General features: G+C 38.5%; 2 protein-coding genes across 2 annotated transcripts; one reads left to right on the forward strand and one right to left on the reverse strand.

Moving 5' to 3' along the window:
• The first annotated feature begins 18,986 nt into the window (after positions 1–18,986).
• On the forward strand, positions 18,987–45,097 carry CHODL (chondrolectin). The gene is made up of 7 exons (XM_076328863.1): positions 18,987–19,077; positions 33,911–34,223; positions 34,992–35,149; positions 38,531–38,578; positions 38,962–39,045; positions 40,729–40,831; positions 44,981–45,097. The coding sequence occupies exons 1-7, from the start codon at positions 18,987–18,989 to the stop codon at positions 45,063–45,065; spliced, it is 882 nt and encodes a 293-aa protein (XP_076184978.1). The 3' UTR covers positions 45,066–45,097.
• Positions 45,098–50,381: 5,284 nt separating this feature from the next.
• Positions 50,382–108,223, reverse strand: TMPRSS15 (transmembrane serine protease 15). The gene is made up of 28 exons (XM_076335979.1): positions 108,079–108,223; positions 105,459–105,589; positions 105,089–105,156; positions 104,196–104,240; positions 101,788–101,930; positions 100,028–100,072; positions 97,621–97,625; positions 97,184–97,280; positions 95,085–95,204; positions 89,243–89,351; positions 86,389–86,498; positions 84,228–84,365; positions 82,833–82,982; positions 80,393–80,495; positions 79,759–79,909; positions 78,417–78,558; positions 73,536–73,625; positions 72,105–72,230; positions 71,504–71,635; positions 68,286–68,396; positions 65,478–65,610; positions 59,541–59,636; positions 56,308–56,357; positions 55,694–55,868; positions 53,601–53,782; positions 53,250–53,345; positions 52,186–52,325; positions 50,382–50,537 (listed from the first exon to the last, which is right to left on the reverse strand). Exons 1-28 carry the CDS (start codon positions 108,221–108,223, stop codon positions 50,382–50,384), a joined length of 3,189 nt encoding a protein of 1,062 aa, XP_076192094.1.
• Positions 108,224–144,179: the final 35,956 nt, after the last annotated feature.

Genomic DNA, 144,179 nt, shown 5'->3' on the forward strand with positions numbered 1-144,179 from the left:
TGAACTCGCTTTATAAGCCTTCACATCAGAATAGGGGAGGTTCAGGTATTACTAAGCTTAGGCTTTGATTAGCAATTGGAACAGAGTACAATTTATGCAGTGCTACTGACTTATTATGATTGCATACACTGCCTCAAAACTTCCACCCGATGACACCAGCTTACAGATCAACAGCAGCCCAGCTGACTTAGGGAAATAGCCTTCCTTAGGGGGTATCAGATGTTCAAACTTTGAAACAGGCACCCAGGTATTTGCCAAAATATTTGACACCCATCTTGACAACTGTTCCTGGATTCTGACCTTAAATGGAAATAATAACACTATATTGGGTTTGCTGGCAAGGTTTTGGTAGTGGGGCGGGCTATAGGGGTGGCTTCTGTGAGAAGCTGCTAGAAGCTTCCCCTATGTCCGATAGAGCCAATGCCAGATGGCTCCAAGACGGACGCGCCGCTGGCCAAGGCTGAGCCAATCAGTGACGGTGGTAGCACCTCTGGGATAATGTATTTAAAAAGGGAAGAAACTACGGTGGAACAACAGCAGCTGGAGGAGAGGAGTGAGAATATGTGAGAGAAACAGCCCTGCAGACACCAAGGGCAGTGAGGAAGGAGGGGGAGGAGGTGCTCCAGGTGCCGGAGCAGAGATTCCCCTGCAGCCTGTGGTGAAGAGCATGGTGAGGCAGGCTGTCCCCCTGCAGCCTGTGGAGGTCAATGGTGGAGCAGATATCCACCTGCAGCCTGGGGAGGACCCCATGCCGAAGCAGGTGGATGCGCCCAAAGGAGGCTGTGACCCCATGGGAAACCCATGCTGGAGCAGGCTCCTGGCAGGACCTGTGGACCCATGGAGAGAGAGGAGCCTACGCTGGAGCAGTTTTGCTGGCAGGACTTGTGACCCCGTGGGGGACCCACGCTGGAGCAGTCTGTTCCTGAAGGACTGCACCCCATGGAAGGGACCCACGCTGGAGCAGTTCATGAAGAACTGTAGCCTGTGGGAAGGACTCACATTGTGAGTTTGAGGAGGACTGTCTCCTGTGGGAGGGACCCCACGCTGGAGCAGAGGAAGAGTGTGAGGAGTCCTCCCCCTGAGGAGGAAGGAGTGGCAGAAACAATGTGTGATGAACTGACCGCAGCCCCCATTCCCCATCCCCCTGTGCTGCTGGAGGAGAGGAGGCAGAGAAAATCAGGAGTAAAGTTGAGCCCGGGAAGAAGGGAGGGGTGAGGGGAAGGTGTTTTTAAGATTTGGTTTTATTTCTCATTATCCTACTCTGATTTGATTAGTAATAAATTAAATTATTTTTTTTTCCCCAAGTCGAGTCTGTTTTGCCCATGACGGTAATTGGTGAGTGATCTCTCCCTGTCCTTATCTCGACCCACGAGCCTGTCGTCATATTTTCTCTCCTCTGCCCAGCTGAGGAAGGGGAGTGATAGAGCGGCTGTGGTGGGACTCTGGCATCCAGCCAGGGTCAACCCACCACAAACACTCAGCTTTGTGAGCTGACACTGTGTGAGTGAACTTCTGAGACATAAATATGCAGAGATAAGCAAGAGAGGAGGGTGAAGGGTAATAGAGAGAAATTGTGACGGAAGGGGATAATCGAAATAGGAACTAATTAGGGTCATGTTTTCAGTAATTATGGTGGCCTGAAATGACATATATACTTTGGACATTATCTCTAGGCAAATTTAAAAGAAGAAAGAGAAGAGAAAGTCAAATCTCTCTGCTGAGCACAACACAGATGTTTAACAGACCTTCAGGACCTCAGCAGCGTGCTGCGGTTCCAGGGCATACTTGGAAGGGAAACGTGAAGGGTAGTCTGACCCAGCATCAGCAACATGGCATTCTGCCCTGCAGGCTGGGATGCTTTTAAAGTGCTGGAGCACAGATTTCTGAGAAGGTGAGAGACAGGCTGAAGAGAGCACGTTCCTAATCCTCATTTCAACCCCCAAATTCCAGACTGTGTTCCCTCAGAAACAAACCTAAGACTAAAAGTTTTCCAGAAAAGGGCTACATACACTATCAATCCCAAGGTAATTTTACCTTCTTATAGGATCTGTCCCTATCCGCCCTCCTGCAACTGTTGTCTTCTTGTTTAGTCTTTGTCATAATGTTGTCCCCTGAATTTAGCCACTGGCAAAAGTAGAGGCTCAGAAATGGTCATTCACTCCTGGAGGAAAAAGTTCACTTGTTTTGATTCTCTTAGTAGGTGACTCCACTGCAGTGTTCAATTTCAGGTTAAATACTTCACTTTCATTATGAACTAGAAGTAAGGTATTATTGATCAGGTCTGAAATGAAAACAAATCTCTGTATTTAGACATTTACAATGTTGTTATTGTAATTATTGGTCTTGAATCTTCTCATTCACATTTCATTTTAGGACTTCCAGGTTGAAAAATTAGACTATTCCTCCAGAGGGAAAATTCTGCTTTCTGATCAAGTCTATTTCATATTGTCAAAATTAAATCCACAGCATGCAGAGAAGTCTGTGTTCCAGAAAAACACCTTCCCTAACTCAAGTACTTTTTATGACCATTTAGTTCACCTTTGTTCTCTTCCTCTGTTTCACGAAGATGACGTGAGCAATGATTATTATATTAGCTCTGGTACCATGAATGCTACAGCAGACTTGCAGGATAATTCTCTTCCTCCTTAGGGAATTGATATTTTTATTCACAGCACAAGAAAACCTAGTTTGTGGGCAGAATATTTTTTCCCCATTTCTGTTTCTTTATTTGGTGTTTTGATGCAATAAATTGATTAGATAGACTAGACAGTAGTTTCATAATCCTGTTCTGAGCCTACCAGAATTAATTACTGTTCACATAATACTATTCAGGAAGTATGTTTTAAAAAGCAGAATGCTCATTATGGTATAATTTTCAAGGATGCCATCCACATGGTATAATTCCCAACAGTTATGGGGACAGATGCCTGCGTACTGCAAAAGGGCAAGATAGTTAGCAGGTGAGGAGTTATCCAGTAATGCCGGTTGGTGCAATGTGTGGTCCTGTGTGAGGTTGTCACAGCATAGTTCTTCTCCCCCATTAGATCAGATTTCACCTGCCCTGGCCGCAAGTATCAGTGTTATGCCAATGAATGCAGATGAGCTTAAATAGCTACAGAATGGATCTGAGCCCAGTGAAATGAATAACAGGATTTCCACGGGCTTCACGACACCTTGTGTCTGGCCTTCAACGTAGTCCTTTGCACAAGACTCAAGACAGTTTTGATCCAATTCCCTTGCCTCAAATGATCCAAAGTTCATAAAAAAGGCACATGAAAGTGTATCTGGAGACCTCTTTAGCAGCTTGTTTGCTGTTTAGCAAACAGTTCTCAGCATCCACAACTGAAGTAACTTGATAGTTGCACTCGCAGACTGCAAAACTGGGGTTTCGTGTTCAGCTTGTCCAGCTTACTTTTAATACTGCACTTTTATCTGGTCTGTCCCTCAACTAAAGAAGAGGAAAACCTCAGACCTTGTTAATGTACAAACACAAACAGCTTTCATAAAGAACTTATTAGCACACCTAAAATTTCTTTATGATGGCTAAATTTATTGCCTAGATCAATGCTGACCGTGTTTCTCTCACTAAAATTTCGCTAAGCCCTAAAAGTTAGCCAGTGACGACTCAAGTCCTTTCTATTATGACAGCCTCACTGAGCTTCTCAAGTTTATCAGTGAATCAAAAGTGTATCTAAGGTACTTAAGTAGTACAAAAATTCTGAACGTGGCATCCAAGGCATTCCTAAGGATGATTCAATAGGGTGATCCTTCAACAGACGGACTTAATGAGTTCAGAGAACCATTTCAGTCAGTTACAGAGGTAAATGTATCTAGAGCTTAAGCTAGAAGCTTGGGAAAGTATTTTCTACATCTTCTTCTTACAAAATTACAATTGCTTACTTTGCTATTTCTTATACAGACCTTATCATTGTCCTTGCAATTTACTTTTTTTTTCACTAAACAAATATTTGAAGATGGTATCAGGGTGACATTTGGAGAAGGATACACACAGTCTTCTTTTTGGTTACGAATACAGACAAACAAAGCCTTGAAGTAAATCGACATTTATATTCCTTTGCCACTTTTGTTTTGCAGCTTGCATCTGTAGTGATACACTTGAAAGCACACCTCCTGCACACCTGAAGAACAATATAGCTATTAACGACTGAAACACATTAACAGCATTGGAAGGGGTAGAACGTACAAATCACTATTAAAGGAGAAGTGGTTGCCACAGTAGTGGTGTGTAGCTAAATGTGACAAGATCTTCAGAGGCTATTAAGTTGATGCTGTATCATATTGAACAAAGTAAAGTTAGCCAGTGATGACTCATGTCCTTTCCATCACAACTTAATAAATGGAGACAGAAATTATATTGATTTTCATGGATAAGCAAGTAGATCTGAAATCTGAAAACTCGATGAAATATAAATTACGGAATATGGACCACATGTGATGATCTCATAACAGGGTGAAAAGTGCATCACTTGGAGAAAGTATGCTAAACTGCAAAGGTTTATTTCGACACACTATCACGACAGGTTTAGGTTTTTTTTTTTGTTAAATACAGTTGGCAAACTTCTTGTGCCATTAGATTCTCTGAAGCCTTGAATCTAACTGTAGAAAGCTCTAATGTGAAATACCTAGTTCGTCATAAAGTGGATAGTATTAATGTGAAAGTAGTAATGTGAGAAGGGCAACTTCAGTCAGTACCACAGAATGAAGAAATATGAAAAAAACCCTAAGTATTTGCTGTTTTTAAATGAGAACTTGACAATCAGCTTCCAGATTCATTGCAATTAGAATCGTTAGGTAAAAACTGATTTTACCAAAAGAGATTTTCTACATAATAGTTTCCTCTGAATTTACTTTGTGGGGGATTTCAACCAATATGCCTCCACAGACTGATGTTTCTAATAAAGATTTGTTTCCATAAAATTGCTTTTCTTTTTTATAAAGCAGAAGTGAAACCTCTCAAACTTGTAACTCAGATAGGTTTTTAACCAAAAATTAAGAACTTTCCCAAAGTTACTTTGGCCAGCTTCTATCACAACTATGACAATATTTTATTAGTAAGGGCCTGGAGAGGCAAGCAGACCCTCTTGGTTATTTGTCCATATACCACACAGTCAGATCAAAAATCTTAAAGAGAGAAGAGTACTCAGTCATCAGAAATGTAAGTGTACAGGTTATTCAGAGGTCAAGAAGATGCAAAATGGAGTTCAGCAGTCCTCTTGTTTCCTGAACTCTGCAAACTGGTTTGAGAAGTCAATGAGGAGCTTTTTCAGCCTTTGAAAACAGAGCATGCTCTCCTTAAGCTCCTCATTGCTCATTTCTCACTGTTTTAGTAGTTCTTTTCCCTTCATGCCCCCAGAAGATGGCAGTGTAGGACTCTCTAGGAAATACTCAGTAGCAGGGCAACATTTTTGTCCAATTTCCAACAGCAATGCTTTTTTATTATTATTTTTAAAATAAAATTTGTGCCATGAATTTATTCACTACAGAGGAATCCATCCCTTTCCAGAAGGCTTCCTTCTATTCCCCGGGACCTTGGACATTTCAGCTACCCTAACATGCAATGTGCATTCACACTGGGGGAGCACCAGCAAAGATATTTGTGGAATGTGACTTTTAGTACTTCACATCTCCCAGATACTCACCCCAAATTAAAGCAGACCACATAATTAAGTCCTCACTTCCCTGCAAGATGACCAGCAATTTTGGACAGATCATGTGTCTCAGGAGAATCCCAGATATGGCTCCATGAGGTCACAGCAGCCTGGGAAAGTATCTTAGATGTTTGGGAACAGTACAGTGACATCATGTCAATCGAGATCAATAAAGCCCCTGAAGAGATACTGAGTTTGTATTATTTGTAGAAAGAGGATTCCCAAGTCTTGGGTCATTCAAGTCAGCAGCGAGTCTCTCATGGGCCTTAAGGCAAGTAGGGCAAGATCTGCAACACACATGAGGTCAGAATAGGATGCTTTGAGATTTTTCAGTTTTTGTTTATAACATCTGGATCAGCAAAACTATTTTAAGATGTTCAGATACTCAAAACTTTCAAAATACGGCTCCTGTAACAGACAGCAGAACCACTCATTTCTAGCTTCTGTGCTTTCAAGATGGAGACAATCTTGATGTGAATGGATAATTGGGGAAGAACACTTAAGGAGAGACAAGAAAACCAAAATTTAAATTAAAAATTCATTTCCACTCAGATATTCCTACGGCACTATTTGTAAACATTGGCAAGTCCTCAAAGATATTGCTGTTATTTTATTTTCCTTAACATGCTTAGGAAAATGTTTTAAATACAGTACCTTACTGTATATGTAATTTAACTCATACCTTTTTCTGGTGTTTTTAACAATTAGACAAAAACAATTCTTTCCTGAGCTAATTCAGCACAACATATCTATAGCCAGTTCTGCCAACGAAGACCACTATTTCTAGGACAGTTCCCATGCAGCCACTTGGCTGCAATCCCTTAGTCCATCTTACTAAGAAACACTCTCAGGTTTTCCATATTAGGCAGCTGGAACAGCCACAAACACGAAGATGTTCTGTATTTAATGATTTAATCAATTTTGCTCCCTGCTCAGAGACCAGAAACATGCACCTTGTATATGCGAAATGATTTTCTTCTTTCATCTATGGCAAAATAACCTTATATTGTCAGTGCTTTTCTAAAGGAAGATTCTGTTATTAGCATTCTCTCTCTACAGAAAGAGGACCATGTGTAGAGAATTGCATGCAACAAACGTCAGTGGAATAGAAGTTGGGACAATGAAGGGGGGTAAAACGGAGATAAAGCAGTATCCAAAGGAAAAGATTCAAGTAGTGAGAAATGATGATGTACTGAAGCGAACTTATCTCCATGAGTGGGAAATTTAGTCCTAACTTGAAGACCACTAAATGTTTAAACAAGATATATGAAAGAAAGAAAAATCAAGAAATCCCTGGATAAAACCGGATGGTTCTGTTGGGAGTGGGATTCCTCAACTTCAGTGCAAGACAGGAGAACAGACTGGTCTCATGTAAAAATCTAGGAAGGAGGAAAAGGAGAATCTACAAAGAAAGGAGAGGAAAATAGCCTGATATTCATATTTTGGGGGAAATGATAAGGGATAGGAATAAGAAAAGTAGTAGTTATGCATCTACAAGTACAAAGGCACCATTCCCTGACCCCAAACAGGCACACTCTTGATCTTTTAATAATTTGATTAGTTATATGTGTGCTAAGTTTTTAGTTTCCCAAAAAAACCCAACCCAAACAAAAAATTCAAACACTTTAAAAAGGCACAACTAGCTACCGTTAACCACTTGGCTAAAGTTAAGCTAGGAAGATACGGCAATCTAACATTCCTGATTGTATGAGGTATGTCTCCAGAACTCTTTAAATCCCAGCAAAAAGATGGATATAAGCGCCAAATGAAATGATCAATTTTTTTCAGTTTTATGACTGAAGCAGCTCATATAGAATACAGGAATTAGTAGGTTTTTGCATTGTTTTGAGACAGATGAACTCATGCTTACAGCACTTGATTATTTTATAGCTATCATCACTCTCCTTGGACAGTGGGGAATATTATACTCTAATATATATACACATATAGAATATATACTAAAATTTAGCGTATATTAGTATATTATTACATATATGTATGTTTATATAATATATATTCTCTAATTCTTGATGCAGTTTGGGCCTCCCTGAAACTAAGTGCTAAAAAAAAGTAATTTTCAAGCTTTTTCTCCTATTGAAGCAATCATAATTAAACTACAATGCCAAAAGAACAGCAATTTTGTCTGTAATGTGATCTTTCAAAGACGAATGAAAAGGTTTTCTGTTGCTGCTTTTAGGTATAATTTCAATTCTCATGAGCAGTTCTACTAGTCGGTTCATCTGGAGCGGTTCATCTTGAGGGCGCTCACAAGGCATGAGCGGGACAACCAGGGGATCAGGCCCAGCCAGCACGGATTCATGAGAGGCAGGTCCTGCTTGACCAACCTGATCTCCTTCTATGACCAGGTGACCCGCCTAGTGGATGAGGGAAAGGCTGTGGATGTGGTCTACCTCGACTTCAGTAAAGCCTTTGACACTGTCTCCCACAGCATTCTCCTAGAGAAGCTGGCGGCTCACGGCTTAGACAGGTGTACTCTGCGCTGGGTCAAAAACTGGCTGGACGGCCGGGCCCGGAGAGTTGTGGTGAATGGAGTTCAATCCAGTTGGCGGCCGGTCACGAGCGGTGTTTCCCAGGGCTCAGTACTGGGGCCGGTCTTGTTTAATATCTTTATCGATGATATGGATGAGGGGATTGAGTGCACCCTCAGTAAGTTTGCAGATGACACCAAGTTGGGCGGGAGTGCTGATCTGCTCGAGGGTAGGAAGGCTCTGCAGAGGGACCTGGACAGGCTGGATCGATGGGCCGAGGCCAACTGTGTGAGGTTCAACAAGGCCAAGTGCTGGGTCCTGCACTTGGGCCACAACAACCCCATGCAGCGCTACAGGCTTGGGGAAGAGGGGCTGGAAAGCTGCCCAGCAGAGAAGGACCCGGGGGTGCTGGTCGACAGCCGGCTGAACATGAGCCGGCAGTGTGCCCAGGTGGCCAAGAAGGCCAATGGCATCCTGGCCTGTATCAGAAATAGTGTGGCCAGCAGGAGTAGGGAAGTGATCGTGCCCCTGTACTCGGCACTGGTGAGGCTGCACCTCAAATACTGTGTTCAGTTTTGGGCCCCTCACTACAAGAAGGACATCGAGGTGCTGGAGCATGTCCAGAGAAGGGCAACGAGGCTGGTGAGGGGTCTGGAGAACAAGTCTTATGAGGAGCGGTTGAGGGAATGGGAGTTGCTTAGCCTGCAGAAAGGAGGCTGAGGGGAGACCTCATCGCTCTCTACAACTACCTGAAAGGAGGTTGTAGCGAGGTGGGTGTTGGTCTCTTCTCCGAAGTAACTAGCGATAGGACAAGAGGAAATGGCCTCAAGTTGCGGCAGGGGAGGTTTAGATTGGACATGAGGAAAAATTTCTTTACTGAAAGAGTAGTGAAACATTGGAAGAGGCTGCCCAGGGAAGTGGTGGAGTCCCCATCCCTGGAGGTATTTAAAAGACGAGTAGATGAGGCACTTAGGGACATGGTTTAGTGGGCATGGTGGTGTTGGGTTGACGGTTGGACTCAATGATCTTAGAGGTCTTTTCCAACCTCAATGATTCTATGATTCTATGATTCTAGTCTGATGCTTGCAAACTGCTAACATGTATGAAGCTAATAGACACCAAAGACTGATTTTATAGTAACTTTTAGCCTTTTTTGTTCTATTTTAATATAATTACTTACTTAATTTTATTTCATTGAGCTATGAAAAGTAACTAGCTTTTATTGTTGGTTAAGTAATATAGTCACTTCACCAAAGTGCTTGTTAGAAGGATTTGGGGAAAGAAGAGAATCCAAACACATTCAGAGGCTAATTAAAGTGGCCTGCATTTGCGAAGATGATCTGAAAAGGTTAAGAGTAATCCTTAATTATCTTGCCTGTGGACTAGCCATATGGTGGAAGCTTTGCCAGTAATAGTAACTCTGCAGTTTCACTACACACGTTCCCTAATATCTGAGTTGTTCTACAGCCTGTTTACAAAACTAAACATGAGAGTTTACACCACATACAGAAGAATAGCCAGGTGATTTTAAAAGGAACAATAAACATTCAAATCAGTTTTCTGCAGTGAGTTTCCTCCAAGAGGACATGAAGCATTTTCCATCCCATCCCCTCGTAGACACAGCCTGTCACGTGACATTCAACTCTAGAGAGCTGAAGACATTCCAAGTTTGGAAACTCACAAAGCCATGGGTCAGCTTGTGCAATATAGCGTTTGACAAGAATCATTTTAACGAGCAGATATCCTTAAGGTATTCCATATATTTAAAGTCAGAGTACATATTGCATAAGCTTATTACATAGAGCTTTCATTGTAGCAAGTGTAACTTGCATTCTTGGCATGCCAGTATTTTTTTATTTGCTTAGGTTTAGCTAAGACAAAATCCCCCAGATGTTTGTTTTTGAAGTAGTATCCTGGGTAGTATATCCTCTTGCAATAAAAACAACCTTTGCCAAATGTTCTCTAGGAACAGAATCATCTCCTCTTTCCTTCTATAAAGCTATACACTTTTTTTCAGGCTTTTACTAATCAAACTTTTCATATAGGAATTCTTATTTCTTAAATTTCTAGATTTCTTTTTGTGCTGCACATGTCAGCAGTTCTCTTTCCTTCCTCCTTGAACAAAACCTTCCACCCTTGAAACAACTGAAGCTTCAATTCAACGATGTAGTCTCGCGAGATTATTCAGTCTTCTCTGTAAAGACGAAGTAAAATCTACTGATTAGACTTTCTAGAGAGGATGATTTTGTATTTCATGCATGTTATCCATTAAACTAGCTGCTGCAGGGTGTTTTGTGTGTGGATTGACTTCCCCCCTCCCCAAGTGGTTCACTTTAGGAAGTTGCAGGGAGAAAGGGGTGAAAAGAGGAAAACAGAGCAATTTAGGATCAGTAGCATGTTCAGATGGTACCAGTTGCCAAAGCTCAGTTTTGGACAGAAGCATGACAGCCAAGCCTTCAGGATTCCTGGCATCCCTAACACTGATTAGACCTCATTGGGAATGCAAGAACAGTAGTTATAACTGGCATTCCTGCTTCTGCAAGGTAGGGAGGATCACAAATAGCTTAACTCATGAAAAGAGATACCAGTATGTTTCTAGAAGAAAATGAATTCTGTTTCCTGCTGAATCAGCCACCTTATCGCTGCAGAGCTGAATTAGCAACAATTGACATCTGCATCTGAATTAATCCCAGCTCTCCAGGAATTAGAATCATGAAACAGAGAGGAGTCACTGACACCCTGTTACTGCCATCTGAATTACTGGAAGTTATGAGACCATGGTAGTTCTCCTTATCGAAGGGAGATCTATGATGAAGCTACCCCTTATTAGAGAAGCAATCCCCCAAGGGGTAGGTAGCCTTAACACACCTTGCATCTGGAAAACACCACCATTTGTTCAAGAGAACAAATCTATGGAGATCATTGGTTTACTGTTACATGTTAGGTTAGAATAGCAATATGACATTTGGTTTAGCTTCTTCTGGAGCTTCAGCATCACAGCTCATCTGATTCCAGTCAGAGAACTAGATCATGTTAACGAGCCACATTGTCTAGTCTTCCAAATGAAATGCTAAAAGGACAGTAAACAAGGCAGGGAACACCGTAGGTATAGCAATGTAGGATATGAATGAAAGGCGATTATCTTACTATGCAAATACTGAGCATTTTCCTTAACTGGAATACTAAAGGTTAGGTGTGCTTGATCTAAAAAGTCTATGCCTTTGCAGGTTTTGCCTTATTTGCAGCTAGCTACCAGCTGAACTCCAAGTTTTTCTCCACCCCACCCTGCTCCTCTTTCTCAAGCTGTATTTATACAAGCAACCCATCTTCATTACAGAAACCTTTTACTTTTAAACTGTATCCATACACAAAAAGCGCAAATGTACACAAGTCTGAAACACTGGCTGCTCAGGCAGAAAGGCTGAGATCCAGCTGCCTGGGAATCCGGTTGCCAGCAGCTGAACCAGAAAGACAGTAGGCCAGAAATCTGGTATTTTACAGGAACACCACCACTCACCACCACTTCTGCTTCCAGCAAGGGGCAGCTTTCAGGAGCCTCTGATTTGCAGGACTTCTGGTTGGAACAAAGCCAGAGCTGTGAAGGGCTGTTTTGTGCAGGAAACGTGTTTGTGTGTGGGAATGAAGGAGAAGACAAAGGTAGTAAGGGCAGCAGCACCTAACTGTTAATCCTCAGTATTGAAGCCTGAGAATTAGGGTGATTCCTTCTCACAGAGAGGAATTCAAGATCTAAGCCACTGGATGTGAAGTCCTTAGTCATCCTTCACTTTCCTGTGGCTTTAGCCTGCTGTTATACTACAGCCTGCAGGGTCTGAGACCTTGGCCTCGCTCTCCTCAAATCTGGGTCAGAGAAGTCATACTCCAGAGTATCATCCAGGTTGTCCTCTCCCAGGCATAAATGGAGCTCTTCCTTAGTGGAAACTTGGACTTAAGTGACGGAAGTTGATCAGATCTGGTGCCTGCACATGAGGATGTCATGAGCTGGGAGGCAATATAAAAATTTCAAGCTATGAGCCTTTGCAAGGCCAATACGGAAATGCAGGTCAGAGATTCAGGGATTTCTTACTTCAGTTTCTGTCCCAAGGAGATATGCCTTGCCAGCTTGGAAGTTCAAGCAAGGTTGGGAAGCACTGACTACATAGTGCTAGTGAAAGCCAACCTTCTTGCGTCAGGCCTCTTCTTCTAAGGATCTTTGGAGTGGCCCTTAAAGAAGGATAACAATTTTCTCCCAGGAACCATATTTCTATTTTGAGGTTTTCTAAGTAATATTGTTATTGCTCGCAAGAACGGATCAGAAGGGCAGCGAGAAAAACTTGAAACGTCAGCTGCTGACATCCAAGTACAACAGCCTCTGGAGCAACACAAGACAATCTTGCTCCTGTGTATTTCTGATATCCCTTTCCCTTTGCTCTTGCATTTCTGCTTCAGTTGGTCATGACTCCATTAACATACAGTCCACACAGTTCAGCCAGCAGAGGTGCAAGAAATCATCTCTGCACACACACTCATGTCTTGCACTGTGAGTGTAACCAGCCTGACGTTAAGCATAGTTTGGTCTGCTTTGACACAACACGCAAGATATCCTCTCTCACTCCCTCTGTGTCATACATAGGCAAACCCATCAGGTAGGCTGGCTAAGAGGTGTGAGCTGACCTATCCAGGCCAGGAGGAAGAGACTCCAACAGCTACTTATATGAGGTAGACTTTGAGTAACGTGGCCAGCATTAACATTGCCTCTTTCTTCTTCTGCTTGGAAGAGACAGAAGCATGTGCGCTACAAACTTCATAACAAATCTGTAAGCTTGATGAGAGTTCTTGCTAACAAATTGCATGATTTGATCAGAACACATTAGGAAACAGAACAAGGCTGTGAAACAAAGTTGTTTTGGTTTGGGATTTTTTTTCTTCTACTCGAACACTGATTTGTATCAGAGCTACTTAGGTCATTAAAAAGTTGAGACATTGACAAAAGCAAACACTGAGTGACAGGCAGGACTCCTTGTTCTACTTAAGAAACACTAAGCCCTTCCCAGAGAAGGAGAGAGAGAAGACATCCCTACCACTCACAGCTGCCTGAGTACTCTCACCTCTTTGGCTGACATGTAGACCCTATGTCTCAGCATTAGGAGGCAGCAGAACCTGTAAAGGAAAGTAGGTTTATTGGTGAATTGAGATGAAAAAGAAAGGTGTGGCAGGGAACAAAGAAGGTTCTGCTTGTGGCCATATCATTGCTGTTAGGAGGAGATCAGGACTAAGCAGCACTACAGAGTTGCTTTCACAGCATTACAGTGCTTATGGAACATGATTTAGACTTATCAGGAGGAGCAAGAATGAGCTGCAGGCCTCAGTATCAGCAGAGTTAGGGAAACCTAGTGCTGGAAGAAGAGGGTTGAGACAGGGTAACATTGCAGGATACTTGCAGTGACACTCATAGAATTATCAAATTAGGATAACAGGGTAAGGAGTAGAGGAACAGAATAAGCATTGGTAGAGCTGAGAAAAACTGAGAAATGCGTTGCAAGAAAGTGTTTAAAAGGAAACATCACTACATCCTCAAAAACAATATGCAATGCTCACTTTCTCTCCGACAGCCTAGATGAACCCCTTCTGTTGGTAGGTACAAATACCTCCAACGGTAAGAAGAAACAGCAAAACACAGCCCACAGCTCAGGTTCCACAGGGAAAGGAAGGATCCTGAGACTGTCAGGCAACCTCTACTGCTGAGCAGACCTAATAGTCATCAATTTTTATTGGTTACCACCTCTTCTTTGAATCACGTTTTCTTTTCAAATGCCTGAAAGCAGCTGAGAAGGAAAGAATGGGTGTGCCGGCCTAGTAGTCATGCATTAAGAAACAGATGAAGTTTTTAGGAGAAAAGAACACTTCGACTAAAGAAGTACAAGATAAAATCTGTACTCCTTCTCACATGGTTACCGAGTCACAAAAGCACTTGATCGACGCTCCTAGCAAACCTGTCCTGCTCAATTGTAACAATAGTAGTTAAGAGTAAGCAGTAAAAAGAAGGCCTGAAAACTTAATGAGTGAATCTCATGACATTCCTGAACAAACCTGCTGTCCAGAAAGTCTTTAGAAAATTCCAGACTGCAAAGATTTTGATAAAATATATGAGCACAAAATAAGATTAGACAATCACAAAGGTCACAGCAAAAAGGAAATGCGCAGTGCATCTTTCATGCAGGGTACAGTGGCAAGGCTTGCATAAATACTGCTGGTATCTGTAATACATAGAGACCTTAGCATCCAAATGAGGTCCTATCATCATCTCTGGTACGCAGGGGAAACAGGGTAACACACTGAAAGAATAATATTAGTCTTAATACTTCTACTCTCACAAATTTGCTACATGATATTTGATGAACACCAATAACCAGGATTTAAGTTCTCATTCAGGCAAATCAAGTAAAGTTATACAGATGCTTCTGCTCACCCCAAGATATAACTTAATATCCCCCAGTAGAGGCCACCTAGGCTTTGAAGCTGGGCATACGTCTTGAAAGAATATTGCTGCGCACTTGCTGCTTCCCCTGAGAGGACAGAGAAAGAAGTGGCTAGAAATTTGATTCAGCTGTGAATTCTGGTGAACCACTGTTTTGACCCAGGAAGATGAATTTTCTAACAACAGTTGTTTTCAATTACCACCTTGCCTTGAATGCATTTTCATAATAAAGCTTTAAAGTTGTCAAAATGCTCATCTTGGCAGTTCGAAACACCACTTACTATCTCCGTTTGGGACAGAACGGCTGCTCACTTAGACTTAGTATTTGGCATCTGGCTTGAGAATCAGGCTTAATTAACATGCACAGAGTTTCATTCTACTGATTAGTCTGATCCAAACCCAAGAAATATTAATAAATTGGGTCTGTAGCCATGAGGATTTTGCTGAAGAACTAGCTTTAATGGGATTTTAAGGGGGGGAAAAGCATGTTATTTTAGTAGATACAAGATTTCACAGTTTAAGAATGCTTAAAAAAATCTGTGAACTTATAATTTTTGTGCTAATATGTAAAAAACGTCCTGTGACCTTTAAGAAACCCTGTTTATCTAAACCGTTTTGTTCATTTTTTTTAAAGCTACTTCTGCTATATGTTACATCTAAATGGATTATAATCGAAGGAAATTAAATTACTTTGGTCCTCCTTGGCAGAACTTGGTGTTACTGTCAGTCATACTGCATTGCACGTACAGCCACAACAGCATTTTGCACTGTGCAATGCAGCACTATGCAGAAATACCTGCGTTAGCGCTGAATTAGCTGGCTTCAGAGCTGGACAGATTAAGGTGGGGACAGCGCCATTCTAACTGGGGTATCGCAAGTCAAGCCAGCGTGCCTCGCTGGCCCCAGCTAGGCAGACCACTAACTCACAGGTAGTTTGGGAATTTCTAAGCGGCACTGCATTGTGCAGGCTAGACATACATTTTTAGATGCTTGAATAACGAACGATGGTACATTTCCTTTCTTCTCTCCTCTCTCCTGTTCCTCTTTTTCCTTTGACTCGCGTTAACTTTATGGGTGGATGGTACCTCAGATGCTGCTAAAGGGGAGTGAAGGAAGCTTAGTAACCTTATTGTAAGATTAGCCAAATCTGTTCTTTAAAGTGTTTAAAAAGCAATAAGGAGAAACACATCAGCATTTACAGATCATACTTATTCACAAATTCATAGGCTAAATACCATTAAGTTATCCAATGATTTAACCACCTTATGGAACAAAAGCGCTCAAGTTTACCCATTTTCTTCTGTGATTAGGCAAATGATTTGACTTAGGCTAAAACTTACCTTAGAAAAGTACCTAGCCCTGAAGATAGCAATATTTTGAAAGCTTTATGTTCAGCTAAACTATCCTCTAATTTTGTTTTTTCCAGATTAGAAAATAAAGTCTTGCAAATGTGGCAAAATAATGATGCCAGAGAAAACACAGTCTACCTTTCAAAGAGTTGCTTTGTGGACATACAAGGTATTAGGATTTTACAATAATCATTATAAACTTTTAATGAACTAGAAGTTATTTATATTCTGAGTACCAGAACTTTGAAACATGCATTGATAGTTTTTTGAGTTGTAATGCAATTATTGCAATTTGTTAAAATTCTAGGTTGCTCAGTCACTTCACAATGCCACCGTGTCTTATGCGCAGTTCTGAGATGGGACATACATTGCGGATGAAACTACAGTGAATGTATTATAAAGACCATAAACCTGGTCCCAGCAGTGAGTCCTGTTTCCACCGTTTAGAAGGCCCAGATGAACAATTGCAAATTATGCAGTTGCCAGGTCTGGGAAGCAATTATTTTTCACTGAAAGTGAAATCACCATTTCCTGAAAAAGAGAAATATACTTCAACTATGAAAGGGACAGGGAGAAGTAGAGAGATTAATAGGTACCTTCTTAGCTGGTGTGAATTGGCCCTGGTAAGGAAGGCTCCTCTGATGCAGTACCACAGGGCTCCGTGTTTTCTTTCTGCAGGAAAGGAGGAGAAAGTGGCTGCAAGTAAGATGAAGACAAGCCTGGAAAGTTTCTGTAGATAATTATGAAAATGCAGTTTGGTCTCAACACAACTGCACTTATTCTTTTTTTTTTTTCCCCCGAGAGACTTGTGTGATGAGAAGCACAGCAAAGATCAGCAGAATGCCAGGAACAGTCACTGTATATACAATTTTGGCTAATAAACCAGCATAAAGCATGTCAAAAAAGTGCTGCGTAATTTACTAAAGACAGACTTGGTTTTGTTTCCCTCTGCGTGCTCTTAATTCCTCTGCAAAAGAGATGGCGGTGTGGATGCCTAGAGTTTCTTCAGCTGTGCGAACATACGACAATTTCAGTTCAACGTGGCTTTAGGAACTGGCAAGCTAACAAAGTTTTGCAAAGGCATAAGAAAAAGGAAGAAGATCTTTTCAGTGTCTGTGGCTGGTATTCAACGTAAGATTCCCACCAGTTTGGAGGGTGTCATTTCTGAGACAGTAGGAGACTTTACACTCTGGAAAACTTGGAACATCTTTCTAACTTTCCCCACCTCCTTTGGCTGGACATCCCTTGAGATCCAGGATAATTCTGACAAACTTGAACTCCCTCGTATTTGCAACACAGGAGTAGGTTAAAAACATATGGAGCTGAAAGGGTTTGATTACCAAACACGTTTTAAAATTCTCATTGTATTTATTATAGTTTTTGGTCACGCTCTTCTCTTTCCACATACCATCAGCTTTACATGAAGAAAAGGCTGAATCTCAGATGCCATGGAGATTTCAGGTAACTTCTCAATTTGAGAATGTATTGTTCAGTACGACCAGTTTCAGATCACAGCTCAAGTTACCTATAGATTTAGGAAAAATTAGCTATTAGCTTGCGAGCCTAAAATCCACGTGGAAAAAAATCTGTATCAGTCAAACAAATAAATAACTCTGCTATTAAATTGAAAAAAGTTGGTAGCAAAACACAGCAGTGCTTGAAATAATTTTCCACTGCTACTTATAAACTTCAAGGTTTATTTTTTAGTAAGAAACTGATCTCGAGTATCTTTAAGGCAGCTAGGAAATCCATCAAGTGTTTTAAAATCCATAGTAATTGAGCCGTATTGACTTCAAAACTTGGCTATAAACATTGAAAGGGAAAATGACTTACCAATGTGCCATATATATATATGATCTCTAGCCGCGTTCTGAGAAGGATGAAGTTGACTGGCAAACCATCAAATAATTTGCATACAAGACAACCTTTTAACCTATCCATAATGATCTCTCCCATTTAAAAGCAAAGCATTCGCAAGTACACAAGCAATAAAAGAAATCTACAAGCTGCATTTGTAGAAAAAACCTTAACGACATGACTCTGAAGAACAAAGTCTTTAAAGCGGTCCTTTGAAGAGGTCCAAAAGAATTACCACAAGTGTATTTTCAGAGTGACGGTACTGTGAATTTGACTGCCCTAGAAGATCTAGGGCAGTGAGAAAAAGGGACTTTCCAGAATATATACCTGTCTACACGCATACATATTTACACATTTTTAAGTTGGCAGTAGTACTGCCAACTGTTCTTGCATTCTAGTACCCTATTCTAGTATTCTAGTATATTGTATTCTAGTACCCTATTCTTGCTGGGGAAAACACAGACCAAGAAAGTCTATAGTCTGCAAAGCCTTTAACAGATATGAAATCCGCACGGACCTGGCTCCTCATCACATTCACCGGCCGGTAAGAGAGTTACTAACCCCGAGCGACCCGACGGCGTGGGGCTCGGCGGCCGCCCCTCCGGCAGCCTCAAGCCCGGAGCGGAACGCGGCAGCCCCGACGGCGGCGAGGCGGGTGCCGCACACCGGGTACCTCGGCCGCTCCCTGCCCAGCTCCACGGCCGCCGGCGAAGAGGGGCGGGCGCTCGTGGGACACCGGTCCCCTGCCCACCCGAAATCGGGCTGCCGCGCGGCGGGACCCACGCCCCACGCCCCCGGGCGGCCGTCCCCGCGTCCCCCGCGCCGGGCGGGACCCTCCGCGCCCCCGCCGCCCCCCGCGCAGCCGGCCGGCCCCCGGGCGCGACCCCCGCGCCCGGCCCGCCGTCGGGGCCTGCCGGGGGGCGGCGGGGGGCGGCGCGGGGGCGGTCCCGGCCGCCCGCCTGCGCCGGCCCTCGGCGGGGGGGGAGCAGATATAGGCAGGGCCGCGGCGCGGAGGGGAGGCGGTGGCGGGCAGCGGCGCGGAGCCGGGCGGGAGGCAGGCGGGCGCCCCTTCCCCGCCGGCGGGCATCGGCCTGCCCTGAGCGCCCGGGGCGCTTCTCGGAGGGGAGCCGGCAGCGGGACCGCCGCCATGGGGGCCGGAGGCGGGCTGGGGCTGGCGGCGGTGCTGGCGGCCGCCGTCCTGTGCGGGCCCGGGGGACTGGCCGGGCGCGTCCTCAGCGGTGAGTGCGCGGGGACGGGGACGGGGACGGGGCGGGCGGGGGGCGCGGGGCCGGATCGCGTCCGGCGTCGGTGCGGGGGCCGATGTGGGAATTCGGCGCTCACAGGCGCAGGCACCGCCGCGGGGACGAACGGGGACCAAACCCCCTCGTTAAATGACCCGCGTGTTGGAGGCGAGCTGTGAAATCTCCTTCCGAGCGCGCCGCGGGAGCTGGCTTGGCGCACCCCTGCCGCGGCGGCTTCTGAGCAGCTCTCGCTGCAGCGCCGGCTTGGGTAAGCGTGTACTGGCCCGGTGAGGCCAACCTGGGACAGTGCACCCCTCAGAGCTGGAAGCAGCTACAGTTTCGGGTCTTCAGAGTCAGAAGGCTGGGCTGTCAAACTTCTGCAGCAGTCTGAAGTCGGTCCCTGCCGATGCGGTGTTGTCTTGCACAGGCAGATTTTTTAGATTTGATTGATTGCCTGCATAACGTAGCTCCGTTTTAGTTGTTTAAAAAGGTGGAGCGTGTACTTGCTACAGTGTCTTTCTGAGGAACAGCTATGCGTTGAGATTTGTTTGCATCTGTACAGGAATGTTTCTTCTTTGTAATACAGTTAGGAGGAAAAAGCAAACTTTTAGGAGCGTACAGCATAAATAGTTTTGTTACGCATGGGTATATCTACAACTCTCAAAACCCGGAGGAAGACAATACTTCAGAAATCTGTATCTAACACTGGAGCTTAAGTTTAATTTAAGAGCTGTAGGATCACATCGTGTATTTCCAGCGCACAGGTGCGTATGGTCAGAAGCTGCTAAATTTAATGAAAAGGCTATTTTTAATTGCACTTTGTGTCAAACCCTCCAAGCTAAAGCTAACAGGCTCTCAGAGGCATGTTGCGTGTGCAAGCACATCCATGCATTTGTCTTGAAACAAAGATTTACACACGTGACTGCACTTGTTAACAAGTTTTGTGTGTAAATCTCTGTACATGCACGTAAGAACAAGTCTCTTTACAAACTGATTCCAGAACAATGCAAATTATTTGTATGCTATTGTTTCAGAGGCGGTAATGGTAGCATGTCAAGAAAACTTTTTTTGGTAGGTGGGTTTTTTTTGTAACAAACATTTGGTTGATGAATTCCGATAATTTTCTTAGTTGCTGATGGAGTACAGTCACTGACCACGTTGGTGATGTCCTATTTGAAGCAAGTTCATGTGCAGAACTGAGATGTGCTGTTGGGCTTTTGGTGAAACTCTGTCATCCAGGACACAATAGCTAAGTAGCAGTACTTTCAACATTTTGAAAAAGCTTGCATGCCTGAAGTGTACCCTGAAATATTTCATCTAGCTCTGTTACAATGTGAATTGTACAGTCATATACAATACTGCAAAGCTCTTCGTTTAACAATTAATATGAAAACTGTGTAACACTTTGTTATTTTAAAGAATAGTGAAGATTTCTCATCCACGAGATGCATTTTGCATTAGTAGCCTCAGTGCGGGAGTCTATGTGTGGCTGAGGAAACCCAGTCCCTTAATCTTCTAGCAGAAGCTTCTGCGTTTAAGTGACATGTGGCAAACTGAGTAGAGGTCCAGCTTTTAAAACAATCTGTAATATGTGCATACTGCTTAGTCAAACTGTGCCTAGATGCATATAAGGCTTTGGGGTTTTGAAAGAATACAGGCTCTACCCCATATTTCCCTGAAGCATTTCAAAGCATGTGATGAGTCTCATGTCAGTGTCTTATGTGGCTAGTACTTGGCTGGTAGAATACAGGAGAGGATTTGAAGCCACTTACAGAAGGAACCATTTATGTACTAACAGGCATATTAGCTGAAGTTGTATTCATTAGATAAAGATTCTCTAGTCAATAACAGCCAAAGGTATTTAGTATGCTTATGCCAGAATATTCTGACATACTGGCAGGTGGACTTCCCCTCCCCCCCCCTCAAGGACCACACCTCTGTCCTGCCACATGCGCATGGATAGGTCTAGTACTAGTAGTAGTTGGCATTTTTTTGAACAAGAAATAGTACTATTGAATTATTGGGCAGTGTGTGCTGCCCACCTGACTTCCGTCTAGCTTATCTGTCCATCTTATATACAAATTAACAGTTTGGACTTAAACAGGTTTACATTTAAAATCATAAGTCTACATCTTAAACAGACTTGTTTCTGAAAAATTGCTAATTTATGCTTCAATCATGATAATCTGGAATAAATGGAAATCTCACTGCTCTCATTCCAAGTAAGTTAAAAATATAATTCCTGTCACTCACATAGAAACTGTTCCTGAAACTGACTTGAGTGCTGGTTGGACCTTGTGCAAAGATTCCCATTTACTGCAGTAAGTTTGCAGCAGACCTAGCAATAATTGCAAAATTGCAGCCATTTTGACCACAGTGTCAAGAACGCAGAGAAGGAAGGGTCTGCTTTTTCAAAATGCCATTTCCTTAGGTAAAGGTTTTCTGTTTCTTTTTCCAAGTATGGTAATTTTCCTAGGATATAATTAAAATGATTATTTGCATCAAACAATTCACATTTAGATGTTATTTCTTTGTCGTCTTTAATTTGGGAATTGTTGAAAAGAAGTAATACAAATGCTTTGTAATTTTTAGAGTAGTTAGATGGATGTTTTGTGGGCAGTGCTCACAGCCTCCATATCAGAATACCTAGTGTTGCCAGAGAATTGATTCTTAAAGAAAAAAATCAAAGCAGGCTCAGGAGAAACTGCTGAGTTTGCCTTGCTGTCCCATGACATCATGAAGAACATGAAGTGATGATAATGCAGTTTGCAAAGATGCAATTACTTTAAGTATCTATTGGGCAGGAAAGATGCAAGCTAATCTTATTACTAATCATTTAACAGCCTATGTATTAATCATAGACGTTATACTTTAATGACTGCTGTTTGCTGTCTTTTTATATTTCTATGGCTTTTTAAATTTTGCTCTTTGCTATTGCTATGCATCAATAGCAGATTAAATACTGATACAGTATTTTAAAGCAATATGTATCTATTTTGTGTAAAAGTATTTGGATATATAAAACACTAAATGAAGAAAAACATTTGGTGGGTCATGAAACAACAAGAGTTGCCTCTAAACTATAGGCTTATTTGCTTCAGATGCCTTTAAGGATGTAGATATGTTCATTCACACAGCTTATGACCGGATTTGAGTTGGTCATAAAATATTGTAAAGTAAGATAATTAAAGAAGTATCTCCACAGGTAATGAATTGAATAGAGATAACAAACCCTTTCTCAAAAGACACAATTTAATTTAGTTCAATTGGCTTTGCCTGCTTATTACACCTGAGTTTTATCTGTCAGACTTTAAGTATTTTCTGTAGATGAAACCTTCTACTGTTTTTTTTTGGGCATGGGCTGTTAATTTTAAGCTACATTTGTAGCTCAGAATTTGAGAAAGTATAATTTGAAAAAACACTGCCAGTCTCATTTACAGGATACACATGCAACAGTTTTGCGTATTGAACACAACATTTTGTTATGAATGCCCAGCGTTCGGTTCCGTACTAGAAAAGCTTTTAATGGACATGCATGCCCACATGGTACAAGATCTTTTTGTTCAGTTATAGGTCTCGGTAATCACTGAAGCTGTGACTCTGAGAACTGCAAGGGAGGTTGGGTACTTGAAGGAGTCTAGGAGAGTTATTAATTCCTCTCCTTATGCACCTGTTCTGAGCAACGTCTTCCTGGGGACAAATCAATGATCTAGGTTCTTAAAGTGAAATGAGGTGAAGACTCTTGGACATAGTACATGTTTCCACTAAACACACCATGCTCCTAATCAAGAAATTCCGTAATACCCTGTGGAAAGACACTTTATGTTAGGTAAACTGCTGTGACTCATAGGCGAGAACATAGTTTTGATAACTGAGATGCATGATGGTGGATGAGTCCTTCTGTAGCAGGGCAGAAATACCAAAGTACTTAAATCAGTTTCAGGAATCAGACTTTTATATTGGAGGCGATCCCCCTTTATCAACCCTGTAAAGCTTGCATTGCCTATGGGGGAGAGTTATGCAGACTGGCCAGACTGCGTCTCTATTCAGGAGCTAAAGAAAGAGTGATGAAAAATTCTAGCATTTTGTCTCAGGTGAGCGTGCTACTTTTCCAGGGATACAACTTCTCCTTCTCAGTATCTTGTTCAAAGATAGAGGAAGGCACTGCAATTCTCAAACTCATGATTGCCAAGTCCCAGTACCCCACTTGGCTAATGGGCCCACGAGAAAATACCTACCGTGGAGGGAGCTATGATAAATAACGTGTGGGACAGTATGGATAGTCTGCTTGTCTTTCACACGGCTTTTCTTGCTCCCAGTGAGACAAGGCTGGTGTGCTGTCCCAGTGCAGCAGCTAGGCGCAAAAAGTCTCTCGCCTTGTTGAAGTCATGTTCTGTACCTTGACTTTACTTCTCTGTAGTTCAGGTCTGATCCTGTGTAGATCAAACTTCTTGATTATAAGATGTTTGCAGGAAAACATGCTTTGGTTCATAAAGTGCTCTCAAAGACAGACAAGGGGAAAATATAGGTCTGAAACCAATCTCAGTTCCTTCTTAACATGGGAAAAGGGAAGGCAACTTGCAATTTTTAGGGGGTTGTCTTAGCAACTATGTTGGCACTTTGCATGAACCCCTAGGACAGTGCAGTTGTGCACTGCCCTCTTACAGAAGCAAGTGGCTGTCTGCCACGATCAGCCCTGTGATACATACCCGTAAAGTTCACACGATCAGAAGAGAGGAAAACGGTTATTACAGGAAAAGCTAAATGGATCTCAGGGTTTAAATTTATGGTGTGCTAGATATCTGAAACAGAGCTGATGCCAAATAGTAGGTATGTTTCACTTAGAAGAAAGGAAAATTGTCAGGGCTTTAATGATTTGACAGGGGAGGGAAAAAGAAGTACTTGGGATTTATAGATTTTTTTTTTTTTTGACACTGACATATCACTCGAATCAGTGACTAAAACTGTTTCATAAAAACGGATATTTATTTTCCAGTTGAAGACACTTACCCTGTATTGATTTACATAATTGTAATCGTATGTTTTCCTCCAAGGGTAATTATGGATGGTGAAGCATTGATTAACTTCTAATGAGATTTAGACATCAAGCTACTTCTTTACAGCTTCGTTATCAGTGGCATGAGATCCCTGCCAAGTGTGCCAGGACTGAGAAGCTAACTATAAGAAATAAATGTGTGTGTCCTGGTTTCAGTTGGGATAGAGTTAATTTTCTTCCTAGTAGCTGGTACAGTGCTGTGTGTTGGATTTAGGATGAGAATAATGTGATAACACACCGATGTTTTAGTTGTTGCTAGGTAATGCTTACACTAGCCAAGGACTTTTCAGCTTCCCATGCTCTACCGACGGAGAAGGCTGGAGGTGCACAAGAAGCTGGGAGGGGGCACAGCCAGGACAGCTGACCCAAACTGGCCACAGGGACGTTCCATACCATGTGACGTCATGCTCAGTACATAAACTGGGGAAAGCTGGCCAGGGGGGGGCCGCTGCTCGGGGACTGGCTGGGCATCGGTCGGCGGGTGGTGAGCAGTTGCATTGTGCATCACTTGCTTTGTATATTCTTATTATTATTACTATTAGGATTTTATTCTATTTCAATTATTAAACTGTTTTTATCTCAACCCACGAGTTTTTTCACTTTTACTCTTCCGATTCTCTCCCCCATCCCATTGGGCTGGGGGGAGAGTGAGCGAGCGGCTGTGTGGTGCTCAGTTGCCAGCTGAGGTTAAACCACGACAGTGTGTTGTTTTCTTTGTGAAATGAGTGAATAAGCCTATCAGTGCTTGGTGAAGATGGCAGCCTTTCATGCAGGCAGGTATTCCAGTTCCCAGTACATCAAGAACAATCCTGTGTCTGAAACACCACATCCCTGATTTTGAAAATCCAGACAAATTTGTAGTCTGCTCTGGGGAAGGAAGACAAATCATCCCAGTGCTTTATTCAACACAATGAAAAACTTAGATAAGTTTTGCAGGACAAGGAATCCTTGCTTGCATCTTCCCAAGACCTAGAACAGTGCAGGTTCTGAGCACATAGAGGCCTTAACAAACCTCCCCAAAAATAATCTATTTAGATCAATACTTGTCATCAGTGTTCATATGTATATTTTTTTAACCACCTATTTTACTAACCAGCTATCTTGCTGCAATATGCAGGGAAGCTATCAGATTTCATTTTAATTGCATTTGTATTCAACCAGATGGCAAAATCCAGGTGTTAGTGATATTCTTTAATATTCAAATCAGCATTGCTCAATGCTCCTTTACAGGCTGTCTCCTTTCTGATTGCTCAGTTTTGTAAAAGTGTAGCTATTATGGGTCTATCGAGAACAGATGTTATTCAGAAATAACCAAGTCAACTCCTTGTCCCCAAAAGCGCTTGGAAGCACAATAGCATAACTAGTGAAGGCTGACATACAGGTGAAAACTTAATTTCAGCAATAAATGAACTGAGAATCACTTCCCATGGCAAAAGGGAAAATAAAGAAGACTGGGACAAATGCTTCTTGTGTAGCTTCATATTCTGCATAACTGTACTAAATCTCTGTGTGAATGGTGTAATACAGTACTTTCTTTTTACTTACAACTTCCATTGTCTGCTGTTTTCTCTCTCTGCAAGAGTTGCATTAATCCTAGAGATGGCTGTTTGGCTGGTGTCTGAGGACCTCTATCATCATCTTTGCTAATTCACAAGATATGGGATGGTTAATGGCTAAAGATAGATTATCTGGCCTGTGTTTGAGAAAGAATAGAAAGAATTTGCCTTTTACGTATCATTTATACATGCTATCTGTACATCTGTAATTTTTACATGCTAATGCCTAAGAATTTAACAACAAAGGGACTCCATTATGACAAGTATTGTAAGAAGCCTGGCTAATAGATGAGTTTTGCTTACGAGAGGTTGGGGCCAGCCTCTGTTGAGCCACCTTAGACATTGTCTACATGCTAATGACTATATAATATGATGTATACAAACTGTCTGCCTGTACACATATCTACTTGAAGTGCAGCTACTTAATAGGCAAATGTGGCCCTCAGTTATTTGATATGACCCCTTAAAAGGGACTTGGAACCTTTGGACATTTTTCACAAAAGAAAAATCACTTTAGAGAAACTGTATTATAACAATTAGGCATAACCCCTAATCCAGAAAAAGTATAAATCAATAATGAATGTCTCTTCTCTCTGCAGAAGGGTGGGAGGAAAAAGTACCTATTAAGGTATGGAAGAGTTAGCTATGAAGATATTAATACAGATACAGGCTGGCGTATGATCTGTATAGCGGTTTTCGTTTAAATGGCAAATTTGTGAGCACACAAAATTCCTTAAGCTGCTCAGGATCGTGAGCTGAGCAACATCTGTGGTTTGAATACTGACTCAACTAGAGAACGATGTGTCTTCAGTATTACAAACTTTGGGACAGAAGATGGCAATTTGCTTTTATTATAAATGAAGACAGAACGTAATTATGAAATCTTATCACAGTAGTATTTTTTTTTAAAAACTAATATGAATCATCAAAAAAACAAATTAAATTCAGTAGATGGACACAAATATGATGCAGTGAAACATCAACAGCAGTAACATAATATATCAAAACATGACCAGCAGCTGAACCCCATCAAAATCTGACTGGATAATACAAAGGTCAGTTGACAAGATGCATCAGTTTTGAATCAAAATGTGATTAGGAACACTTAATACCTTTTAGCCTCTTACTGGCCACATTCTGAAGTGCATTACTGGGACTTGGCATGGAGCACCCTGTGGCACAGGGACAGGTGAAAACAAATTGTGCCCAGTGTCCTGCATGCTGGTTACATAGCCCCTGAGGTCAATGTGCTCACACAAGCTCAAGACCAAGACTAGTCTTGTTAACATAAGAAGAGAAATACTATCTAGACAGTGGAATATTTTGGTTAATTTACGTAGATTTCTGTCTTACTATTATTTCATGATCACTTTCACTTAAGTCCTTGTTCCTTTATTTTGTAACTTTATTTTCAGAGCCCTCCATCAGCCTCATGCTGACCTTTGGGGCTCTGGTTAGTGTTAAATATTTCACATTCCTTTGTACCAAATGCTCCTCTGTGTTTTCTGCTGAATCCAGTCCCTTGGGAAGAAAAAAGTCACAGTATGAAAACATAATGGACTTTTCTACAGCAGGCTTTGTGCATTCCTTTGTTCTCTCCTCGCATATGCTATGCACATGCAGCTGCTGTTCCCCACTAATCTAGGTGGATGCTAATGGACTGTGGGTTAGTTTATGAGGTTCAAGAGGAAGAGGGATGGGATTTACCAGCAGGGAGTTTATCTTCTATCAGACATCTTCAAAACCTCCAGCTGAGTCATGTTTGTTACTTAGGATAACCTTTGTGCCTCTCATGGCCCATGGGGGTGTAGTTAGGACTGAGCCTGATGCTCTTAGGGAGATGAGTCTTTGAGCTGGGTACTTTATCAGTAATTTTGCCTCTGAATGACATTTGGCTATAACTTCTGTCATGACAGACCTAAAGGAACCTATTATTTCTGTTTAATGAAGCATCATTATTAAAACATAATGGAGACATAACTGATTGAAATACCAGCTGAGAATTTGCTTGTTTCTCCTTTTCTTGAAGGAGATTTTTTTTCCCCTGCAGAATTATCTGCGGAAATGTTTTAACTAAGTATCAATTATTTCAACTAAAAGCTATCTTTGTTTTAATGTTGATATCAAAACGTTCTACTATGGAGCTGCTGTGTGACACCCAAAGATTAAAACTGATCCATATGGATGGAAATGGTATTTAGCACTTCTTAGAGCAAGTACTGTACACTTGTTTTCTTCAGCTGATGGGATGGTGAGACGTGAGCGCAAGGGAATTTCAGCCAGTTCAGTCTCTCTGCAGTAGGCAACTAGAGCTGCTAAGGCTGAGGGAACAGGGCCAGAGCTATGTTGTATGGCTGGTGTATGCAGGAGAGGTAGAAAGAACAAACCTGGAGACATTTCCATTAAGGAAAGTGGGGAGGTGTAATCTTGCAGTTTTGCAACTGGGAAAAAAGAGAACAGTCTTTGTCTGTCAGTTAGTTGTTGCTTCAACACAGCACTTTCCCTCAGTAGGCAAGAAAGCAATTGTTGATGAAAAGGTAAGGTGTGGGTTCATGACACCAAGCCAAGTGCGTGTCTTGCCTATTTCTATGCCTATTTCTGACCAGGGTCTGGGCTGTTCTGCTTGGGTGAGGGAAGGTGGGTCAAGGATTAAGGAGATGATACACTCCATGAAAGGAAGGATATAAGCACTCCACCTTCACATCTGCAGATAGTCAGGTAGGGTTGGTTGAAACCTTAACTTGTCTGAGCATTTGTAAGAGAAAACAGTAAGAATGAGTTCTTAGATCTTATTAAATTAATTAGTTAGATCTTTGATCTCATGCTGAAGGGAGGACTAAATACAGCAACATGCTTTTCTTTTTTCCTTTCTGGATACCCTGTGATGAAACAATGTTTTCCTTCATGTTTTCTTTCATCTCTCAAGCAGCACAGGGCAGATTCTGTGGAAAGGTTGTAAAGGTCTAACTTGCCTATATTTATTCACATTGCATAGTATCTTAGCCTGATTCATTCTAATAGACTTGCTTACAAATCTAGTTTCTATTCAATTGTGACAGAAAAATTGGAATTCAATTTATGCAGTTGAAATAACAAATGTTGCTTTAGAATTAACAGTGGAGTTTTGTCTGCTGCAAAGATGTTAGAGGAAGGTGAAATAGCCCATAGTTAATGTTTCCATACTTATCTTGTCTGCTATACACTGTGGCCCGTTCTGTAATTTTTCACTGGTAAATTATTTCTGCTTTGTGTTTCAGAAATTAGTAGTGAGAGAAAGCTGTAAAAAATGGAGCTTGAAAACTTGACACCTCAGCATGCTCTGAGAAGAGCACTAAAACGTCAACTGATTTGCCAGCTATTAAGGCACAACTGCAGATTTCCATTAACACATTGAACTAGCTCCGCTACAGGAGATAAAAGTCCCCTTCAAAAGAAGAAAGAAAAGATTCAGAGTAGGTCATTGCCTAAACACAGGGACTAAATTAACTAGAACAAAAAAAAATTCACAGCTTCTTCCAGAAAGCTTACTACTCTGCATCACATACTTCATTCACACCGGATGGGTCTTCATGCCAAGTATTTCTTGGTTTCTTGCTGTTTTCTCTGTTGTTTTCTAGAAATATATTCTTGCACAAATGATCAGCCTGTAAGGAGGAAATTATTTCTTTTGCCACAGGTGTAGAGAGCAACAAATGAAAGAGAAGTAATTTAGGAGTTGGATTGTACGCAAATTTTCACTTGTTCAATTCTTTCACTTTATAATACTTGATTTTAGAGTTATTTAACCCTGCACAAACATCTGCAATAACAATGGTATCCTCAAAAATGATTCAGATCACTTTAGGGGAAGAAAAAAAAAGTCTTCACACCAAGTTTTAAGATTTTAACTCACTAACCCTTTCAGATAAACCCTTGGGTACAGATTGGGCCTTCACATCTGTATTCTGGATGGCTCCAAGAGGGCTTCCTGCTCCGAGTGTACAACAGTAGCAAGCTGTTACTGGGCACGTATTAGGGGCTGCAGTGGCACCTGTTGAGCAGCTCTGCCGCCGTTGTGCATCACAAGTGCCTGTCCTTCTCCTCCCTGCTCCGTATAGTCCCACCTGCTTTCCTCAGCTTGGTGTGGGTGATGGAGCTGAGCCTTGATACTGATGCAACCTCCGTATTGGACCAGTATGCAGCACACCTTACGGCTTACGGACAGGAGCCTTATAGCATCTCAGAAACAGCACGTGCCTCCATGCAGCGGCTGACTGAGAGATAAGTACCCTGAAGAAGCTTGGTCAGTTAGCCAGCAAGGACCCATTTGTCCTGTTGGAGAGGTCATTTGATTCAGGTTTTGGGAGAGTCACAGAAGAGCAGAGGCTGCATGAGAACAGAGGGTGAGGGGGCCATTTCAGCCACCTGAGAAACACACGGGAAGGGGGACGGATGCATGTGTTACGGATGGAAATCTAGCTACTTTCCCATGAATGGGAGGTGCAGCACAGGAGTTGAGATCGGTAGTGGCCAGCCCACTCATCTCAGTGGACTGAACGTTCCTGCGTGACTGAAATCATGACAGGGATATTTTGATACCTGAATTTGCTCATAACTTACTACTGGGTGTCAAGGAGCAGTATGTGCACAGAACGAAAGGAATCATGAAAGAGTTTATTTTTAAAAATTGTCTGGGAAATAAAAAGAACAAGACAATGGACAAAGGACTCCATAAATCTGTATATACATCTTGAATTAATGCTTTGAATCCAATCTTTAGTTACAGGGAGAGGTGTGGTCCCTTTTCCTTATAAATGATTAGTGTCCTACATAATTCAGTGCTAGCCTTTGGATGTTTGCACTGTTATGTACATATGTGTACTCTGGCAATAAGCCATTGTCACTCACCCAGTGGTGAGGATCAAAATGTTGATCAGCTCCTCCTTCACTGTGCACTCTATCCTGTCAATGAGACAGAGCTCCTGGGGAAAATAAAAAGGTGATGATCACGTTAACAGAATTTGAATTGCAGCATTATAGGTGAAGGGAATGAGCTGTGCAGCTTTCGTTCTTGCACTTCCCACTTTTGAGCATTTAGAGTTATTACTTTGTAACTCTTCTTTTTTTGTATTTTTTCTTTTTGTTCCAAGAAGTCTTACAAAGAAACCCATTATTTTATATGCATCTCTAACAAGGGGTCTGCCCCTTGATTCTTCAGCATCATTGCCCAGCTTGGACTATGGCTCTTACTACATTCATTGATAGCAAGGCTCTTAACCTATATGAACAAAGGGAAATGGCAGGAAAGGAATTGGGACATACGCAGCGTTGTCAGGACATTATCAGAGAAAGTCCAAATAGGTGCTCTCTTCCTTATCTCAGAGCCTAGCTTTTTCCACGGATACCTGTGGCACAAGTTTGTCCTTACATTAGGTTATAGAATCATAGAATCATAGAATCATTGAGGTTGGAAAAGACCTCTAAGATCATCGAGTCCAACCAGCAACCCAACACCACCACCCACTAAACCATGTCCCTAAGCACCTCATTTACGCATCTTTTAAATACCTCCAGGGATGGTGACTCAACCACTTCCCTGGGCAGCCTCTTCCAGTGTTTAACCACTCTTTCAGTAAAGAAATTTTTCCTTAATTTCCTTTATTCTTGTTCCTGTATTATTTTGGCAGATTAACTACTGATAAACAAGTGACTTTTTATAAGTCTGTCTGCCAAGCCTAAGTAAGAATGAGACCGCAAAGACGCTTCTCTTACTGACAGTCCTTCTCTCAGATGAACTTTAATAGGGTATCATAAAGAAAAGGTTTCAGAGATTTTTTTTTTTAGAAAGATTACAAGAATCATAGGGAACACTAGAAAACTAAACATAGTTTATCCCTACTGCCCCTATAATTTAGCTTTCCACAATAAAAAAGATCCCAAAATAAGGGTTGCTTTCAGATTTAGCTAAAAGTCATGGGATCATCCTGTTTTTATGTTCCTATGTTCATGTAGCTTTGATACAGTCTGCTTATTCTCTGCAAATTCTTGAAACTATGCTCTGTGCAAATATAGAGAAGTCTTCAGTCAGCTCTTGTGCTGTACGCAATCTGCTATGGGAAGTATGCTACTTGTCATTAAATATGAAAATGAAGCAACACTAAAGCAAGAAGAATTAACTTTATTGTATCTTTTAGGCTTTTTTGTTCACTTCCATGTTTATTCTTTGTGTATAGAAAAGCACTGGCTTAAAAAGCTTAAGTACAGCTTAAGTCATAGGATGATGTTGTTGTTTCCCAGTGACAAATTACAATCTTTTTTTTTAAGGTAAAACAGGATGAAACCTGTTCAAAGGTAAAGCCAAAGTGAGTCGTGTATCTGGGTTTGCTTAAGAGTGGGAGTAAATACAAGATTTTCAAATGCAAAACTGACATGGTGCAATAAAATACTGTCCTTGCCAAATTTTTCAGTAAGATGATAAAACTTGTTGATTTCTAAACAATCTAGATAATGCCTGGTAGTTCTTATTACTCTGGTATCCTTCAGTAATCCTTACTTAGTTAGCAAAATAAGTTCTCCTACTTCTCTTCTCCAATGATAAATTTCCATACTGAAAAAACTTGAGTTTTTAAGAGATGGTTAGCTTATTTCCTTATATTTAGAACCCTTCTCCTGTCCCTAAATAAACATACTGGAGTTCAGTTGCAGCTGATAAGGTCTTGTATACGTTGAATAAACTCTAGAGAATCTCACTACTTGAAGAAGATTATAATTATTTTTCCTTTTTAGGAAAAAGGCATGTGTCTTTCTCAGCCAAAGAACTGGAAGGAATAAACATTATTTTGTCATTTGGCTTTTGATTCTTTCCACAGACATAACTCTGAAGGACAGGGAAAAAATGGTGTGAATGCAGTAGATCTAGTGCTTTATGAAAGCATCACAGATAGTATTGTGATACCTGCTAATATCTGGAGTTTCTGTTGGCTGGGTTAGGGGATGTTAAGAGTGTGGCCGCCTCCTCCAGCACCTCCAGTCCCAGGACTCCCTCCTGCCCGGCCGCTGGTGCCCATCTCGGTACCCAGGGCCTCCCTCTGAGCAGAGGGATGTGGCTGCCGCTTTCCCCTTTGCTGGTTCAACCAGTAGTAAAGCTGAGCAGGTATCCCAGTGCCACGCAGACAGGACAGTGACACAGCCAGCACACAGATTGCCACAGACAAGGCGCTGCCTTCAGCAGCACCCACATGCAGGACCCATATAAACATAGACAGCCGAGTCCCCTCCTCCTCGTCGGCTGGCAGAGATAGAAGGGAAGGCACATGTCCAGATACTCCCCCGCCCCCCCCATTTTACATGTGAACAGCCCCTTTTATACCCCTTTCTGTCCATTCCCCCTTTGTTCCTCCCCATTCCCTAACTCTGCATGGTCCCTCATCAGATTGCATAGTCCCACCACCACCCCACCTCCCCCCCCCCAGCCGTCCTGGGTCCCCAGGTGTGCATCCTTATCAAGTTGCAAAGTTCTGTTTGCCTGCAGTTTTTTGATAGTCCACCAATTAGTGCATCTGATGAGGTAGGGTTTTTTCTTGTCTTTTTCTTCATTATGTTTTCCTGTCAGGTTTGTGTCTGTATATTTTGTTCCATTTCTTATTATTCCTTTTTGCGCTGAAAAAAGTCATTGGCCATATACCCTCAAAGGAGCAGACACTCTCCTTGCACACACCCTTACAGGTCCTTGTGAGGTCCTTGTGAATACACCCTCTCAAGGTGGGATAGCAGAATCAGGAAACTGCTAGCTTCTTCTTGCCACTAAAATTGAGAATTTAAAATTTTTTTTTTTTCTGATCAGATAGCTTTGATTACCGAATAGAAGTGGAGTTGGTCCATTAGTATGAAATAGTTAAGAAAATACCCTCCAAACAGATCCTGGCTTTAACAGAGGGGCCTGATGGTACAGTCGTTAAAGTAGAGAACATTTTTCTAGAAGTTAGTGGGAGTCTTCGGTGTTTTGGAGAGTTTCACAGGCCTTGGGAAGAAAGCCATAGATTCCCATGAACTGTATGATATTTGCAATTTAAATTAAAGCTAAGGTTTTCAGCAGTCAGCATATCACCGTGAGTCCTTTCAGACAGGGGCACAAGAAAAAAACCTACTGTCCTTCTCCATCACTGTATGCATGCTGTGCTACATTTTTTTTGCAGTTGTGATATTCATTACTGAACACTCTCATATTTATATTTTTCAGGTCAAAAGGTTTGCTATGGTGACTTCAAGCGCTCTTGTTACAAGTTAGCTTATTTCCAGGACTTGTCTAGACGTGTGGGCTTTCAGGAGGCCCGCCAAGCTTGTGAAATTGATGGTGGGGCTTTACTGAGCTTGGAAAGTGAAGCTGAGCAGCAACTAATAGAAAACATGTTGCAAAACCTTACTAAATCAGGCTCTGGGATTTCTGATGGTGATTTCTGGATTGGGTTGTGGAGAAGTGGCGATGGACTAGCCACCTCAACTGCTTGCCCTGACCTCTACCAGTGGGCTGATGGAAGTAATTCACCATTCAGGTAAGTCTGTAAAACTGCTTATTGAGAAGGTTTCATGAAAAGAAATGGAGAGTGAAATGCCTGGCAAGTCAAGTCTTCTGTAAAGAAGCTTGAAGACTTGCTGCCCCGTGAAGTTAGTAGCATCCCTCCTTAACTTCTCCAGATAAAGGGGAGCTGGCAACCAGGGTTTTGAATTTGAAGCTGTAAAAGGACGGCATAGTGTGGCTTCACCCTACAATTTTCTTTGCTCCCATCTCATGAATCTGCCTCTGTATGGCTTTTGGAGGTTTTTCTGCCCCACATAGAGGATTTAGGATGTGGTGTGAAAGCAGGCAGACAAATTCTGCAAGACTCTGGCCACCTCCAATCAGGGAGCCAGCCAGCAAGTAAATTAATGCATGTTACTTACTGTAAATTGTTCTGTTTCTACCCTGTCTTTTGAAAAGCCTTTAATTTCCTGATTAAGCCAAAGGCCAGAGTAGCAGCAAATCACAGGAGTCAGGACAACAAGACAGGTAAGAGTCAGATAGGAGGGAAAATGGGTAACAGAGCAATATAGTGTTATTTCTGCAGAGGTGCTTTGACAGGTCAGATTTTTTTTTAAGATCCAGAGGTGTGGAGCCCAGGCCCTAAACTCCTTTCACAGAGGAGTTGTGGGAAATGCAGTATATCTTTGAAGAGGATGAGGCCGTTGGGGTTGACATATTTCCATTGATGTAAACTCCTTTCCTTGGCATCCTGATGAGCCTTACCTTCAAAATTTGAAAGTTTTTCTTTGTGTACCGCTAGAAATTGGTATACAGATGAGCCTTCCTGTGGAAGTGAAGCCTGTGTTGTGATGTATCATCAGCCAACTGCAAACCCTGGTCTGGGAGGGCCATACCTTTATCAATGGAATGATGATAGATGCAACATGAAGCACAATTTTATCTGCAAGTATGGCCCAGGTAGGTGAAACTAAAGTTATATTTCTCAGGTGGGATGCTTTCTTAGAAAAACAATTGCCTCTTGTTTTGTGAGGGAATCTACAAATGTCTTGTGGCCACACCTTTAGGCCTGCCTGTGGTACTGATTCCTTTGGTGTGTAAGTGTCTGAGCTGACATCAACAAGGGATGTAATATATCAAATCTAGTGATAATTTAAGTAAATCTACCTGTATCCAACAAGAATGTTTTCAAGTTTAGCTTCACTATCATGCATTCCCAGGTTTACTTTGATTTAACTCGTTCACTGATTATTTTATTCTCCACAGAGTGTTTTAAGCGGCCATTTTCTACTTCCCTTGCTCACTATCAATCAAGTAGGATGATCAAGGTATCTCTTGGTCCTACTGTAAAAAAGTTACACTGTCCTTGTAGTTGCAGACCTCTAACATTTTATACCAGCTTACGTGTGATGGCTGTTTCTAAAAGTTTTGGCTTAAAGAAAGAAAATAGAAGTCAAGAACAGCATGAAGAAAATTCTGCATTTGTGCGTGAAGACTTATAGATATGAAAAGCAGATGCACACTAGTTCAGATGGTGACAGAAAAAGCCAGATCTCAGGCAATTTGCCTGTACTTCCAGACATGACATAGATTCTGTATATGTCAGTAGAGGAAGCATTAACTATAAACTAGAACTTTGTGCAAACAGAAAAAGGACATGAAAAGTAAACTTTCAAGCTGAACCTGTAACTGTTTCTACTTTTGGTGGTACTTACAGTAAATGCAAACATGTTTTTCAGCAGGATCATGCAAATATTTTCAAATAATTTATGGTATGTCTGCTTTTCAAAAACTAATCTGAAAGTCAGAATGCATATGAAATCCTACTCTTAGCAGCTATTTGACCTACCTAATTGTGCAGTTTCCTACTTGCTTTCTCTATGCTCATGATCTAGCAATAATCACACTCTTTGTAGAGATCCATCTGTCTATAGAGATCCAGCCTATTCTTCCTCCAGTTTTGGTGGATAGATAGCTTTCTCACTGTCTAATATCTTAATGGGGATATTAATGGCAATTAATATTGCAAGCAAATTTTAAATACTTGGAAGGCTTGATATACCCACACATTTCACCCCCACCCCCCAAATCGGTTCCTGCTTCTAAAATTATTAGTGACTATCACTGTCTTACGGTGATCGGTTATCATCTCGGTCACACAGGCCATTCAAGGTACTGTGACATATACAATTTTATCACTTTTACAACTCATCACAATTATTTTAAATAAGAGAACACAATAGAAATGTTTTAAGTTGTTAAAATAACAACATTTTTATGTCAGAAAATGCAGGTTTGATTAAAAGGGCTCAGTTTCAAGTATATTTCACACCTTTAAAAACAAATTTAAGTGAAATAATTATTCTGTAATAATGAACTACTACCATTCTAGTTGTGATGTGATAAAGAATTGTTTTTTCCTATTGCTTTCACCGTCTGAAAAAATGCCAAGTATTTTGGATTGGCAGAAAACAAAGTGATAACAGTAACAATGAAAATGAATTTGTATTTCTTTCACTATGTAGAAATAGATTACTAGTGTATAATGAGGCATATAATAAGGCAAACAATATATAGGTAGTTTATTATTAGGACTGACATTGTTATGCAGCTAAATACAGTACTGCTGAATTGTAGCTATTTACTTTTCAAGCTGTTGGAATTGTGCTCTTTAGCAAAACAGACTATTCTCCAGAAATGTATTTTTCTATCACATGGAGAAGAAGAGTAGATGCATAAATGTATATAAATAGTTATATGACATTTTTTTCACTGCCTGAAGAAAGTGCAACAGTGTTTGTAAGAAAATTACATTTGCTACTAAAACCTAGTGAGACTTACAAATGACCTTTCCCCCCACCCTCAAATCACTGTAATAGCTTCAATGCCAGCCATTTGCAATACAAAATATATCCATTTTACCAGGATGATTGAAGTGCCACATGCATGTTGAATTTCACTTTGTTATCTGAGTACATTGTTTTTCCACAACTTTCCTGTCTGTTTTGAGTATATGGTGTATGATACCAGTCGTAGGCCAAAACGCAGAGGTTGTAGGATGAAGCTGCATCTGATTGTGTCAGCAGCAAGTTCAGGGCAGTGCTTGTTAGGCAGTCTTACTCAAGCAGCAACTACATTTCTGGTAGTCACTTTCATTTTTCTAAGCCTTTTTTATAGTACCTCCCTTGACAGCATTTACTTTTGGAATGTTCAGTCTGGCTTTAGAACATATTGATCATTCAGTGATCTTAAATTTAATTATAGGTTGGTAATTGCAACCACATTTAGTTCCTGTCCCGCTCCTGTAGGTTTGATTATGCAATCAAATTAAAAACTCATCTCCTCTTCTGCTGTCTAGAGCCAGCAAATCAGTTCTTTGTGGTATTTTGATATCTTTCTTCATATATGGCCAAACATAGCCAGTTTTTACCAGAGTAGATGAAATAATTGCCTTTGTTCTAGCAGGCTTTATTGCTTCTTCGATTTCTCCCAGCATTTTGTGTTTATCAGGACACTCGGAACTGCAGGCTTATAGCACTATTATGTTAATATAATCTTCTGATAAAGGAATGGTATTCAAACAATCATGCAGATTCCACTCCTATGCCCATCCTTTCAATATGAGCTAATTATTTCTGTAGCCTCTGTAAAATCTTACTTGTAACAATAGCCGTAAGTAAACTTGCAAGCCTCTGCAATACAGCTCAAAGCCGTGAATTGGTTCTCTAGTTTCTGATGCGTTACAAGAAATATGATACTATCATTCCTCTTTTGGTGATTTCACTTCCTTATGTGATGTATTAGGACCCACTGCCCATAATTTGTATTTTAGGGCTGCCTCTTGCAAAACCAAACTACATGAAGCTGACACCTAACCTCAAAAACTTGTGCTGCTTTGTTTTGCTTCATAGCCAATGTTCTGTAAGCATTAGTCTGAAAATGTGAATAAGATTTAGGTATTAATCAAGAACACTTCCTCTCTTACATTGTTTTAGGATTGCCTGCACAAATGAAACTTTGAATATGTTAGGAGTTTTATGCAGCACAAGAAATTAAGGGATTCGGTGATTTAGCCAGTAACCTAGCAGAAGCCACCAAGAGTTGGAACTAGGATAAACTATAGCCCTTTTCTAAGGACCAAAACAGTATGAACCAGAAGTGATTTGACACTAGTTTGCAAATAGTCTTTGGTAAGAAGATTAAATGCTGAAGAATTAAGCAATTATTGTTTTGGAGAATGTATCTAGTTCTGTGATGCTGCATGCAAAATAATGAAAACATCTGTTTTATTACACACATTTTTCATTCTTCAACAATTGATTTCAAATATTGATTTAACAGATAGTGTCTTAGAAAAAGAATTAGGAGACAGAGCGGAGCCAGATTACGGTAAGAAATTTTGAAACATTAAATTGAGTTGCAATGGTAAATACGTAAATATAAGGATCGCCTACAAGAACCTCCAAAATTACTCAAGTTTAACAGGCATAGTTTAGAACTGGAACATATGAAAAATGAATCCTTTAGAGAGCCTTAGCTACAAATATATGGCTGTTGTTCAGAATAGCACTGCTCATAATTCTTGTTCCAGATTTAATCCGACTTTTGCAATAAAAACCTATTTACATGTTTATGTCCAGCAGTTCAGTCAATCCTGAAAATGTTTATTTTTCCAGTATAAATTAAGATGTAATTACTATTAATTTATTTAACAACATAACAGCCATATTTTGTACTCACTGTTTTCATAAAATGTCTGATATCCTTTTCAGGTATTTTTCCAACGGTGCCAGCAGGAAATCCTTATGACACAAGCAAACCAGAAGATCAGTATCACGTTATTGCTACTGAAACAGGTAATGTGTTCATACGAATTTAGTGTTCTGGTAAAAATATTAACAGTGGACTCAATTAAATTAATCTTTAACAATTTCCATTATTGTCAGTGGGAGGAAGCAGTCTATTTCCCCAGGAAGTGCCCTGAAAAAGTATACTTTTGAATAACGTTTCAAGAGTTTTAGTCAGTCCTCTTTGTAACTGTGGAAACAAATAATTTCCATGTCTCCCCAAACTTTGATCCAAATCTACAGTTTAGCAGTCCTTGAACTCTGCACCGTTGTCTCTGACCCTGGTGAGTCTCTGTCAAGATGCAAGATTTCACCAGTGTTTACCCAGCTGTGGAGCGTCTTCTTCTAGGCTGTGGTAACCAGTGCCTTGCCTCTCTCCATCTCCTCCCGACCTCTTCCCCAACATATGTAACAAACATACGATGCCTATATGATCTTTTATATCTGATACCCGGGGCTCACAAAAAAGGCACAAATGAATCTTGCCTAACAGGTAGGAAATTCTGCTTATTTGCAGAATAAGCACTGTGCCATAGCTCCCTCAAGTACCCTGTATTTTAAGGAACACCACGTCCTAAGAGGCGTTAAATGCTTTCCTGAGATTTCTAGCAGAGATGGCTCTTGATATTTTGAAAATGGATACCCACTGCCTAGGAGTGTGCTGTAATGCTCCTAGCTACTTCATTTCACAATTTATGTCCTGAACGGAGTCCTGCGATTCATGAAGAGTTGTAGCATGGCCTTAATTCAAGGAATTGAACATGAGCAACTCAGGATCTTACAGGATTACAGCGGGGGGTTGTGGAAAGCCGGCACTCCCTTTCCACGCTTGTTGGCTGGATTTGAGCCATTTTCCTAACTGATGTTCCTGTTGTTTGTAACTCTGGAGGAATGGATATACTGATGAACTGTATTTTGAAATCAGTAATACTATTTATACAAACCATGCAAAGACTCTGTATCTAAAACTCATAAACAAACCCAACCTGAATATTCACATTTATTCTTGCTAGTGAAAATATGTTCAAAAGAGGCCAATGGGTAAGAAAGTCTCCACAATTTGTACATTAAATGTATACCATTATAAAACATGGGCATATATTTACTGAAAACCGGGCAGGCCCTTTCTGGAAGTTGTAGACCCCATCCTCTATTCTAGGCAGATAATAGAGTCTCAGCTTGTACCATTTCCCACTCCTTTTGCCCAGAGACCCTCAGGGGAGCGCCTTTAGCTCTCTCCTCATTAGTCAAGGGCAGTGTATCTTTGTCTTTTAAGGGGAATGGGGAGACAAGAGCAGGGTTTGCTCCTCTTGTGGTCCCGCATGGCTGGGAATCCAACATGCAAGGGCAACTCAGTAGACAGGTTATATGGACTGTAAAAATATCAGGCTGTGAAATGTACTCTATTTATATATTTGAATTTTCAATTACAAAATTGGAAATCTTGCATTGATGCACATATAAAATGTCAGAATTTAAGTCCTTAAGGTATGTTTTGCACATCACTGGAGAAGTACTATTTTATTCTTGATATTGCTGAGTCATCTTTTTGGAGCTCTTCCTGTAGAAGGAATGTATAAATGTTCTTTTGTGTAGGTTAATGTATTGCTGATATTTTACTCCGGATTTTTACTCACGTGGTTAAGAGTATTTCGACATGGGAGACACTAATGAGAACTTTTTGTCTTGTAGGTATCATTCCGAATCTGATTTATGTCATAATACCCACTATACCACTACTGCTGTTGATACTGGTGGCTTTTGGGACTTGCTGTTTCCAGATGCTTCATAAAAGGTAAAATGTACTAATCCAAAATGGTCTTACAATGCAGAATTCACGTTTCCATTGGCAAGCTATTCATACTGGAAGACTGCTTACATCTGCCCCCATATATGCAAATAAGCATCTTTTCATCTATTAAAATCCAAGTAGTTTACAGCTGAACATTCACCATCAGGCTTTTCCACAATGCACTGAAATGGTTCCAGGTCTCTCAAAGTATATTGCCACTAGGACTTCATCTGTTTCTGAAGAAGATATCTTTTGCATTTGATAGGCTGAGCTACTGGCAGCACTTTTACTTCACCTCTTCCATCATGATTACAACCTATACAGCACCCGGGCTTTGGGGAATAATACTGGGGTCCTCACTGATAGAGGGCAAGCTCAAGGACTCACCTCAGTTTCTGACCAAAAATGCATTTTGTTCCAAGGATAAACCTGAGGGGTCAGTGGCTGTTTAATGCTGTTTCAGTGCACGTCTTATACATACAACAGATGAGCCACTGGAGCAGACAAATTGAAAACAAAAGGCAAAAACATGTTTTGAGCCACACGCCAGTGCAACTCCTTTGTACGTCATGTATCTGTCAAAGAAGATGCATAAAGTAAATAGACGTGTACATAGATGAAGTATCAGACAGGTGTGTTATTATGCAAATAGGAAACATTTCAGCCTATGAAACAGGATATGTTTTGATCCATGCTTTAAAATTCTTTGGACTTTTTATCTGTCTCAAAATGTGGTATACCAAGATATGACAACATTTTTTTTTTTCTTGAGCTAATCTTTGTGAAAATTTCAGGGATATCTTTCATTCTGCAGGTTTTTTCAGGAAGCGTTCTTAAGTTAATGTAATCCAGAACGGTTTAAACTGAAATCTGTTTTATGGATAAACACTATTTTGGTAAAGTAACAGTGGTAATAAACAGATTTGGAAGCTGTTATCCCTCTTGAAGAGCAGGAATACTAGTACGGAATATGACATCACTGTTTCAGGAAATTACAAAAAAAAAAATTTCCTCCTTACTTTTAGTCTTTATTTTTTCTCAGTGGTTTTTATTTAGCATTTTCTGCAAATAGCTGAAATACCTTATTTCAAGTGAGAAAACACTCCAAATGTCGTCTGCTTATACCTGTATGAGTGAGCGTACGCTGATGTTCGCAGCACTCCTTAGTGATGTGTCTCATTGAAACAAGCGAACATAAAGAAAAGATACTATGAGGTCTGCATCAAAAACTAGTTTTGTTTGTGTTATGCACTTTCCTATAAAGAAAAGGAAAATGTGCACTTTCCAACCTGTCTTATGGCAGGCAAATTCATTGTTGTGAAAGGTTGTATCCACGCCTCAGTGCTGGGGCTGTAGAAGGTTGGAAACTCAAAGCAAAAAGAGTAATAAAGGAATCATATGTATAACAATAGCAATTTTATAAGTAATCTAAATCTGGAACCCTTATTGCAACAGACCTGGATTTCTTGGTAAGTGTGACATACGTGTTCATACCTTTTCTGGCAGCTCTTTCTCTCCCCAGGAAAGGTTCAGTTCTCGAATACTCCTGGGAAAACAATGAGAGATTCATGGCCCACTGAAATCAATAGAAATAGTAGTGTTGACTTCAGTGGGCTTTGATCAGGCCTTTGATGCTATAGCAGTTCATCCAGAAGTAATTAATCTGAACTTCCAAGATTTAAAAATTGCATGACAGAGATATTGGAAATTCAGCTTGGAAGATTGTACTTTTTCTCTTAGCTGATTAATTTGGTAGATTAAATGATACAAAAATCAGGTAGAAAATGGATTTGAATCAAAACAGGTATTTTTTTCAGAACGTTCATTTTGGGTTGCACCATAGCTTTTAATTAAAATAAAACAAATTTTCTTCAAAATTCATTTAAGTCAAAAGCGGATATTCTGGTATCACCAAAAATGAAGTATTTTCTTTTTTATCTGTTGAAACAGAACTTTGTTTTTAAAAAATGTTTCCCCATCTATTTTCGGTTATATTTCCACATATGACCTACCTTGCAAATCATTTTGGTTCATCACAAATACGCAGTTCTTGGGTAAAAAGCAAATCAAAAAAAGAGGCAACCACTTGAACTGATCATCTGGACACTGTAGAGCCTTAGGAAAGGGATTCTGTCCTGCTGGGGAAGGAGGGATCCCCAACTTCCCAAATGAACCTGACTTCTCATTCTTTTTTAGGCTTCCACAACATGGTGACCTTTCCTCTGAAAGCCACAATCCATGGCCAACCAGGACATGCCTAGCTTGAAAGGTCATGACTAATTTTGCCTGGCGTTGGGCTCTTAAAGGGTAGTAATAAGGCAAAGCAAAACATCTTCCCTGTAGCTAGTAGAAATGATCAGCTCATTCATGCTTAGATGCTCTCCCTTTCATTTCTTCCAGGGAAGCAAGGAGAAACTGCTTCAAAGACCCATCTCCATTATCATCTGAATGCCTTGCAGAAAGTTTAAATTCCAACCTGGTATATTTCTCAGTTTCTATGATTGCATTTGATGGTCAAACCAGCGATATGCTCAAGCTATTTATTGCATCTTCCTTACCTTTCTCGCTAAAGCCTATTTCCTGAACCAGATGTATAGCTGTTGAAAATCAGCGTAGGTTCGCTGAAGATAAGCTCATTTTAAAGAGCTAAAGTTCTGATCCAGGGTATTTGGGAATTGTTCCTGCTGTGTGGCAAGGACTCTCCATTCAAATAATTTCATCATTAATTTACAAAATATGCCTGATTTTGCTGTATTAATCTAGAAGGAAGTAGTGAATCAGTTTCTTAAAGAAAGAAGTGCTGAAACTACTTGATTCATTGCAATTGCTTTGTTTATAGCATTGTGGCCTGATCTAAAGTCCACTGAAACCAATGGGAGTCTTTTCAATTACTCCAATGGGCTCAGGTACATAATGCATTACTTTGTAGGACTTCAGAGGTAAGTCTGGAGGGACTAAAAACTACTGTACCGTCCAGCTCCCTCAAAGTACATTTTAAATCAACTCAGACTCGCTTACATTTACACACCAGGAAAGGAGTAAAACTGAATGTATAGGACTGTTGGGATCTTGACTCTCAGGTTTCCAACTTACAGAATTATGTAGGGCTACTTCTGCTCCTCTGGTTTTTACTTAATTGGGAAAAAACATCACTGTGAAATATTCTGGCCAGAGACTAAAACATTTTGATTGAAATGCAGCTGCAGTGGCTCATGAGGTGCCTTTTCTTTTCAGTAGACTGCAGTGCACTGTCATCTGCCATCTAAGTGAGGAAAGGTGTTGTGGCAGTTGTAGCAGAGATGCTAGCCATGTGGAAAGACTGGCATCAACTTACAGGGTACCTCAGGGCTCCCTGTAAAGATTAGAGTGAACATTTTTGCACTGTTGCAGAGCAAGTACTTTTGGAACCAGTTTTATCTTTTTTATTTAAAAAAACCCAAACACAAAAGCTACTGTTGACAGTTTTGAATGAAAACTAGGCCTAAGGAAGCTTTCTACCAGTCATTCATTGCTAGGAGTCTGATTCATGTGCCATTACTTCATTAGAAGTTAGGTCAAGCCCCGAAGGGAAGAGGCTTTCTGGCGTACCAGTACACGCTGGCACCCGTTAGTGTACCGCGGTCACGGGGGTGCAGCTCCAGGATGTGCGTGGGCAGGGTTGTGGTAGCCCCCTGGGGCGGGTGGGCTGCACCCTGAGCACGTTGGTCTTGGGCTTGGGGGCGTGTGTGCTCCCGTCCCCCATACGTCTCCCCAGACAAGGGAAGCTCCCAGCCTCCCACCACCCTGGCCAAACAGTGTCCCCACCCATCTCTGAAAGGACCACTCTGTATGAGTAGGTGTGGTTGAATGTGAACTGGGAAAAAAAAATAAATAAAATAAATACGGGCCAAGTCAGTTCAGCTCCTGGGAGGAGCGCTGCTAAGCAGGGTGGTCTGGTAACTTTGGTAACAGTTGCTTACCTCGACCCACTGCTGCGGTGCTATGCTTGGTGCAGCATGGGCACGACCCTTTTGTGGATGGGGAACCTGTGCTATGAAAGCAACAAAGATGGCCTTCAAATAGGGGATGAAATATCCAGGTCTGATCACAAACCTGAATCAGGACTGCAAAGGCACGCATGCACTGAAAATAGTTTATATTTTTATTTTTCAGTAAAGGAAGAACAAAAACGAGTCCGAACCAGTCCACACTATGGATTTCAAAGACGCCTAGGAAGGACAGCAGCATGGAGGTATAATGATTTACTGACTGAAAACAAAGCAAAAATAACATTTTGCAGTCAGGCTGTATTATAATGTCGTCAAAGAACATTAGCTTGGAATGGCTTGAAAATGCAAAGGATCTACAAGAATGAACTCTAAGCTCCCCCTTGAGGCAAATGTTCAAATCATTTTTATATAATGTTTGATTATTAAGTCAGTAACAAAATATGCCATGCTAAATAAAGGGTATGTGTTTATTTTGCTAAGAGATGTAAGTTAGCTAGTTGTGAGCAATGAAATGAAGAGAGCGTTTGAAGTTTTTATGGGGAAATATCTACAATGTATATCAGTTTTAAGATTGTTTGTAGTTAAACAAACCCTCTTTGTTTCCTTTAGTCTCTCATGCATTGTAACGTAGTTGATGTACTGTAAATGGAACTGATAATTTTACAGTGTAACAATTATTTATCTTTGCATAAATGTTTGATACAAAATATTTGTTTAGTATTTATTTGCACACTTAACACAGTTTTTGATCCTCAGGCACACAAATTATTTTATTACACATTAACATGGTCACTAGCAGAGATAGCCACCATGTTGTGACATTGATCTGATGTGGCAAAATTCAAGGATTCATAAAAGTCATTTGCTGTCATATAATGAATCCGCGTTGCCAGGGAATGACCGTAACTTTTTGACATATTGGTCCAAGGTCAACGTAAATCACTTGGCAAGTGATACCTCATTAATGAGGTGTCCTTTGAAGGCAGCCATTAGTTGTTATTTAAGTAAAATGTTTTTTACTTTTTCTGAGGAAAAAAAAATAATATCACAATGGGCAAGAGTTTAAGATTAAAATTACTTGTTTCAGGAAATCTATGTAAAAAAGACATTAAAGATCATTTAAATATAGCTAATAGTTTGTTAGGAATAATGTAATGTTGGATCAAAGAGAAGACAGATGGCTTTTCTTGGAAGTGGAACTAATAGATTGATCCCGACATTACTCAGACTATTAGCTAGAAAAGCGCTAATTATGTTAATTGGTAGACAGATTTAGAGGTAACCTTGATGCTTTTAAAATCTTCTTTTAGAATTATTATTAACATCATTAACGTCCATTCTCTTTGGTTCCTTAAGAGCTTTCTTACCATAAGAATGGTGTTGCCAGTCATTAGGAGTAGATCTTGGAGTGGCAGCAGTAGCACTCTGGCTGATTTGTTGGTGACAGTCTGGTGCTGTAGCAGATAGTTGATGGGGTTTTCTGCAGTTGCAGCAGGAGTTCAAGAGCATGAATTCAAGCTACTTGGCTTTCCATTAACACAGATGCAAAACTATGGCGGGGTGAAAGTTGGGGAGAGCTGGACAGAAGCAAAAGTGTATTACTCTTTGGGTTGCCTACACTGTGCTAGCTGATGTTGACCACAGCTTTGAACTGCAGAGACAAATGTGTATCAATTTTTCCGAGTCAAGGAAGAAAAAAAAAAATTAAAGTTCAATACCGCTAATACTAACTGTGCAATGCTACTGCTGAAGCACTTTTGGAAGCATCTTAAAGTTGCTCTTATGCCATGTTTTTATTTCCTCTTTGAAGAAGCCTTCTTCCGTAGTCCAGGTTAAGCATTGCTATTCCCACTTACAATATTCTGTAGTTTTTCCAGTCAGCCACAACTTCCTTCTTTGCTCAATCCCTTACTTCAATTTCCTTTGTAGCGATTGTAAATAGAGAGAAAATACTATGATCCTGCATGATCACCAAGACCAGAATTGCTTTTCTCCTGACTTAAGTATTGCTTAACTCAACTGAGGGCAAAAGACTCGTCTTTCCTGGGAACAGTTGCAGTAAAAAACTTTTTTTTAATGGTCTTGAAGGATTAACTCCCCAAAGAAAATAGGGAAGGAGGGAGAGTGATAAAACTATTTCTTGATACGTTGTGCTTCCAAAGGACACGTAAAGGGGTAGCAATCGATATTCTGATTAATGCAGCAGAAGTGACAGAAGTCATTTCCATGCAGCAGTTAGGAGAATGCAAATACCTTCAGATGTCTTTCTTACAGGGTGAAGGCGATTGCTGGGCAGTTATCAGCATGGACCAGTCTTAAACTCTGTATGAAGGAAGAATGGAAAGCGGCATGCGATGCTTTTATTATAATGAACTCAGATTCTTATGTAAATAAGAACTGTTGATTACTGGGACAAAATATTTCCATATCGTATCACCTGCTTAGGGGAGGGAAATAGTCTCCTTCCATGTATTTCCTTCGCTTAGGATGTTGTTCCTAGATACCAGGTAAAATCTAAACAATCTTAAGACCCTATGTAGAAGACTGCAAACGGTGGTCAGATCAAACTTAGAGCCTTATGACTTCCACCTTTAAGTAGGTGATTCTACTCCATGCAAAACATACAAATCCCATACATACACAAATTCTTTCATCTTTATTTCCCTTATTTCCACACACAAAAGGGAGACGGGAGTAAGGGTAAAAGAGGAAAGGGGGAAAGATAGGTGTGTTTCCCACTTGCAGAGAGAATACCTAGAAATTAGACTTTATGCTGGTATTTCCTTTGGCTTTCGCTGGGGCTTCCAGAATAACAACAACAGGTATTTACGTGACATGGTCCATTAGTGGCAACAGAATTGCTATTTAAAAAGAAAATTAAAAAAAACAACAACAAAACCCCCCAACCCTCTCTTGTCCTTCATATTCACATTAAACTCTACAGAATGGAGAAAGGAAAATGATTTCCAATTTCGGGTGACAGATTTCATCAACTAGAGCCACTCTGAATAAGCTTGTTGGCTTTTACGTACAGCTATGGGGTCCCCTCGCGGTGACCACATTCCCTTCTGCTCACTGCCTCTCTAAATCTCTTCCAAATGGCATCAGTAAGTGAGGCAAGGAACTGAAGGATGAACAGTAAACCGTAGCTAGTCCTCAGATGGATGGCATGGCTTCAGTTTGGCATGTTAAAAACATTATACTCCCACCGCCCCTGTTTTCCCCAGGGAATATAATTTTTCTTTTTTTCCATAGTGATCTTGGCCTTTTGCAAGCAAGAAGCGTCTGAGAGAGAAAGGTCTTGTTTCCTTCTTTAATCTTTTAAACTTCTTTGGATGCAAGCAAGCGTAAGTCAGCATCAAGCTTCCACCGCCTATTTCAAAGCATCTTGGACCTGTGACTCAGTTGAAAATAACCCATTCTGCCCACATGTTTTAACATGGTAACAACTGGTTTCTCCACAGGTTAATATGCAGGCAAATGAAGTAATGGATGCTGAATGAAGGCTAGAATGTGGTCGACTAAGGTTATGTTAGTTCTATCTAGACATAAATTAGTTGAAATAAAATGTTTATTTTTAATTATACTAGTCTATATTACATATATGTTTCTATACCAGAGTTTACAATAGGAAATTTTTTAGTCTGAGGGATGGTTTATTAATGTATACCTCCAAATACATCTATGCTTTGCATTTTGGGAAGCAAAAAGTACACATAGATAGAAGTATATTACTGTATTTCTGGGAAGCACATTTTCTAGTAACCGGATCTGCTTTGAGTTGGCTCTTGTATTTCATTAACAGACTGAAACACCATTTACAATAGTGATGTATGGTAAATAATGCAGAAATCATGTCACATTTTAATTAAGCATTTTAATGTAATTGCTCCATCCGAATCAATTTATACTGATAGCAGAATGCACTTTATTTTCAGTGGCTGTTTTCAAGTGAAGGAGAGTAACAGGAGAAACAGTAGTCCACTACGAAAGATAGGATTTGCAACTTTAACATTTTAACGTTAAAAACTGTGTGGCTTATATGAAAGAAGGCGTCTAAAACACCTTTTATCTCCTCTCTGGCTTAATTACATCTGTCTGTGTTCCTTGTGGTCACAGATGTATTGATAGAGCTAAACATTTTGGTCTGGACCTAGTCCTCTAATGCTTATGAAGCCCTGAAAACTCTTTGGGACTTGATATTTTTTATCAGTGACTGCCAACCTGTGTTTGTAAGCTAGCCTTGTATTTTGAGCACTTCACATCTGCATTTAGCGTTGTAAGTGCCAAGTGTGGGAGTTCCTTACAAAAATCATACATCCGTGTATATGTGTAGATACACATACACAGTAAGTGAGAATGCATTTTGTATGTTCATGCAGTACTTTGGAATTGAAAATATATTAAATTCCTACACTAGGCTGAAAACAGAAATAAAGGAAATGCATCATATTACACTAACATTAAGACACCATTGAATTTAAGGCATTTCAACAAGTAGATAATTATATTTTAATAGAAACCTATTTAGAAAAGAGCTCAAGAAGATAAAACCCCCTTTTTTTTCTTCATATTGTTTCCCCTTTAGAACGCTGTAATGGGCCATCGTGATAGTTTTTATACAAAGCACAAAATCAGTATTGAAAGTCACCAGTACAGAAGCAGCATGAAATATATCAAAGGAACCCTATTACTTTTTATTCGCCAGGAATAGCTGATACTCATTATTGTCAGATGTTTTTAAAAAACATTAATTTTTATGAGAGGAAGTTGCAGTATTGTGAGTCTGTGCTTGGGCGTACGCAAGCACCTATCTATAATTGCTTGAATAATTGCCAAAACACTTGCCTAAAAAGAAAACTAAAAAGCTATATTCAATCCTTATTTAACTCTATTAATTCCAAACGAATTACACGAGAGAGAACTTTTGGCTTACATTCAGTTTATTCATTAGAAAGCAGCATGATACATGGTCAGCCTGTATGCACAATCCATAAACCTCATTCCAGAGCTTTTTGTAATAGACAAGACAGAAGAACTCCCATGAGCCCAGTTTAAGCAGATAACATATACCTTCATTTTGATATGTGGTGAGATTACTGAGAAGGGTTGACTATGCATTGAAATGAAAATGCATGATGGAAATTACAGTGTAAAAACATAAAACCAGGTAACGTTTGGCCTGAAATTAATAATTTAGACCATTTTTCAATATAGCATTTGCAGTTTACAAACTTTTTTTTTTTTTACTGCCTATGGTTTGTAAAGCCCTCCACTATCCATTTAATGCACTGGTGTTCGAAGATACTGTTTCCCCATGGTCTCATATAAAAGAAAAAGTAAAATGATGAAACTATTTATTAACAAAACCACAGAACCTATTTTGAAATATTACTCTCAATTGGTAATGGAGTTCTCATTAATATCTTCCTCCCCAAAATTTAAATATATTTTCAGTTTCTCTAGCTGTGAGCCTGGATGCCAGTATGGTTTACATCATTATACAATGGCTTACTTTCAAAGCTTACTTTTAAATTCTATTTCTGTCATTAAAAAATTTCAATCTAATAGATGATGTTTCTGATCCAGTCCACAAACATGGTGACTCGAACATACACTCCTGGTCGTTTGGGAAGTGCACACTCATAGCCAAATGATGTTACACCAACCAAAAACCACTTGTTACCATCCTCAAATGTCAGAGGGCCACCTGAATCTCCCTGCAATATGAAATTCGAAAGTTGAAAGTCAACAGTGTCAACTCTGAAGCAGAGCCTGTTTATGATATTTTGTTTGTGTTGATCCTTAATCATAGACACTGTATCCCTATATGTCTTGGGCACCAGAAGTGAGATCAATATGAATTGTTCCATGCAGAAAAATTCTTGAGATAATCCATTTCCTTTTTTTCAAAGGATGTGATCTTAAGCTCTTATCAGTCTTTCAATACAGGACTGGGTTTCAAATGATTTTTTTTGCTTATTACTTCTACTTTCCCTTCATCTTTCAGAAAGCCTGGGTAAATGTGTAGGATTATTTTTTAGTTGAATCTATTCAGCAAAAATGCAGTTCTGTTTTCAGTCACCCCAGAGTTTCTGCAATTTCAAATTTAGGGAAAAAGATGGCAAGATGGCCGGAAGAGGAGATGTCCTTTTCTCACACTTCCTTCTCAATAGTTTAGCAGATGTAGCATTGCAATAGAGTGTGGGAGACCAAATTTGATTCATCCCACAGCCTGCCTGACGGGTGAGTCAGCCACGAGTGTCTTGTTTTGATGAGAAAGAAAACAATTGCTATTTTTCTTTGTCTATCGAGTTAGTTGAACCAGTATTATTTTTGTCTTCTCACGCCCTGTCAATGGAGCTTTATGGGAGAGTTCTGCAAGGACTCGGCCTCCATAACTCTAGGGCATCCGCAAAAGTTCAAAGGCTGTGACGGCAGCCTAAAGGCTGAAGCACTATTAGGACTCACTTGTTCGTCTTTGCTCATGGTTGAATGGTCATTGATCACAACACTGGTCACTTGTACTCTGTATCAGACTATGGTGCTACACTGCTTTTTTTCAGTATGGGGTTCAGAAGGCAAAAAGGAAAATGGAAAGTCACAGAGGCTGAAGGGGTGGCAAGTGAAATTAGACTTGCATATACTCCTCCTTCTAGACTAAACTAGCCAAAGTCACTGCACCTGATGAAGGCTTAGGTTGTGAGGGCAAGGCAAGAGCAATTACGTGAGAGTGCTCCTCATCAGACTTGAGAACCTGCCAGTCTCCATGCCATAGTCTCTATATTGCTGAAAGAAAAATTATGTGACAGCCAACTCTGACTACGTCCTCAAAGAGAAGCAGTATGTCATAAGCAGAGCTGGAATGGATAAAAACTAGATCCCCAAGAAGAAGTATATGAGATCAATGCAGAAAGGCAGCCTCTCCAAAATACTGTGGCATCCACTTACTCCAGAGTCTACAGATTCTGGGGAAAAGCATCATTGGTCTCTCTCTTTCCCTACATGAAGCATTTCTGAGACTTCAGTCTATTTGGTATTTATTTCTCTGTACTCTGCTTTTCCCTAAGCAAGTCCCTCTTTCCTTCATGGAATTACTCAGCAGTAATTATTCAAAGCTTAGTGCAGAAAATTTCCAGTCCTCATATTTATCTCCCTCCATAGTTGTTTATGTCATTATGATACAAAATAGGTTTTTATATTTTCAACTTGTATCCTGATAAAGTATTAAATGGGCAAAATACTGTGAGTAGAAATTACATTCATGGACAGTGATTGTCCTGGTTTTAATGATTGGAGCATCAGGGAGCATTTTATTCAGTAATTAGATGTGTATGCTAGCAGTGGAAATGAGTTGCTTGTACTTACCTGACAGGAATCTACTCCTCCTATGTCATATCCCGCACAGATCATATTCTCAGTAATAGTATATTCTGGCATCTGTCGTTGGCATTTTTCATTTGAAAGGAGAGGGACCTCTGCTTCTTGCAATATATCTGAAGTGGGACCTGATGAAAATACAAAGTATGTTTACCTGCTGTAATAACTACGTACATCCCGCCTGGAACACCGATGGTTTTGTTCCTGTTCCAGCATGCTGGGCACGCTGCGGTGCAGCAGGAAGCCCTGCCTCACCGCTGTATTGTTCAGGCTTATACCCCTCTAACACAGTCACTGATTAAACGGTGCTCATTAACTGAATCCTGTCTTTCATTTGTGTAAGGGGACTGAATTTGGTTATAATTAAATCAAGATTACTAAAATCAATGACTGTGAACTCACTGTGGGGAGATCTAAGGGATAATTAAGGGCTTTGGAGCTTGGATTGTCCAATGTTTCCTCACTATTCATTGTGTAACTTCGACTGACTATTTCAAGTTTGTATAAAAAATTCTGTTACTAATTCCTACCCAAAATTTTAAAAGCAATTTTATTCTGAAAATGTAGAAGCAAATGCGTACAAGCAACTGTGGAAGTGAAATGGTATGTTTATTAGTTCACAAAGACTCCAAATCTGGAGCACGTGATATACAAACAGAACAGTCATTTCACACTACAGTCAGCATGCTTGACTTCTGGGGAAAATCATTTGCACATTGTCAGGAAGACTAATCCTCCTCCTCCCCCACCCAATATCTGGAAATAGAATGTACGTATTTCATACTAAGAAAAGCAGTCATCATAACTTCTAAGGGGATGCATAAGGTTTTTCATAATTTAATGATCTTACATATGTATATTTTTTCTAATAAATATGTTATAACTCTATTACTTTGCTTTAGAGGAGGAACAGTGGAGGGGGATAGTTCCCAAATTTTCATATGGAGGAGTACCTCTCTAAACTATTCGACCTTAGCAACCCCTGTGGAATCAGGAGCGAGCTTTCCCTCATGGCTTCATGCCTGTCATAGTTTTCCAAGCAGATGACCCACCTTCGTTCATAATACTACCCCAGCCAGCAATGGAGCAGTTAATTCCCGGTAAAAACTGTTGATCTTTTTCCGGTAAGCAGATAGGTTGTATGCAATCTGTGAATGAGAAACAAGCAATCAATTTCAACCTCTTCCCTGTATTCAGGTTTTTATGAAGTCACATAAGAAAATGTTCATTAATTCAAACCCACTTTTTGGGCAAGGTGTCCAGGAAGTACTGGACTGACAACAGAATGATTAGGTTGTAAAAAATGTACAGCCACCCCATCACCCGCATATGCTTAGCACATATAGCACTTAGAGTTTTGCATAATAGAGTAAATCTGTTTTATAGGAAAAATAACAACTCACCTGTGTATCGCACTTTGTATTGAAGGTGCATGACAGCAATATCACTATCTTTTGTACGCTTCATGTAATGAGGATTTATAACTATTTGATCGATGTTTCGAACTACTGTTGAAGGCTGTGTCATATCTGATTGGTCATACAAGCCAAGAACTGCTTTCCATTGAGATGGTTTTAGTTGCCTCCTAGAAGTTGCAAGGAATATTCACAATTATGAATGATTAATGGAAGTTTTGAAAAATGTTAGGTAAAATGCGAATCTTTAACCTCATGGTAATTCATAGCATTTGCACATTTTGTCAAAATAAATAGAATGTAGCACATGTGCTTATAATTTTGTGATACTAATACTGTCTTAAGCATCCACACCGTATAAATATGTGGTTGATTTTGTATTTTAACCTTACAATGCATTATTTATAAAGAATTAATCACAGTAGTGCAGAGGAGGAAAATACATTAACTAAATTACTATGGCTTTTTAAAGACTGTGAAGAATACTGCTGACTGCCCACCAGGCAATTAATATCAGTCCCAGTTAGAAAATTATCATGGAATATCTAAAGAATAGTAGGTCTAAAGTGTCATTGGAAATGCTGCAGCTCATAGACTCAGAAAATTGGTCTTTAATTTTTTAATCTAAATAAAAAAGATATGCTAAGACAAAATATGACATAATCTGCATTTTTTGCTGAGCTACACATGCTGGTTTGAGGCTGTATTTAAGTTAGAGAACTCAATTATTTGCTATTTTTTAATCAACCAGTTTCAAAAATATGTTTTCAGCCTGATTGTTGTACTGAATTGGTTTCTGCTGATCTTACGGTTTGACATCAAGAGGTTATCTTGTTCTAAATTAGGAGCGTTTAAGTTAAATGTTCAGAATTAAGGTGTGAAATTGCAAGCTCCCACTTAGGAAAATTCCAGCAAAGTCAAGATGATGAAATGAGATTTAAGTGAAAATAGAAAGGTGATTTAAGTGAAAAGGAAATACCATGACAGGTGTGGATTTATTGTGTGAAAACTAAGAGGGCTTGATCCTTTTTATTTCAGTGTGTCTTTGTGTGGAATATAGCTCCTGTCGTGCAATGAGGCAGCATTGGCATAGTCGCCACTGCCTTACCCTACTGTAATGAAAGCTCTACTGTCATTTTGAAGATTAATGTTTCTTTTTTTGCCATTCCAATTTCTAGGTGTCTTCTACAGCACTTGTTTTTATTATAGATGTTATGGAAGCGAACCCTAGAAAGTATTTAAATATGCATCACTTCTTTGAATGGTACAAATAACATCATCTAGAGGATATCCAATATTGCCTAATCAATGCACATAAATCAAGATTCATTCCAGTGATGCACAGTAAATCTTGATCAATCTATGGTAATATACAGGAGGAACAGGCAACACTGAGTTTACCTTTATGAGGTATGATGTCATCCTTTATACCACTGGCAGAGATTCAACTAATTAATGGAGGCCCACAATAATTACGGGTTAAGTGCAAATGCTCAGTATTAATACCATCTATTTAAAGTGCAATTCTTCATTGTTCAGAAAATGCTGCTTAGTCTCCATGATTTTCTGCTTTAAAGTAAGGACTGAGGGTTTACCAGAAAGTAAAGGAGCCTTTCGCTGAGCCTACAAGTGATTCAAAACACAGTAATTAAACAGTGAGCTAGTTGTTAATTTTTTATATCAGTGTCACAAATTATTCATAATCTGATGCCTCCTTAGTGAACCTGCACATAAACCAAGTGTTTCATCATCATTAAAATCAAAAAGAAAAGACATGGCATGGATGCCATATGGCCATCTCAGCTCGTTGGAAGGATGCCCTGGAGTCAGTGGAGAGAAAGAGGCACTTGTGAATTTATATTAATTTCATTCTAAAGTAAACATCTAGAAACGCTCTAAAAAGTGCCACTCCCCAGTGATTTCAGTATGAGCCTTTGAAAGTGTGTTTTGCTCTATGCAGGACTGATCAATGGCTCAGGTCATACTTCAACCCAGCTTTACTGACAACTATCCACCACTTGGATACTTGCATGTTGTGGGAGTATCAGAATGTGTTGGCTTCTGAGTGCAATGAACATTACCCATATACACAGTGTGCTGCTGTCACCAGCCATTCATCACTGACAAGGGAAGCTCCACAAACAGGTCTGGAATTAAAATGGAGTGAAACTATCCAAGGCCAAGCCTCTCTTCTGGCATCACTTCCACCTACAATCCTTGTTCCATTGTTCTGAGTCACCAGGTGTTTTCCACAAGCTAAAAAAACCCAAACCAAAACAAAACAAATTGTAGATTTTTAGGGGGATATAGCATATTTTATTAGACTAGCTAATATTCTTGGAAAAATAGGCTTTGTAGTGTCTGAACTGCTATTCAAAAATACTATTACTGTGGAAAAAAATTTGGTGTTTTATAGCTGAAATCAAGATGCAACTTTATAACTTGGATTTAGATGTGTTCTTTCCTCACAACTTCTGGATTTTTTTATATATGTGTTTTCAGTATAGACCCATCCCTAGTGTATACTTAACTCTGAAAACAAGTGAAGACCGTAAATTTTCCTGTGTTTATATCATTATGAGTATAGTTTTTATAGTCCATTCCCTAACCTTTCAATTCAAACTATAAACATTAGGCTTTATGGACTGAACAATTTGATTTCTGTGTGAAATATTCCCAGGGTATGTGTACTTACGTTTAATGTTACATTGCAGATGAACCACCAGGTTGTTCAAACAGTGTTCTCTAGAATGAAAGTGCAATTAAATCACAAGTATCTGCACACCAGGTAACACTAAATGACTGTCAAATATACATACATACACACATACATATATAAAAAATGTATATAAGCATATATATACTAAGTACATTAGTTTATCAGTATCAAACTGTTAAATACAATATTTTGTCCTACATTTTAATTATATTTTAATTATAAATATACAACATTGTATTATATATAATATTAAATGTACGTATTCCTCTTCAATGGACACTTCATTGGTGTATGGTATGGAAATAAAAGTAGTCTCCCCTTGTGTTTTAGGGAAATGAGTCATCTGCCTGTGACAGATTCTCAATAAAATTGTAACTGCGCATAGTATTTTTTCTACCTTTTGAGATGTTTTCAACACCTTACCACTAGAGATCAGTGTGACCAAAGAATTTGAGAGGTTAGTTTGATATCACTGTATCTTTTTACTAAGATTATAATGCACTGTAAAATATATAGCTGCATATACAGGGTTAGAAATTATTTAGCAGAGATATAAAGCCAGAGTCTGAAGGGCACAAGACCACAGATCAAAACTACTCAAGCATTTCTGATACCCAGAGGTTTTACGATTATCTTCATAGCTTGTAATGAATCTGAACACTTGGGACAGTGTGTGTGCTAGCAATTTAAATCTGATACACACAGAAATGTATCAGAGGGAAAAAAAATGTCTGCCAGTGGCTAGTTTACAGTATGCATTTCCACATCATTTTTAAATAGAAAAAGGGAAGGATACTTTAAATGTGATATGGTACTATGTATCCCTCCCTATGTTTGCTCTAAAATTTGGTATCTGTTGTGAGGGAAATAATGCATGACGTGACCCAGCATTTTCGGAATGGCACAGTGGTGCAAGAAGGGCAAGTGGGAATGTAACCACCTCCACCTCCCCAGTGAAATCTTCCCTACAGAGGGGGTAAGAATGAGATATGCTTCCAGCCCTGAATAGTCTCACATAGCCATTTTCCACTTCAACATAGATGCATAACTTTGAAGCTGTAATTCAAAAAGTGGAAACCAAATTCTGTAATTTGTATTCAAATCTGTATTGACTTCATAAGGGTATCCCTTGGTAGTAAGACAAACATTAAGGAGGACAACCAGAAATGCATAAACCCACAGGAAACCGATATCATCTTCTGCATAAACTTCATAGCAACTAAATATTCTTGACCAAGCTCCCTCCATAGGCTTTAAAAGGGTGGTCAGTGGTACTGTATATTAGCTCCCTTATCTGGTCCTACGCTTTCTCCAAGGTAGATGCATAAACTAGCCAAACTAACATCCAACATGTCACATTTGTCCTTTTTTTTTTTACATTGAAGCAGGGAGTCGCATGTAACAAGGGTCTTTGTCCCACCACCAGTACCTACGGATTGCTTTAGTAGAAACTACTTCATGGACCTCTGCTTTTTCTTCTTTCTGAAGCTATCTCATAGTATGAAAACAACTTCCTTGCCTGCACTTCAATTCACCAGTCCTCAGCTGCCTCTGGGTCAGCACAAGAGAGTCCAAAAGGCAACAGAGGCATTGCATGTGCTGAATACCCATCCTATGTGCCTGTCTGAGTGTCGTCTATGAAGCAGCATGCCGGGCAGAAATCTGGAGTAGTTGGGACATCTGTGAGTATGATCTTCACTTAGGACTGGCAAAAGCAATTGTGCCTGTGGAATCTGCTCACATATATCTTCAAGGCAGGATTTTGCCCTGTTACAAAGCTATGCTGCCAAGAAATATGTTACCTAAGGGCATCAGAGAACAGTTTTGCTGTCTCTGCCACCACAGCTTTCAAGTCCTATTGTATGTGCCCTCCTTTGCTTCAATGGTAGTCACACTTGAATAAAGACCAAAGATGATGTGAGAAATACATTTTATAATTTGATTACCAGTTAATGAATTTGGTTTTTTTAATTATCAAATCTGTGTGATCTTTCTATCATTCATTATATATACGAAAAAAGTGTGCGAATCTGTAATGGTGTCACCCTGTAAAATGATTCCTATCAGCTGCCCAGATGAAACATGGTAGAAGATATCTATTTCTGCAACAGAAATACAACTAAGATGAATGAACTTATTCCATTTCCTCCTTCATTAATCACTTTTTAGTGTTTAATAGATACTAACAGAAGACATCTTTAAATCATTACTGCTGTTTAAGATCTCTTGTGGCAATGCTGGTTTGCATTGCTGGCAACGTGACAGTGCTGCATCCACTCAAGAAAAAAAGAAAAATAGCTTGCAATGATACTCCATTAGTTTAAGATACTTTCACCACCAGTGAAAATGATAAATGTTTGGGATTAACAGAATATAATTAGAACATAAAATGTATCTTTTTATTTTTTTTTTTTAAACTGTAGATAAAATACAGCATAGCAAGTTAAGAATTCTCTCCTGCTTTGTTACTATGTGGTATGTTTATAAAGGAAACCTGAAAGAACATGGACTCTTGCCATCCTCAACATGGTTTCAGCATTTTAGCAATTAGACAGTAATTTTCTGCCTCAGTGCTTTTGGTAGGATTCCAGGAAAATGTGTATAATAAGCCCTCTTATAAGCAGAAAGACAGTAATTGAAGTCATTATATATTTTTTTCTATTTGATGATGGCAAGCCTTTCTCCTTTTGGAGGAGTACTCTAAATCCCAGAATTTCCTGAGAATATAATCCTGGGCTAACGCTACATTTTTGTTTAATCTACAAGAAACTCTACCAGTTTGTAGGACCCTTCAGAATCACTTCAGCTGTTATTTAGACTTCATTTTAAGTCTTCTACTATATTCCATATTCATAATTTAGAGTTTTCTAGATAGTTTTGTGAAATAGCAGTATTTATTGTTTCCACAGTAAATGTATAAAGACTTCTCTTAAGATTGTACTGAATGTTAGCTAAAAAAGTAACAAGCATCTCTCTCCTTTTAAATTTACAATAGGTGGACAAGAATGGAAGGGGGAAGAGTGAGTTGCCCAATGTTACACAGGATTCAGCAACAGACAGAGAATAAAACCTAGATATGTTTATTGTCCAGACCTTATACAGAATCATGTTACCTCTCAGATAAACTTGAGCTAGAAATTAGTGTATAAATCATCACCACCATACTTTAAGTTATCCTTTGTATGAGGAAGAAACCTCACTCTACCCACCTTTTTGTAAATATTAGGCTGTGGTTAGCTGCTTTGGTGATGTTGACAAACGGGCCATCCTCAGTGAATAATACAGTTGATGACATATTTGCATCACTGGAAGGAAAAGACACACATGCATATTTTTAGATATTTATCCTGTTCCACCAGTGGAGGAATGTTTGGGAAATGATTATGCTGGTGGAATAAACTGCATCATTTTTTTTCCTGAAATAATGACTATCAGGAGATTTTCGAGGCTTGAAACTCACATGGATTAAAATGCGATTCACGTACTTTCACTCTCACATCTTATTCTAAGATTTCTAATGCTACAATAATATCGAAAGAGACAGAAATTAATTATTTTAATAGCAGTAAATTATCAACTTCTGCTTTTCTGTGCCACAATGAAGGGTTTGCAGTACCAATTCTTAAATATATGGAGCTAAAACTTAGTATGCAAAATGGAATAGTAGTAGCAGCTGAACCTTGGAATATCAGTTTTGCTTTTTTGAGGGGGGGTAATTACATTGATGCTATACTTCTGTGCCTAGAGAAGAAATGAAACTATATTTTATATCATGAAGAATCTAATGGAATAAATGCTACCTTCCTTAGAAGTTAAGTTTCACCTCGTAGATCTGTTGAAATCAAAATAACTGTTTATGGATTAAGTCAAGGGTGTCATGTTTGCTATTGAAGAGGATAGTTCCTCTGAAGTGGGGTGTACTCCTCGACTCACTTTTTTTGTAATGATGGCCTTTTGAACACCAAGAATTCTGTGTACTATTGGTGAGGTAAGTTGTTTTGGTGTTTACAACCCATATCCAGATTTACTGTATAGCCCATTCTGCATCATATACTTTCTGATACTGCATATGACCAGCTTGGAACATACACCCAAGAAACATATTTGCTTTCTCTTGAGGAAGCATGGGGAAAAAAGATAGCTGTGGTCAGACTACATAAATTTTTTGGGGGGCGACAGCCTACTCCCATCTGACCCTTTAGCCATACACATATCTCAGGAGCAAGAAGAAAACCATTTGTGCAGGCTTAATACGCAGGGAGCACCTGTGTATCAAGGAAGTACCATCTCTTCTCTTCAAGTGCAGTAAATCTCATTGTCCTGGGAAGCATGAAGTCTAGAATTGGCCTGCAAATCTGCTGTGTATGGAGGGTAAGACTAGGCATAGGAGAAAGGAGGTGTTCAATAGCCCTGCTGTGCCACTGGGAGAGCTGTATGACCCACCCTACTGAAAAAGTCATTACTGCAGCATTTCTCAACCTGGAAATGACAAAGCCCGCTTAATTCTGTCTCTAGATATATGTACAGCCTAGCGTACAGACTTTTTTCAATATAAAACACTAGTATACTAATACGTACTTCAGAGATTCCCCCAGACCCCTGGCTTGACCTTTTAGACGGTCTGGGAGAGTAGTAAAGTGCCAACCCAGGTAGGTAGAGTCAAATTCTACAATGAGGAAGTTCGCTGAGACTAGTCTGATCACTGAGCTACGGTAAGTGCAAATGTGTGTAAAAGTCACTAAGTTGTTTCTTGAGAAAGTTAGTGAGCAGGAGCTTTCACCAATGTAAAAAATGAACATGCTCCCAGGAAAAGCTTAGCGTATGTACGTTTATGAATATTACTGGCTTACATTTTCCATGGCACATTATACCAGGAAACCTCAATTGAATGCATGTGTGTTTTACTAGATTACTGTAACAGACCCTGTAATAGGGCAAACGCTATAAACCTTCCAAGTCAAAGCTTCCACCAACCTCATAATACTTGTGAAGCTCTCTCATCTCACCTCAGCACCTTTCTTGGTCCTTTTCAGCGAAGACTGAGCAAACTGTTTCCCACTCTTCTGCTTCTTTTTTTAATAAATGCTGAAATTTCTGGATTACAGTTTGGAACTTCTCTGAGCTTCTCTGTAACCACAGGGGCTTTATTAAGCTTCCCCAGCTTTTTGAAATAACATCTAAGCCTTTTTTTGAGAAAACCTTTGATAATTTCATTTGGTTTTTTAGTGCGCTGAAGGACACACAACTGGGAATCTCTAAGCTTTATGAGTGACCGCAAAAATCAATCTGCTACTCTTTTAATTAACTTAGTGGTAAATGATGAGGGTCAAGCATTTCTGTAAGTATAAGAAAGCATACACTTTTCCTGGAAATATTCAATTTAGTAACAAGAATATAGTTTGTTCTGCAGGTCCAGAAACGCAATGTCACAGCTCTTTAATTTCTGTTCATGAAAATGATCTTTTAGAAATCTTGCAGGTTGTGACAAAAATGGCCTTTAAGAGGCTAACCTAGGTGTTAAGTAACCCTCATTCCATTCAATATGCTCGCTGGGCGAAACTTAGAGAAAACTTAGAGAATAGTCTTAGAAGTTTCTTACACACAGATGTAGAGACATATCTGTGCAGTAAATTCCTCAGATATTATTGGTCCTCATGTACCTAAATACTCTATGAATCACTATGATTTCAGTCTCTAACTCTGTCTCAGATGTGCTCAGTAACAATAAGCAGTAGCAAATGCTGGGAAATATTCAGATGATGTAGTACCATGCTGAAAAAAATATTCAGAATAAGGATAGAAGTGCAATTGTCTGATAGCTACAATTCTTTTCCCTGTTTAAAAAAACCCAGCACATTTCTTATTTGAAGAAAATAAGTTCACACATTCTGTAATTCATTGTTTAGTTCTCAGGCTGTGGGATGTTTGCAGTTTGCTTAATTTGTGTTTGAGACACAGGGCAGTGTTTCTGTTTCATCCGCTGATTTTCTGACAGTTAGGAAAACAAACAAGAATAGTAGCAAATTACAAATAGCGAACACTTTCTTTGGCATAAAAAAGCTTTGTTTGCCTGTGGATTCATATGAAGAGCTGCTGTTTTCTAAATGCTTGTGTGCACACAATTTTTTATATTAAAATCTGTAAATGATAAATAAAAGTAACCTCTCTATACTTTCTGGATTTGAAATGAAGCTTCTTAAGCAATGGGTTTAAGCCAAGCTTACTAGCAGTGTCTGATCCTAAGTGAAGCTGTGGATCTACAAATCCAAAAAAATCATTGAGACTCCTCCTGTGGCTTTCAGGTCAACGTGCACATTATTGCTTGGTGACAACTCACATGAAATTAAGTCTATCGCCAAATTATTAGGACTGTCCGGATTTTGGTCCTCAGTGCTGCAAACTCAGCCTGAACACACTGAGAACCAGGTTCTTTCTTACATCCAGCACATGACTCTCATTGGCTCTACCGCAGTGTAAGATCATGCTATCTGTTTATTATCCTAATTTATCCATCTGAATAAAAACTTTTTGTGCATAAATTTTGGGGGTTCATTTCCACCCCTTTCAGGCCGTATGTTACATTCTCAGCACACTGGGTCTGACAGTCAAAGACAGGATTTTCTGAGGTGTCTCAAGGAGCTAGGCATGTAGCTGCTACTGACCATTCGTAAGTGGGGAGGATGAAAACCTAATTGACCTGGAAATCTCAAACAAGACATTGTATTCCAATGAACTCATTTCCTTCTCAAGAATTTTGTGAGTTCATGAAGAAAATAGACTGCAGGGTTGGGAGCAAGTCCTAAACTCTCAGTCCTTGTTGGACTTCTGGGTATGGCAAAATTGCAAGGTCTACCCCCATTCCTGGGTACAATTCAGTAAAGACCCAGCTGGCTCTGGTCCCAGAGAAACAAGCATGTTTCATACCAGACCAGTAGAATGGTGAAAAGCTCAATGTATGATTTTGTTGGTTCAAGGAAAAGCGATGCTAACAATACTCAGATTTTAACAGTGTTGTCAGATGCATACAGTTACAAGTGCAAGCTGAGCAGAAGATCTTGTTCAGGTTTCTCAAGAGCATCAATTTGTGCACCTTGCACTCCAGACTTATAAAGAATATTTCTAAATGATTTGCCTAAGCTATATTTTGTGGATGAACACATAGGCATGCCTCCAGATTTGCTTCCTCTTTGGCACGTATCACAAATGCAACAGTCACATATTGGAAAAATGGAGGCAAAAGGATTCACATGTGTGATTTATTAGAATCTGCGTGGAACATTGCACTTTCTAGCCCAGCTACATAAATAATTAGGATATGCTACAGGACTCCTATCATTTCAGTCCTTTTCATATATTAAACAGTAAATGAGACTAGCAAATGTATAAGCAATTAACAAAAGTAAATTGTCCTAGATGAACCTTAGCCTCTTTCTCTAATAAAGCATGATTCTAGGTAATTATTCTGCATAGGAGCATGAGCTATAGCCTACTCAAGACCTGTTATTACAAACATCCATTTAGTAACAAATATGGTGCCACTTATTAACAAATATGCTGCTACAGGGGGATTCATGGAAGGCAGAAATAGTGTGATGCCTACAGGAATTCTATATATGTGTATATGTGAGAATTTTATCCTATTCTGTAGGATCAGTAACAGCAATAGCACCCAGGATATGAAAATGTCATGCAACTTAGGTTTAAAAATCCTTTTTCTTGACAATGGGAATATGTAATAAACTGAGAAATAGAATTAAAAAGAAGTAACTAGGAAACTTAATAGGAATTTTTTTAGCAAGTATATCTGACTAGTTTATAGAGACAAACTGAAATGTATTGCCACAGAATGTTATGGAGACAAAAACCTAAGTAATTTTTAAAAGGTTATAGAAAGTACCATGGAACACGAAGTTCACTGAAGCATATCAAATATAAAAATGTAAATTAAACCAATAGTCCACAAAATGCCTAGTGTCCAGAAGTTATAGAGGGAAAGGAGGTGAGGGAGGGAGAGAAAGAGTCAGAGAGAGAAGGCTACTGGCCACTGTAAAGGACAAGGTATTTGACTAGAAGAACATTTAGTCGTAGTTTGTATGTTCTTATATGCATGCGTAAATGAGATAACCACATACATAAATTACAATCAGGATTTGTGCATGCAGGTATCTGATATTTACGTAAATGCAGTACCTACCCAAAGGAAAAAAAGTAAAAAAACCCAAACCAGCACACATTCATCCAATGATTAAAAGTATTTTCAAATAACACTTTGATATTTTTCTAAGTCCTCCTAACTGTGATTTCTATAATTAATTTATCAGAAGGGCATTTGCAGGCATCCTACTTTGGTCAGAGACCAACATTATGAATTGCAAGCTTAGAATTTAATTTGATTATTGCTTGGATGAGTGACATTCCCTAAAAACCTCAGCACTGTAGGAAAGCTATTTATTATTCAGTGGATGGCAGTGAAGCTGCATACAGTGTAAGTAAGGCCAGAACTTAGGCCATATATTTTACCATATATTACTTCTGCACTCAACCCTCCCCACCTTTTCCCTGGAAATTCTGCTGAACAGTGACTGAAGCCAAATCTATTTTTTCAGTCATATACTTCCCTCCTCCCTCCCCCCTCTAAGTATACCTCAAGAGAAATAGTTTCCTCTCCCAACACCTCAGGTCTAATGATAGGTATGAAATGTATTGGGAGCCCAATAGCAGAATACCCAAGTGATTATCTTGAATTTACTTGAAACGAACATTACTATGATAGCAGAACAGCCAAGGCTGCTGTTTGCTCCAGCTTTATCCTTGAGCCATCCTCATAAAAGTGAAGACGTAAATGATGACATAAAGTGATAAAAGACTAATACCACCACATCAGTCTCCCAATGTTCTCCAATATGTATCCTCATGCCTAATCTGCCATATTCAGAATCATCAATCCTGTAATGAATGCCATCAAAAAAGGATTTGCAACACTTACAAATTTCTTGGCACACCAAGCACTTCACTTGCCGCAGAAAAATACATTTTCCCTTTTTTTGGATGGTAAAGACACCAGTAAAACGATGAGGAAAACATCAATATACAGACTCAACAAACCTGCAAACAAGTTACAAGGACAATGAATATTTTTCACTCACCCTAACCCCAGCCGCTGGCAAATACTGTCTGAAATCTGTTCATTCCAATCATCTGCACATGCCAGGTGCCACGTCTTCCCAATTCTGGCCTGTACCAGACCTTCGGTGCTTAAAGAACCATTAAGCAATCTCACTGTAGACCAAAATGGACAGAAGCATTTTAGATAGGTGGTAGACCACCCTCCCCCCCACCCTAAGCAAACAGAAATGTCATATAAACAGATTTATTATTGCCAGCAAAGAACAAAAAAACGTTAAAATACATTACAGTGGTAATAAACCCAGCATCTCCAGGATGTTGTGTTCCCACAGGAAGGTAATGTTATTGTTATCTCCTTCTATATTTCTGCCACAGGAGAGTTTCATACACTGTATTTTGCAAATGTCTCACAAATAGACAATAAACAGTACCTTTTCCATCAACTCTAACCGATGTTTTTTCTTAGCCAGCATTATGTAACTTCCAGATACTGTGTGAAGCTTTAGCTACCTGATGCTCAGTAACACTGATTGGAAATAAAGTTAAAACCAGAGCTGACAGAAAAATTGTATTTTCCAGTTCCAATTGCTATGAGAATTTTCACTGTTTTCATTGCAGCTTTAGTTAAAACACACACACACAAATAATAAAAGCTCCCTGAAAACCAATCTTTCTATCAAAACTTTTCCCAAAACAAAATACTCAGAACAAAGATTCAAAAACTCATTAAGTATTTGGTGAAAAATCTTATGCTATTGGCATAGTGACTAAGGAAGTTGGACCATGAGGTTTAAGAAGGTCAATATATCCGATATATGTCTCAGGAGCTACATCTGCATTTCAGGCAGATGACAGTTATTGCCAGCATGAAGTAGGGAAAAACATACAATGCACTTGAAATTTACTGGTTGCCAAAATAATTTTAAAAAAAAAATCTTAGTTGTCCAGAAAACCTTTTTCCACCAAAATATTTCCACAAAAAAGTAAAGTGTACCCATTATAGTAAAAAAAAAAAAAGTTAGATTTTTAGGAATGCCTCTTTGACACCCAGAGTGCATGAATGAAAGAAGTAATATACAGTGATTAATTAATGGTAAACCTTAGTCATGAGAAATTTTTGAGCAGTCTTGAAAAGTCTCAGAATTGTTTGCAATGTGAGATTTCTCCACATTACTTTTGACACCTCTCCTCTCTTCTACTTGAACTATAATTCCTTTTCCTTTCTCCTCATCAGATCCATGTTCTCCAAATACATTGTTGGTAAGGACTAAGAGAGTCATTGAGCGCTCAACAACTGCTTAATTCAAATGTCATATATTTTAGAATTCTGCAAAGGAAAGGTATCCTATGCCTTTTCTTTGTAGTCCCTGGAAAGTTTCAGAAGTTGGAGTATTTGAAAATGACAGTTTGTCTAGTTCAAATTGCCACTTCTGATAAGAAATTTAAATTGGTTTCAGGAAAATGAGCAAGACTTTTGGACACTGAAAAGACTCAATGTGAGGATGTCTAATTGAATTTTCGTTTTATTTTAAGGCTTAGATTGATTTAGCCAATGTTTGGATTAAATGGGTTTTTGGAAACAATTTTCCCAGTCCTTTAATGTGAGGTAATTTATTATGAAGTAATAGACAATCTAGGGCAAAATAAATCTTTGGGAAAATGTACATCATGTTAATGTAGGTGATGGTTACCTTATTCAGATCTTCTTTAGCAATGGCTGGAAAAAAACATTCAAGTCCTCTTTGCTTAAGAAGAAGCTGAAGTGAATCTTATTCTAGGCATTTTAAAGGAAGAATATGTTTGCAACAAAATAGCTAACTGCGCTAACGCAGAGTGAATCCATGCCTTCAGACATACATATATATGTATATATATTTATATATGCCATATATATGAATATATATATGCATACACATGCATGTAAAAGACGTTGACATCTATGAGAACTGTCAGCACACATCCAAGGATGTATCTGATCCCCAGCAGTCCTCTTTAAAACAAAGGAAGATGATGTTGTACTGAGCTTAAAAGCCTGCTTTTAACTCTTCCATTAGTGCTCCATAATAGGTTGTCAGAACAGCACTTTGTCAGAAACAGCAATTTAATTTCTGTGCTAGGCCCAACATGATTTTCACATCAGTTTTACATTTAAATTATTGTTTAGAGAATGCTATTTCCACGTTATGTGAAATGAAGCCATATACTGTACACCTACATTTTGGAAAGAACCATTTTACCAGAGGACTAAGCAATAGCAGCTGTTGGTCTCCTTGTTGTAGGAACGTGCACATCCACTATGAGCAATGGATGCTGCTTTTGCAGCTGTGCCATCCCTTCACCCTGTGGCAATGCCCCCACAAGATGGAGTCCAGGCAGGCTGGAGCGTGCCACGTGCTGCAGTTTGGCTTTACACCCATAAGACTATCTGGGAACTTCCATCAAGAAGACTCTTATTCTCTACCCTACACTGCAGAATTTATACTGCTGTGAAACTCAAATTAATTACAGCAAAACTGACAGAATTTGGGAATACAAAATGGATACAGAAGGAAAGCAGGTGATGAGGTTTCATTTAATTTTTAGGCCATTATAAGCAGCCACAGTTTTAAGCACAGAAGAACTTCCTACCTTTTCCAGAGATCTTCACCAGCTTACATACACTATCTCAGAAAAGTGACTTTGTTTTTTTGGCCCTAACAAACTCAACATGATACTGCTGTGTATGCAGCTGCAGTAGTTTACGCTAGCTGAGGTTATGTGGCTATTTTCCTAGGTAATTCCTACCACATATGCATGCATTCCTTCTCTTTGTATGAAGGAAACCTTACTGCACTTTGCTTCATCAGAGCCATCTTCACACTGAGGTAGGTTGTCACAAAGGTTATGCAATGGTATACAATCCCCACTACCACACTGATGCTCGTCGATTGCACAAGCTCCTGAAGGAAAACAGGAAAGGAGAATTAATCCGTAATTATGAGGAAAGTTGATGTTCACTGGAGATCATACAGTTCACCTGAAAGAAAAATTGAGTGGATAGTACACAGAAACTTGATTTCCTTTTTCCTTTCCTATCCATCTATTTTTCAAAATAAAGATTAATTTCAGATAAATAGAATCATAGAATCATAAAATAGTTTGGGTTGGAAGGGACCTTTAAAGGTCATCTAGTCCAACCCCCCTGCAATAAGCAGGGACATCTTCAACTACATCAGGTTGCTCAGAGCCCCGTCCAGCCTGACCCTGAATGTTTCCAGGGATGGGGCATCCACCACCTCTCTGGGCAACCTGTGCCAGTGTTTCACCACCCTCAGCGTAAAAAATTTCTTCCTTGTATCTAGTCCAAATCTACCCTCTTTTAGTTTAAAACGATTACCCCTTGTCCTGTTGCAACAGGCCCCGCTAAAAAGTTTGTCCCTATCTTTCTTATAAGCCCCCTTTAAGTACTGAAAGGCCACAATAAGGTCTCCCCTGAGCCCTCTCCTCTCCAGGCTGAACAAGCCCAACTCTCTCAGCCTTTCTTCATAGGAGAGGTGTTCCATCCCCCCGATCATTTTTTCATGGCCCTCCTCTGGACCCGCTCCAACAGGTCCGTGTCTTTCTTATGCTGAGGGCTGCAGAGCTGGACACAGTACTCCAGGTGGGGTCTCACCAGAGCAGAGCAGAGGGGCAGAATCACCTCCCTCGACCTGCTGGCCACGCTCCTTTGGATGCAGCCCAGGATACAGTTGGCCTTCTGGGCTGCGAGCACACATTGCTAGCTCATGTCCAGCTTTTCATCCACCAAAGCAGCTAATTAAGAATAAAATCTGTGGTATTATACCTTGTAGTTTCTGCTATACTTAGCATTGCTCAGTTACTACTGTTCTTCTGTTACATGTAACAAACTTTGGAGGGATGAGAAAAGTCAAACCCTGATCAAATACCGTCAAAAGTGACTAACGATTTCAGGTTCCAGACGTTCAGCACTTTCACAAAAGTTTAGAGACCTTAAAGTATGTCAAGTCAAACATACAAGTAAAGAGGCATTGAAAGACAAGAGTCTCTTTTTGAAACCTGTCTGGGAGGAAAGGTGGAAGAGACAAAAGTAACAGAAATGAATGAGGAAAGCATTCACAAAAGTAGGATTAAGCTACTTCAGCATCAGTTATGTCACAAAAGCAGATCAGATAGAGAGTAAATATAAAGTTATAATTCTTTCTATGGCCAAAGTGTATTTTTAATGGCACCTTTTTATATATTTACAGGAAATATACAGTCATAAACTTAAATTCTATTGAAAAATTGTTTATTTATTTTACCTTCCTGGACTTACTGACTGAAACATTTAATTATCTAGAAGTCTTATTTAAGTCTAGATAATTGCTTTGCTTCTGAATTTTTAATATTAATATAAAATTATTCATTCATCAGTCAGTATGGCCTGTTGTACAATATGGAAGCAAAAGAATATGGTTTATAAAAGGCCTGAACCAGATTTTCACAAATTCAGTGGCCATAACTGATGCCAGATTTTCCATAGAACTTAGTTCACACTTAGACAGGTTTTTTATTATATTGCATGCTGCCAAAAAGTATTTCTTTTTAAATTATGCTTCCTTTTCAAAACCTCAATATTTAATGGAAAAATAAAATACAAAGGCAAACCTGCTTTTGTTGTAAAATGAATTTATTTACTGACAATCCTTTTATCCTTGGGCCTGCATGCTAATGATATTAGTCTCTGTCCTTTGGCTGCAAAGATCATGAATAAGCATAATTCTTTTGCAAATGGAACCTTTTTAATATATTTAACCAAAACTGGCAATGGACACTTTGAGAACTCTGCCTTGCTATGCTTGGTTTTTATTTTACAACAAAATATGGGCAAAGCTGGCTTAACAAAGGTGCTGAACCAGCTAAAAAAAAAGGCATAGTCTTGTCGGACTGAACAAATGTGATGGAGAAGGCAGAACAAGAAGCAGCAAAATGGTCATATGTCCATATAAACCTACCTTTCAGTCCTGCACAACGGGACTAAATGGAGTTGATTTTACAAAGGTAAATCAATGGTTAAGATTTTTTAAAAGATTATGAAAATTAGCATTATTATTACTGTTAATCTATAAAAAAGCTGCAGCTAGCTAAACATGCTGGGAGACACTTGCCTTTTACGATATTTAAAGTAAGAAAAAAAGTGTAGATTCTTTTTGACTTTCTGTCCATGCAAATGAATGGTACTTCATATATCTCTTAATACATACTGCTTTTTCTTTCTCTTTTTTCTGCTGTCAGACTTCCACAGAAGTAATACAAAGCCTCTAATTAATTCTGTCAAGATTTGGCCGAGAGTTAGTGTAAGTATTTGTCCTGGTAAGCATATTGCTGTTCCATGTACTTTAGCATTTGGCTCCATTTTTGGAGAGCTGATTGCTGAATTACTTATATGAGTGACAAGTCTAATTGCAGTCCCCAGCAAAACCAGGAGTCTTTCAGAAGGGGACTGGCTGGGACCAGAAACACTGCTGTCCAAATATTTAAAAGACTAACTCTTCCCAGATCCTTCATACGCTAAGGACCAAATTTTTGAAGATGCAACAAGTACCATATTGCAAACATTAATCAGAGTTACCATATACTTTTTTTTCTTCTAGTGGCTGTGATTGATAATAAATATTTTACAAATGCATTCAAGCACACATTAATGACACCCTCAAATGAGTCACAAAGTCATGTTTTTTGGGGGGGCTTGTATAGGGAATAGTTCATATTTGCCCTCTTAACATTTGAATAGTTTTTGGTCAGAATACCGAGTCAATTTCTCACATAATATCACACAGAGTTGCAGATGATACAGACATGGGTCCAATTACACTAAAGCAACAAAAATGTCACTTTTCATGCTAGAAAACATAAAGTACAGATGGGTAACCACTAGGCTTTTTCTCTTTAACTTTTTCATATTTCTGTTGATCAAGGGCTGAGAGTCACCTTCCACTCTCTACTTTTTCTCAAATGTATTTGACCAGTGGTATAACCTCTTAAATACAAGGGTTCACATGCTTACCTAGATGGTAGCCAGTAGTAAAGTTTGCAAGAAATCCCTTCTTTGTTGCAGATTTGTCCGTAAGGAGGATTACTGTCATCTGGTTTGTTGTAGAGAAGACATCTGGCAATGGGTCTTGCCCTGTATAGACAACTATTCTCCAGGAGAACATGAATACCTTTAAGCTATTTTGTTCTTACGCATTTCAAAATGCTTTGGGTTCAAAAGCAAGTACTGCTACCACATGAACACAGTTATTCCCCTAAACCTAACTCCTATCAGACTGCAATGATCAAAGCTCCACCCCAAATCTGACACATCAGTATAGAAAAAAAAGGTTCGACTAAGAGATTATGCTTCTGTTTGTCCGCATACATGAGCAGTCTTATTTATGGAGAAGTTAATTTCATTTGGATTGCATAGAAAGCTGAGTGTGTGCAAACACTTGGGAAATGTGATGTCACATACAGTATGCTTTCTCAAGTTTTCCTCCTAATTTCTGAGATCCAAAAATGTGAAGAAATGTAGAATGAAATTAGGGAGAATTAATTTCCTTTATATTATAGCCATCAGTTTGCTCCAGCTGATTACATTCATTTTAGTACCCAATGCTGTTACTTGCCCAAAAGTAAGGAATTTGGTCCTCTGCCATCTCTGACTTCAACTACATCATGAATATTTTCCAGATCAAAAACCTGAAAATGAAGTTGAATGTTTTTCCCCTTTTCAGCATGTAAGTACCACACACCTAGAAAATAACAACACACACGCAAAAATCACCTTTTCAGTTGTTACATTTACTGTGTCATTTTCATGTTGAAGGATTTTGGGGAAAAAAAAATCTCTGCTAAACTATTAAGAATCACCCAAGAGACTTAGAAGTCTAAATCTTATCTTTAAAAGCAACTTATGCTGTCAAGATCCAAAATTCAATTGACTCTCATTCTCTAAAACACTTTTGAAAACTGGATTTAGGCCCCTAGACGTACACACATGCATTTTTTACCATTCATGACAACTATGAGTTTCGCTAAAGCACCAAAGATAATTCTTTTGTAACTGTGAAAATGTCACAGATAGTCTTGTGTCACTTTAGTCTTATTTGATAGTAAGATAATTTCTATAATCAGTCACAGAAGCCTGCCTTTCAAGTTAGATGTCGTTTTAGAGACGTATTTGCTTCTGTTTAGCCTGTGCTTTATCATATTTAATCTATGTAAGTGTGGATACTATGGAAATCTTGTAAAGAAAATAAAAAAAAAAAAACCCAAATGTTTTTTAATCTGTTCATAGAATGTATTTTCTCACTAGTAGGAATCTCATTTGGGAACTTGTGAAATTAATATCTGGAAATGAGAGCCATATCTCAAGTGGGACATAAACACAAAATTACAACTCTTGTGATTAGAATCCCAACACAATTCTCCAGTTAAAGGTGAAGTAATAAATAATTAAAATTTCATTAAGAAGCAATGACAAAGTTCTCTTCCTTGCTTCATCCATCAACAGCACATAGTCGACCACCTTGAAACATTTTCACTTTTGCCAGCTGTAGCTTAATCTAAATCAAGTAATTTCATAATACATCAGAATAACGATGTCTTTTCACTAGTATGTCAAGAAACATTCAATACAGAGGTTCCCTTGTAAAATGCATACATACATTCTTTGCCCCTAGAAAAAGTTAACTATTTAACAGAAGAGATGATGACATTAACCTGGCAAATACATTGAGGTGTAATGGTAAAATGGGGACTTTCAGCACCTTGTCTGTTGTTGCATTGACATAAAGATATTTGACATAATAGGCATGATGGAATTGGCCTGTCTGAACACATTCCGAGGGATTATGCTTGTCTTCATCACTTTTTAGTCAACTGGCACATGATTCCTTAGCTTCTGCTAAATGCCAAATAGATTTCAGTTAAAAGATCCCACTGTATATAGCTTAGATCTTTTTTGCTTGACAGCATCTGACTTGGGAAAGCAGATTTAGTGTCTCTACTTTTATATGGCTAAAATTTTCCTGAAGACTTGGAGAAGAATAACTTACAAAAAGCTCGATTAGGGTAATTGTTTGGAAAGTTTTCAGAGCTGAATGTACTGTTTGGCTCCCAGAGTTCAACTGGCCCTCCACAGTCAGCTGAAAAAGAAAACATTTCAAAAACATAATTAACCTATTGTCTTACTTTTGCAATATGTTGTAACAAAGATAATTTGGAAAAAGTAATTTTATTAAGAGGATATTCAAGCTAACTTCATCACTGTAAGGGTTCAGTCACGGTGCCATTGGTATAAAGCTTGAACAATGAGTTGTGAGAAGCCAACACTCTGTTAAGGACACAGAGCATTGAGGAAACAAGGTGTGTAAGAAATTCACTGTCCTTATTAGTTACAGTGTCTAAGTCAGACCTGCTGACATATACAATCGATGCCATAGCGTTATCTACAGTTATAGTTCATATATTACTGTTTGTGAAGTGCTAGTGCCCAGGTGCACAACTGTATTCATGATGGTGCTATGAGAAGTCTTCCCCATGTAGTTAGGGGAAGGACACAGTCCGCCCTTCATTTGGTGATTATTGGTCTGCAAGCTGTGCACATGACAGAAAATATGGAGAAAAGAATGTGATACAGTCAACTGCATAATTTACTAGTACATTAATATAAAAGCTAGAAAATGTCAGAGGAAAGCCCCCGCCCAATATAACCTATTTATCCATTTAGCTTGTATGCCTTGCTTATTATCCGATTGATCTTCTTGCAGCATTAGCAGAGATACTCAAGTATAAAGCCCATTTTGTCATCTAGCAAATAAACTTTATAGCAAAAAAACCCTTATACTGTTATTTTGATTTCATCAGGACCCTAAAAACTTTTAGTTAAGCCTTGCAAATGGTAAAAGTAGCCAACTGCTTTTTCCTTGAAACAACTGCTCCAATAAGAAAGGTCTTTATCATAAACATGTATATGCACTTATATAAAAAAATGAATAAAATTTATTTAAAAGCAAATATTGTAGATATGTATCTACACACATACACGCACTCACACGCATAGACATAGCTAACTGTACTTTATATATTCAATATTCTCTTTCAATATATAGTTTTAGATGGTGGTTTATATCCGAAATATGTCAGCTTCATATTCCAAATCTTTACTTCATATTGAGAAATGTTATTTATTTTCATTTCAGTTGTACTATCAGAATGAACTTCGGTGTTTTCCCACTTCTGCTGTTCGCAATTACTTTATTCAAAAATAAGCAGTGCTCCTCCACCTGCTTCAGGAAATAGAAGTTAAGGCAGAAGAAATCTACCTTTTTTATTTTGTTTTGTTGTTTTCTTTGAATTAAAATTGATTTTTTTAACTTTCAGACTGCAGCTAAACTTTAACACTCCCCCACCCCACCCCTTATGGCTTAAATTTTGTGTTTCATTATGTCTGTCAGTATCGCGTAGTCTGAGCCACTTGGTTGGGGACTGCATAATCTACAAGTCCTACTGAGTTTGCCCATTGCATCCCACTGGGAGGAAGCTCCACTAAGTACAAGAAAGATTTGAACTTTCTCATGACAGCCATCTTATAGAACTTTATATTTCATCAAATCACTCCTGGCAAGAAAAGCTGAACTCTCTGAAAGCAAAAGGCACTGCTAACAATCACATACTTACTAACAAGTATATTATGTTTCAGCCCTACGGCTCACAATGAGGACTGTTTTCTGTAAATGCCATTAACAACAAATAAAGATTACATTGGCTTTTTTTATGGAACATTACTGCACGTACAAACAGACACACAACTATTGTAAAGCTGCATGAAGAATATATGATCCTTAGCAAGTATCATCTGATGATATGAGCAGAGCAAACCCAACTTTCTTAATAGCAGAACAGGGACAACTTATGATGAAATCTGATCTGGTGTTGACTACATGTAAGACACATTAGTAATGATCTTTCTCTTGCATGGAAAAATGATAGAAGTAATTGATTTTACTCATGTCTGGAAAAAATGTTTTAAAAGTTTCCAGCGATCTTTAAACACAAATTTATATGGAGTTATTCGTATAGCTGTCACTCGTTAGACAACCAAATAGCAATCAGCACCAATAATCTTGGTCTTTTCATTGAGCATAACAGACGATTTTCTCAACACTGTAGAAAATGATGTATGACCTATTCATGAAAAAATTCCTCTGTGCTTTGGCCAAAACTTTAATTTATATTGACATACACATCTTAAGTGTGGAATCTACACTGTAATTTCCACACTGTTGTTTGTGTTAAAAGACAGGTTATAAATGAATATGAAGATGAAAGCAATCTTTGTTTTAGATGAAAGTGTAAGCTGACAGTCTTGTGTAAAAGACAAAAGCAAATCCAGCTTCGCTATCCCACCACCAAAATTTTTTTTTGACTTTTCAATGAGCTTTTGTGGCACTGTGAATGATGCCAGTGCCTCTTACTGAAGCTCTAAGCCTAGCAAAAGAAATTGGCTCAGCTCAAATTCTTTCATCTCTTGTTTATAGACATGACATTTGTAGTGAAACCATTAGTGTTAGTAAGCTTGCACCACACCCATCAAAGTAATTTCATACGTCTTTGAAGATGATTGATAACATTCACTTTTTTCCAGCAGGTTACAGATAGCGTATACGTAGCATGTCTCAACAAAGTTATGCAAACAAGTTAGTTTTTCCCCAGCGACAGCTTAGCCTGTGCTTTTGTATCATATCGAAGGACAGTATGGATCCTCTCTAATCTGTTTCATAAGGAGTTATATGCCACATGACCACTTCCTTTTTTTTGAATATTAAAACTTTATCACCATATTTTGGGTAGAGATCTATAGTTTGAATGACATTTCTTTGGTGTTTTGACAGCAGCACTCAGCTGCTATTTACCACAGGGTCATTCTACCACTAATCATTAGACTGATGCTAACTTGTGAGGTGTGTTTACCCACAGCACCTGAAAGATGGCTGGAGGTGGCAGACATCAGCACCTCTCCACAGTATTACTTTAATGAAAACTGCAATCAAATTCCAAAACTCACTTTGGTAAATTATGACTGAAATTACTAGTGTTATTAAAATTTAATTTTGCTGACAGAGACATCTTGTTGATCTTTACCTCCCTGTGGCTCAGGATGGAGCTCTAAAACTGCATTTTGCTCTTATATTTAGAAGGTTTTGTTTTCTTACCTGTCCTGATGCAGTAGATTTAGAGGTGATAGATTTGATAGAATGACAATATTAGTACACAGTGCTTCAACATGAATACAATGCAAACAGTACCTTTCTATTATTTTTATTTTAGACCATTTTTATTTACTATATGCTGTCAAGAGAGCAACTAGCTGTGCTTTGTAAGTGACAGTAAATCTAATAGGAGGCAGTCCTGGAATATACTCACTGTTCGTCTTAATGATATGAAACCATCTGTGAATAGGTCTTTTGTAGAAATCTCTTTTTTTCCAAGAAGTTCATGCCTCTCTCACAATAAATTACAAAGCCCTATCAGATATTTCAATGATTTTTGCCACAAGCTCTATTCATATTTGTACCAGTTTTTGCTTTGAGTGTGCACGGACCTGGTTAACATCATATGTAATCTTTCTTCATTGTTTTATATACATTTTCCAGCATTATAATGATGGCTACAGGTATTTTTTCATATTTTTCTCAGTGAGATTCTTCTAACTAGCTCTGTGAAACTGGAATGTTTTGAGGAAGCTTAAATCTCTGTGCTTTCCTCTAAAAGACTCTGCAATATGATGGGTCTGGATCAAGCTGTACAACCTGTCCGGAGAAGTGCATATGCACTATAGGTAGAGACGTTTCATGTTTCATTAACTTCTACTTGACTTGGAGAAGATGGCAAAAATGTGCAAACAAAACCAACCCTCCTCCAGTTTCCCAGTGAACCTGGGATTCAGAAGAGGTGCCGAGAAGATAGTGAGATGAAATGAGATGAGGCCATATCAAGCAGGAAAAAAGCCCCATCCATTATTACTGGAGCAAGCACCTATTCATCACTCCTGCCTTACCACAAGGAGTAGAGTTAGCAAAGGCAAAATTGAAGAAATCAGGTTTAGGTTTTGACACATTCCATAATTTATACACATATTGAAACCTCTCATTAGATCAGGAAGTGGAAAGAGTCTAATTTTTTTTTTTGTCCACTCATTTCCTCCAAAACTAGAAGAACTTCTCACTGTCCTGTCCTTTCTGTTATTTAAATTTTTTTCAAAGCAAATATTGCTTTCTTTTTCTTTTTTAATGTAATCAGATATGGTAGGAATAACAATACAGCCAAATGCACATTGGAAAGAACTCATTCACTGTAAGCCTTGTTCCAGATAATACCTCCATTTTGGGTATTAGACACTCACATAGATTGTGCTCCATTCTTAAACCATTCTGGCACTATTATAGATTCATTCCCCCAAATATGGGAGTTTTCAGTGTGCACGTGTTCTCAGAGCTTGGTGAATTTTTACTATTGAGATCTCTAGTGATATTATGTGACCTTGCTCGTTCTCTTATTCCCCAGCTACATTGCTTATGATTTCAAATATAGAGGTTGTAATCTTCCTTCTCTTTCTTCTTCCTTCCCTTTCAGTGGCTTCCCAGAAGCTTTACTAATTAAAGCTTTTAGAGACAAATTCTGAATTCTTTAATTATCCTCCACTCTTCAAGTTTTGGAAGATACTGCACTGATAGCTTAAGCTGTGAATCTACCAGTTCTGTTGCTATCAATGGAGCCATGGGCAGGGAACCTGATCCCTAGTATGTTATCCTGAAGATAATTTTCTAATGCTGAAGAGAGATTTTTATAAAACTAAAGGTTGAAAACTCTGAATCATTCATACACAAATACAGTAATAGGAAATGGCAATCAACTGTAATTTAGTGTTTACTTACTAGGAACTGAAGGGACAGTAGTAACAGTTGGAATCACAGTTGGCTCTACATAAATACTTTCATTACACTTTCCCTTTGTCAGGCCGATGTCATCCAAGGCAATATCACTGGGACCACGCTTTTTAAAGGCGTCAAAAATAACCTGAAGTTCATGAAAAATAATTAGAGTTTTATAATTTAATGAAAAATTTTCAGCTTCCTATGCTGAACCATTCTGTCTTCTTTCTTGAATGCTCTTATTTCCACTGTAATATACAGTGGTGCTACACTCAGAGAAGAGCATCAGGGAAGAGACAGGGTTCCTTGCAAAACAAAACAGCACTATGCAAACCAAGTGGATCATTCTAAGGAATGCAGGAACTTCTTTGTATAAATGATGAACGTGATTTAAAACTATGAAATAACTTTACTTTTTATATATAAATACATGGAATTTTTGAAACACAAATTCTGTATCACTCATCAGTCCAAACCTCTCCTGATCTAATGGCATACCTCCATGAAAAATTGAAATTAGTCTCATTTGTTTGTTATTGTGCTTAAATATTCACATATTTAAAGTAATCCTGTTACCAAGGAATTTGTGCTGGTGAAATTCAGCTAGGCATAGCACTCTTCCTGAGATCATAAACCACACATTTGCTGGAAATCTGATGCAGCCAGGTCACAGATGCATTTACTTCCTCAGATGGTAAATGCATCTTTCTGGCAGTGCTTTTGCATCAATCAAAACTACTATAGCAGGACAAACCATCCCAAACACCTACAAAAAGAAATTGCTTTCAATAGAGAGTTGCTGAAGGAATTGTCTAGCATAAGTCTCCTCCTTTTGTTTACAGGTAAGTCAGGTTGGTTGTTAAACATGTGGCACCACCTACATTTCTGTCTGGAACACACTTTCAGTGAATTAGTCTGTAATTAATTAGTGAAAATACTGCTTCAGAATCTGAAGTTACTTAATTTAAATCTTCTCATAGCTAAGTGCTTCATATCACACTCACTGTCAAGATTTTAGACTCCACATCAGATTTTGATAGGCTTTGAACACCCTTGTTTTGTGGAAAGCTCTCTTTCATGATAGCATTGATTGTCTCATGACAACGTTAAGGTTTTCTGTTTTCTACAATAATAATACTTTAAATTCCAGAGTAGGGAAAGGGGGGGATAACAATTCAAATGGGGACTCCAGACTTCTGCATGCTAATATTTATTTGAAGGCATGCATTAGTAAATAGTACTAGATATTATCTTTGGAGCTGTGGATCATTGGGTTTATTTGGCAGAAAACTCTGATATCAGTTTAGCTAAAATAAATTTTTAAAAAACTAGCAGTTTAACAAACCTTAAAATCAGACGTTTCATTTAAAGTTACTTGTCCGTAATTCCAGTTGTTTCCATAGTTTCCTTCTTTCTGGAAAATGATCTTTTCCAAACCATGGTCATTACTTATGCTAACTCTTAAACGGTAAACATTAGTACTGTACATGAAATACCTAGAGAGGGAAGAGCAATTTTGTATTATTAGAACAAAGTGAAATTCCATGAAAAAATATCAAGCTTTTTATTTTATAAACAGTTTTATGGAATTAGGACTAATTTGCAGTGAGCATGAAAATGAAATGAATCATATGTTTAGATTACATCTGGAGGTTTTACTTGGTACTTTGCTGTATTTTCTGTAGAGGCCTAGTTAAGCTTCATGGCAAAAAACATTTCAGGGATTCTTAATATCACTTCTGTATAGAAACGAATATTGGATGCAGGGTGAAAAAGAAAATACTTCAAAGCTAACTGCAAGAATCAGACCTATAAAGGAGTCAAAGTTTCAGGCCTGGAGTTGAGACTGATCATGGAAATCCAAACAGAAGCAGGCTTGTATTGCTGGCACACTGACTTGGATTAATATTATATATGAAAGAAAGCTATTTGATTTTATTCTTAAACAAAGTATATGTTTAGGAATTATGTAAGAATACCAAAAGCTTAGACAAGATGAATCTGAAGAGACCAAGGGCAAACTCAGAATCCGGACTCTCTCTTCTCCAAATCCAAGTCCTATGGGTGTTGAAATATAAAAGCCTGCAAGATAATGAGCACATTTTAGTCAGTACAGAATTACTGATTTTTTGTTTAAATGAGAGTTTTTACATTAAAAATAATATCAATAATATCAAGCACAGATGGTGTTGCATAACTTGGAAGATTCCTGACACAATAAATGTGAATGATTATCCCAAGTTATATTCATCTGTCAATGACATATTAAAATGAGCTTTTCAGCTTGTCGTACCCTCCTCAGAACTAGACATGAAATGGGAAACTAGTCCTTTTGAAGTCAGTGGGAGATCTGCCTTTTATTTAGTGAAGGCAGCGATTCACCTGAGTGATTTCTATTTAGTTTATAAAAATGTCTTCCTGTTTGACATTGCTTGTGATTTTGCAGAAGAATTTCCTGACATTTTTATAATTTTTATCCACGTAATAATGGGAAATATGGGTTGTGTGTTGAGGGGGGTGAGAGAATGACTACATGAATATTTTATAGCAAGGTGAAGCATTATAAAAAAGAAAAAAAACATTATTTGGGGAAATTGGGTTTTTAGCTTTTTCTGAGTTAATTCCTTGCAGCTGGGAATTTGGACTTCTTGCTGTCATATGGAAATATAATGTGAGGCCAAGCTGCAGAAGCATTGTGATTTGTCACAAGAAAAGCAAAATTAGGCGGGATTAAAAGTCCTAAAGTAAAATTCTTGCTTTATTGAAATCATGTCTGCAATCTTAGATTTTATTCTATTTAATACATATATACATATATGTAAATATTATATTCATAGAATCTACAAATAAATATAACTATAATTATATAATTTAAATTATATATACTATATTCTGTTATTTATACTTCTGAATTAGCTAGCTTTTTCATGTGTGGAGGTTAAAGTACCTGAAAATTAGTCTGAAATCTGAATCAGGCCTTTCATTTCCTGTGTTGACTTAGAAAGCATGCATTAAAATATACATGGTGTCTAGCTTTAAGAAAATGAGCATAACATTCTTTTACAGAAAAGGTCTTCATATAGTCAAAGTGACAGTTCTCTGTCGTTGTTTCATCAATTCTATGAGCATTCAGAATCAATTGTTGAGTATGTATCAAGTGCTTTGCTTTTCAAGAGCAGCAAAACAAAAATACACTGTCTCACTGAATGTGTGTAATAGCTAGATATTAATGATGCAGCTCACATTTTTACTTCAAATGCAGGTTGTAGAAATTTGAATATTCAATATAATAGCAACATTACATACGTCAGTTTAGATCTAGCACAGTGAAACAGAGAGCACCTGAAATAAATTAGCATTTTCAAGAGAGCTAGAAATCGTTGCCAAGTGTTTTATTAAACAAATGTTATGTTCTTTCATCTGATTTGTATTCTAGGAGTCAAGTGGGAAGACAAAACAGTGTTCTGAAGATTGTTTAGAAAATGTGCATTTACTCAGAGAGAGGTGAATAATTTCTATCTAATAATGTGCTGAATAATATTTTTCTTTTCCTGGGAGTAACTTCTTCCAGAATAACTTGCAATTTTTCCCGTTATTTGTCACTGAATAGGTTCTGTATAAGTCTTGCATAGAATACATATAACCATTGCAAAATCCAAAGTATGTTAATTAGTTTTAGCTGGACTGACAAATCAGCTGAGAAAGAGACTGTTTGGTTTTCCTGTTAAAGCAGAAAAAATCTTTTAGAGTCTAATTCTGGGATAAGCATTTGTGATACACATTCCAAATCTGATTCCTATCAGTATTGTCTTTTTAATTAAACCCCACATTTGATATGGTCACTCTTCCAATTAATTTGTTTTGCTATAAAAGTCTCTGGAGTGTTTGTGTGTTTTGCACGTGTTGAAAATTAGTGTGTTTGGTGGGCGATTCTAACTGGGGACACAGGTGCCCTATGTATCCTGCAGGTCAACTTTATGTTAAATCAAAATTATTCTGTGACAACCATGAGGATGTCACCAGTAGATAGGGATGAAATAGAAGTGATTTCCCTAAAATGTAACTACACTTGTTTTTTTCCTTAAGGCAAACATGCAGTTATTTGACCTATAACGCTGTTGCATAATAGAAATTCCTTTCTCAGATAAGGCGCTTTGGCATATTAATAGCATGAAACTTTTCAATACCTCACACTTTAATCACTTTATATATTCCTTTATTTCTTCCTTTAGTTTTGATATAGTTCCACAAGATGACAATCAGCATAAAACGTTTTGTCTGGTAGCCCTGAATCATTTTTATGGCAGAATAAAATTACATCCCAACAATACCACTATGAGGAATCCATTGTACAGTGGTATAACATAAGCTAAATCAAGCATTTCCTTTAATCTGCAAGCAACTCGTATTTGATCTTACCCGACATGTTGCCAAATGTATGATCAAAATCAGGACCACTCATAAAGGGAAAGGTAGGGCCCTGAACTCTCTCCCAGTCTGAATCATCATCTAAATCTTGTATCCAGTAACAAAAGCCGTCTTCAAAAGTGCAATTGATTTTCTCATAATCTGTGAATAAGAACCTCTAGTAAATAAAAATGACAGAGACGTTAAGTATTTTCTCTGAATGAGTGACGAGCAATGTAATTTTTTAAATATGTTTGAAAACTGCAGCCCACGGTGACTCAATTTCCTCTTCTATGCAATGCAACATAATTGCTCAAATAAATGTGTCATTTGTACTTGTTAACAAAACACTATTGCTGAAGGTGGCCCAACATGCCCTTGCACTCATTCATCAACCTTCTTTTTTGATCCTTCACCAGTAATGTGGTGGGGGAATGAGAAAGGACCCGTTGCACAGCTAACACCAAGGGCTAACCCTGCTTTTTTCTTCTTTTCTTTGCCAAGGCCTGGATTGCTCCAGCTGAAAGGGCTCACCACCAGAGCTGAATGCTCAGAAGTGCTGTGTTCCATGCACCAGGGATACCCCTTTCCTTGTCCTTCTCCTTTGCTCCTTCTTTGCTCACATATATCTGCTGCAACATCCTTATCACTCTTCTTCCCATAATATTTTGCTCAGTGTCTTTTCATGGTGCCTTGAAATGCAGGTCAGCCCCCAACAAGGGCTTCCACACGACGAGAGTTTGCTGGCACTCTGGATGCTTCCTGCAGCATATCCCTTCCCAGTCACATCCCCTATTCACATCCTGCTCAAAATTTAGCGGATGAAGAAGCCTTCACTTGTCCAATCCGCATCTAAATTTTTTTCCGACTACTAAAGAACACCAATCCATGAGTCATATTGCTGTGTTTTGTTGTCACTGTAGATTTACTGCATCTGGACTTTTTCCAATGCCTATTTACTGAAGCAGGTATTTTCCTGAATGTTAGTTTTACCATTCGGGACTACTACTTGGGGCAATGAGTTAGGACATCAGAAACTCTGGAGAGCAGGTACTGTCAGGTGATCACAGAATAATGATTAGTGTCAGTGATTCAACAGTGTTCATTAGTGAACAAACTGGCTGAGAGGAATCTGATGGAGATACGGCCAGAGTTTTACTCTTATTTAAACAGATTAACTTTGTAAGGCATCACCCTACTGCTAGATACAGGCCTGTAAACCTGTGGACAGTCTTACTGAAATCAATGATTTGATCTTTAAAAGAGTATGAAATTTCTCAAAGTGGATCTAGTTAGTGGACTGGGGCCAGAAAATACTGCTTTCCTTTTCATCTCCATTTTCTCAAACTGAAAATATAGTTTCACCAAACTTTCAGGATAACAGACACACAAAAAAAGAACACTTACTGTTCAGTTCATTTGCATTAAATGTAGTGTACGTTGCATTAAAGCCGTTGTAATTTTCAGAATAATCGGATATAAACTGTGCTGTAGCCTCATGAGAAAAAATGTAAATTGTCGCAGGATTAGCCCCTGACAGAGAAGCTGAGAACAAATGAAGAATAATATAGTTAGAGCCAAAACAATCCCATGCACATTAAAATCCCCAGTGCTGTCACAAAAATAGAGTGGATTAGCTTTTTGAGTCTTAAAGAATGCTTTCCCTCTTGTACTGTGATCCTGCCTACAATAGCTTCAAAACCCTGAAGGCATTTAGCTGTTTGGCTGCCATGTAAGTATTCTGCATATCCCATCTCTCATATCCATCAATATGAATATCACCTATTGGAGAAACGTCTCTTATAGTACACATATTCAGCACTATAATCTTCATAACCATGCTTATTATGCTGTAAATGTTCTCAACATTTACAGATATGCACTCTGAAATTCTAGAATCACAGTATTGACTACGTATTTTTGTTATATATACTTATTTTCACAGTTTAATAATTAGCACATACACTTACAGGTATTCAAAGAGTAAGGAAACTGTGAAATTACATAGGAATTTCATTGTGTGATGCATGCATGAAGGCATATAGCACAGGAACAATTGCAATGTTCTGAGAAGCGACTGGACAGGGTGCTAGATAATCTCATCTAAACTCCCTTTTCTATGAAAGGTTGGACCAGAGGATCTTTCAAGGTCCTGTCCAACCTGGCCAGTTCTATGATTCTATGGTACAATGAATCTAAATTTTGACTTTGAATTCTAAACTAATTTAAATTCACTCATATAAAATCCTTATGTGTGGAAATGAAAGGATCGATACAAGTCATCATAGAGTAAAATAGTTTCTTCTCCATCTAAAGCTGATATGATGCCAGGCAACAACAGTTAGACTAGTGACCGTATTCAGGATAAAGAAAATCCTGAATTCCTCACTGTTCTGTGAAAGTTTTTGCCTCTGCTCTTTCTCTTCTGAAGTCCTTGCCCAATTTTGCACAGACAAAGAGACTTTGCTTTTCTGAGGAGGAGCTGTTTACCGACTTGTAATGCTATATATTTGAAACAGTGTCAAATTATTAAGGAAAGACAATGGACATCATCTTTCACACTTTTAATTATAAGTGCGTTCTTTTCCTTCCTCCTTCTCAGGTTCTTTTACTTACTTAAGTGGAGAGTCTTAATCTGGAAATGTCTTGTAGTCCTTCTTTCCTCTACATTTGGTATTTCCAATACCTGGAAATCTACCCTTCAAACTGCAAAGTTTTAGGCAATCCACTGAAGGACAGCCTTTAACATTGTCTTTGTGGTGTCACTGGTCATCTCCACAGCAGTCCTTAAAACCATGCAAGTTAATGGTTGCTGCAGAGAATATTATTGAAGCAATCTCTCACATCTAAACTGAAATTCCAAAGGGGAGTCAAATTCAAAGCGGTACTGAAAGGGTAGAATTTCTCCATTCTTTATTTTATGAGTCTTTTACTATTTCTTATTCCCATTCTCTCCCTCCTTCCAAAAATAAGGATAAATAATAATATATCTTCCTGACTTATCTCTATATATTTATCTTCAAGTATATGTATTCCACCTCTGATGGAATTCAGCTGGACAGACTGAGGCTTGTGAAAAATGGGCAAAATCCCAGTTTTCCAGAATAGAATATAGAGACAGAGATAAGGTATTATCAATATTTCAAGGTCTGAGGAAAGCACTGCCATGCTTGTAATGAATTTCAGGGAGTATCATAGTACTGCTCCCAACAGTTTCAGTTTAGATGCTTTCATTTTATGTTACTGAGTGTGATGTTACAGGATCTTCTGACAACGTATTTCCAATGAAACATGGACCCCATAAGACTCTGATCAAGTTATCAAGATTGTTCAAATAAGATCTTAAAAAAAAAAGTATAGATTTCTTAATATATTTAGGGAAGCATTTATCTGGTCACTTCATAAGAGTAGATATGTATATTAAGATCAATTGTCTAACAGGGTAACGTTACACAGATGCATTCTCCCACTTAAACATATGCATGTAATTTTTTTCACTTCAAAATGCTTGTTTTACCCCTTAAATTTTATTAATAGAAAAGTAATATTAGCTGAAAAATAACCTTACCTCTTAAAATCTTCTTTTGTCCTATACCTTCAAAAATATTTAAATTGTCTGCATATTGTTGTGTATCAAAAGAAGTGAAGTTCAGTTTAATGGATAACCCTTGACGCACTCTAAGATAACGAGAAAAATAAACCTCAAAACTGAAAGTCATGTTCTAGTAATCTTTTTTTGACTGTAGTAAATTCATTGCATGCTTGAAGGATGTTAAGTTCAGAAACAATGTGAAATTACATTAATCAAGATTATTAATCAAGATGACCTATTTGGCTAACTTCTAGTTCGTAAAATTACCAAAGGAATAGGGCATAAAGCTTTTGTAACAGTAGAAGTAGTAGAAATACTATTTTACTCACTGGAGTTAAGTATATTTTAGGAACTGAATCTTCTAAACTCTAGAATGTGATAGTCAGCTGAACAGTTTTTTTGTGTTTTTTTTTTTCTCTGCATCTCATTAATTTAAAATTACTTTTTAATACATGTTATGAATAGATAACATCTCACTGCTCAGGTAGACTGCCTAAAGTCAGAGGAATGGTATCATGGTATCAATATGAATAGCAAGATATAAAAATCTATCTCCTGAAAGTCCAAAATAATGTCTCTTATGACAAAAACGGGATTTGCATGAAGGTTTGAGGATCTCAAACCCACCATTTGGGAACACGTTATCAAACCTAACCATCACCCAGTAAGTTTAATAACAAAAGTCACTTTAACTAAAGTGTAAAAAATGCCTGGGTTTTATTTTGCTGCAGTTACATTCTTTCAGTAATCTATATTTAAGTAGTTCTCCCATTGCCTTTTCACTAAACATATGTGGTAGTCCAAATTGTAAAACCCTACTATCACAATCAGCTTAGCTTCCTATACCACTATTTGTTGTTTTCTGGAATTGAGAGACCCAATGAAGACAGCTTTTCAACAGCAATCTGCTGGTGCTTATCAGGACCAATTAGTAGAGAAGCGTGAAGTAAATACTTGAATATTTGCATTTGCTTTTTTTTTCCTTATATATTTCTCCATAGGAAAAACATATCCTTGGTTTGAAAGAGTAAAACATATAGTGGAAAGGTAATCTTTCAGGAAGCTAATCTTTTAGAGAAATATTGAGCATACTGCTCTTACTTTTAAAAGGAGAGGAAATTACATCTTCATTTGGGGAGGAGTTAAATGGGGTGAAAAGGTAAGAGCTTTTCCTAAAGGTAGTGGGGAAATCTTTCTAGACAAAGAAAGGCAGAAGAGAAATCAAATCTTGGATGTATTATAGGGTGACTTTTAATGCATTTTTATAGGGATACTAAAAATAATAGGACAAAATGTCACTCATTGGTTACTGGAAAACCTAAAAGGTTCCCTCACAGAAACAATTCTGTTTGAAAGGGAGACAAAATTTGAGTACCACCTTAAATTTTTCAGGCCTTAACTGTCAGTGTTGCCAGAATTTTTTAAAGCAGATAACTGGAAAATAAAACCAGATGGTTGTTTTTGTCATTGATCAATCTGTAATTACACAGATCTGCAGCACCTGTACTACATTATTTGCAATGATTCTCATGATTCTTTCCAAAATTAAACTTTTGTTAGCTACGTACCTGGTATAGGTATCTACCTAATACAATGCTTCTTGCAGCTATAGCAGCATCTGAAGCAAAATCAACAGTTTAGAAGGAAGTAGCGCACTTGAGACATGATTATTTATCGTGCTCAAATGCTGTGACACCTTGAACTAAGGAACAAGTCAGGCTTGTATTCTGAACATACAATCTTGTGCTTTTCCTGTGACACACCTATATTTTAAAACCAGGTGTAGCCAGTAATTATTGGTGAATAGTATTGCTGAAGATGAGAAGGAACAAATGTACTAAACAGAAGGAAAACCATGACTTTTTCCTGAAGTGTCAAGGTGAAGATGAAAGTGCTGAACTAACTCAAAGGCTAGCACTTTCAAAGGAGCCTTGGGAATGAGAAGTACAAATCTTATCCAATTTTAAAGGCGTTTCCTTAATCTCCTTTGACACTCTTCTACCAAATTAATACTTCTCAGATTCAAAGAATGACCATTATTACAAAGCCATAATAAGAATTACTACCTTTCAAAGCAGTAACTTCTCAATTGGCAGTCATTGTAGGGATTTTTAGGAGCTTCCAACTTGCAATCATCTAACTTATTTTAGATTTGTACTTTAGGATGAGATTTATCACATACTATGGCTATGTTTTTTCTCCCTGGCTTATGAAGTGGACCTAGAGTGTCAGAGTCAAATAGCTGTCCCTCCCTGTAGGTACGTATCCTTGATTAAACAAATTCCACTTCTTGTGCCTAGAGCTTAAAAGGCATTTGGTGCTATTATGTCAAATGATACTCATGCACTTTTAAAATATATTCCTAAATGACTTAGGAGCACAGGTGCTGTTAACTCCCAGATGACATGTGTACCCATAAATGACAAGGGAATTCTTGAAAATTCCATCTGTTAGTAACAGTTATATCATATAAAACCATTACCTAAAGACTAGTATTTACTGTAATACTTTGAAATAAATATCTTGCAACTATTTTGAATTATGTGATTTATTTTGAGCTTACAAATATGTTCCTGTGCATGCATATAATACACAAAATCATACCTAAGAATTTTTGTAAGTGGGAAAATTATTGATATAGTTATGGGTTTTAGGCATGCAAGTTTTTAAAGAAAAGTTACATAAATCCAAAGGAGAAAATGCTATTACATATTTTCCATGCTGGGTTATTTGGGAATACAAACAAATGGCATAAGGTTGATGTGCAGGAAACAGTATCACCTCATAATCAAAAAAATGTTAGGTAGAAAATTATTGGAAAATGGCTTACAGTATAATCCATTGGCAAACGATATTTGCATTATACGGTTTTGGATAATTCATAGAGTGAAAAAACCCAGAGGAATCAGTCAACATAAATTTTCCATCACAAACTGCAGCTGTAAAGATATAATGAAGAACATTTGTTAAAATGCCATTTGAAAAACAGAATCAGAGCCAAGATGAGGGCAACCTTAGGTATTCGTTTACAGGGATTACCTTGGAAATGCTTTGTATTTATACAAGGGGAATTTATACAAGTATTTATACAAGGGGAAGACAAAGTAAAACACACTACCAACTTAATCCCACTTCTAATTCCTATGTCTATTTGATCTCAAAGTACTATATGAGAAGAAAAGCAGTACAGATAACTCGCTTTTAAATTAGAGACAATCCAACTAATCAAACTAGTCCAAACCAATCCAATTAATTCAAATCCAACAGTTGGATTCAACTAATCCAACTCTCTCTCTTTCATTTTATTATATACATTTGTAAGGAAACAGGATCTTGCCTTAACAGTTCTTATCTATAGCTCCTTTAAATCAGGAAACTGTGTTTGCACTACCAGAAACAATTTGATATCATGTGAATAAAAGCCAGAAGGGATATGATTGACTATCGCTATCTCTACTTTTATGAGCTTCCTAGTTCCCTGCCTTATGTATTACTAAGTACTCAAAGAGATAAGTGGATATCCCAAGTTTCCTGCCAGCTATCAAATTCATTCATCTGAGGTAAATATCATCCATCATCACATATTTTTTCAAAAAGCTTTTATTAGTTTTATTTCCTTGGTGCTGTTACTCCATTCTACTCACATTCTTCAGTTTAAAAATCAGTTATTTTAAAAAAGAAGTATTTTTAAGCCTCGGCAAGATTGGAAATGCTAATTCATGTAGAGTTATTTTATTTCAACAGACACCGAAGCACTGTTGAAGCTTTTGCTGCATCTCTTGAACATTATGTTAGGAATCTGTCTGAAGATGGTTTTTCTTCAGTTTTTCGGAAAGCATCATAGGGCTCTCAAATAAGGATAAAATCAGTACCATACATGATTTTCTGGAGATGTAAGGACAAGTTCATCAATTTAAGGCAGATAATCAGAATTTAGATAGAGCTTTTCATTAACATCAGAAATGAAATCATACCTATAATGACTATCCAAATTATGAATAATCAATCACATTGAAAATTAAATGGAAATTTTATTGAGCGTAGTCCCCCTCTGGGAAATGATACATAAAATGATAAATCGGGACTCCTTGTCTGTTCATTTTATAAGTGCAAAATTCTTTCTGACTACCACTGTAGCAAACACAACATAAAAATTAAGCTTTGTTTCAGTCAGGCTCAGGCATGCACTGTTAATAAAGACTGTGCAGAATGAACTTCACTAACGATGATAAGTCTAATGCATAAGCTGGAATAGAAACATATTCCCTTTTGCAATCTTCATGGCCTTTGAGAGGAAAACAGAACACACAAGATTTTAAATATGTGGAGAAAAAAGGTCCATGAAAGAGAGAGTTACTAGTCTGTATAACCTTTTTATCAGAATAGGCTACAGCTTTAGAGCTGAGTATTGGTATAGAAATACTTTTTCTGTCCATTTTAATTCACGTGTTTCCTGTCCTTACCAATGGGCTAATATTTACAACCATTTCCCATTGAGAAGAATAAAATCAGTGTGAGAAGAAGGAAAGCACCCAGCTTGTTATTAATGAAGTGTGCAAAAAAGTGGTACTGTTACCAAGTGATTAGCAAGACACATCCTGATCTAAAAAGGAGTTTATAGCACCGGCAGTAATAAAAAGAGATACAGCATACTGTTCTAATAAAAATAATGACAAAAGTTTGCTCTTGTCAACAATTCATTTCTGTTCTTCTTGTTTCCTTTTATTTGTTTCTTCTTATCTCTTAAGAGAGAGTGAGTAACTTGAAACAGGACAGAAAGATTCAGGCAAAAGTCCTTAGGCTGCTCATCCACAGCCTAGCAATAGTCAGTGCTTACTATCTCATGAATATAGCTGGGACTGCTCCTATTTCCCTGAAGAACCTCCCAGTGCTTCCTTGTTGCAGGGAGGAGGCAGCTGTGGTCAAAGGTGGACAGGGTCACAGAAGTCATTACATTTCTGCTTCTCCTGGAGCCCTCAGAAAAGCCTCAGTTGTTCTCTTAATGAGACAGGAGACATCTTTTGTAGGAACCACTTTCACTGCTTCCCCAACATGCATCTTGCTGTCCATTTCTATTTACTTATGTTGCACATTAGGAGGGCTTAATCCTATTACCCTTGAATTGCAGGGGGAAGCTCCCCAAACTGGTCAGATCAAGCCCACATATTTCACTTGACAGGACCTTTCCCTGCCAAGGGCAGTACATTACTTCCTGGCTTATAACATATGATTAATGTCTCTCAGTACTGTAGTGATGCTGTGAGGTAGGTAATCACAAAATGTTAGCCTAGACATATAATAACTGCAAAGAGAGTCTGCAGAGAGAAACACCTCCTGGGATCAGCCTCCAGTCTCCCTTTCCTTACACTTACATGCCACCTGGCTGCTTTTCAGCAATGTCAGCCATTATTAATAGATGCTGTTCAGACTTTCACATTTCTCTAGAGACCCTTTCATTGAAATTGCTAACTGCACTTTTGCAATGCCTTTTGTTACTGCGTTGCATTGCAGAGCCAGAAAGAAACCTTTCAAGATAATTTTAATCAATAAAACCAAAAAAATGAAGGTGCCTGAATCTCTGCTGAGAATCTGAGATTTTACTGAATTCTGTCTAATACAGGAAGAGACTATTAAAATTCACCCTTGTATCCTATATTTTAAAATCACTAACATATTCTAAAATCAGAAGTACTAGAGGGAATAATAATCAAGATGAAAAAACAAACCAAGTTGTTTAAAGGGCAGCAACTCCGTTATGTGCAAGAGCACTTGCAGCACGAACTATGAATTGGCTGTAAATCTCACTGTGAAACTCTGAAGCACTTCTGAAAATCTAGACAATTTTAGCTTTTATATGACTGTATTGAGTTACTCTAGGGATGGGACAGAAGTGAAAAATCAAAGAAGTGGAAAAATTGGCAGGTATCCCAAACGTGCATATGGCTTATTGCCACTCATTCCACTGGTTTTGCAAAGTCTGCTAAGAAACCTAAATATATAAATTTAGAAAAGCTCTGGGGTTTTGGATGGAAAATTTTAAGACTGGAAATGTGACATAAGAGTCATGGAGCAACAATTTGTCCTCCAGCCAGAATTGTATTTCTGTAAGGTTATGAGCTGAAACTGCTAAACTAATGGTAACGGAATGAATTGCTTGGAAATACCAGGCATCAGTGAAGATGAACAGGGGCAAATCATCCAGCTCCCTGAAGTGGACATTCTGTCTATTTTTACTTGTATGCACATTCCTGAAATTTTCAGCTCAATTGTGCATATTCTTTAGTGACTGTTAAAACACTGATTAAAAAATAATATCCTCAGTTACAAAGGAGCAGGGCATTCACAACTTATATTTGGTAGAGATTCAGGGAGAGATGGAAATCAGATCCAAAAGCCACGCGCATAAGAGGCAATGCCTCAGCTCAAAAACTCTACTCAGGCACAATTCATAACTTAAACCACTGTGTAGCCTCCAGGCCACAGCTGAATCATGTCTACATAGCTTTGACTGCAAGTAGGTGAGCTTATTTTTCTCTGTATCTACCAATGTATGAATATCAATTAAATTCTGTCCTATGTAACAGGTCTGACTGTAATATCTTTAATAAAATGTGAGCAAAACTTGTAAACTCAGACCTAATCATTCTTAGTAACTAAAAGGCATTCATTTTGATGAGATGTATAATACTACTTTTTAACTATAAGGATCTGCATTTTTTCATTTAGCTATATCTAAAATAAAATAAAATAAAATAAAACAAAACAAAATAAACAAATACCCCAAACAAAATCCATGGCTCAAAACAACAGTATGATGGTAGAAATGAATGACTGAATAACTCTTTGGGGTTGTGCTACCTTAACGCTTACAGAGGAACAAAGGTCTGGCTGAGGCTACTTTAGGACCTTCTGATTTCCTCAACTGTAGAGGGACCTGCTCAGAGCCCATCATTGTTATGATCTAGCTGGATGCAGCTGTTATGCTAAATAGACATTTGGTTGTGTTTCAGTGGATATTCTACTGAAGTATTTTGATGGATATATTCCCCAAAAAGTTCAACTAAGTCTCCCTTCTGAGTTGGCTGCACTCAGAAAAATGCAGGTAATGTACAGGTCTGCAATTCACATTTTTTTTTCTGAAGAAAATTCCACTTCTGGCAGAAGGGGTCACCTTGCCACCAGCCTTCAGAATCAGGTCTGCAGATTCTTTAAAAAAAATTGGTCTTTTACTTGCTTGTTTGTTTTTAAACCAGAGCCCAGCATTTTACATGTTTCTGAAAGCTCAGACCAGACTGCCCCACCGTTATTCTCAGGAAAGCTCAGAAGGCTGTTCTCACAGCAGAAGGGAAATAAGCTTTCCAGATTTCTAGCACCAAATTCTATATTTCAAAAACAAACAAACAAAACACTCAGGGAGTTAATTACTCCAACTTCTAAAACATTTGCAAAGTTCTCTTTGCAAGAAAACTTTACAGACTTTTAACTGAGAGCTGAGACTGTGAAGAGCAATGCAGACAACATTAACACACGTGCCTCCCCACCAAAAAGCTGCACATGTACTTTGGTAAGCAGCAACATAGTCAGGCTCCTTGGTAAAATTTCAGAGTTTTCACTGCTACAGGGAACAGTGGCTGCTCTGCACAAAAAGGTGGTCAGGGAAACTAGGCAGTCAGATAAAGGCAAACAAACTCACTGGCGCTGAAGGTTATAAACTTTTTCCGTGAAAAACCAATCAGGCTTCAGGTTTGTAAGATTTTCACAGAATGACAGAAGGGTTGAGGTTGGAAGAGACCTCTGGAGATCATCTGGTCCAACCCCCTGCTCAAGCAGGGCCACCTAGAGCCAGTTGCCCAGATTTTCACGTCATCCTCTTGCATCTCCCATTGTGGTGCCAGCAGCTCAAACATTTGTGTCAGAGTCATACAGACACTCCCATTCCCTAGCGCTCGGTGTAGTGAGTGGCAGGTGGGTGGCCAACAAACAGAGTTAGAGCTCCTGCCGGGGCTCCATCATGCCATGGCAGCAGTCACGCTCGCCTGCCCTGGCTGCAAAGTGCTGCCGCTGCCCACCCCCCCGCCCGCCCCATCTAAGTTTCTGGACGTACAATATCAGTGTATCTGAGTGTAGATAGTAAGCTGGGAAAAGCTGTTTGTAGTGTTTTGTACGATGATAGTCTTAATGCCGGAATCAAAAGAGAAACCTCTCTTCTGACTCCAAATATGCCATTAGGTGGTTGGTTGCCATTAGGTTATGTGACTTTATGTCTGTATAGTGTCACAATTTTAATTTATTTGGAAAGAATTATTTTTTGATATTACTGGTACACAACTTTACGTGAAATTTCTATATTATTTTATAATTTACATTATATTTATTTATATTATTAACATTTATATAGTAAAATAATTTCCATATTATTTTATATTAATATAGCCAGATCGTAAATTTCTTCATTATTTATTAAACATATTCTTCATTAATGAGAATTTTAAAGAAAATTGTTTTCATTTACAAGATAAAGATTATAACAATCATTCTGGTTATTATTTTTAGTAGAATTGATTTGGACTTCACTTTATGCAGTGCAGTTTATTGTCTATAAACTATTTACAAACTACTGACAGGTTTAAGTATGTTTAAAAAGACTTATTTACAGGGGTTTACATTCTTACCACATCTTTTTTCAGATTCATCTGAACCATCCGGGCAGTCCAACACTCCATCACAAAACAAATCTTTTCTAATGCAGGTTATACCATCATCACAAAGTTCAGCAGGTGGCAAACACTCAGCTGAAATAATAAGGACAACAGCAATAACAGCACAGCAGTAATGCACTTTCACTACAAAGGAAAATTGACTTACCTCTGGTTACTCTAGCACAAATCAAATCAACCACTCTATTGTGTTTTACAAAACTGCATTTTTAGAAGCCTGGAATGAAATATCACATATTAAAAAGATAAATTTGGCACAGAATGGAGGAAGTTCTCAGAAGTGACATATTTTTTGAAACTAAGCTTGAAGTAGGGCTGGAAGAAAATTTCCATGAATTCCCATTTCCTTCCTCTACCCAAATAAACTATTCTATGCAATGTAATAAATGACATTTTCCAATTTCTTACGCTTGAATAACATGAGAAAACTGTACTTTGGTTTAAATAACAGTGAAAAATCTCTGGTTTTAGTTGAATACAATTTAATTTAATTTCTTCAACTTCAACACATCACAATGTTGCACTTCATCATCCTAAAGACTCTCATTTTTTTAACCAGCATATCTTGAAAATGAAAGCCTTTAAGACAGGATTTTGAAATACCAGGAATATCAGAAACCCTATTCTTTTCAGATTTGCAAATTAAATTTATAAGTTAAGAGCAAATTTCTGCAAAAAGAATACACGGGCAGATCCTTAAAATTGTGGAATCTCACTAATAGTGTTTTCCTAGAGCATAAAAGTTCATCCGCCGCAAACATGCTCTTTTACTCTTTAGATGGTTTTGGTCTTAGACATCTGTAGAATTCAAGTAGGTCCTATTAAAGCGAACAAAAACATGCAGCTAAAATAAGCTTTGGGTAACTACTAATTTCAAAATTCTTGAAAATTGCGTTAAATTCTGTGGAAACTATTCACCTAGCACTATTCACATAGTTCCTTTTCTTTATTTCAGTAAATGCTTACTGGAAAGTTCAAGGTTTCTTATGCAAGAAGGAAAAACATTAATTTTTAACACTGATCTTGCAGCCTCTAACCATTATTGCTTGATTTATTTTTTCATAAAACTGTTAGTTCTGTAATCAGATTAAGTAAATGCTTGTATGATATTGTACTGTATGATATCAGTATAAGTGACAAAGACTGAAATTGCTTTGGATGTATTGCAGCATTTCAAAGTGCTTTACAAAACACTTTCAGTGTTAGCAGTGCAGACAGTGTAAAGTGAAAGAGCTGCCATTTTGCATCCAATTGGTAACTGAAGCAAACCAAACATACTTTAGTCAAGTGTTGGCGGTGATACAGTGCCAATGAACGAATTGCCACAGATGAGCAGAGACAAAACTGTGCATTCTAGACCCAGAACAATAACCCAGCCAATAACCTAGGAATATGTTTTGCACAAGCCCAATATGCAAGAAAACATGTTTACATACGACATGATCAAGTCTAGTTTTAGTCTTCAACTCAGAAAACTAAACAGCATTGCCACCTACTGGATAGAAAGAAATTAACATTTTCTAGTAAAACATTTTGACTTTTTTTTTTAAAACAGCAAATTACCCTAAATTGCAATGTAATTGCTATACTCAACTAAAAAACGGCAGTAAGTACATTAGACCCATTTGAAAGTGCTTATAAATGTCATATATATTTCACCATTTAATAAGGCTAGGGGAGGATTTCAAAGATTCAGACAGCTTTGGCTTTCTGTCCATTGGAAGTCATGTGAGAGTTTGCTAAGAGTTTTTTCTTTACAAAAAGCTCCAAGAAATAATAGGAAACAAAAATGCACAGTCAGTATGAGTGTCAATATATACATCAATATACACAACACATATACCATTTCTGTAGAATGTACAGTCTTCGAAGTCCCTTCTCTTTGAAGAGGTCTCCTTTGTCAAATCAAAGGTAAACCCGCATATTGTGTATTTGTAGGAATGGAATGCAAGAATTGAATGACACTCGAAGAGGCGGTACGCAAACAGTGTAATTCTAAGATCTCAGACTGTTTCATATAACCTCCCTGCTTCTCCCCATACGTAGTTACCTACCTGCAGTTGTTGAGGACTTGCTTGTGGTGAGTTGTCCTGAACCTGGGCAAACACAACCCAAGGTCAGAACTTTACTTCTTGCTCTCTGGGAGCACCTCTGCAGTTGCCTGGGCAGAACTAAGCAGCAGCTAGTCTGCTCTTACATCTGCATTACTTGCTGTATCCCCAAACCTCAGCTGAGGTAATGATAGGGTAGCGCCAGCTTGAGTGGCTCAATCCTGAAGGTCAAATGTCACAATAAACATAAGAAAAATAATGTGGAACCCAAGTGTATTTTAAATCTCATTCTTTTACCTCTAGTCACATGCTTTTCAATAACTTCAAAAGACTTTTGGATTTTTTTTTCCCCATTAAAATAACAACAATGCTTTCTTGTCTTCCCCTGGTATGTAAAAGTTCTGACCTGAAGTTGTCAGGGAGCTTGTAATTAGGCTCACGGGATCTGTTGAAACAAGACAAGTTACAACAACTTTAATATTAGTACTAAAATGTATATGTACATTTTCTTATAAATAACATTGCTCAACAAATCAGTTATCGCAGTGCGAGGAGAGGAGCCTCAAACCTATCTAGTATTTCTATATTTACATACAGGCATACATACTACCTGTGTGTATACCTATTTACACATGAACAAATGCCTAGGTACATAAGTAGATTTGTATTAGTGATAGTAAACTGCACAACATTCCAGAAAAATGGAATGCTTATTTGTGATTGCTCCAACACAACTTCCACTTAGCGATGCTTTTAATAACAATCACTGAGGATACCCCTGGCATTTCCAGCTCCCAAACAGACTTTTTTTCCCTCTTTGAATTTGCATTAGCATACCTGTTTACTATTTTTACTTTCTACATTAAGACTCAAATATGTGAGTAGGATGATGATACCCTCAGCTGAAAAAGATCCCCATGTCGCTACAGTTAATAGATCCTGTCCCTTAGTTTATAAGATGAAGGGCCAGGAGGAATAAAGTGTGAGGTGTAGTAAGGCCTTCTCTATAGTTTGTCATCTATCAGTTTTGCTGGCAAAAGTTGCTGATCATCGGCTATCACAGAGTTACTTTTGCTACATGTTCCTGCTCTCCCAGACCTACTAGTGCACAAACTTGCATGAGGACTTCCTAACAATTTTCTATCAAAACGTGCTGATTTAGCACGCACTATTAAACTCAGGTAGGCCATTTTGTATTAAATGGATTACGGAGCATTCTATGTCAGCAAATTTAAGGACACGGTTCCTCTGGCAGAGAGAGAGGAAAGCCCAGCAGAAGGCGCAGAGAGGGTGCAGTTGGACAGATTGTTCTCACACAGCTACATTCAGAGAAGGAAGCTTCATTCATAGCTTCACAGTAGTTTCCAAAGTGTTATATACATATGTATCTACCTACATATCTGTCTATATATTTTCTAAAGGATCACTATTTTGGAAGGAATGGAACATTCAAAGACCTAAAACATGGATGCATGCATGAGCAAGCAGTCCTAATAAAACAATTATCAGGAAGCTACGTCTTGAAGACTGTTGAAAAAAATAGGGATGGTTACAGGCACTCCCAAAAGTGCACGCACACATTGACAGCAAAAGCCATGAAAGGAAAAGCACAGGACAGCGACAGAGGCATCAGTGGTATAAGCCCAAATCGCAAATGATCAGTTACTGTGTGATCTCACTAAAGTAACATGTGAGGTGGATAAGGATGGTTTTAGGGTCAACAGAGCCAAAACCCAAGCATCCAGCAGATGTAAACATACCACATATGGTAAAACTTGGGTATATCGTGGGATTTGGACTGAAACAGAAAGAGCGAGGAAGCAGACAGTGTTAGCAAACACACAAAAATGACCCCAAGCAGACCTAAGACCAAGGGGGAAGGAATCCACACCAGGAACATTATTCCCATTCTAGCCTGGGGTGCTGACAACTCCCAACTCCCTTCCCCCTTCCTCTGGCACCTCCCAATTTCTTCTTGAGGATGATTAGCAAAATTGAACTTAGAACTCAGGGGAGCATTGAGATAGCATGCCAGAGGAAGGGATAGATAGGAGAAAGTTTGTATGTTAGCAGTTTTAACTGTATCATTGGGAATAAGCTGTAGTAATTGTATACTTTGGAATATACACATTAGTAGGCCTGTAACTAGACTAATAATAACTCTTTCATTGTTATGCCTGTAATTAGACTATCAATAAATACTTGGCTCCTATATTCATAGGTGCATTTCTTTAGCTCACATAAATTGCACGAAGCTTCTAGTCTGGTACCCTGCCCTGGAGAATTTGTATGTGATAATTTGTATGCAGTTTGTATACGACAACTCTACCTGCACCTAGTGCTACAAAGCACCTACTGTATTATTCAGCTGTCTCACTGACTTTTGGCAGGTTTGTACTCAGTGAATTTGTGAGACCAAGGGAGTTGTGTCTGCTTCATACCCTATCGTCATAAAACTTCCAGTGATAGTGGAAGGAAAGTCTATCAATCAACATTGCTCCATATATCAGTAACCATGGCATGAGAGTAGGACTCCCCAGCCTCATCTACCTGCCTAAATCTGTGAAATGTCAGCCTGTGACTCAGCTGGTTGATGGACAACTCAATTAGTGGTTTTACCCACTGATTAAGCTCTTAGAGCTTTTGTATAGACTTCAGGTCACTGCCTTCTCAAATGGTCAGAAACGATGACGGGTGGCTAACTATCACTGAATGGATCCTGACAGTCAAGTCCTAACTACAGCCAAGGCAGCTTTACTAAGTTACACCAGCTGAACAGCAAGTCTTGTGTTTCTTCATGTTGTATTGGTAACAAAAAATAGTTTCTGTTTTATGAAAGATACTGACCTGACGAAGTTAAAGGCATCATCGTAGTAAGATTTTCTGCAGCTACTGGAAGAAAGCAAGCTCATTATAAACTCCTTTTATAGCACAGTATCTAGTTTTATACAGCTCAGAGAAATAAAGATTAAAAAAAAAAAAATCAGCTGTGACTATTTCTCTTTGAATCTGATCAGTGTCCCACTTCCCTCCTTTTGACCATTTCACCCTGTTCCCAGCCTTTCCCAAACTCTATGATCTTCCTAAAGAGGAAAGGTCTATGTTAATCCCTTTCAATCCTCAATCCCTATTCATTGTCTTGCATATAAAATGTCTTCATCTGGGAAATCTCTGTCTTGATGCTTTTTATACTATGGAGATTTTCAGAGCACCTGTGCCTTAAAGAACAGTATTTAGATCAGATTAATGAGTTAAAATTAACCTGGGATAATTTGCAAGACAGACAGTTACTTTTAATCACTGTGAAAACTGTGATTCCAAGCAAGTCACACCTGTGTTATAGTGCCCTCCCTCTCTGAAATAAGACTTCTCTTGCAGAACATACTGAGATATAGGATGCAAAAGTGCCATATATGATTATGATTGTTAATTAGTTACAGTTGTTATTTTATTGAAGCACTCCTGATGGAACGGACAGATGATATCTCATGTGAAAAGAGGCATTTTAATGATCCACAGCAAGAAAACTTTGACTACTTCAAAGTTCATCAATAGATATACAACCTTTTAAAAAGCTCTTCATGATTTTCTTTGGTGGCATTTTTGAAGTATAATGAGCAATCACTTGCCACAGTGATGTGCAGTTATTTAGAACAACTTCTTATATGTGGTGCAAGTAGTAAAGAGAAATAAAGATGTCAAAACTCTGAATTTAGCCTTTGAATATCTGTAGTACTTAGCAAAAAATGCACCTTTTAGAATAGAGTAAGAGACATTGCACACCAGATGTCCCACTCCTCCTAAAGCAGTCAGTTGCTACTTAATAGTATCTCCAGCAGGTCTTCAAATGTCAGCTGATCAACTTCCACTTCAAAGGATTCAAATTACTATTTATCCTCATCCTCCGTGAAGGTCTGTTTTGAAGTTTATTGCAGTGAAAACAAGGATTCCCATTGATCTTGTCGGACTTCCATTTAGGATTTGATAAACTTTCTAGTACTTACATAAAATCACTATATTTGTATATCTGCAGAATTTAAAACTACCTGCTCTTTAAAGCCACATTCCTTTTTTTTCCATTTACACTTCACCTCAGCTTTAGAGGAATACGAAGTCAGTTCACTGGGCGTACTTGTCCAGAAGCCACACTGTATTCAGTTTGTTGTTCTTAATGACATCTTTTCAATAAGTGAGCTTTCACTCACTGTGAGGCTGAGCCCTTTTCGTCATTCTTTAGCAAAACAAAATGATAATTGCATTTACTTATGAAACACCACAGTTGGGGCTTAATTGCTTTAATTTGAGGGATAACGAAATTACAAGTGTTATGCTACATAAAAGAGATGAAATTGAGTGGTTTTCACTGGGAAATCACTACTTTGTCCTTTACTCCCTCCTTAGTGAACATACACAATGCTGACTCATACTTTCTAGTTGACAAGGTTGTAAACGATTCTTTCAGCTGCTACTGAAAGTTCTGTAACGGGAAGGAGGGCACCCATGAGTATAAGTAACAATTCCTTTGCTGTTTGGGATCCAAAGTTTTCATTCATGTTACCTGTAGTTCTCAAGGATTTATATAGAGAAAAAATGTTTACTGGCATTACCTGTGACTTGTATGCTGTTCACATCAATTTTCAAAGTCTGGGTAAGATTAGTTTTATTTGCGTTGATACCCAAAACCAGCTCATTTTTTACTTTCTCAACTGTTACCATCTGGGTAAAATAAAGGTTGAAGATAACAACAACACTAGCAATACAAAACAGAGAAGGTGATTAGTTACGCAAGCTAATGAAGTAAATCTGATATATGACTTATCATCTAGAAAACATTTCATTCCAACACAGGTTCCATTTGCAAAGTCAGAGTATCTTTAAGTGTTGGCTGGCAAAGATGACACATAAAGAAACACCTCTTAATTATCAGGTAGGTTTGAACCTTGGAGAAACAGGGTTTTTTCTTTATCTACTCTTATTTTCACTGTGGAAAAAAAACCAAAACAACATTCCTATCAATTGGTGCAATGGAGCTGAATTCGAATAAACTAAAGGAGAAGTAGGTTTATTGTTATTCAACAGCTCTTCCCCTAAAATATTGATGGTGAACCTTGAAGTGTTATGAAAATTATAGAATATATTCATGTTACAAAAATATAATAAAAAGTGATCACTTCTATAAAGCAAACATCATCTGTGAGGATCTTCTGTGTCACTGCCTGGATTCTCATAAGGAAATGAGATAATGGCTGAAAGCACAGATATTTTGAAAACAGTGGTTAAACTACATTTAACTTCTATGTGGCCTGAATTTTATCCAGTGTTGTGTGTTTGCTCTCTCCCATCCCTTCTAGATAGTATTATTAAGTTTTATACTTGTAGCTAGATTAAGGTAGTGTCGAAGTATGATGCTTGCTAAAGATAGTTTTTCTCCATTTACTTAAATTTAGGTGCAAACTTTTTTTATTCTTAAGCATATATACTACCCAATTGCAACTGACTCAGCAGTGCTTTTTGATAAGGGGTGATTAATCCTACCATTTTGCTGAGCATAGTCTGCAGTTTGCAATATATGGAAAAACTCTCCTCTTTAATTTCTTACACGTTTCTGATAACCTCTAGGCCATGCTGAGCAAACAAAAGCTTTTATTGCTATCCTTGTGACTCAGCAGAGTTTCAAGGGTGAAATAACAAGGAGATTGCCCAAAGTAAACACTTTTTAAATGAAAAGAGTCAACTAGAAAATAATTTCTGAGACAAAGTAATATTTCAAGTACTATTTCAAAGCAGAATTGGAGACAGATCCTTACTGATGTATTAAAAACCAGATCCAACATTTGCTGACATCAGATTTTCTGTGATTTCTGTGGTATTTGTGTCAAAATACAGGGGTGGAATTGGTTTTACCAAATATAGATCTTTACAGTGCAGATATCTAGATTCCCATTGTAGTTGATGGAAAGAAATAAGCTGTTCTTTGGCATAACTGATCTCCTAAAAAAGGCATCTAAATTGACCAGATGAGAAAACTCTAAAATCCCATCACTAGCAACTAGCTCAGAGATGTCTCCATCTTTGATGCCCAAATTTTGGTAAGAATAGTCCCAATCTATGTGCAGAAACCAAATTGTGCTGATTGGATCTACCTTCACAAGGAGAAAAACCTGGAAGTGACCTATTCCTACCACTGTGTACTCCATTCCCTTGATATTATAAAATCCTTCATAAAGTGATCATACTCCACCTTTCTAGCTAGTTAGGTTTATGCCCTCACTAATCCAATCAAAAGATTGCTCTAATTCAAATCTGCTTCCCATTTTCAACTTACATGTATTCACAGCTGGCTAATATCCATTTTAATTTTGCAAGCACGGTCATTCAACTGAACTGTCTCCTCTGAATATTTATCCACTTTATGTATTTACAGAAAACATTCATATCACAAGAACAGCTGGTATCACAGAATCACAGAATTGCATCTCTTTGTCATATAATGTGCATTTTTCTTTAATTTTGTGGTCTCACCTATAAGACAACTAACTATATCATTCATTTCTCAAGGTCTTCCAGTTCTTCTAGAGTCATAACTTTTTGTCCTCTGTTTTGTTCTTGCCTATCACAGTGTGTCATTAGACCTTTCTTTATTTAAAACTTAAGTTACTAATGATAATGTGAGATCTGCCTCCCAGTCTAAGCAGCTTTCCACAAGCAAGCTCAGCACAAACTGATATCCTTTCCTTTCTAGCTAGTTTCCTACCTACTTCACTGTCCTTACCTTTCCCATTTTTCTTTCTAAATTGACAGTCCCAAGGACTATTACATTTTTTTTTCTTCTAATCCTAAAGGATGTTTTTGGAGGAAAGGTATGTCTTGAAGCTTCATATGCTCTTTAGAGGGCCTTGTCCAATCTCTAAGATGTATTTTTTCATCTATTCACTGTCCACAGAAGAACTTCCTAAATTAATAGCATCACTGTCTCTTGCCCATATTTTAAATAAACTTTGTCATATGCAATTACCCAATGTCTGACTTCTTGAATCTTTCACGGCCGTCTTCAGATTTCCTGTAGAAAAAAAACAAAAATAACCCCCCCCAACACAAAAGCATATAATACCCCTTGAGTTTATAATGTTGTGGATGGGATGGAAGCATGTTCTGAAACTGTTTAATAATGGGAAACAAACAGTATTACATGTGTTTTGCTGAATCAGGACCTTATTAAAAACAGTGCAGGTGGAATTAACGCTACAGACCTCACTGCATATACTGGACTTTTTTGCCAGCTGGCCTTCAGTAGGACAACAACAACATAAGATATTGAAAAACGAGGCCAAACAAGCTTTAATAAATGAAGCATGTCTTACTGTACCTATTTTATGGACTCTTTAGGACACACAGGGTGCAGCTTTACCTGGAGTCAAATGACAGCCTCACTTGCTAACACCCTAAGGAATAGAAATTAAGTGGATCTGTGTCCATAGGGACATATGAGTGTATTTCCATTCATCTCAGCTTATGCCAGCAGATCTCTAACCTGAACTTTCTTCTAGATGGCAAGGGCCAGCAACCCTGCAAACACAGCACAACTAATAAGCCTTAGGAAAAAAGAAAAAGAAGATTTTAGCAATTCTTTAAAATATAGAAGCTTTGTGAGTTGGTCTTTGTGCTCAGCCTTACTGGTTTAGTCAAAGTATGGACATACAGGAGTCTGAGAAGGAAGTTTGCCCATGGAAACACATTGGTGTCAAACTTTCCACAGCAGCACTTGGAAGACGTAAGGCATGAAAGGAATACTACAGGACGTTCCCAAGGATCTTTTGAAAAGCAAAGTATTGGTAAGCGCTCCTGAGAGAAATAACGAAGTGAGGACTTTTGACATTTATTTGCAAAGTTCAGTTAAACTGCACCTACTTGAACTGGGAAATTTCACATCTCTCAAATTCGTTTTTCAGATCACTTGCTTGAAAGACATTTTGTATCTATATGGAAAAGAGAAATCTTGAACCAATACAGTAATTAAAAATACACCCAGCTGCACACTGCATTCATGGGTTTAATACTAAATATTTTTTCCTTCCCAAATCTAGACTACAGAAGCAAACTTTTTATTTGATACTTCACTGATTTTCTCAAATAAGGAATATATTGAGTTCTGACCAGGCTTAGGACCTGAAATATCTCATTTTGGAGAGAGCAAAAAGCCATCAACAGCAGGTCATGTTAGGGAATTAATGTACCTACCACATACTCTTGAATTAACCAGAGACCAATAGGTTCTTACCAATTGTTCAGCGTCAAAGGCAAGGACTTTGAAATCAGCTGATGATCTGTTTTGCAAAGCAGGAGTGAATGATGTCCCAGAGAGTATTTTAAATGTTCCCATGTAGCCATGAGTATTCCCATCTGCTTCAGCTAGATAATTAAAAATAAAATTCAATGTTTTGAATTATATAGAAATAAATGAAAAACATTACATTAGATTTTATTCCACACAGATCATCAATAAATTAACTTTTAGCTTTCTGTTTTGCTTTGTAATCAGAGATGTTTTGCTTAGCGTTGATTTTAAAAAAATGACATTTTTCAGTGTTTACAATAGTTACAACTGTAAACATATTTTTATGAATACTATTTGTCCTTGGTTCTCATTACTTTCAATTCTGTTTTAAATGCTGTTTTCCAGCAGCACTGTGAATGGAAAAAGGGGACAATGGCATGTCCAGTTATGTCTAATACAAGGGACAAAAATACATGGGAATAATGATAGTTAGTGAATTATGAGGTTTTTGTGTGTTCTGGATTAAAAATATTAAGAATTACTACTTCACACTTTCTGTATTAAATGCTGTGCACTTTTTATATAAACGTACGCTGTTTTTGATGACAGCACTGGAAACACTAGTGCCAGACTAATTAAACTATTTTTGACCTGACCTTTCTTACCAATACATGCATGAAATGCTGGGAGGATTTATGAGGAAACTAGATAACTCGTCTTTACTGCAAATTTAATCTTGATTTTTAATATGTTACAACATAAGAGGTATTCATAAAGCACTTCATTATAAATTAAAAATATTTCCTCACTGTGTAACACACTGCAAATTTTCAGGTAAGAGCTGAATTATTGTGGCTGATTGATAGAAAATGCCTTTTGCTTACCAGTTACAGTACCAGTGGTACTTTTAGGTTGTGTTTGAAGGCATTAACATCCAAAATGAGTTTTAACACAAAAGCAGGTAACAAATAAATACTATAATAAACAGCTTGTGATGGAAGGCACAGCCTAGTGACACCAATTTGCTACTATCAACTAATAACAGACCACTTTGAGCTTCTTTGAAGGCTATTTATCCTTACAATTGCAAATCTGTTTAAACAAATGTTTCTAAATAGCAAAGGCTTTTCTTTTTTTATATATTTCAAATATAATTTTTTAAAATGTTTTAAAATTATTATTTGTGCATGATTAAACTCTTGCCTATTCATCTTCTAAAACCTAAGTAATTAATTTAAAGCCTGTCTCTAACTAGATGCACTAATACACCATCATTACCTTTAAGCTCATTTTATTTTACTGGAATGTGATAATAGTCTAGTAAGAGGGGAAGAAAGTCAGTAGGGAGAACAAGTTTTAAAATCTGGAATGAAAAACAATAGCAACTGAAGGAATAAACATGAACATTCTGAAAAAAGTTTTTTTTTTTCTAAATATGGCTTACAGCTAATTTAGTCTTCATGTACTTCAGTATGAAATAGTATGGACTTTTGGTTAATGAAGGCACCAAAAACTTCAATGTATCAGAATTATTTTTTCAGCTACAAAAATCACTACAATGAAAAAATGTATTTCTTGAACATTTTGCTTAACCTGTTTCCTTCACCCCATTTCAAAACGTCTTTTTGCTATTAGCTGTGAGAGCTCCATAGAACGAAATACATTTCCTTCCAATCAAAAATCTAGATCACATAAGGGTTGAGGTTGGAAGAGAACTCTGGAGGTCATTTGGTCCAAACCCTCTGCTCAAGGAGGACCACCTACAGCCAGTTGGCCAGGACCATGTCCAGACAGCTTCTGAATATCTCCAAAGATGGAGACTCCACAATCTCATCAGTCCTTCACTGGACTCTCTCCAGTAGCTCCACATGTCTCATGCTGGGGAGCCCAGAACTGGACACAGTACTCCAGGTGTGGCCTTACCAGGGCACAGTTAACATATATCCACAAGATCTTTAAACCAAAATTTCAGTTCCATTTGAAAATCATCCTACGTCAATTTTTTAATTTAGTTTGAGTACCAGTAGCTTGATTCTATCACATTCTGAGCATTGGCTAAATATTGACCTTACGTTAACTTTACATAGGGCTGGGAGCCGACTGTCTAATGCAGGATGTCTGTCACACCAATAAATGACTTTAAAATAAACTTTTTTTTATAAAAATGAAAAGATTTCAAGAGATGTAGAACACCTAAAGCTCTCCACAGACTTCAGTGGATTATCAATGTCTTTCTGAGTCAAACCTCATACATGGAGAAAAAAGTAGAAATTCACAATTTGCCATATTACCTTCTCTAGTTGATGAATACAATTGAATAACCAAAGCTTTATAGCTTGGATTGAATTCCAGGGACCTCTCCCAAAGTCTAAACCATGAAGATTCTTTTCTATAGCTTCAGGACATGCTTCAAGTGCTTGTATTTTTTCCTATTTTGTTCACATCAATTTCCAGGGCAGAAGAGGAGGAAAACAAAAACCCCAAGCCAACCACAAAAACACCCCCCCTAGCATTAAAAGCATAGCACGAAATATGAGATATAATTACAATTACACCACCACTGGCTTCAAAGTCGGAACGTCTACTGAAGAGCTCCTGAAAAGGTTAAAGGTTGGCTACTTACCTCGTTCTAACTTGTGGGTTAATAACCATGAAAGTACAATCAGTCCAACAGAAACACACACAAAAACTACAAGCAGAGAAGCAAACAAAATTTCATAGTAACTAAGAGGAACATATTTCTTATCAGATGATTTTTTCAGCTTCATTTCTGTCTTGAAAGCTTGTATGAATTAATGACTGACAAAAGACACAACCTGAAAAGGAGGGTAATAATCCACATGAACAGATATTTATAGGAGACGCTTGTAAATTATTTACACCATAAGACTTCATTGACATAGGTTTTTACAACTTTCCTGAACGGTCATATTCATGCACAAGATATGCAAATATGAAGAAAAGAAATCTCTTCAGAAAGGAAGCACTTAAGATTCTGTCTCAGATAAAGAATAAGTAAAACCACAGAAATATAAGGTTCGTCACTGGATTTGCACTATTTCTTGTCATTCGATAATTTTAAGTGAAAATTAATATAAAATACTGCTGATTTACTGCTTATACAGTTTTTCTGGTAATTCTTCACAAGTGCAGTTATGAGGGCAACAGTGAAAGCCGTATCTTTCATCACTCTGCTTTAAAAGTTTTTTTAAAAGTAATTTTATATATACAGGAAACGCTGGCAAATGAGTTGTTTAGTACTGTGCCATAGTTCAGCAACATGTTCAGAACTGAACGGAAATTCAGCAGTACAAATTTAATTTGCGTAAGGCGTGGTTCTTTGACCACATATCTGGTGAACTAACCAGAGAAGACATTGTGAAATGTATGCTTGTTTTATACTTTCTTGCCAGGCATAAATGTGCCATGGGATGCAAGCCCTTGATAAAGTTAAGGCATTGTGGATGGCCAGTGCTGCATCCTTAATAAAGCAAAAGTAAATCAAACAAACAATGTACCATCCAGTCCAAAACTTTTTGTTACAAATTTAATCTGTCAAAACTTTTGAGTAAATCAGCTCCAGAAGAGTAAAGTCATACTGATTTTATGTTTCGTGTCCTGTGAGCTACTGTTTTTGACTCTAGATCAGAGGTCTTAAATCCGGATTTATGGTATGACATTCCTAAGCTCTCCTTACAGAACTGGAGAATCTGAGCAAACCAGCCATATTCCTGCCTGTAAAAGGAAAGGGAAACTTGTCTGAGTCAATCTTTGGAAGAGAGAGGCTCTAGCTACCTGTAAATTGACAGAAATGGAGATAATAAAAATTGGAAGAAATTAGAAGGGCTCGAAATAAGACTTTTGGATGACATAACAGTTCTCTGCCCAGTCTTTGAGAACTGGGATATCTGAAAGCATCTGCAACACAACTGATCAGATTTAAAGCACTCTAAATCACAATCAAAATCTTGGCCTGAGAGTAGTATCCTTGATTTAGTGTATTATCATAACACGATGAAAGAAATTCAGTAATATTTTCCATAACTAACAATAAATATTTACTTAAAAACAAAGTTTTTAAAACAAAATTGAGGGCAGCTTAATCATATTGCCCTTACAGAGCGAGAGTAAACTCAGTCTATATCCTGCAAATGGGTAAGATCTTTGAGTCATCATGCTAGGTAAATTAGAGCAAGAACTGCTTTTGTACATATTGTGTATGACACACATATATATGAATATAAAAGTGTGTTGTGTTTATATATATACACACTTATGTGCATATAAGAGCAGATTAATTTGTGCTGCTAACACTGCTAAACTGTGGCACAGTAGTATCTCTGTGATTATTCAGCAATAATTTTAATACCCTCATTACAAGGGATACAAGTTTCTGTATTTTTCTGAACATTCACTATCACAGAAGTTCAGAAGACCTCTAAATACCTCTCTTTGCTCAGTTATACATGTTAGGTTATTCCACATCTAGCAGAATTACATGATAGTTGGACTGGGTGCAGGTGCCCAGGTGCTGGCAGGGGAGGCTGCAGGGCGGCCTCCATGAGGAGCGGCCGGGGCTGCCCCGTGCCGGACACAGCCGGTTCCAGCCGGCTCCAACGGACCCACCGCAGGGCACGGCCGAGCCCCGCAGCCACGATGGCGGCGCCTCGGGGGAAGCCTGGGTAAGAAAGGGCAAAACGCTGCCTGGCAGCGAGGGGCGAGGGGAAAAGTGTGAGAAACAGCCCTGCGAGCCCCGAGGGGAGAGGGGGAGGAGGGGCAGGAGGTGCTCCAGGCGCCCGAGCAGAGATCCCCTGCAGCCCCTAGAGACACCACGCTAGAGCAGGTATTTCCCTGCAGACCGTGGAGAGACCATGGTGGTGCAGGTATCCACTCTGAAGCCATGGAGGACCTCACACTGGAGCAGGTGGATATTTCGTGAAGGAACCGTAGCTTGTGGAGAGCCCAGGCTGGAGCAGGTTTACCGTGAAGGACTGTAACCCATGGGAAGGATCCACACTGGAGCAGGGGAAGAAATGTGAGGAGGAAGGAGCAGCAGAGAGGAGCTGTTATGGACTGACCACAACCCCCCAGTCCCCATGCCCCTGCACCACTTGGGGATGGCAATAAATTAAATTACTTTTCCCCAAGCTGAGTCTGTTTTGCCTATGATGGTAATCAGTGAGTGATCTCCCTGTTTTTATCTTGACCCATGAGCTTTCCTGTTTTCTCTCCCTGTCCTGTTGAGGAGGGGAGTGAGGAAGCGGCTGGGTGAGCATCTGGCAGCCAGCCAAGGTTAACTTACTGCAATTGTCCATGCTGCACGAAACAACACTAGTTTATTCCTGTCTTGTTCCTAATCAGACATTTTCTATCACAAATCTGAGGACTGTTGTGCAGATGGACATTGGATTCCTCTGTCATATTTTGCATAATTTAACTATTTATATCATTGAGATTGTATGTCACTAGTAAAAGATAAACACTACTACCCAAAGATGTCACTGCATTTTTAATCCTGAATTTATGTCCTAATAGTGAAGTGATTAACCGGAGGAGAAGTAAAAGTTGTGGGCATTTACAGTTCAGTTCTTTTACTAGCACCTTGCATGTGATAGTGAAGTTGTATATGCGCTCATATACATTGATTACAGTCTGGCCGAGGACATAACTTAGCATGGGTAGTCTCCAATTGGAGTTGTGACTCCTACAAATGAACTCACTTGCTAAACAATTCTAGCTGGCAACAAGGTCATGGTAGCAATAATTAATAGGCGAGCCCTGGACACTGAGCTGATAGTAATTAAGAGTGAGCTCTTTCATTAATTTGTTTGTAACATGTTATAGTCTGTACTGTTACGAGCTGGTTGAAAAAGAATATAAGAATCCATGATTTCATATATTCATTTGTAAATCTTCAAAATGAGAGGGGCAGACTTCAATACTGTGCCAATGCTAGCTTAACTTTCATCATGAATTATAGAAGCAGAGCAGTTTATGCTGGAAGAGACCTATGAAGGTCATCTGGTCCAAACTCTTGCTCAAGCCAGGGCTAACTGAAATTAGATCAGGCTATTCAGGGCCATGTCCAGGCAAGATCTGAATACCTTGAAGGTGGAAGACCCCACAACCACTCTGGAAAAACCACCTGTGCCGGCATTGACTACCTGCATAGTGATTTTTTTTTTTCCTTATGTCTTATTGGAATTTCAGTTGCTGCAATTTGTGTTTATTGCCTCTTGGGCTTTCACTTCTGAGAAGAGTCTGGGTCCTTCTTCTCTGCAGTCATCCCTTAGGTAGATGAAGGCAGCAATTAGACACCCTTATCAGCCTGTCAGCCCCCAGCCAGTACTGGTGCATAGGGTTATTCCATCCCAGATTCAGGACTTTGCGCTTGTTAAACTTGGTTGAACTTTATGAGGTTTCTGTCAGGCCATTTCTACTTCTTTTAATGACAAGTACATCCTGTAACTGCAAACTTACCTCTAGCCATTGACTTCACTTGATTCTACTCTTTTATTCCTCATTTAGTTACTTGTTTTCCTGTTCATTTTCCTTCTGCAGTCTTAGGTGTATATTTTTACTTTTGATTATATTTCTAAAGTTTATTTTTCACTTCCATTTCCTCTGTAGACTGATAGGACTCTTGAAAGTTGGATTTGGTTGGTTTGCTACATGACTAAACTGATGAAACAGTGTGATCCATACAAGAAAAGAGTAAGCATTAACCGATGTTAACTACCAAATTAGAGAGAATTTCCATCTACTGCAATTTGTGAGTGTTCACAGGTCATGAACAGCCTGCAGCGCAGAAATTATTCACTGGAGAAAATAATACAAAATTAAAAATAATAAACCAGATTATTCAAATCTATTGGCAAACAATTTGCAAATAGGAAATTAATTAAATCAGTTGCATGTTATTTCCTAAGCTCTAGTTTTATGATACTGCTTGTGAACTGTATGATAAAACAATTCTACCATGATTCAAAAATAGTTTAAATGGTACAAAGGCAAATACTCTATTAATGTGTTCAAAACCAGAGAAATATGGCAACTTATTTAAGTATCGATAATTTATAATTTTTTGGAATTACTCCTATAGTCATACTAGCGAAATATGAGATTAGGTAATTTTAAAAGAAATAGGTCATGGCCCTGGTAGAAGCCTAACAGATTCACAATTTAATTCATTTATATTGCATCTACATCTGCAGCTCCACAGGTTTTATAGCCTTATTGGGCTGCTTTTATTTTCTTGTTCAATCAATCTCCAGCACAGGATGAGAAGACTGCTGACATAGAAAGGAGGGGATATTGTGTTCAGATAATTCCTCTAATACCCAGTCTATCACAAACATACCTAAAGCTGAACATTCCATTAATAGCTAGCTATCTGTGGGAGATGTTTTGATTACCCACACAGACTTGCCCTCCTCTATCAAAATGAAATTAAAATCATCTTTCTTACGGCAGCTGTTTTCAGATATCTAAGCGATTTTTTCCTTTTGCTATGCAGACTTCCGTAGAGGGAGGCAGAAAACCAAATCAATGGATCTCCAGTGAAAGTGCAGAAACACACTATGAGCTTATTTTTACTATTACATCATAAAGAGAAGTTTAAAAGGGAGCTCATACGTAAGCACAACTTCCCAGTAATGCCATATTTAAAAAATCCAAAACCTGCATATTGATTACCTTTAACTCTTCCAACTGCATGTATTGAGGATGAGCAAGATACATGGTAGTGGTCAGCCAGCTGTCAAACTTTATATGAAATGAAAAACATGGACCTCATTTACCAAATAAGTTATCAGAATTTTTAGTAGTTAAAAATATATGATTCTTTGGTGTAATGGTGTAATCCATTATTTAATATTGCTTGAATAAGTTGACTATTGTCCTGGTTTCGGCTGGGATAGAGTTAATTTCCTTCCTAGTAGCTGGTACAGTGCTGTGTTTCGGATTTAGGATGAGAATAACGTTGATAACACACCGATGTTTTAGTTGTTGCTAAGCAGTGCTTACACTAGTCAAGGACTTTTCAGCTTCTCATGCCCTGCCAGCAAGAAGCTGGGAGGGGGCACAGCCAGGACAGCTGACCCAAACTGACCAAAGGGGTATTCCATACCATATGATGTCATGCACAGTATATAAACTGGGGGGACTTAGCGGGGGGAGGGGTGACTGCTGCTTGGGAACTGGCTGGGAAGGTGGTGAGCAATTGCATTGTGCATCACTTATTTTGTATATTCCTTTATCATTATTATTATTATTTTCCCTTCCTTTTCTGTCCTATTAAGCTGCCTTTGTCTCAACCCATGAATTTTACTTTTTTTTTCTGATTCTCTCCCCCATCACACTGGCGGGGGGCGGGGGCAGTGAGTGAACGGCTGTGTGGTGTTTAGCTGCCTGCCAGGTTAAACCACAACAGAGTAGCATAATATACATCACTAATGTGCTATTCTCTCTTCAAACATCTTCTCATGCATATTTGACCCAGCAAGACATAGCTTGGCAGAGGAGTCATGACTTAGCAGAGGACTACATAGTCTTTGTATACACCCTATTTTCACCCATTTCCAGGATAATCCAACTTGGAGGACTTCTTGTATCTTCAGTTTTCTAGGACGGTATTTCTTATCCTGAGGTTCTTGGGCAAGATCCTTTGGTATTAAAGATGTAAGTAATGAGCAATTTTATTTTGTTTAAATTGGACTAGAGATGACTAAAAAACTATGCTGTAGAACACAAGTGTTGAACAAATTTGGAAAGACCTGTAGTTTAGTCAAGCGAAAGGTATGAAGGAACATCTTCATTTTCCCCCTGAAGTCATACAGTTTGAGCTAATTAAAAAACCAACCATCCAACCAAACAAAACCCTCCAAAACCAAACCAAAAAACCCAACCTGGTTTCAGGGTCATGTAACAAGTATAACTGCTCAGAGGCCTAGGTAGTCTAGGTCTCCATTAGGCTAAGGTATGTCAAAGGTGGGAAGATAGAGAAGGGAACTGGACACCGATACCTGCCTTCAGTCCCTAAACATTCCCCAAATTGGGGCTCTAAGTATATATTGAAATAAGAATTGTTGAAAACTCTGAGTTGATGTCTGGTAGGTCTCACCACATTGGAAGATTTACTGGTAGTGGGAAGATCTGCTCATGGAGTCATCCGAGAAGGTTGTTTTCTCTAAGACATTACCCAAGAACCTTCACATACACACCTGACAAGAAATAAGTTTCCTAGGGGTGATCACTAAACAGGTGGGATGTGTAATCTGCAAAATAATACAGCAATGGGTAACTGAATGCAATTAAGTAACTGGTACATTTACTTTATATGGAATACCATACTGAAACTCTGACAAAGGGTTCTGAGGAGTTTTAGATTCCTATCACGAGCTAATATCTATGCTGTTTTGTGCATTCACAATTTAATTAAATTCTGACTTCCAGTAAGCCTATAACAAAAAGAAAATAAAAAGCATAACCCCCCCAGATTTTATACAACCCTTGAAGAGGGTTCAGAAATATGGATTAAAATTAATTGTTCAATGAAATGATCCAAATGGATTGCTGGGAACTAATCTGTCTCCATGTTAATTGATCCATATCAGGAAAGTAATTAAAAATGCACTGCTGTCATTAGCAGTTGTAATTCTTCAGACTGGTTTGGTGAAAAAAAAATTTGCACAGAAAGCAAAAGTGGAATATATTACCTTTCCCACAATTTGGAGGAAGACCTTTTTTAAAAAAAAACAGCAACAACAACAACAACAAAACCCCACCAAAAAAAAAAAAAAAATTGCACCAAAAAAATCATAAATTCCCTTGTTTAAGCACATCAAGAAAGATTCCACAGGACAGCACTGAGGTTCCTTTCTAGATCAATCAATACCTTGTCTGACTTTGGGGAGCTGCAGCTCAACATTCACTTACTTTTCCAGCAGTTCCCAACACAGAATCAGAGAATCCTATTTTAAGTCAGAATCAGAGATGTGTTTCTTAATAGATTACAATAAAAGTGGGGCAGACTAAGAGTATCCAGAAAGGAAATCTGTGATGAATCCAGTTTACTTCAGCAGAAGTGATCAGAGAGCTAGCAGCTAGCCCTGGGAGTAAAGGAAGACTTTCACCTAACTTTAGAGATCTAAAGGTAAGGGGAAGAATTTTCTTCTGGAGGCAGTCAATCCTTCTTCACTGACTAAAGAAACATCATAAATAAATCTATTAACATAAATGTCAAATTTTTAGGTAATTAAAATTAGGTGGGCTGAGTATAACATGATGCCTTCCATTCAGAAATAGGTTACTTAGTCATATTGAATTAGTTAACTGGTTTTGCACCCTTAGATGCATGCGCTTCCCTATATTCCCCCTTATGATTAGGAGAAGAAAGTTGTGGATCACGGGAACAAAGTGAAGATAATAGCAACCAATAAATAAAACACTAGTTAGTGGAGGCTGACGAGAGAAGAAAACAGAAAATAGCATGAACCATCTGAGTAATGAAAAGAGCATGCCAATGCAAAGTTCTTGGTGACAAGTAAATAGGACGAGGCAGGAACAGATACGGCACACATGGGAAAGAATCAGAGTCTTAACTCAACTGATAACGCTGAATGGCAAAATAACCACATAAAAGACAAAGGTCAAGAGGAAGTAGCAACATTATTGCTTGCTCCGATTGAATTAATGTAAAAGCCAGTGTGGAGCAGTAGCTGAAAACAGCAGTAAATTTACCACAATGTAATAGTTTCTATGAACAAAAGCAATTACAGCAACATTACTGTGCATATAGATTTGTGCCTTATGGGCCAATATGGAAGCGTTGAAAAGAAAATGAAAATGGCAGGGGAATGGTTCTCTTCTGTCTTCCTTAGCTTTTATTCAGAATGACAGAATAAATGCAAACTACTTTTTCTATACTACACACACAGGTTTTTGTCAGTATATATTTGTTTCCAAAGAAGCTTTGGAATAAAAACTTCGTATCTGTTTGCAAGTTAAGGGGCCACAAAACACAGAAAAGAAAAAGGTCTGAAACAAAGACTTAGATATGGGCTAGGCTAACCTCTTTCCATCCTATGTAAACCGTTTCATGGTATCTATAACCTCAACAAAGTATGGGGGAAAATACTGTTTTTAAATATGCAACAACTGTCATTAAAATGCATCCTCGTCTTTTTGTGTATTCTCCAGCAACCTTTCCCAAGGTTGTCCATGCTAGTTAGCAAACTGTTATTCTTGATACATATTCAAAAATTTGTGTCTCAAAAAATATGAAAAATGGGAAATTTCATGTTCAAATATGAATTAAAGCATTAAGACCTGTATTACATGAGTGTTACTTCAATTATTGAACACTTTGTTGACTGCAGGTCTTGGAAGCTGATAAGCATTACTATCCCCTGTTCTGCAGATCAGCTAGCTGAAGGTACTTACAAGGTCATTAAATTTTAACTATAAAAAATGGGAATAGCACCTGTTTTTCTGAAATTTAAGTGCTTTAAAAGTCCCAGTCTCCAGCTCATCTTGCTAAATCTCTGGCTCTTTTAAGCAAACTCATATTTAAAATGGATCTCTTTTCTTACAGCCCTGGAAAACCCTAGCCATAAATATCTCCATAGTAGGAAGAGTAGAAATGCCTAAGAAGCAATAATTATCTCTGTTTCTAACCTATATAATCAATACTACAAAGACCAAAATAGTTTGCCTATAAGCCTTTGGAATGATTTGGGAAATCTGTATGTGAAATCCAATTTGGTTTTATGAAACATTTGTACTCCTGTGTAGCTGTATTATGGATGCGACAGCACTCTTATCTGACAGGTTCTGAAAGGCAGACCATAAGAAACAAACCCTCCAATATCTCCGTTATTATGCCATTTGTTACCACCTCATAGGGATTATTTCTGGTTGACCACATCAGCCAGATCAAAGGAAAATCAGATACACAGGTCAGACAGAGAATACTCAAGTTAACAGAGAAGATAGGAAGAAGTAAATCTGAAATCCTTGGAGTTGACTCATATAAACAGTGCACAAAATGAGGAGAAAGCTGAGGCCAAAGAAGCTGTAAAAGAGCACTGATAAGCATTTACCTAGTCCTCAATGTGTCAAATGTAAGCATAAGCTTGCCCTCTCTAAATACACATACTACAAAGCATTTTGACAGCATGACATTTTTTGATGTTAAAAATACTCTGCACATCCTTCCAAAAACATTCAGCCTCAGTCTTGCTCCTTTCCTTTTGAAATTTGTGGTAAAACTTTCGGTAGAAGCTGAGCCTGGCTTGTAGAAGCAGAATTACATCAGTGCAGAATCCTTTGAAAAATCCCACTGTACACTTAACATAACAGTAGGGCAACAATTATGTGTTTGTTTTGGAGGAAAGGGATGATAAGTAAACTATTGTACTCCATCTTTCAAGATCCCCCAAACAAGATAACACAGATCGAAAGTTAGATCACTAAATGATTTTATCGCTCTTATTTTCTTGTCCTCTGTACTTGACCCACAAAATAACTCCTGAACAAAAGATAACTTATACTCTTTTAAAGACATGTGGAAAGGCATCCAGGTTAGACCTCTGTGATAACCCATTTAGCTTCTTGCACCAAATTAACTTTTCACATTGGACATTTGACAAGATGATGGAGAAATAAAATAATGTACAATGGGTTTCTTTTTTTTATTTTTTTCATGATAATTATTTTAACAGTAGATGACAGATAACACAGAAGGATAAGAAAAATGCTCTTGGATTTTGAAACTGAGGTCAACTAAGCATGTAATTACTTTCTCAAAGGTTCATATAATTGGACTCGTCTATTTGAACAGGAGTTCAAATTTTGGTCATTGTGTTCATATTGTTCCTCATTACCCATTGTGAGTGCTACAAAAATAAGACTCTCTCTTTCAAAACAGTTTAAATGCTCCCAAGATGCTGAAAGGTAAAAAGTTTTATAACTTTCTGTTGTTAAAAATATTGATGACTTCTTTATTTTAATGTCTATCCACAATGGGAAAAAAAATACCTGATATAAAATATAACAGAAAACATGAAATACTAACAATGATATTTGAAATTGTATAGCTTTTTTCTATGACAAGCTTTCAGCCTCAATTTCACTACAAGAAGGACGTTGAGTTGCTGGAGCGTGTCCAGAGAAGGGCAACGAGGCTGGTGAGGGGTCTGGAGAACAAGTCTTCTGAGGAGCGGCTGAGGGAACCGGGGTTGTTTAGCCTGGAGAAAAGGAGGCTGAGGGGAGACCTCATCGCTCTCTACAACTACCTGAAAGGAGGTTGTAGCGAGGTGGGTGTCGGTCTCTTCTCCGAAGTAACAAGTGATAGGACGAGAGGAAATGGCCTCAAGTTGCGGCAGGGGAGGTTTAGATTGGATGTAAGGAAAAATTTCTTTACTGAAAGAGTGGTGAAACATTGGAACAGGCTGCCCAGGGAAGTGGTGGAGTCCCCATCCCTGGAGGTATTTAAAAGACGTTTAGATGAGGCACTTAGGGACATGGTTTAGTGGGCATGGTGGTGTTGGGTTGACGGTTGGACTCGATGATCTTAGAGGTCTTTTCCAACCTCAATGATTCTATGATTCTATGATTCTATTTTGTCTTCACTTAAAAATCAGAATTGGCACTCAAAAAACAATAAAAACTGGACAACTGAGACACAGGACTACTCTGCATGGAAGGATTTACATACAAATGTAAATCAACTCTGACAGATCTGATATGCTTTGGAGGAAAATAAAAAACAATAAAAGAAAAACAGTTGCTCTTTTAAGTCAGTCTGAAATGTGGCAAAAAGTAAAAAATTTATTAGAAACTGACCAAATTGCAATTCTACCAAAAATCAGGCCTTAAAAAATTCCCTATAGATGAGACCAATATATCAGATTTCATACACCATTCTTTCCCTCGTGGGATAGGAGGGACAGGGAATGGGAAGGGGATGCTTCAGTATAATTCTACAAGAAAGAATTTTAAAGTTTGCAAATATATCAGCATTTTAGCTTGCATTTATCTATCTTACTTTTGCTATATAAGTATACAAGAGTTTCAGCATTTCCAGCTAACAGACATGTCAACTATTTCAATAGAAATGTCAAAACCCTGTCATCACTATACTGCCTATAAACCCCCTGATTTTTCCCAACTTTGTGTAAGCAACACATTTTGAATCAATTTACATTTAAAAATTTGTCTTATTAAGTGCTAGCCCTGCAAATGGATTTGAGATCTCTGTTCTTTTTCATTTACATATAGAAGTGATAAAAGATTATTTTTTTTCTTCAAAGGATTTCTTCAAAATCATCAAAAGATGATTTTTTTTTTCTTATTTCTTAAATAAAATATTTTCCTACACTGTAGCAAACCTGACTTTCTTCAATAAGCTTACAGTGTCATTTGGGGCACTAATGTCCTGCTTGTACCAGCATGCCTTTTCCTCTTTCCCCCGCAGTAATATTTGTTCTTGCTGGTTATCTTTGAGACTTTACCTTTGAGATCAAGTTTATCCAAGAGAAAAAGGAGGTCATAAATTATAAAGTCAAATTCTGTCATCACATGCATTTTTGCAGTTTTCAAAAAAAGAGTGTGTGGAGGCTGAAAACAGCATAATCTCCCAGAACAATGATTTTCACTGCAGTCACACGTGATCACATGAATAGTCACATACAAAAAAAAGGGCAATTTTTCAGGGTGAAGCAGTCTAGTAAAATGCCTATTGAATGGTGTAATAACGCAACTATACAAACAATAATATTTATACAAACTGCAAAAATTTGAGAAATAAAAGGATAATGGAATTATAAATAGCATCTATTGCTATTGTATAATTTCAGTTGTTTTCTTTTGGCTAGGAATTATGTGAAACAAAATAATTAGAGATATTTTTGTTTGAAAATTATTTCTAAACTGTTTTCTAAAACAGCATGAAAAACACGAGACCTTTGAAACAGTGAAGGTGGGATAGTTAATAGCATTTACACTGCCCCTGGAAAGTTAACAGAATACACCTGCTCATTCAAAAGTCACAGAGAGGGAGACAAACCATATGTTAAATAAAGTACAAAAGCTGAATTTTCACCTCATTTCTAATAAATAATATCCTCTGAAAAGATCAATCCTCAGTGAAAAATAAAAATCCAGAGAATTAGGAGATATTCTGCCAAAGTGAGATTTAGATTTACTGAGATGAAAATTAAAGAAGGAACATGTTGGAAGGACATGCCGGAAACCTAGAAGAAAAATAAAATCCAGGTGAAAACTGCAAACTAAGGTAAAAAAATGCCAGAAACACTAGAAAAGTTTAAAAAAAAAAAAGTAAAAAAAAAGCACCTCATGAATTTTGAAAAACACCAAAATGCATAGACTAAGGTGCGACATAATGTGCAAAAAATATTTTCTGCCAACTCCAAGTAATTCAGGCATTAATTATTACAATTTTTCTTTCTTAAAGGAACTCATTGATTACTCTTCTCTACAGTAATGTGAAATTTTGCATGTAATAATGAAGAAATTATTTGGTAAACACTTTTTAAAAGAAACTGTTGAAAGAAACTGTGACTGTGAAGTCATTTTGTTGTAGATAAACTCAAGGATACAAAACATGATTTTTGCTTTAAATCTTAAAATATAAGAGGGAGAGTATGTAAACAATTGCCTTCAATGCTTTTGAATGGCTATATTTTTGGATGAACAAAACGTATGTGTCAGTTTGAAACAGTTGTGCATAATATTTAAGTCAGTATTTTGGAAATATGTGCTGTGAGGGTGTCAGTAGGCATTTAGATAAAGGGATATGGTGGAAATATCTCAATTTTCAAAATACTTCAACAAGATTCCACATGAAGAAGTACTAAAGAAACTAAGCTGCCACAGAACTGGTGGATAGGTCCCTTGAATGGGGACCCATAAAGCTGGTTTATGTACAGAAGGCAAAGGAGAGAGCGTAATTCTCACTTTTCAGGGTAGAGAAGAGTCTGTAATGGAGTCCCTCAAGGACTGGTGCTGGGATTGGTTTTTAGCCAGCTTTTTCAGCAATGACCTAAAGAAAGGAGGAATCGGTGAAATCTCCAAGTTTGCTGCTGACGTTAAGCTTTGGGTAATTGTCAGATGCACTAATGACAAGGAACTCTAGAAGGATCTCTCATACCTGAGTTAATGGGTAAAAAAGGTGGAACATGACCTTCAGTGTAGATAAATGCAAGATGATACATCTAGGGGGAAAAAAAATCTAAAATACGACTACATGATGCTAAAGCTGGGAGTAGCAGTTATAACTCAAGAAAAAGATCCTGGGAGAATTGTTAGCAGTCGTCTGAAGTCTTCAATTCAGTGCATGGTGGCAGCCAGGAGAGCAAAGAAAATACTGAGGGCACCATTAGGAGGATTAATGGCAACAAGAAAGAGGACATCATTAAAATTTACTTAAAACGCTACTTAAAACCCTTAGGGCACTCTCATCTTGAGCGTCGCTTCTGCTGAATGGGCAGTTTCCATTCGCTGTATCTGAAGAATAACAGAGTAGACTTAGGGAGGGTACAGAGGAGGGCAACTAAAGTTGCTAGGTTTGGGAGTAACCAGGTTTCTGTATGCTTCCTAAGTGGCATCTCCCCTTGAGAGACAGAGCATCCTATTGAGATCACCTGGATAGACAGACCATTGGTCTGACAAAGTTGTTCGTGCCTTGTGTTCTTTAAAAGCCTATTTTATATGCATACATTATGTTGCTTTATTTTTTAAATACAAGTCCAGTAATGATCCCGAGTTTACATGTTTACTGAGCCTTCAACAGAATTTGGATTATCCTGACTTGGTGAAGAATGAGAAACCTGTTCACCGCTGAACTTTTGTATGGAAAGCTGGAAACAACTAGTAAATGTGTCAGTGCACTACATTTGCCTGTGATGCTTGAGCCTGGTGCCAGTGATCTGCTCCCTTCTTAGCTCAGGAGTGATCTGCTTATGAAAAGGTGCTCAAAATTTCCTTTCCTGAGTGTGACTTTCTTGAAATGAATGCCATCTCTGCAGTACAGTTGGATATGAACAAACACATTCACACCCAGTGACTCATCTTGACATACAGAGGTGCCATCGCTCTTTTGTTGACACCCCCGCTTCCAAACAGTAGCAAAGAATTACAAAGGTTCAAGGATATCTCCCCGGGAAGATTACTTACAAGTATTTATAGTATTTTTTTATTGCTAAGCGACGTTATATGGCATGGAATATCCCTCTGGCCAATCCGTATCAGCTGACCTGGCTCTGTCCCTGCCTAATTTCTTACCCACCCCCGTCCTACTCACTGGGGGGTCAGAATGGGAAAAAGAGAAAACCTTGGCACTGTGCAAAGCACTGTTCAGCAATAGCCAAAATATTAGTGAGTTAGAAAAACCCTGTTTTAGTCACAGATACAAAACACAGAACCTTACAGGCTGCTATGAAGAAAGTTATCTCCACTCCAGCTGGACCCAGTACAATAGATAAAAAGAATATTACTTAACCTAATGATGTCATGTGCTGAGTAAATAAATAACAATGAAGTAGATGTGATAACCATTACATCTAATACAATGATATGAAGCATATGCACTGGTGACAGTTGGTGACACTGTGGGTACTAAATGACAAGAAAAAAGAGGAAAAGAATTAAAAGACAAAAGTGATTATTTCAACAGTTAACACGAATTAGGTAGTAGGGAATTTTAACCTCCCAGGGAGGAAACTCTTAACTTAACAGCTCAGTTCTGAAAACTTTCAAGAAGATATGAACACCTGCATTAACAAATCTCACGGTCCGACCAATACTGTCATGCCAGATCTTTCTTTTATAATCTTAAGCACTAATATAAAACTACCTAAGTCTATATAGGGAATCCCATAAGTTTATAGGCTGTAAATTATAAGCTACTTTGCAGTTAGGTTATTTGTTCTGACCTTTTTACCTGTGGAAAGCTCCAATTCGCCTCTTTCTGATATCTCCAGTATTTCCTGGTCATCTTGCTTCCAGTTAGCCTAACCTAATGCTGTGTTGGCACACGATACCTGTTGTGTATTTAATGTTGTGGCACTTGTATGTGCTAAGCTACCGTTAATCTACTTCCTTATTCTATTTTACAGTATTTTGTATAAGATAACAAAGAGCGTGGAATAACAATGATAATGTTTGAAGAACACAGTTATCCACTGTATAAAAATGATCGCATGATAGAATTTTCTACATTCTCCTACACTAAAGTCTACTAGGCCTGCAGGTAAAAGTGGTGGTCCAGGCCCATATCATGGTTGATATATCTGGACATGTTGTTATTTTCAGAGTATTCGATCTGATTTGGTCTGAAAAAAGAAATAAGAAGTCTTTTGAAGTTAACTTTCCCATATGCCTTATTATGAATAAGTTCTAAATCAGTTCTATGATGTGCAACAAAAGGTAATATAGAGAAAATAACGAAACATTACCAAATATCAGTACCTTCTGAAAAGCAGATGGTTGAAGTGCTTCAGATATTTTATTTGCAAAATGTATTGATTTTAATGAGTATGTCTACTTCTTAATTTGTAGACCCTGTTAGACTTGATAGAGATGTTTTGTGAAAATATATGACTGTGCTACTTAAAATTATTTCACCTTCAAAAAGCTCTGAAATTTTTAAAGTGTATTTTTAAGATGCTCTATTGAAAAATATTTGTTTCTGAAGTATGTTCCCTATGCCTCTTTTCCTTTTTATTTGCCTCTAAGCTTTCTTCTTCTGTCCTTTTTTCCTTTTTGTACTCTGCCACAGTGGACAGTGGGCAGGATGTGGGAAAAAGAAAATCAAATAACGAAAATAATCCTTTCCTAAATCTAAATTTATAAATTTGTTTTCACATTTTACAAAGAATTACAGCATATTCTTCTATTCACAGTCTAACTCTGTTTAATTGCTTTGCTTAATATTTGAAGCACTCCTTAATTCTTTTTAAATAATTTTTTTTTCCAGAGAAACAGGTAAGAGTAAATACTCTTAATAAAGACAGTAGAGGGTTGCGTGATGTTAAAATTTAAAAATGCCCAAGACTACAGAAATTAAATATTTGGTGAAAGAAAGAAAAAGGAAGGAACAAAGGAGGGAGGAAGGAAGGAAGGAAGGAAGGAAGGAAAGGAAGGAAGGAAGGGAGGGAGGGAGGGAGGGAGGGAGGGAGGGAGGAAGGAAGGAAGGAGGGAGGGAGGGAGGGAGGGAGGAAGAATATACAATACAGCAGAGAGGAAACAGTCTAGAAGGTTCCTGGAGTGCGTGGAAGACAACTTCCTGACACAGCTGGTGAGTGAGCCAACTAGGGAAGGGGCCCTGCTGGACCTGTTGTTTGTGAACAGAGGAGAGTTTATGACCTTTGGAAGAAGGGGCAGGCAACTCATGAGGACTACAAGGATGTCGTGAGGTTATGCAGGGAGAAAATTAGAAGGGCCAAAGCCCAACTAGAACTTAATCTGGCTACTGCCATAAAAGGCAATAAAAAAAGTTTCCGTAAAGACAGTAGCAACAAAAGAAGGGCTAAGGAGAATCTCCATCCTTTATTGGATGCGGGGGGAAACATAGTGACAAAGGATGAGGAAAAGGCTGAGGTACTTAATGCCTTCTTTGCCTCAGTCTTTAATGGTAAGACCAGTTGTTCGCAGGGTAGCCAGCCCCCTGAGCTGGGAGAAAGGGACGGGCAGCAGAATGAAGCCCCCATAACCCAAGGGGAAATGGTTAGCGACCTGCTACACCACTTAGACACACACAAGTCTATGGGGCCAGATGGGATCCACCCAAGGGTACTGAGGGAGCTGGTGGAAGTGCTCACCAAGCCACTATCAGTCATTTATCAGCAGTCCTGGCTAACCGGGAAGGTCCCAGTTGTCTGGAGGTTAGCAAAGGTGATGCCCATCTACAAGAAGGGCCAAAAGGAGGATCTGGGGAATTACAGGCCTGTCAGTTTGACCTCAGTGCCGGAGAAGGTTATGGAGCAGATCATCTTGAGTGCCATCACACGGCATGTACAGGACAACCAGGCAGTCAGGCCCAGGCAGCATGGGTTTATGAAAGGCAGGTCCTGCTTGACTAACCTGATCTGCTTCTATGACAAGGTGACCCACTTAGTGGATGAGGGAAAAGCTGTGGATGTGGTCTACCTGGACTTTAGTAAAGCCTTTGACACCGTCTCCCACAGCATTCTCCTAGAGAAGCTGGCGGCTCACGGCTTAGACAGGTGTACTCTGCGCTGGGTCAAAAACTGGCTGGACGGCCAGGCCCAAAGAGTTGTGGTGAATGGAGTTAAATCCAGCTGGCAGCCGGTCACAAGCGGTGTTCCCCAGGGCTCAGTTTTGGGGCCGGTCTTGTTCAATATCTTTATCAATGATCTGGATGAGGGGATCGAGTGCACCCTCAGAAAGGTTGCAGATGACACCAAGTTGGGGTGGGAGTGTTGGTCTGCTTGAGGGTAGGAAGGTTCTACAGAGGGATCTGGACAGGCTGGATCGATGGGCCGAGGCCAATTGTATGAGGTTCAACAAGGCTAAATGCTGGGTCCTGCACCCGGGTCACAACAACCCCATGCAGCGCTACAGGCTTGGGGAAGAGTGGCTGGAAAGCTGCCTGGCGGAAAAGGACCTGGGGGTGCTGGTCAACACCTGGCTGAATGTGAGCCGGCAGTGTGCCCAGGTGGCCAAGAAGGCCAATGGCATCCTGGCCTGTATCAGAAATAGTGTGGCCAGCAGGAGTAGGGAAGTGATCGTGCCCCTGTACTCGGCACTGGTGAGGCCGCACCTTGAATACTGTATTCAGTTTTGGCCCCTCACTACAAGAAGGACGTCAAGGTGCTGGAGTGTGTCCAGAGAAGGGCAACGAGGCTGGTGAGGGGTCTGGAGAACAAGTCTTATGAGGAGCAGCTGAGGGAACGGGGGTTGTTTAGCCTGAAGAAAAGGAGGCTGAGGGGAGACCTCATTGCTCTCTACAACTACCTGAAAGGAGGTTGTAGCGAGGTGGGTGTTGGTCTCTTCTCCCAAGTAATTAGTGATAGGACGAGAGGAAATGGCCTCAAGTTGCACCAGGGGAGGTTTAGATTGGATGTAAGGAAAACTTTCTTTACTGAAAGAGTGGTTGAACATTGGAACAGGCTGCCCAGGGAAGTGGTGGAGTCCCCATCCCTGGAGGTATTTAAAAGACGTGTGGATGTGGTGCTTAGGGACATGGTTTAGTGGTGGACTTGGCAGCGTTAGGTTAACGGTTGGACTTGATGATCTTAAAGGTCTTTTCCAACATAAATGATTCTCTGATTCTATTCTATGAGTCCATGTTATGCATTTTCTCTTTTAAAATGTTTCAAATAAAGGAAATGAGTAATGCACAGGAACAAAGCCTATCACCAGGTTTTAGTAAGTAAAGCACTTGCAAAGTTAGCCTTAACTTAGCCAATGACTTAAAGAGCACTGAGGCATTTTACTGTACTACTGTGGAGCAAATTTAATAAAAAAATGCAAGATGTATGCCATGTCTTTTAGAAAATGACCTGTTGTAGTTCTGTGTGATATGTTGGAAAGCCAATTTTATGAGTCAGCAGCGCACAGAGATGAGTGAGTTTTGCACTCTGTTAAAATTGTACTGATTTATTTTTTTAAGCTTATGTGAGGAAATAGGCATTTCTGTTTAACCTTTTGAAAGCTTGTAAATGATAATGCATGACTTTATTATGGATTTGTAACATAAGAAACAAAAAGGATATATCCTATAGCTCAAACTTTTACTACAAAACACAAAACTTAGTCTTTCTACTGTTCTTCCTAAATTCCTTAGTCCAGATGCGGCTCATCTGAAAGGTCTCAGGGAGCTAGCACTGATATACTAGAGGTTATCGATTCAGCTTTGAATGCGTGCTTAGAGAGGCAGCTAGGGTCCCTCCCTGAAAACCATAAACATTATAGGTGGTGCTCTTACACATATTCTCAGTAAAGAGTGGATGAGTAGGAGGTTCTACAGTGAGTAGGATGATGCAAGCAGGTGTTCCCCCCCACCTATTTTTTTAAATGAAGATATTTCTTCAGCCTTTGAAAACCAGGAAGAAAATGTACTTTTCCCATAGGCAGATAACATTTGCCTATGGAAATTTAGAATTTGGATTAAAATAAGAGCCTGTCTAAAGCAAAGCCAACTACACCTACCATGTGTTAGTGTCTTTATAGGACAAAAAAAGAATAAAAATCAACCCATAGGCAAAACTCCTTCTCTTTATGACTTTTACAACTCATTTTACTGACCTAGAATCACAGAATCGTATAATAGTTTGGGTTGGAAGGGACCTCTAAAGGTCATCTAGTCCAACCCCGCTGCCATAGGCAGGGACATCTTCAACTAGATCAGGTTGCTCAGAGCCCCGGCCAGCCTGACCTTGAATGTTTCTAGGGATGGGGCATCCACCATATGACCTAAAGCCATAATGATGCTCACTTCTTAGCTTTAAAACTCCATGAAAAGTGTAGATTTGGTTGCTGGCAGACAGCTGAAGAGAACAGAAACGCATTAAGTTGTGTAGGATGCAAATGAGGGAGGAAGACTTGGCCAACTTGTACTCCACTCATCCTTTGATGGGCTAGAATCCCCTTGGATCTCAAACAGCAGACTATGGCTATATTAATCTAACAGCATAACCTGCTTTCGAAACTTAACACGGCATAATGTATGTCATATTCACACTTAAAATACCGAGCTCTTCTGAAAATTGAGCCCTATGCTTGAACTGTGTTCCTCTAAAAATACCAGATGAGAATTCAGGACCAGAAACTTTATGCAGACTGGAAAAGAAAAGCTGAAGATACTATAAACAGTGCATTTTTACAGGAAGCTTTTCATTATTCAAGACATATTCTTATTCAGTGAATTTGGAGTCAAAAAGGCACAGCATGATTATTCCCACAAGTTCAAGGAAGTCACCTCACAGATCCATACTTGATGGATATCTATGTCCATGATTCAGACAAGCTACTTTTGATTTGGGTGGTTCAGTAAGCATATGCATTAATTCTAACAATTAGCAGATCTTAAGGAAACTGACTATTCAGTCAGTGTGTATGCGCACACATATTCTTCCACACAGTCTGCACACTGTAAACTTTCATTAAGGAAACTGGAATTGATTGCATGATGACTACTGCATGAACTTTTGCTTTCTAAGATGATCATTTTTGGACTTTGTGCAGATTTTATTTCCTCTAATATAAAATTATAACCCTTATCTCTTTCAAAAGCCAATTGTATTCTGGGCTGCATCAAAAGAAGCGTGGCCAGCAGGTTGAGGGAGGTGTTTCTGTCCTTCTACTCTACTCTACTCTCATGAGACCCCACCTGGAATAGTGCATCCAGTTCTGGGGTCCCCAGTACAAGAAAGACATGCACCTGTTAGAGTGGGTCCAGAGGAGGGCCACAAAAATGATGAGAGAGCTGGAACACCTCTCCTATGAAGAAAGGCTGAGAGAGTTGGGGTTGTTCAGCCTGGAGAAGAAAAGGCTCTGGGGAGACCTTTCAATATATAAAGGGGGCTTATAAGAAAGATGGGGACAGACTTTTTACCAGGGCCTGTAGTGATAGAACAAGAGGTAACAGTTTTAAGCATAAAGACAGTAGACTTAGATTGGATATAAGGCAGAATTTTTTTATGAGGGTGGTGAGACACTGGAAGAGGTTGCCCAGAGAAATTCTGGATGCTCCCTCCCTGGAAGTGTTCAAGGTTGGGTTGGACGGGGCTTTGAGCAACTTGATCTAGTAGAAGATGTCCCTGCCATGGCAGGGGGGGTTGGAGTAGATGATCTTTGAAGGTCCCTTCCAACCCAAATCATTTTATGATTCTATGATTAGACATAAGTTTCAGTTGTATTGATACATGCCCAGGGATGTTTCATTAATTGTTAGGTTCCTTAAAATGCCTATGATGGAAAGTAATGTATCAATGAAAATTATATTTTACTTATTCAGCAGAACCAGTAAAGTACTGGTGCTTATTAATTTCAAATGTACAACTCTAAATTATAGGAACATTTGTCAAGATAAAATTTTTTTTCTCAATCATATCTCTTAGTAACTAATTATGAAAAGGTATATTTATATTTCTGCAACAGCTGGCAAGGGATGTAAGAGTTAGCAGAGAATACTGGACTCATCATAGCCTGTATACTTATTTTTCACTAATCTGCCTGTGTTTAAGGACTTTTTTTCTCCACTGTCACTTTCTATCAGTTACAGTTTACATAATTCATTACAAAAAATCATTACAAAAGGTATTGAAAATAGAACTAATGATATCAAGTTAAAGCGGAAAATTCCCAGACTTCAAAATATGAAAAACAATTTCTGGTTGGACTGAAAGGGGAAATGCATTATAAATCAGAAGATTTTATCTGAATCTAAAAAGCACGATTTTAGTGTGAGTAATGGATGACTTCACAATAAAAATCCCGTGATAAAATGAAACAGAGTTACAAGTGGATGGCACTTGGTTAATTCTTCTTTTTTATGTCATTTCCTTACCATTTAACATGACTAAAACAGATAATATATGACATGACAAGTTAATTCTTCTATGACACCACAGTACAGGAACAGTACGTAATCTTAGCACTTTGGTTATTAAAATGCACTTTTAATTTCATGCTTTATATGTTGGGCCTTTAGTCATAATTTGAATTAGTACCTTCTGTCTTACAGATTGCTTTTTTTTAATATTTAATAATACAATTTATATACACTATCTAGTTTATCGCTGCTCTTCTACTGCCAGATAGTTTGCTCACCTATATTATCCATACTTCACATAGGAAACTACTGATGGATATATATGAAATAACTTCATATATTGAATATGGCAGTACATGGAAGAGTGGAATAGTTAGGATTGCAACCAAAACTACACAATTTTTCATCTATGTTCACCCCATGCTTCCTTTCTCTGCCCCATTGGCTGAGTTAAATATATATACTCACTGCGATACACTTTCCAGCTTTATGTATAGCCCTTAACATGACTTCATAAAAAAAAATCTGTCTGGTATGTGCTCTAAGGCATTAAAATCCAAAGTGTTAAGGCTAATATATGTCAGATGTTACTCATTATTTGTTAAGCAACAGAGATAAATTTCATTTCTCAGGAAGTTGTACCAAAACCTTTAGTTCTGGCTTTTGTTCTGGAAAAGAGAACTACTTACTAGTCGCTCATTAGCTCCTGTGAATTTTCTTCGGCACATCAGTGCAACTCCAAAAGAGGATTTAACAGTTCTGGCAAACTGAAACATTTTTATTTTTCAATTTCAGAGTCTTTCCTAGGTTAAAAATCACGCTCCTTGCTCGATTGGCCACCCCTTGGGAAAAACATATTAGGTATCAGGAGGCAGCCACTTTGTTTGTTGTTGAATCTTATTCTTTCCACATTATTCCTATTTTAACTCAGACAAACAAAACATAGTTTTCTTCTTCCATGATTAGAAAACAAGATTTTTGATTTTCAGTGATGAGGTTTTATACTACTGTGTGAATCACTAGGATTTCTGCATTGTGCTACAGTAGTTACACTGACCATCTCTTCTGTTTAACTTTCATAGTGATGCTTCACTGTGCAGTGAAGTTGATATTACAAATTTTAAACAGACAGTTGACTGTAGCGTGTACGCTGTGCTCACTGAACACCATTTCAGTAGTGATGATTTTGGAACCTGCCTGACAGCAGCCTATTTTCAGACCTTAAGATGTACCTTTCTAAAAGCCCTCTTTTATAAGAAGTGGTTAATCTACACAGATTTTAGGCTCCTGGTATGTCAAAGGAACTTTTCCAAGAACTTCTGAAAGTTTCTGAACGTTTCTCTTCATTATCATGTATATTAAAAATTAAGAGAGTTTTCCCAGAAAAATACACACCAGAAAGCTTCAAATGTTTTCCTCAAATTTTCTGTATGCAAATTTTACTTTCTAATTTTCTATTATTTCTTATTCATACCATAATTACTTCAATCCAGTCAATAATTACACAGTTACTTCAGTGATATTATGTTTTTGTCTTTAATACCAATTCAGAATTAGAAATCTATTCAAATGTTATCTATTTCCAATCAATGTGTTTATTTTTCATACTTTATGTATACTGTGATGATTATAATTTAAGTAGACATGAACTTTTAAAAAATCTTGAATAAATAGAAAGTTATGAACATAAAATTAAATGTTAATAAAAAATTATCCCTTATTTCATTTTGTAAATCTAATATTCTCCAGGAAATTATTAACTGGTTTAACCTTGGCATAATTTTTCATTCTATAACATAAGCAGCGCCCAAAGATAATACGTAGTAGAATATTAGGCTGTCTTTCAATGTAAGTGGGAAACAGCTTATTTTTAGTTGTACTAGGACCATATATGACATCCTTCTATTACTCATAAGGGTTAAGTGCAGATTTAGGTAAAACCCATATGAACTGCACCCCAGACATAGCTCTCTGAGTCACCCAACCTTTTATGATTTCTAAGTGCTTTCTGGGTTCTCTAAAGGAGATTTTTTTTTTTTTCCACCAGGCTGTATCAGATCAAAATTGTGCTCTTTGCACTGGCTCAGGTATGCCAGACGTGACTGAAGAGGGGTCAGGGAGCATTAATCCTTCACTCCATACCACTGAACTGCTCACAGAACACAACACATGGCCTCCTGCTGCTGCCTACCAACATCAAAGTGTATCCAGGCAGATGATCCAGGGATTTCTGGTGCTGATGAACAGATACATAGGTTAAGTAGCACGGATAAAGGAGACAAATTCAGGATCTATATTCAGAATCAATTCAGTGGACTATATAGGGAACCAGAGTCTGGCAGCCCTGCAAGCACCCTGAATCGTTCATTGCTCCCTTGAACTTAGACATCACAGTATGAAAAGTGACTAAACTAACTATAGAGTGTGTCCTCCATCCACAGTAAAGAAGGACTTTAGCTTTTGGTTGTTAAATAAAGTGTTTTTGGAGAGAGTCAGTCTTTCCTACTTTGTAGAGTCAATATGAAATTCTAGATAAATGCAAAGTTGAGGAAAAAACAACACTGTTGAATTTTTTTGTCTCTGTGTTGATCTCATTCAGACTTGGCTTTTTGCCTGGCCATTTCTTGGCGCCCAGTGGGAAACATCAAGGAGGCTGATGCATCAGCTTTCACTATCTGCAAACTAAGAAGGAAAAAGAAAGACAAATTTCATGGCACAAAAAGTCTAAAGTGATAGTAAAGGCAAAAGGTTCCAAATGCTGTTACCTGCTGTCAGAAATGGATCTTTAAAAGCAGATAAAAGCCGATCATGTCCCTAAAGTAAAATAAACCAGGGGATGACAGGAAAAGATATTTATAGGGAATGAAAAGAAAGTGCTTTGCTTTGGAATCAGGCCATAAGGGAAAGTGCAGCTAAGGATAATTCATTTTACAATCTTCCCCAGGCTGTATTAGTCCTCTTGCAATTTTGCAGAATAATAGAACTAAAATGTTTTTCCTGGAGCTGTCGGTTCAGCTTCATTAGGTCTTCTTTTGTATACTGACATTTCGATAGCAAGGAGATATGTCCCTTTTATCACCCAAAATGGACAGATACAGATAATTAGGTTATCTGTTCTGATATCTGGAAGGATCAGCTGAGCTTAGGAGTGTACTGCATTTGTTTCCTTAGGACCAGACCACTGCTTTTTTAGGAATTATGTCAACTAACTCTTATAAATCCAGTTGGTCATAGTTGGAAATTGTTCTTAATAGGCCTGATCCAAAGCCCAATTGTTCTTAATAGGCCTGATCCAAAGCCCACTCGAACGGGGAGACTCTCACTGACATGACCATTGCTGCCATCATGATGTCAGCTGGTTGTGAAGGAAGCCCTGGGAGATCACAGAATGGTGATTATATTTAAAAAAAAAAAAATATTAAAAATCGTACTTGCATTTGAATCTTGCTGCATTACTTATTTATAGAGATTAAAATCTAAATTCACTGTGAATATCCCAGATTTCAGTGGTATTTTAAATCTATTCCCAAATACAACTTCTTAAATACATATTTAATTAAGAAAATGTTTAAAAGTAATTTTCTAACAAACTGTAATGCATATTGTTCAGTTACTGTATTTATAAAAGTGTCAGCTTATTTTTGAACTCCTGTCAGTATTTAAAAAGAAGCTAAGCCATATTAAAAGTCTCTACATTATTTCGACTAATCAGTCTACTTAAAAACCAGTGAAGTTTAGTCCCATGCTTTAAGAAGTGTTTAGGTGGGATGAGCTGGTGATCAACTTGAGAATAGTTTTAAATTATCTTGCATGTTCATGAATACTAAACAAATTAGTTGTTGAGGGAAACATATTGCCACAACATTTGGAAAATCATCAAGAGAATATTAAACTTGATTCACAATTTTAGCTTTGATTCAGTAAAGCATGGAAAGATATGCTTAAAGCTAAGCATGTTCTATCATACTTTGCTTAATCCTGTCTGTAACGTGCAGCCAACATGAATGAGTAAATTAAAACAGCGAACATGCTAAGAAAAGGGATGCTGCAGTGTAAGTTTTCAAGTATGAGTTTACATCTTTTGAGAAGATGGGCAGGGGGAAGTGGAAATCTGTCAAGAAAACTAAGGTACTAGGAGACGGTGATATGATAATGGCAGACTTAAAGATCTGTCTGAAAATGAAGATCACATGCGATGTGTATGTTTATTTTTCTTAATGTAAACAGATGGCATCTGGATGGACAAGAAACACAAGTTCACGTCACAGTCAGGAACGCCATCCATCTTACTACTGCCATAGACCTGGTAAAGTCAAGTCAGTCTCTTAAGTGAAGAACGAGGGGAGTAAAAAATCCTCTGAGGAATTTCTGTTGAGCCAGGGAGACTATACAAGGCTAAAAATGATGTTAGAGCTTGAAAAATACACTTATAAGGGAAGATGTGCCAATAAAAAGAGCAAAGGAGTAAATATTATTCCTTTATTAAAAATTTCAGCCACGTTCATGTGGCTAAAGAAGTGAATGTTAACAAGAGTGGGTCAAGGCCTCAGCCTGAAGTATGGGTGAAAAAAACAGGTTAGAGAGAAGTTTGGATTAATTAGATGTTTTCAGCTAACTGGATCTGAGGAACTTTTTCTTAAGGTACTTAAAAAAAACCCAAACACTTTTCTAAAGGAATCTTAAAATACAAATGCTAAATGACTGCAGAAGGACTACCATGTAATATATTTACAAAAATGTGGCTAAAACCCACAAATCTATCAGTGCAGGTTCAATTCCCAGGACAAATCTCCAAAAAACAATGGAAAAAATACTCCAACTAGTTGTAAGCATCCTAAATGAAACAGATGTTAGGAAAACAGAGAAGTTAGAACATGGACATTTCAAGAACAATTCACTCAGAACAATCTCATTCAATTTTTTTCCTAGGATAGGAGAGGTTGTAGATTGGGTCAGTCAGATGTTTTGACTTAAATAGACTTCTGATTCTGTTTTATATGAAAATTTCTCATAATAAAATTTTGCAAGGTGGATGCAAAGCTTTTGAAAAGTCATTCTCAGAACGCTGTCATCAGTGGTCTGGTAACTGGAAGAATGCCTGTGAAAGGCTTTCATAAGGATTACATTTAAGCAGAAACAACTGCTTAACAACATTACTTCTATGAAACATAGTTGTATATACACAAAGTTAAAATATACACATTTTATTCTCCTGCTTTTTTCTGATTAGCTTCAAATAGGAATATTTTTGCTATTTATCTGAGCTAGTGTCTACTGTGCTTTGTCCAGTGACTAAAAGATTAAGATCTCAAAAAGCTGAATATTTTATTCTAAATAGATTAATGGCAACTCCTCATAAAATGCTTCACCTTGGGGTTGAAAACTCGTGACACAGTGAATAAAACTCATGTCCTGGTTTTGGCAGGGACAGCGTTAATTTCCTTCCTAGTAGCTGGTACAGTGCTGTGGTTTGGATTTAGGAGGAGAACAATGCTGATGATCACACACCCATGTTTTAGTTGTTGCTAAGCAGTGCTTACACTCGTCAAGGACTTTTCAGCTTCCCATGCTCTACCAACTGAGAAGGCTGGAGGTGCACAAGAAGCTGGGAGGGGGCACAGCCAGGACAGCTGACCCAAACTGGCCACAGGGACATTCCATACCATGTGACGTCATGCTCAGTACATAAACTGGGGAAAGCTGGCCGGGGGGGCCGCTGCTCGGGGACTGGCTGGGCATCGGTCGGCGGGTGGTGAGCAATTGTACTGTGCATCACTTGCTTTGTGTATTATTATTATTATTATTATTACATTATTATTATTATTTAAATTATTAAACTGTTTTTATCTCAACCCACGAGTTTTTCTCACTTGTGCTCTTCCAATTCTCTCCCCCATCCCACCGGGTGGGGGGGGAGGAGCGAGCAAGTGGCTGTGTGGTGCTCAGTTGCCAACTGAGGTTAAACCACGAGAACTCATGAGACAGTGAATGAGACGTGAAGCAAGTGAACTCGTATTTACCGACACTGTAGTGTTTATAGATTACCAAAGACAAATTTACTCCACTTTTATTTTGCAGTGATTTCTAATCTTGCATAGAAATATTTTACAGATTTCTCTAAAAAAAACCCCAACAACAAAAAAGAAGGGTTTTCATTATTTATATTCAAACCCTAACTTGAAATTTTCCATCCCATGCACATATGTTTTGCTGGCAGTACAGTTCTAGGCACTGCTTTTCAAATAAACCTCTTCCAAGTGTTGAAGGAAAAACTGTCTTAGCCCTGTGAAGGATTAATCTGGCCACCGGAGGGCAGTGCTGCTCTTCACCAATCTCATTTTTTTCCTCCGCTATTTGGAAGGAAAAAAGGACCAGTGTAACAAACCCGGGTTTCAGGGTGCAACTCTGAAAAGAGCACCTTTACTGCTGTATCTAGTGTTGCAGCAACAGCTTAGAACAGGGAAAACGCACAGAAACGTTCCCACAGTAAGCTATGTTCTGGACGTAGTTAATTAACCAGTGGGTAGGCAGCTACACATTACACATGGATGCTTTTTGGGGATGCTTCAACAATTTACAGTTTCGCTCTGGTTTTGACTATATTGAGTCTATGCAACTTTGATAGAAATGATAGATCTCAGTTTGCGCTACACAAAAATGGAAGAATTCAACAACAAAGTATATTTCTGAAAATGACAGCCTTGATTTCCTGCTCCAGAGCACTGTTGTTGCTGTTTTGTTGTTATTGTTACAGTTATGAAATTTTGGAAAACTGCTGCAAAACAAACTTTGTTTCTGAGAAAAGTTGCAGTTACCAGAAATTGTTCCACTTATGCTTTTAGCATTACATTTTGGTCTCTGAGTAATTACCAAAATTACTTGGTTCATTCGTTCACCTGGAAACCGATGATCACATACACTATGCCAGAACAATTCTGCTTCTTGATAAAATGATTGCTTCTTCATAAAAAGATCAGGAAAAGCAATGCGTTCCAGATGGCTGCATGAACTTCTTGGATGAACTTTATCTTTCAGTAACACATGCGCCTACGTATCTGCAAGATTCACATTCTATTCAAATCCTTGAAAACAAAGTAACATACCAACAAAAATTAATTCAGATTATTTTTGTTGAAATCTTTAAGAAAGATAAAAAAAGGAGTAAAAGCTAGTGCGCTTTTTTATTCAGAGAAATAGAGATACTTTTTTTGCAGCATTAATTCTCACCTTCAGTACTGCACATTAAGATGAGACAAGCATTTCTTAGGTTCTGCTTTACCACTACCTGTGTAAATATTACTGTTTTATCAACTTCAAATGTGTGTGTGTGGGGGGGATACCATGGATTATAAACACTCAGGCTTTCCAGCACTGAAAAATAAAGCTTAAATTTTTTTTCTTCATGGAAACCTTGTTTACGAAACCCAGAAATATCCCAAAAGGCTTTCTAAGATGGTAACATCTCCAGCATGGTGGTGATTTTATGCACAATTTAACGTGTCTTCTCTACAGGATTTTTAACAAAGCCCAGCCAAGCTCATCAACAGTGGTAGATGGGAAACAAGGTTGAATATGACAGAGTAGATTTCTATGTAGATCATTATTCCTGGGCAGAACAGAATGAGAGCTGTCCTGGGGAAAGAGTTATGGTCACATAGGTTTCAAAAAAGGGTATTAATTACAAGAAAAAGGATGACCTGTTTGTGAACTAATAGCCCTAGTTAGTTTGTTTTAATTGCCAAATTAAATTGCTGCTTGAAAAATAACTTCTAGGGAGAATTTCTCAAATAAAGATAAGTGAATCCAGTTGTACTCTGACTACATCTGTCTGTTTCTCATTTTCCACTCACTCTTGCTCATATTGCCATTCTTTAAAGGCTTTGGATATTGAAACTGTAACTCCCTGTTGGCACCACCTGAGCTTCTCACAGCTGCAGAGGCAAGAGCTGATTTGATATTAAATTAGAACAAGTTTTGCATGGTAATGACTGGGCTCAAAACTCAACTTGGTGCATCTCCCAGCACTTTTATATTGTCACCTTCCAGCCTGCTCCCCCCATCCCCAGCTCAATTCTAATAAGATCACTGTCTTCCAAATTCACTGATTTTTTAGCTCCACAACAAATTCCACTCTTGTTTTTGCATGTTTTCATAATGTTGGACCACAATCAGAAGCCATGAGGAGAAAGATAGACACTTCATAAAGAATTATTCTGTTTTATTTTTTTACTGCTAAGGGGTTTTAAGCTGACAGGTTGCAATTAATTAGTAAATAAGAAAACTCACCTTTCTCTTAACCTTTGGACAAGAAGCATGGAGAGCTAAACAGCCACAAATCACCTGCAAAATGTCCTTGATATCTCAGATGCTATTGACATCATCAACCACAACATGGGCTTTGATTTGAAGCAAAATAAGAGGAAAAATAGCTGTCGGTTTATAAACAGTACCTCCGTAACTCATATATCTACTTGTGTCTTTTTCTTACTCTTCTATTGCTTCAGCCTTATTTTAAATTAGGGTTCAATTTTGCTTGCAATGAAGGCAAGTGGAATCTGCTGATATAGCTGTAGGTTCCACTAGCACATGTAAACTCTTCCGAAGTTTCATACACACTCATCTCCCTACCTTCATCACTTACTGCGTATGTCATGCTATGCCTTGATTTTGCCTCAGAATTTGCTGTGACTTGAAAGTAGATGTGTTAATCTTTTTTGCTTATTGCTCTGTACACAGTTTCAGTATGGATGGCAGTGTACACTGTTAAAAATCTTGTTATGGGTGGAAGGGACCACACCTTATACACAGTGCCAAGGATTTATTGTTAGCCTAATAAAATCTTAACACTCTAATGAAAATGAAGCAGTAGTTAATCCAGTTACAAAATACTAATGCTCACAGTTCAAACTAGTAAAGAAAAAACTCACTGACAATAATACCCTTCCAACAGATGTACAGGAAGACTTACTAGTTATCTATGCCTCTAATGTGTTACGCTCACCTTTCCTCTGGCTGCTAGGGTCAGTGGTGACAGTTTTCTTAAAGCAGAGATGCAGGGTGTCCTGGTTTTGGCTGGGAAGGAGTTAATTTCCTTCCTAGTAGCTGGTACAGTGCTGTGTTTTGGATTTAGGAGGAGAACAAAGTTGATAACACACCGATGTTTTAGCTGTTGCTAGGTAATGCTTACACTAGCCACGGACTTTTTAGTTTCCCATGCTCTACCGACTGAGAAGGCTGGAGGTGCACAAGAAGCTGGGAGGGGGCACAGCCAAACTGGCCACAGGGACATTCCATACCATGTGACGTCATGCTCAGTACATAAACTGGGGAAAGCTGGCCGGGGGGGCCGCTGCTCGGGGACTGGCTGGGCATCGGTCGGCGGGTGGTGAGCAACTGCACTGTGCATCACTTGCTTTGTGTATTATTATTATTATTACATTATTATTATTATTATTTAAATTATTAAACTGTTTTTATCTCAACCCACGAGTTTTTCTCACTTGTGCTCGTCCAATTCTCTCCTCCAACCCACCGGGGGGGCGGGGGGGGGGAGTGAGCAAGCGGCTGCGTGGTGCTCAGTTGCCGACTGAGATTAAACCACGACACAGGGTGACATCAGCATCCCAAATTCTTGGGATGCTGATGGTGGATTTTCTTTTCCCCACCTGTTCCCTCCCCCCTGCTTCTAGGGAAGGGGTGAAAGCTGTGTCACAACCCCTTGTACCCCCGGGGGCTGTTTGTCCGGCAGGGACCACCTGGGGCTGTCAGCCCCTTCCCCGTCGGCACTCACAGCGCTGGAGCTCAGACAGGCTGGGCAATGGGCACTCGGCCACGGGGCGCCTGGTAAACCCAGCTCAGCCCCGCTCGGGCCAGGGCAGCCCAGCCCAACCCAGCACAAGCAGGGCAGTGCAAATCAGAAAAAGATATTACTGACAGTTCTAAGTGGGTTTTGTGAGGGTGTCCTAAGGCTCACCTAGTAATAACTGTTGCCATTTTTTGTTTGTGCTATCTCTAAATATAATGTATACTTTATGATAATACATTCAGAGGTCATTAAAAAAGAATATTTCATTGGCTACAGTAAGAAAATACTCTGTTCCAAATACAAATGATGCCTATTTTAATTACTGGAGTAATTGTTAGAACACCAGCTCACTCCAATGTTTTCTAGAAACCAGAAGAAAAACTGAAGAAACACCAGAGATTCCTGATTTTATATTGGAAAGTTGATTTTTGCTAAAGTTAATAGCTAAAAGTAGAATGAAAAAAAATCTTTTTGTATCTTTTAAACCCACGGTAATTAGTTACCTTTTGCAAAGCAGTGGGAACAGATTTCTTCCACAGTCAGGCTACTCCCATCAGTGGATCCAGAAGATGTACATATGGAAAATGATAGGTTATATTATCTTTTTTAAGAAAGTCTTTGGAAGAGAAGATTTAGCACATACAGTCAGTAATGAATCTAGAAGAATAAATTAGCTCAGACTGGAAAAAAGGATATAACTTTGCGTTTCTCTTACTTAAGGACACTATTTAACTTGGGAAAACTTTCTCTCCCTTTCCTCTTCCTTTCTCCCTTCTCCCCAAAATCATCCCATGAAGGACTCCAAGTCTTCACCCTCTCTGATAGGAAGATCACTCACTGGGCTACCACTAGCCATGTAAAAAATATTTACTTTGATCAGCCTGTGGCCATTGCAGGGAAAATTACAGTCTTTCATCCTTACAAATGCAAACAGGTATAAACTGTCTGTGAATGTGTATACACTAAAATGAAAAGAAAGTTTTTAACCAGCATAGACATTACTTTCTGAGGCAGTCTTCCAAATATAGTCAAGAGATGGCAAAAATGGACTTGTCTTAAAAAGGTAAGTAATCAGTCTATGAAGAAAATATATGTTGGCATTGCCCACGCTAGGAGATGCCTGCAGCTCCTGTCACAGAAGTTCTGAGGGGTTGTTGACCAGCTGTTGTTCCAGCTTTCCTGGGTCAGAATTTCCTGGGCCAGTTATGATATCTCAGTTACAGAATACTGTATTTGAATACTATTTCTAAAATGGCTTTGTTTTTGAAGAGGCTGCCGTGGCTATCTGACGTTCTTTTAGACGCTTCCAAAGCATCTGAGGCTAACACATTACATATAGGCCCTCCTATGTGGTCACTAGAAGAACAGAATGTCCTGAATTCTCATTTGAATAGAGAAAGCATTATAATAGCCAACAATCTCTTTGGCTGTTTTTGGAAGTTTTCATTTCATTTTGTTTCATTTCAATCCGTAGGCACAGAAAATGGAATTATGTAGGATATAGAATACTTTTCCCACTAGACTTTGGGAAGTATGGTACTTTAACTGAGGAACCACTGGAAGATAAAAACTGTTTGTCTATCACTGCAGTAAAAACAGGAATGTTATCTCAGGCACTCAGCAAGAATGTGGTGATGACTGAGCTATTCTTCGATAAAGTACATTCTCTTATAATCTCCACTCCAAAGACCATTAACAACATAAAGTTCACATGAGGCGATAAAATTCACAAACAACCTCCTACATTTTTCATGCAAAATAATGGGGGATATGATGTACCTTCTGAGATACACACTTGCTAACTATCTGAAAAGCCAAAGGTTGCCAGATGGGCATTTTCACGTTAATTACAAATTTAGCACAGTCCACCAGTTACAGAATTTCAGACATTTTTCCTCAGCTGCCCCACGAATTCTTTCTGGAAATGTAATGACAGCGTGAATAGAAGTGCACTAATGCTGTAGAGTCTGCTGGGTCTCTTTGGCTAGTGATTCTTTAGGGGCACCTTGGTAAGCAGAGCACTCAAGCTACCACGCAAGTGTTTGAATAGCCTGATGATCTTCAATGCCAGTTGCATCTACATTCATAGAAATTAGGTCACATCAAACTAACTTGCTATCTTTCTTTACTAAGATGTCCAGGTGGATGGATAATATTAGTAACATTGATGATTCATGGAAGACAGGATTCAGTGTTACTGAACAGAATGAGCAAAATTTAGGTTTATACAGAATTATTAAGGTTTATGTTAGATGTGCACTTATCTAAATGATGGATCTCAAAGACATTTTAAGCTAGCATTCTTGGCAATGTTCTGGTCTTTCAGGACTTTCCTATCCTTCCCTGCTACTCTGCTAATGCCAGTCAGAGATCAGACTATGAAAAAGTACTCTTTACCAACTGTATAAAAGTGCACCAAAGACACACTCACCTCTGGGACACAAGAGGAAGCTTTTTTATCTTTTCAAACTCTCTGACTATTGTGATGTCCACTAATCACCTTTTTTAAAATTTCCTTTTATTTAAATTAAGGCTTCTGGACCATGACATGGGACTTGCGGAAAATAGACAAACGAAAACCTTATTTGGTGTCATCAAACTTCAGCCAACATTACATTTTTCCTCCATGATACTACAGATAAACACAAGGGTATTGTATCAGGCATAAGAAATACTAAACATTACAAAAATGCGCAATAACGAACAAAAAATAAGAAAGAATGTTCCTTCTCTCTAGTACTGAAACTAAATATGTGCAATGGGAACGAGCTATGTGATTTGATATGACTTCTGGAAAAGGTCAATCATCTCTTCTCATTTCAGTCAGGTTTTCAGCGTGACAAGACCCTGGATTTTGTATGCAAGTTTTCCCCTTAAATATTTTTAGTTTTCACCAAAGATTTTTACCACTTCTGTTTCCATTAAAATTCAAGATGATTTTCCCAAAGAAATATGGTCCTCTTTTTTTTGACTAACACTTTTCTTTTTGGTTAGTCTCTTTTCCTGACTGAATGTTCTTGCTCTCTATATTACTTAGACATTACATTGCATTAGGTCACATTCAAAACAACTTGTGAACTCTGCGAGTTCTCTCTTTCCAGGATCTGGGCTATTGAAACACCTCATGACTGTGTAACTCTGACTGTTCACTCAACCCCTGCTTCGGTTTTGGCCTAACACATACGTCATGCTAAGGCCTGATGTATGCCGGGCGCAGCGCCCTTAGGTCAAAGCCAGAGCAACACGCTGGCCGGACGCAGTGGACAGGAAGGGATAGAGGTCACTATGCAGCCATTATCACCAGCAGCTTGCTGTCTCCTGCAGGTATCACCTCCTGCATTCTTGCATAGTAATTGTCTGGAAGTTTCTTCAGAATCCACTAACTAGTGGGTATGGTATAGACCAAACTTCCAAGCTGGAAGGTATAAATACATCAGCTTACCCAAAAACGCTTTTGAAGGAGATCCAACAGCAGCCAGGCTGCTGAGGCTTTCATGCTTCCTGGAGCGTTGCTGGGGAGGAGAAGGAAGAATGAGCACTCTCACCGTCGGCTAGGGAACCATTTTGCTCATAGACGTGTGAGTTAGGAATTAGAGAACTTGTAAGAGAATTCATGAATTAAAGAAATAATGAATTAGTGAATTCACGTGTTAGGCTAGTCTGTACAAAGGGAATTGAGACACTGTTTGTCTTATTTGGTTTTATTTTTGCTAATGAGTTCATAAAATAAAGCTTAATTTACAGATTACATTGTCCTGTAAATTTGAGATATTCAAATGGACCGTAACAATAACGCTCTGTAAAATAGGACCTCACATTCCTCTGGTGCATAGATGGCATTGTGTTTAGAACAAATAATACTACTATGAATGTTCATATTAACTTTATTATTATTTATCATTAGTAGCAAGAGCTGTGGGGTCAGTAGAGTTGTTAATGATTGCTGCATTCATAGACCAGGTGGAAAGGCAAGATAAGGAGCCCTTGGAACAGCTGCATCCAGGCTGGTATTGCACAAATTTGAGCAAAGGTTGGCATATCATGTTATAAAAGTCCGAGATGGTTCCCAAGCAACCTGTTAAACATGCTTATAATGCACCGTGCTCCGTACTGCCTGTAGAGTAAATAAATCTGTCCTTGGCCTGGCGGGCAATTTCTTTTTTACTTTTCCTGTTCATTTACTCAGCCTTAAACCCTGCGAACAAAGATGACAATCCCTTGCAGCCTTAGACCTTCCCCCAGCAGTCCCTGCCCTTACTTCAGAAACTGGTTAATATTCAATGGGCTCATCTCCCCCGTCAGGTTTGGGAAGGTCAGTTTTGAAGACTAACTCTCAAATGAGACATTCTGAAAGTCATCAGCATTTCTGCTCCATAATGCT

Source organism: Aptenodytes patagonicus, chromosome 1 (assembly GCF_965638725.1).
Source record: "Aptenodytes patagonicus chromosome 1, bAptPat1.pri.cur, whole genome shotgun sequence".
Taxonomy (NCBI): Eukaryota; Metazoa; Chordata; class Aves; order Sphenisciformes; family Spheniscidae; genus Aptenodytes; species Aptenodytes patagonicus.

Excerpts from the sequence above, each read along its gene's own strand:
- CHODL (XM_076328863.1), top strand. The coding sequence starts at position 18,987 with ATGGGGGCCGGAGGCGGGCTGGGGCTGGCGGCGGTGCTGGCGGCCGCC. Across the intron at positions 34,224-34,991 it reads GGAAGTAATTCACCATTCAG|AAATTGGTATACAGATGAGC; the intron begins GTAAGTCTGTAA and ends GTGTACCGCTAG. Across the intron at positions 35,150-38,530 it reads TATCTGCAAGTATGGCCCAG|ATAGTGTCTTAGAAAAAGAA; the intron begins GTAGGTGAAACT and ends TTGATTTAACAG.
- TMPRSS15 (XM_076335979.1), bottom strand. The coding sequence starts at position 108,223 with ATGAAGCTGAAAAAATCATCTGATAAGAAATATGTTCCTCTTAGTTAC. Across the intron at positions 68,397-71,503 it reads TACTACTGGCTACCATCTAG|GAGCTTGTGCAATCGACGAG; the intron begins GTAAGCATGTGA and ends GTTTTCCTTCAG. Across the intron at positions 59,637-65,477 it reads TGCCAGCGGCTGGGGTTAGG|TGATGCAAATATGTCATCAA; the intron begins GTGAGTGAAAAA and ends TTTTCCTTCCAG.